The following is a 144,179-nucleotide window of genomic DNA, read 5'->3' on the forward strand; positions in this document are numbered from 1 at the left end:
AAATATTATTGATAGAAGAAGAGGAGACACGTCCGCGCAGTATGATTTAGTCCTGTTAAATCCTTTTTGAGACATAGTTTTGACCTGGTTTTAGACCTGGTTTTAGACCTGGTTTTAGACCTGGTTTAGACCTGGTTTAGACCTGATTTTAGACCTGGCTGAGTTCTGGTTTTAGAACTGGTTTAGTTTCCGGCAATGAGTGGAATTACCGGGGGGAAAAAAAAGGGATATAGCCCAAAATGTGAAAACAGGAAAATACCACCGTGTAATCCATTTATTTCAACCAAGTAACTGTAATCCAATTACCACTCACTGAAACAGTAACTGTACCCGAATATAGTTACTCATAATTTGTACTCTGATTACGTTACTCTTGTACATGTAATCTGTTACTCCCCAACACTGATTATAGCTTTCATAGTTTATTTAATGAGACAGGGACAGTACACAGTCTGCATTAAACTGGAGAGATGCTTTGTACCAGGTTGTAGCATCAAACGTGGTCTCTGGGCAGGTTAATTGCTTGTATTTTATTGACCTTAGATATCAACTGTTCTTCCTGGAGACCCGTGTAGCATGTTTTGGGCACATGATGTGATGCTACTACTCCAGGGTGACCAGACGTCCCTATTCCCCCGGGACAGTCCCAATTTTGAACCGTGTCCCAGATTTATGCAGAAAAAATGTTCCAGGTGTCCCTGTGTTGGACCAATCTGATCCCTGCCAACAAAGAGGGTACATACTAGGGGTGTGCAAATATCGGAATATCGATATATCGTATCGTTTAATGTGATGATACAGTATCGATATCATGGGCTGCTGTATCGATATATCACCAAGAGTGTTTTTTGGTAGATTTTACAAAATTATTTTGTTACAGAGCTACATTTTTGTTGCTTGTGGAGTGAAAGGAAACTCATTTATGCAACACATTTGACATTTTGACACTGTTTTGATGATTAAAATGTTTGTGTTTCATATGAACTTTGCACAAGAAGTGGTTTAACAAAGACTTTTAGTATCACAGCCACGATTTAGTCTTTATTTTTTATTGAACTGTATCAAATCGATTTGAAATATATCATATTGAATTGAAAGTGCACTGTATCAAGATATGTATCGTATCGTGGCCTGTGTGTCGAGGTATGTATCGTATGGGCATCTTCTTAATGATACCCAGCCCTAGTACATACTGTGGTTTCTTTAACAAAATATGATAAACTGTACCATAAGGCAAAAAAACGTACCACATGCAACAGAAGTCTCTCAGATTATGACCTACAAGTGAGTTGAAAAAGGACAATATTATCTGCTCTTTTCACAGTTTTATGTAGACAAAACTAAGGTGACCAGATGTCCCTATTTACCCGGGATAATTCCAGTTTTGAGCCCTGTGTCCCCTGTCCCAGCAGATTTATACAAAATTACTGATTTGTCTCAAGAAATGTCCCAGGTGTCCTTATTTTGGACCAGTTTGTTCCCTGCCAACAGTAAAAAGAGGCAAACATTGATATTTGTTTAGGTAAAATACAGAACAGCTGCTTAAAAATGACCAAAATTCAAAGAAAATGTGTCTATACTGACACATGTTAGATATGAATGGGCAGTTTTTCTTAATTACGCACTCGATTCACAATTTTATTATTACCAACTGCTCCAAACCAGGGGTGTCCAAGTTTTGAAGTCTGAAAATCCGGTCACCCTGTACTTCTCATACTGATGCATAAGAGCCCGTCTCACTGGTAACAGAATAGAATTTATTTGAAGACATGGGATTCATCCAAAGAAAAGTTGGTGCGTTTCCTTACTCTAGAATATACTACTATACTTGTTTCTATCATGCAGCCACACAACAAACTATGTCACTTTTTCTAGTATAGGGTCTGCCACCTGCTTCTCTCCATGAACTACATCCATTCATTCATGTTCTTTTTGAATAAATGCAAGAGGGGTGTTTAATACTAGTGTGTGTAAAGTTTCAGGCAAAGCAATGATGTTTCCAAGGAGATAAATCATGTGGCAGACCCTCTGGCACAAAAGAAGTGCAGCTTTAACTATCCTTTGTACAGTTACATTTTACAAATCTTTATGTCTGTGCATCATTCTAAACCCTAAAATATAAACTCAAAGATGTTTTAAGCCTAATGAGATCCCCCATGTTTCAGTTTTTTTCATTAGCTTTTGTCATGGATGTACAGAATCACAAAACTTTGAACCCCAGTGTGTGATGTCATATTATGAAACATCTTGTGATCATGTGTCTGATCCACAGCGGACATCTATGAGAAGGTGTCAGAGGAACTGGAGAAGGACAGTGTTCTGGACTGTGAGTGCATCGGAGGAGGACGCATCAGACATGAGCCAGAGGCCAAGAAGATCCACGTCTACGGATACTCCATGGTACAGAACTGAACCAAATATGACCACACAAGATATTATACAGTATATGAGCTTTATTTTTCTTTTTTTGTCTAGTAAAGAATGAATGCTTTAATTTATTATAGTTTCAATATTAGTTTTAGCACCGTATCTGACAGGTGCTCGTAATGAGGTGCCCCAGTGACATTTGCCGTGTTTACATGAGAGCTTTAATTTCAAATAAAAATTATTTAATTAAAAATAAAAATTAATTCCGCTTTTAAAAGACCATGTAAACACTTCTAATGAAAATGATGCGGAATTAAACTTAATTCTGAAGTAAGTGGGTGGTTTATTCTGATTTTAAAGCCAAATTAATTTCTTCCTCGATCATGTAAACGTTCAATCTTCTTAAAAATAAAGTTGTCAGTTCATGCTCGTTGTGTCGTCCTTCTGACGTGATCTGGACGATCCGGCTCCACCAGTCCAGTCTTTGGACTTTCATCCACGTCTCTTTGGATTTGTGAGCGGGATGTGGGAGTGGGTTGAGGTAGAGCAGCCTCACACTCAGTTTGTCTTCTTCCTCCTTCTCCGACACTCTTCCCTTCTCCTCTTCAGCTGACAGACGTAAAGTGTGATGAGACAATTCTCCAGCTGCTGCTCAATTATCATTGGAACCACTGCGGAAAAATGTTTTGATCGTTTGTGTCTGTGGCGTAACAACAGACTGAGATGACAGAAAAGCTGGTAGCAGCTCAAGCGTGTGTTTTCTTCCAGTCGATGTAAATACATTTGTGTCTCTGTCCAATCAGAACCTTCCCCACCCCCTGACATTGCTTAGAATTAAATAAAGGCGATTTAACTTGTTTTCCATGTAAACCTCACTTCGGAATTATTATTTCCATGTAAACTCGAAGGACAATATTTGAATTCTGAACTACTTAATTCAGAACAATTAATTTGGAATTAATAAACATCATGTAAACATGGCCAGTGATTGAAGGATGGGTAATATGCAGAACACATTTCTCTACAGGAATAATAAAGTGAAACCTTAACGGATACAGAGTGTGTTTGTGTTGCCAGTTTCAGTGCTGAAATTGAGATGGGTTCAGCATAAAATGTCTCTCTCTGATCTGAATGGTCACTACCTAAATCCCAGAACCTGTACCAATCCTAAATCAGTGCTAGTGCAGCCTCTGCAGCTCAAGGAGGGAATTCTGGAGGTTCTGAGCTTCACATGAGGCCTGAACCTAAACTGAGTGAGAATGAGACAAACTTGGATGTGTCTCTGTCTGCAGGTTAAGACTCTGGTGACATAGGTTCATTTGTGATTGTTGTACCTTCTTTAAAAGTGTAAGAGCACAGATGATATATACTTCCTCAACTTTATTTCTCATACAGCTGTACAGTTCAAACATGCCACAAGTAGCTCATACTGTTTTGTGTAAATTCATGTTTTGTTTTGTTTTTTTGACCTCAGGGATACGGCCGGGCGAACCACGCAGTCACCACAGAGAAATTAAAGGAGCGTTATCCTGACTACGAGGTCACCTGGTCCAACGAGGGATACTGAAGCCTGGAGGGGACAAAGTTCACAATGACTTCATACTTATCAACAGCACTCACATTTACAGCTGCTACAATAACAAAACTGAGCACTTGAAATGGAACTTTTAGTCAGAACACAAACTCTCTGTAAACGCAATAGCCTACATTTAGTTTGGATAAATATGAACATTATAGTTATTTACCTGGTGAAAGGTTAAGTAACTGAAGAACTGGAATAAAAATAAAAGTGCCACATCATTTTTCAAACCCATAAAAATTTCATAAAAAATAAGGTAGTTATTGACTAATAATTCATAACATTTATAATTGTTAAACAAAAACGTTTTAAAGGTTGGATGGAGGATTTTTGTTTTGTTTCATATTGTCAATAAAAGTTTAAAATACCCTTACAGAAATGCAGCAGCCTTGTAATTATGTTGATTAAAGAAAAAAGAATGAAAATCTGTCATCTGTGGACATAGTGAGGCCAGATAAACATCAGTCAATAGAAAACGAGGCTCCCTCTTTTTCTATTGGCTGTTAGGTTGTCAGTCAAACTCCCTACATTTTTAGTGTAACTGACTCGTCGGCGCTCGGGGATTATGTGGTTTATGCAGCGGTTCTTTGAGGCTTTTTCAAACTGTCGCTTCCTCGCAGTTCGCACAAAGTTTGTTGCGATGGCGGACGAGAATCCACGACCAGTTCGCCGCAAAGAAAATCTGAAGGGTCTAAAAACTGACGCGCCGGTCGCTAAAATATTTCTAGGCAGGTCACTTTAACAGTAATTCTGAACATGCACTGGATGTAAACAAATGTGATTTCTAGAGTAAAGAGGCAGGAGGAGGAGATGTTTCTACTGAGGAAGGTGGTGTCGCACATGCACAACATTTGAAAAAGGACGGTCGCTGTATTTCGCTTCCCTTAAAATATCCTCTATACAACCTTTAAGTCAATTTGTTATATATCATTGATTATGAGATAGAATTTACTTTAAAATGATTTGGAATATTTTTGTAATATTTCAGCAGTTACAACAGCTAAACTCATGTCAGTGCATCCTTGTATTTCTCAGCCTTGGACCTGATGGTGACTGAGCCTTTGACAAGAACCATTTTGTTGAGAAATTAAAATGTGTGTTCCTATAAACTAAAATCTTTCTGTCCTGTGAGTTTATTAGAGCGTCTTTTTGTAATTCTTCGAGTGTGTCTGGAGCTGAATGAGAATGTTTACGTGTGTTGCCTTTCCCGTCCACTTCTCAGGACTCCTTATTGACCACTTTAAAGCACATGGTAATAAAATGGTTGTATAAAATAGTACAGATGATGAGAGGACAAAGCCTCTACCACTTGACTCAGACTTTAGATGTGGAAAAGAGGAAATGTGTTCTTTCATTATGTCCATTTGAAGTATGTAGTGCAGTAATTGAGGCTACAAAAGGGGCATTCTAATCTTCTATTTCTCTAGGTCCCAGCTTGTTTTTCTTGAAGCCTCCCCTGTGAACTATTACTGTTTTATTAATATATGACTGTTTTATATGAAATTATCAGAATGATTATGAACAAGGCTTTATCTCAAACAGAGAAACAGCAGTTATGGTGTTTATTTTCCATACCCATTTCCAATCATTTGTTTGTGATTTTACTATTTAATTTGCTGTAATGATTTCTTTGATCACCCGACTCTCTCACCAGACAAAGCTCTGGGGACCCCATGCAATCTGGTATCCCTGCCCCCCATGTTTGGAACTGCTGTTCTATTTAGGACTGAGACTAAGGCCGGTACCTTTCACTGTAGTTCTTATAATTCACTTGTGGTGGCACTGCCTAATAACCTTAAACAGAGTGCTGGGCAATATGTCAATAAATAAATATCAGGATTTTCTTGGAGCCAAATCATGATTTTGATTTGATCACGGAGGTAACTAACTGTTTGAAAGTTACTGCTCCCTCAGAGCATTGCAGGCGGCAGTAGCTCGATTGGCGGTTTGAATCCCATTCTTGACATAAACATCATGGGTTGAGCGGTCAGATCCACTGACCCACAGGTTGGCTGGTGTGATTCCAGCTCCCACACATGATTGCTTTCGTTACGTCCTTGGACATGTTTTGTTTCGTTCGGATATATTTGAGTAACCCTGTATTATTAGTTATTAGTTACTGCTAGTTTTACCTTTAGTTCAGAAGAGATTGGCAATTCTAGGGTTGAAATTATCCATATGATTCTAGTGGTGTATGAAGTTGAAAAACACTGTGGTGGTTGCCAATGGTGGTTGCTATGGCAACTCATGACCATAGCAACCACGATGGCAACCACCATGACAATCACCATGACAACCACCATAAAAACACCATAGCAACCACCATGAGAATCACCATATCAGCAATAATAACAACCACCATAGCAACCACCATAGTAACCATGACAGCAACCGCCATAGCAAACACCATGACAAGCACCATAACAACCACTATAGCAACTACCAGGACAACCGGCATAACAACCACCATAGCAACCACCATAGCAAGCAACATAACAACCACCATGACACCCACCATAACCACCATAACAACCACCTTAACAACCACCAGGCAACCACCATAACAACCACCATAGCAACCACCATAGCAACGACCATGGCAACCACCATCACAAGCACCATAACTACCATAGCAACCACCATAACAAGCACCATGACACCCACCATAACAACCACCATAGCAACCACCACGACAACCACCATAACCACCATAGCAACTACCATGGCAACCACCATGACAACTATAACAGCCACCTCAGCAACCACCATTACAACCATCATGACACGCACCATAGCCACCATAACAACCACCATAAAAACCACCATAACGACCATAACAACCACCATAGCAACCACCATGAAAACCACCATAACGACCATAACAACCACCATAGCAACCACCATGAAAACCACCATAACGACCATAACAACCACCATAGCAACCACCATGACAACCACCATAACCACCATAGCAACCACCACAGCAACCGCCATGACAACCACCATAACAACCACCATAGCAACCACCATAAAAACCACCATAACGACCATAACAACCACCATAGCAACCACCATGACAACCACCATAACGACCATAACAACCACCATAGCAACCACCATAAAAACCACCATAACGACCATAACAACCACCATAGCAACCACCATGACAACCACCATAACCACCATAGCAACCACCACAGCAACCGCCATGACAACACCATAACAACCACCATAGCAACCACCATAGCAAGCAACATAACAACCACCATGACACCCACCATAACCACCATAACAACCACCAGACAACCACCATAACCACCATAACAACCACCATAGCAACCACCATAACCACCATAGCAACGACCATGGCAACCACCATCACAAGCACCATAACTACCATAGCAACCACCATAACAAGCACCATGACACCCACCATAACAACCACCATAGCAACCACCACGACAACCACCATAGCAACTACCATGGCAACCACCATGACAACTATAACAGCCACCTCAGCAACCACCATTACAACCATCATGACACGCACCATAGCCACCATAGCAACCACCATAAAAACCACCATAACGACCATAACAACCACCATAGCAACCACCATGAAAACCACCATAACGACCATAACAACCACCATAGCAACCACCATGAAAACCACCATAACGACCATAACAACCACCATAGCAACCACCATGACAACCACCATAACCACCATAGCAACCACCACAGCAACCGCCATGACAACCACCATAACCACCATAGCAACCACCATGACAACTATAACAAATACTATAGCAACCACCATGACAACCATCACAACCACACAACCACCACAGCAACCACCACTGAATGGATATTTGGCATGTCTTAAGTTGGGGGTAAGTCAATTTCTAGGTAAATTTGTGTGAAAATAAAAAAAGAAAACCCCTCCAGATTTTTTTATATGTTGTAGTAGACGCATAGGGCTACATTTTTTCTATTGGTGTCATTGAAGTCGAGCGTGTCCCTTATTGTCAATTTCAAGTTCAAAATATAGGTCAAAAGGTAATTCATCTCAAAAGAAATCGAATGCAGAAATAAATGGATTTGGATTTCTTCTGATTTTCCCTTTCCAGAGATTCCTTGGTTTTTGATAACGGACCAGTCGTTTCTGAGTAAATGCAATTTGAAATTCGGTGACCACTCAAAAAAGTGAAAACATGAAATTGCGATATATCGGAAACCATTGGTCCAATCAGGCTAAAATTTGAGATTTGGGCTTTCTTGGCTATGACTTATCCATACATCAATTTTAGTTGCAACTGGCCAATGTGAGGGTTCAAATTGCATTTTTTGTGTGGTGAATTGAGGTGGAATAGCCCAGAATTGTAAATATACAGGGTTTGTTGGCATGTTTTTGATGAGGAAACATTATAACATAGATCAGAAAGTACCATACTGCATTTATTTGATTGTCTTCTCGGGAATATGTGTCAACTGCATTTGACCCATGCTTCATTTCAGATGGGTCGACCTGTCAGGAGCAGTGCAGTACCCAAAGTCAACACCACCTGCTCTTCACAGAAACAGTCAGTATCTCTGCATTTCCACCATGCCCAGACACTTTTATAACATTTTGTATCTTCCTTCACCTCAGGTTTTATCACAGCACGTCTGCCCATACAGCTGTGAGGAAATGTCTTTATGGCTTATTACAGGTGCATTGTGGGTAAACCTAAAGTCCAGACCTTATCTCCAGAGACGCAGATCCTTCATGGAGGAGTGGAGCAAAGATGAGGGTTCACTTCAGTCTGCTGTTTACTCTGTGGGGTAAGACTCAATAGTACTACAGCTTTATGGAAATATGGAATGTATAAGGCAAATGCTGTGACATAATCTTGTAGCATGTCGTATTTTATTTTATATTTGAAAATGAACACATCTTTTACGTGTTCCTGCCCTCTGACCTGATTATTTGCGTGTAGTGTTGCGTCTCTATTGCAGTTATATTCAGGGGTAGAAAGTAGGTAATTCTAAAAATGTATTTACTTTAACTGTGCCCAATACCTACATCAATATTTAGTCCCAGAAAGATGATCAGATTCACTTAGACGTTGCTTTTTCTGTTCCGCGAATCTATAAAGAAGTTGGATGTAAATCATTTCAGTACAAGGTTTGAAAGAGAATTCCATCTAAATGTGCAGGGTTTGTGTGTTAAACATGTGGGAATGAAACAAAACACAACTCCAGGTCTGTTTGTGTTGAGGAAACTACATTCCTCTATAACATAAATCAGAAAATAGAGTAATATGTGCTCTTTAAAGGTCTGATATTACTGCAAATTGTGTCTCGTGAGCTTTTAGTCATGTTAAAATGCCGTTGCCTCCCCAAAAATATACACAAACATGGAGTTGAGTTGTGTTGTTTCATTCTCACATGTTTGAGCAACACTTTATTATTAGTCTGTCTACATCTCCAAAGCTCAAAATGCTCTGTTCCAGTTTGTGATATCATTTAGTGGTTGTTTTAGCTATTTTAGTGGGGCCCAAAGTGGTCCATACAACAAGCAAGAAAGAAAATGGAGTCTTAAATAACTTATTTATAAGATATTTATTTATGTTTCTTTATATTACAAGAATGTGTTGTTTTAACATATACATCTGAAGACAACACATTACATATGCACATTACATGCAGACTTTGGGAATGGCTGCTATAGAAAAACCTTCAGAATCCGTGGATCATTCATTCAACCATTTTTACCTCCGCCAAGGAGGTTATGTTTTTGCCGGTGTTTGTCTGTTTGTTTGTTTGTGTGTTTGTTTGTTTGTTTGTCTGTTAGCAACATAACTCAAAAAGTTATGGACCGATTTTGATGAAATTTTCAGGATTTGTTGGAAATGAAAAGGAAGAACTGATTTCATTTTGGGGGTGATCCGGACGAAATCCTGGATTCTGGATCACCAAAAATTTTGTTTCTCAATATCTTGGTTAATTATTGACCAAACCCCATGAAATTTGACTCAGGGATGGACCATGGGATCCTCTTTCATATTCCAAAGGCTGATCCGGATCTGATCCAGAAGACTGATTTTATCGCAATTTATATAAAAAATGGGGGTAGTCCTTGGCGGAGGTCTGCGCTCTCTGACTGCTTTTCTAGTTTCAAATTAAAACCAAAAGTAAGAAAACGAAAAAACAACAATTTTCTGCATTATTTGCCTTCAAAGCCAAAATGAAAAAAAGGGATAACAATTTGTTTTTTCAATTACTGATTTTGTGTTTAAACAAGTAATGGAAAAAAAAGGTTACCCGTTTTATCCAATTTTGACCATGGGTCTACAGTATAATGAAAACTGCAGATGCCAGACTTTTGCGCCGCATACGGACTGAACCAGGATTAAAGCAGGACTAAACCAGGACTGGACCAGGACTAATATTGGACTTGAGAAAGAGAGACAGGTCCCCGAGACCATGAAACAGAGTGTCCACAAAGCACGAGTCCTAATTCTGTCCTGGTTCAATTCTGATTTAGTCCTGTTTTAGTCCTGGCTCAGTCCTGTTTTAGTCCTAGCTCAGTCCTGGTTTAGTCCTCTTGGTTCATTCCTGGGATCATTCCTGTTTTAATCCTGGTTCAGTCCGTATTTTCATTATACACTAGATCCATGGTCAAAATGGTGCAGAGAGAACAACCTCTGTCTGAACCTTTCAAAAACAAAGGGGTTAATATTGGATTTTAGGAGGAACAGCTGTTCACTGTCGCCTCTCTACATCATGGGCACAGAAGTTGAAAGGGGACTAGGCCTCCCTGCTCTCATGTCTTTTTATCGATGTGGAGTGGAAAGTGTGTTGACCCAGTCCATCACAGTGTGGTACGGCCACTGCTCAGCCCAGGACAGGACAGATCTACAGCGTGAGGTCAGAGCAGCAGAGAAGATCACTGGATGTGACTTTACACCCATCAGTGACGTTTATGAGGAGCGTTGTAGAAGCCTCCAGGATCATGGGGGACCCTCGCACCCTCCCACCACCTGTTTGTTCCTCTGCGTCTGGGAGGAGACTGAGGAGCATTAAAGCTAGAACTTCTCAGCTGAAGTTCAGCTTCTTTCCTGAGGCTGTCAGACTTGTGAACAGTGCACACTCACTTCCTGCTTGGGTTGCCTCTCTCTCTATCGTGCCACGTTTTACTACTTGTTCACTGGACTGCTAAATGTTGTTGTTTTAAATGTATATTTTTTTAACATTGCTTATTTATTATTGTTTTTATCTCTTTCTGGATCACTGGGCCTCGGGGAGCACATTTCATTGTCATGTGTTTCTCTCGCATGTTTGAATGACAAATAAAGAACCTTGAACCTTGAACCTTGAAAATTCGATGAAACAGGAAACGGCTGTTATCCGTTTTTTTTGTTTTGTTTGTTTGTTTGTTTGTTTGTTTGTTTTTCCATTGCTCGTTTAAACACAAAATCAAAAATTTAAAAACGAATCGTTATCTGTTTTTTCATTTTGCTTTTGGAGACAAATAATAAAAATAGTTGTTTTTTGTTTTCTTATTTTTGCTTTTATTTTGAAAAAATGAATTAACGAATGATCCACGGATTCTTCAGTTGCTTTTATTTTTGAATATTTGAGTTTTACCTTTGGTTCAGCTGAAGATGCCATTGAAAGTCTCTAATATCTGCTGGTGCACTGAGGAGTGGAGCAGTTTGAATGGGGCTAAAACAATAGCTGTGGCTTCAAAGTTTAGAAAAAAACAACAACAAAAAACAGTGTGCATGAGGTTAGAGTAAATAAATCTTTGATGAGCAACTTTGAGTGTGCAAAAATGCCAACTCAGTGCTACTTTGAATTACTGGTTCTACACCTTCACAAATCCTGCAAAATGGACTTCTGATTTAGTTTAAAGGGTCCATATTACATATTGAAAACAACTGACAGCACATGTTTAGAAGAAAGTGTCAAATGGGAGAAGAAGTTGCATACATGTTTTATGAATTCTTTCCAAAAACACACACAGTCTGGGCAGGTCCAAAATAAGTGAGAGCTGGTTTCATGTTTCAGTTTGTGTCCATTGTTCTTCTAAGATGATTGTTTAGTGGAGAACAGTGATGTAGAAGTTTGTAGCAGATTTCTCTTTACTTGTTGGTGATGAGATATTTGTGAGGTCATGTCCGTACATTTTTCCATGGGATATTGTCAGTAGAGTCGGGGTGTCACAGTGCACGAGTAGGGCTCTGTTTGAGAGGTGCACTTGTGATGATAGTCACTCTTTTTCCGCTGTGACTCATTATAAGACAAGTTTAAGTGAAGATGAAGCTGAGTAAGTAACTTGTGAAAAGTTTTTTAAACTTTGGTGCAGCGTCTTCACTCACGCTGCTCAAGTCGTGTGGCCCTGTCCTGCCGCTTCCCCAGTTTAGGTTCCTGGCTCCACTAATGACATCACTCTGTTACAGCCAATGAAACAGCAGCAGGTGTAACCCTGTCGTCATATCACTGAATACATCTCAGAATGATTAATAAACAAAATGTGAACTAAAACATGTTCAATTAATACTACTGAGTTTGGAAAAAATATAAGAATAAACTTATATTTTTGTTTATTAAAATAAAATGGCAAATAATTGGTAGGAACTATTTTGTCTTCTCCAAATATTGGTTGTGACATGTCCCCACTGTCCCTATGCAAACCTACACTTTTGTTTCCTCATCACAAACAGACCTGCAGTTGTGTTTTGTTTCATTCACACATGTTTAACACACAAACTCTGCACATTTAGCCTGAGTTTTTTTCTCAAACTGAAAACACTCAGGCTACGTCCACTCGACAACGCTCCTGGATTTTTTTCTTTCCGGGTTGAAAAAAATTTGCGTCCACACGAGTCGGATCAGTAAATATTCATGTCCACACGACAACGGAGCAATGAGTGAAAATGAGGTAATACATCTGCCACACCTGTATGTGGCGCTGTTAACAATGATAATAATATTTAATAATGCAGATCTCATCACCATTTTTTAAACTTTAAGGCATCAATAGTGAGCTGTTTTTTTGAGCACTTTGTTTATGCAAATGAGCCATGTGGTTTTAAGTTTAATTTCCATAAAACGTAAACAGACATGATCAAAGCTGTGTGGATAGGGAAGGATTGAGGACACAGAAACGATGTGTCTGGACGCAGATTGTTTCTGATGATCCGTGTGTGGAATCTGTGGTGTGTGTTCTTAACATTAGCATTAGTCTTGGTTGTAGGGTGACAGGAGCGGCTCCGTAGGCTCCACCTGTCCCATTTTGACAACGTTCGTGTGGTCTGTGGAGGCTGGTTTGAGGGCTGTGGGCTTCGCTGCATTGGAGGATCCTGGCGATGACGAGCTCGTGATGTCATTGTTTTCCAAAAGCTGCAGTTTGCTTGACCACATGACAACACGACGCCGGCGTTCTCAAATTTCTCCACTCTGGAACCCGTTCTCCAAATAATCTGTTTTCGCCCACCCGAAATGCTGGCTCCATGTGGACAAAAGGCCAAAACAAATACAAACTCTTCCGTTTTGACCAAAAAACTTTGTCGTGTGGACGCCCCCTCAACATTCCACCTTGTGATGTCATGTGGTGATACTCCAACACCTTCACCAGAATCATTTGGACAATTTCAGTCCTGGAAATTGCCAATTTTCTCTACTGAACAGAGGGTAAATGTAGCTGTTCATTTTGAAAACTACTGCTTCATGACATCACAAGGTGGAACAGAACAGTTTGAGTTTTGGAGATGTAGACAGACTAATAATAAAGAGTTACTCAAACATGTGTGAATGAAACAAAACACAACTCCAGGTCTGTTTTTGATGAGATTGCAGCATTATAACATGGTTTAAAGATCACAAGACTCAATTTTGCTTAATATTGGACCTTTAATGTTATTGCTTTTTGTGGTCTCCATGGAGATTGATATATTCACTATCATACCAAGCAACATTCCAGAAAAGCAGTTACATCTCCAAGCAGCTGCTGTATCTGACATAGTTACATACATAAAATAGAAACTTATACTTTAGTACCTGCATGTGACCTTTGTGATAAGTTCTGATAAAAGATTTGAAATTACATCATATCCTGAGTTTTAAAAGACCTAACAATTAAGACTACAGCAATCACAACAGCTCAGGGAATTGGAATATGAGGTTGTCGGGTTGAAGCCTAACCTACAGGAAGTGGGAGCAGAGCAATAATCCGTGAGCAGTGTGCAGTGGTTTCCAGGTAAGCCGGTGACGCTGGCTGCCCTTTTGGACACATCCACATTCATATCTTTATTACTCTTAATGCAGTTCATACGCTGTTGTTCATCGAGGCTAATGCTTTGTTTTTGTTGTAATATTCTGAGCTGCTGTCTAGAAGTAATAATGTTGTCACGATACTAAAATTTAAGTTAATTTTGACAGTGTTGTTTGACAGATTACATGTACTGGAGTTACGTAATCAGAGTACAAATTATGAGTAAATGTATTCAGTTACAGTTACTGTTTCAGTGAGTGGTTATTGGATTACAGTTACTTTGTTGAAATAAATGGATTACACAAAGGTATTTTCCTGTTTTCACATTTGGGGCTATATCCCTTTTTTTTTTTTTTTTCTCGGTAATTCCACTCATTGCAAGACACTAAACCAGGAATAAACCAGGTCTAAACCAGGTCTAAACCAGGTCTAAACCAGGACTAAACCAGGTCTAAACCAGGTCTAAACCAGGACTAAACCAGGACTAAACCAGGTCTAAACCAGGACTAAACCAGGACTAAACTACAGGTCTAAACCAGGTCTAAACCAGGACTAAACCAGGACTAAACCAGGACTAAACCAGGTCTAAACCAGTCTAAACCAGGACTAAACCAGGTCTAAACCAGGACTAAACCAGGTCTAAACCAGGACTAAACCAGGTCTAAACCAGGTCTAAACCAGGTCTAAACCAGGACTAAACCAGGTCTAAACCAGGACTAAACCAGGTCTAAAACCAGGACTAAACCAGGTCTAAACCAGGTCTAAACCAGGTCTAAACCAGGACTAAACCAGGATTTAACAGGACTAAACCAGGTCTAAACTAGGTCTAAACCAGGATTTAACAGGACTAAACCAGGATTTAACAGGACTAAACCATGCTGCGTGGACCGTGTCTCCTCTTCTTCTATCAATAATATTTTTAATTTGGTTAAGTAAAGACTCGGCCTTTTCATTGTCTTTTAGCAGACAAAACATCTTATTTATCTAGATTTCCTGGTCTTTGGTTCTCTACCGCAAACCAAGTAATCCAAAGTATTCAGATTACATTACTCACTTTAAGTAATTTAATGGATTAAGTTACAAACTACATTTTGGTGTATGTAATCTGTAATCTGTAGGGGAATACATTTTAAAAGTCACCTTCCCAACACTGCATTTTGATACTAAGAAACAGACTCACTGCTCAGTACTGATTCAGATACCATAGGGCAGGGGTCTCTATCCTTTTTAATCCAGTAATTAAACAAAAATGCCAGTGGCTGGAAGAAGTTGAGACAATTATAAGAAAGAGGGCAAGTCTTCAGATACAGTTAGATGCCCATAAAACATAAACTACTGTCCAAAGTTAGGCTTCAAAATTATACATTTAATTTAGTAACAGGCATGTAACTAATCAAATATTTGTTATTCAGCACAATGGTATAATTCTGAAATCCTTTGGCGAGCTACTTGGAAGGGGCTGGAGAGCTACTGGTTGCTCCCAAGTTACAGGTTGGAGACTCCTGCCACAGGGTGATCAGATTTTCAAATTTCAAAACTGGGACGCACCTCGGTTTAGCTTGATTCATCAGCCGGTTTCACTTCATGGAAACTGTCTGACCTCGCAGCGTTAGGATTCGTTCGCTCGACGGTAGGCGGGTACTTTTTGAAAATTTAACCCAGGGGTATCAAACGCAAATTCACAGAGAGACAAAATTAAAAACTGGGACTAAGTTGTGGGCCAAACTAAATATTGACTGAAAATTTTCAACAATATCTGCTGTTTTCTCTTCTTTTGAGATATGTAAACCTTTATGTCTTTAAATAAATCTTTAATAATCATTTTGCTTAAACATTGAATCCAGAACAAGTATAACGCAAAATATAATAATAATAATAATAATAATAATAATAATAATAAATAATGTAAAGCAACTACACTTGCCAACTTCCTTCAATGAAAATCCAAACTTTCAACTATGAACAGTCAAAAATCATAAAGAAAACATTCCTCCGAGCTCAGTTTGCTGGACTGTGATTTACTCTGATGCACATGGGTCCAAAGCAAATACAAATACTTGGCATCTCTTCTTAGATACAAGTTCATCAAAGTAGTAGTATTAGCAGTAGTAGTAGTCTTAGTAGTAGTATATTAGCAGTGCCGGTGGGCCAGCTCTAATACATATTTGATATGATCTCACGGGTCTAATATAATTATATCACAGGCCAAATGTCTGAGTCTGAATGTCTGGTTTAGACAGTAGAATGTGATTTTCAACATTAAATCATAGTACTTTCTTTTCTATTCTTCTGTGTCCTTATTTTTGTGTAATCCTCAGTGTTCCAGTAGGTTCTATAGTGGTCCATGTGTGTGTACTAGTCTATGTGCTCTTCTACTTGTTGTGATGCAACTCAACATCATTCTAACAGTTCAGAAAAGCTTCATTTCCGTCCTGTCAATGGGATATTTTTAGAGTTGATACTTGCTCAGATGAGGATCTGGTTTTGATACTAGTTTTTGTATCGTTTAGTATCTGATTTTGAAATGTCGACTGTATGTTTTGTGTTGCAGTGGTTGTAGCAGGGGCCCAGTGCTGCCAGGCTCCAGAGAGGAAGTGTGACTTTGTGTGTGACTGCCCCGACTGTGAGGATGAGCTGGACTGTGGTGAGTACAACGCCAAGGCTAAACTGACAGAAGCACAAAGGTATAACACATAGTAATGCTAACTGAGTACTACCTGATAACAAATATAACTCTTATTCATGCATTAATAAATTGGGTTTTAAAAAAGTGGTATTTTGCTGTGGCAGCAGTGTAGTGGGTTCAGCATTTATGGAAGTAGTTCATGTAGTTAGTTAATTGAGTATGTGTGTACTTTTTACTTTTACTTAAGTACAAAGCAACATGATCCTTTTCCTGTTTTTCCTGCAGGTTACACAGGGGGGGAGCAGTTTGTGTGTGACTTCGAGCAGGGGCAGTGTGGCTGGACGGACGAGGCCCAGAACACACTGTACAAATGGGAGAGACGACAGAGAGGAGACGCCCTCACACACACCGGACCATCCTCAGACTTCACCACAGGAACAGCCACAGGTCACACATGTCACATACAGAGCACATGGCACACGTGTTCATCACACATCTTCATACACACATCTTCATACACACATGTTCATACACACATCTTCATACACACATGTTCATACACACATGTTTCATACACACATGTTCATACACATGTTCATACACACATCTTCATACACACATGTTCATACACACGTTCATACACACATCTTCATACACACATGTTCATACACACATGTTTATACACATGTTCATACACACATGTTCATCATACACATGTTTATACACACATGTTTCTCTGACATGGTAAACATGCACTGTGTCATTTTTCTACTGGAGATGGAGATGTTCTTGCTTCTTGCCTGGAATGTTCCACAATACTGGTTCATCAAAGCCTGATCTCGTCAGACCTCAGACCTCAGACCTGAGTGCCTGAGAGCCTGAGAGCCTAAGTGCTGGTGGTGGTCGGAGGGGCTGATGGTGCAGATTGGCAGCCTCATCAGTCTGCCCCAGGGCAGCTGTGGCTAATATAGTAACTACAACACTGAGTCTAGAGTGAATGAAGAATGCTCGGTAAAGCTGTGAGTGTCTTGAAAGCGAACGCCTCTAATTGAATAAATGCAACATGTATTATTATGCCACACTGTGGAACATTCCCTGCAAACCAATGACATCTCTATGGAGCAAGCTGGAAACATGCTCTGTACCAGAAAGAAGCAGCTTTAAAGGAGCACTGTCACTTTTCTAGATGGTGTTCTGTCGTCTGTTTTGGCTTTGGCAGTAAAAAAAAAAAAAAAAAACTGTACGTGAATAAATGCCTGATTTTTATGGAGACAAGCCGGAGGAAGATCTCCCACCATAGAAGTTACACAGTGCACCTTTAAAGTTAAAGTTTATCATGTTTTAATCTTACCATTTCCTGTTATGTAAGAATTTTAACGGCCTTAGGTACGAAGCACATCCTTAAGCAGTATGCTACTAAAGGCTACGTTTGCTTTGATTTTATGATTTTAAAATGACTTCAGTACCCTCTGTTACCAGAAGAGGGCGTCTGACACTTTAAGTGTTCACATGTTAAAGACAAACCGCAGCTACACAAAATTTTACTTTACTTTTTTTAACTTATGCACATTTTTATAGTTATATTCACATAACTATGAATGATTTAGGCTAAAGGTCGTGTGAAAAGAAGCTTCAGATGATTTTTCCTCCTGTCACTCTGAGTGTCTCATATCGTGTAAAAGCATGAACTGTTGTCAGAGTAAGTGTGTGGTGCTGTGTTCCAGGCTGGTTCATGGCTGTGACTGCAGTGAAGTCAGAGCAGATCAGTAAAGCTGTGCTTGTCTCCCCTGAGCTCAGACAGTCTGCTCCTACGTGTCAAATCAGCCTCCGCTACTTCCTCTGGGACTCAGGTACACACACGTGTGTGTGGCTCTCACAAGTTGTGTTCTTAAAGGTCCTATATTACTCAAAACTCACCCCTGTGAGCTTTAAGCCATGTTAGAATAGAATTACCTCATCAAAGACATACCATATACAGTATGTTTGAGTAATCCTGCATTATTAGTCGGTCTACATCTCCAAAGATCAGAATGCTCTGTTCCACCTTGTGATGTCATGAAGCAGTAGTTTTCAAGTTAACAGCTCCTTTTATCTTTTTTTCAGTAGAGATCGGCACATCCAGGGCTGCAATTACTTAAATGATTCCAGAGAAGGTGTTTGGAGTTTAAAAACACAGTTGTGCACTTCCTATATTAGCACATGACATCACAAGGTGGAATGCTGTGTTTTCTGTTTGAGAGAAGAACACAGTCACACACAGGGTTTGTTTGTTAAACCTGTTAGAATGAAACAAAACACAACTGTGTTTGTGATGAGGAAACTACATTATAACGTAGATCAGAAAAGCATAGGGCTTGTGTTTTTCTATAAATGAGATCATTTGGAGTGTATATATGCCCTCATATACTCTTTAATTATTCTACACACACACTGTTTAATGTCCGATTGCTTGTCAGTGTAATTACATTCCCCCACATTAACCTGTCTCCTTGTACTCTTGTGTGCTCAGGTTTGACAGATCTAGGCCACGCCCCTCTCTGGGTTTCAGTGCGTTACCCTGGCGATGAGGAGGAGGCGGTGCTGTGGCGTCCAGAGCCCAGCAGTGTCCGCGGGTGGAGAGAGGCCACTGTGTTTGTGGGCAGGATCTCCTCCACCTTCAGACTGGTGTTTTACTCTATGAGACGAGAGGGGCGGAGTGCTGACGTAGCTCTGGACCAGCTGCACTTCCAGCACTGTGCTCTGCCTGGTACATACATACACACTATTACCATGGATGAATATGAAATACACTTAAGACTGTCATCATGGTCATGCTTAACTGAATTTACAGCACCAGTCAAAAGCATCAACGCACTTTTTCATTTATGTTTCTTCTGTAGTTTCAGAATTATTTACCTTATAGATTCTCACTGAAGGCCTCAAAACTATGAATGACACATACAGAATGAAGTAAACAACAAATACATTTAAAAAAAAATCTCATCACTCCAAACTCACACCTGTGAAGTGAAAACCATTTCCAGGACTTCATCATGAAACTCACTGACTCTACAAAGCAAAGGATAGATACTTTGAGGATTTCAGTAGAAAAAATAAATAAATAAATAAATAAATAAATATAATAATATATAATATATATATATATATATATATATATATATATATATATATATATATATATATATATATATTATATATATATATATATATATATATATACTCATACTTCCATTGAATTCCTTGGCATTAACATCGAGGACTGCTCTGATATCTGATATTGCTATCAGCTCAAAAAATCCATATCTGGCCTGCTGTTATTTTTACTATATTAGGCTTTAAAATCCATTCAGCAAAATCTGCCAATACTGATACTGGAACTGATATGTAACCTGTCTTTATTAACTGTCCACTCAAAAGCTTCAGAGCTTCAGACTGTCACATTTTAGAATAATTCTCCTGTGTGTGCAGCTCCCCCTGCAGGCGGCTGTGGTTCTAACATGTTCCAGTGCAGTAATGAAGCCTGTGTGGAGCAGAGGTTCAAGTGTGACGGGACAGACGACTGTGGGGACGGGAGCGACGAGCAGAACTGTGGTGAGACACCTAATAAAGTAGAAAATACATAAATCTAAGTCAAAGAGAAACATCTGCACAGAAACAAGCAGGGGGCCATCAAAGTCCACCACAGAAATCTCAAGTGAACACCATCTCCAGATGTGGCCATACTGGCTTGTCAAAGCCTGATCCTGTCAGATCTCAGAAGCTCAGCAGGGCTGAACCTGGGCAGGACTTGGATGGGAGACACTGGGAATTCCAGGTGCCACAGGGGGGCGCCAGTGGCAAAAACTGTTGTTGTGTCCTTAGGCAAGACACTTCACCCACATTGCCTAGTATGAAAGTGGTGTGTGTGTGAGTGATGGTGGTGGTCAGAAGGGCCAAAGGCACAGATTGACAGCCTTGCTTCCGTCAGTCTGCCCCAGGGCAGCTGTGACTGCAGTAGTATTTTACCAACACTGAGTGTTGAGTGAATGAACAATGAACTGTAAGGCATTATATAAATGCAGTGATTAATTAATTAATTAATTAACCTCCATTTTAAACCAGATAGATAAACACTGTTAATGATTTGCAGTTATACAAATGATACAGTTTAAGATGAAAAAGAAATTCACACTGGAATTCACATCCCAGAATTCTAAAGAGCCTAAAAAGTTAACTGTGGTTTCAAAACATGTGGATAAAGTGTGATGTGTTTTGGTGTGTGTGCAGAGGATTACCACCGCTGTCACTTTGATGAGGGCCTGTGTGACATGTGGGACCTCAGGTCTCTGTCTCCTCTCAGATGGATCAGAACCAACCAGAAGAATATCTCCACCACAGACCCAATGAGCGGACCAGGCCGGGACCACTCCAACAACACTGCTACAGGTCCTTCAACACACCGTCAACACACAAGTCACATGCAACCAAACCAAATCTATTTGGACTAAATTGCTCTAAATAACTAACCTTATGCAGCAAGATGGATTCTTGTAATATTTGTGAGCTCACACACTCATGAGAGTCCATCTTGAGATACTCCTGCTGTAAAGTTTAAATTCATTTCAAGTTCAAGTTCATTTGTGGACAGAGAAGAGGTCAGTGTTTTTCTCTCTACTGGATGTAACAAATATTTGACTTTTTGGATTGTTCAGAATGACATAATATACAAATATACACAATTGCATTGCTTATATTTCCAGTTTGGTGCATTTAAATAGTATCTTTAAATAGTGACATTTATTCTATTTATTTCTGTTGCAGGTCACTTCCTGTATGTGACGGTCCCAGAGTCTGGACTGAAGACAGACTGGGCAGCTTTTCAAAGTAAACGTCTGGAACCAACGAACAGCTCCTTCCCCTGCAAGGTACCACTGTCAGTCATCACACAGACGTACGTGTGAAGGGGAGAGGCTGAGGAGGCTGATGGTTCTGCTGCTGCGGTGGAGGAGGGGACAGTTAGAAAGTGGAAATGTGGTTGGAAAGAAAAGAGCATGTTAGAGACTCTGTGTCTGTCCTTGAAGGAATGACTAAATATGATGAATGTAACATGCACAGATCAAAAGTGTTCTACAAAAGACACAAAGCCTTTATATGAGAAATCTGAATGTATTTAAACAAGTGATGTGTTTTCAGAAAGGAGCGAGTAACCTTGCTCCTGATTGGCTCTTTGGTTGCACACTATGCCTTCCAAATATGAAACTTAGTTTCAGAATGAGCTGCTATAAGCGCTCGCTCCCACTGGCTGCACTTGGCTGGGTGACATCATCCTTCAGTTCACTCGGTCTGTGTTTGAGAGGGAAAGGTAGTGTGTAGATGAGACCATAGACTGTATATATAAATGGACATAGCCAACCTGCAAGCCGACACTTCCAAATAGGAAGTGAACATGGAGGCTCTTCTGGCTCCATCGACACCAGTTGAGTTTACATTGAAAAATTGTGTCCCTCTCTCTGTATCTGCTGCTGTGATCCTCATCATTTTGGTCCTAAAATGTTTGTATTAACTCACACTGCATGTTCCTGTTTTTATTTCGTTCTTTTGTCCATAAATAAATTCCTTTTCCTAATATCGAACTTGGCTTCAACGTTGCTCCTATAACTGCTGGCCTAATGAGCTTCATTTGACTTTTGAGCCAAACTGTGTTGGTGACACCACACTCTTATTCCACTTGTTTATACAGTGTATGGATGACACACACCAAATCTAGCAACATTACAACAGTAATAGCACAACATTATACGACAGACTGCAGCTACCATACTGGCCCCAGTGCATGGAGCTTTTACTGAGAAGAATTCATACAAATAAACACATACAAATCTTATAGTACAGTATAGCCAAAATATAATCCAAAAATTCCATGATAAATATTAACCCCCCAGATATATTGTGACAGGCGAGCCCCCCTCACACTGTGCTGTGTGTTTGTCCCTGTGTCTGCAGATGGTGATGTACACACACCAGTTCGGCCCTCGCTCTGGTGGGCTCACGGTGCTGGTGGCAGACAAGAACATTTACCCCGTGTGGGAGAGGGGCGGGGCTCTGGGGGACCTGTGGGTGCGGGCCGAGGTGGAAATCAACACCAACTCCACTTTCCAGGTCAGTTTTGTCCACTACCTCAAAGTTTTAAAGTCTGTTTCTCACTATAAAAAAGAAGTGATTTTGATCCTCGTTCAGTTCTGTTTCATGTTGAGACTCTAGGGCTGCAAGACAAATCACAGTCAAATTTAAGTCAGAATTGCATTGAACTTAGCAAATCATAAAGTCAAATACCATCATTTCCTCCACACAAGTCCCAGTGTTTGTCATAAAAAATCTCTATTACATATTTTCCCGAATCACTCAGCTCAAACAGACTCAGAAATGACACATATAGATAGATCGATATATATAATAGAGTCAAGAGGAATGACTGAAACACGAGCTGTTTAAAGGTTTAAAACCTTAAAGCCACAGTTGATTTTAAATATGTATGTAAAAACATGTGCATCTCATTAGTGCTCATTCAGCTAGTTGCTTCTATTTGTGGCTGTGATGTTCGCGTGGCTTGTTTTGAACTTTTTTATTTTTCTCAAAGGCTTGGTCGCTGCTGCCACTGCATCTCCTGTTAATAAGCAGCTTCATCTACAGTAGCAGCCACTGAATACAAGTACAGGCTCAGTGAAAAGAATTCATTCAGATTAATAATCTCTCATCTCCACAAACCTAACTCTTATTTGGCCTGGAGGAGAGTCTCATCTTGCATGTTTCCATGGAAATGTTCTTTTGGCATTAATATTCCACAGTGTGGCATAAAATGATCTATGTCCATGGACAATGTTCTGAAATATGGTTTTAACCTTCTATTTCTGTGGAATCATGCAGGTGATGTGCCAAATCCAGAAAGTTACATACTGTATCTTTATGAAATCAGAACTACTGCCATCAAAATGAAGTCATTTGAACTCATTTAGATATTTATTGTTTGCAGTATTGTTTGTTAATAGCCTCATTTAAACTGCTTCACTTCTCCATGTTGTCTCCAGTGGGACCAGGAGATGTTCCCGCCCCTTTCATTCTTTTTTAATCAGGTCTGAATTTTGTGGCAGCAGTGTCTCAGTGAGTAGTGTATTCCCCCAAAACCTAAAGGTCTGTGGTTCAATCCCAGCTCAAATCAGTGCTTATTGTTGTTGTGCTCTTGGGCTAAAACCCTTCAGCCACTTTGCCTTTGTATGTGTCTGATGTGTAAATGAGTGACTGGGGGTCAGAGATGTTTGTAGACCTGGGTAGATAATGTGTTGTTGTATTGTTTGATTTCAGATCTTAATCATGGCTGCCCTCAGAGACTTTGAATACGGAGGCATCGGTGTGGACAGCATCGTGCTGTCTCCTGAGTGCCAACTGTCCTCAGGTAAAATACTGTGACTGGCTCTGCTGTAACATGTGCATTTGTATTCATATTGTAATGCTGTGTGTTGTTTTGGGCAGCAAACGGGAGCTGGGCTAACATCCCCAAACCTCCTGCTCACCCCTGCACCTCCTCAGAGAAGATATGTGACTTCAATGTGGACTGTGACGCAGCAAAGGACGAGGACACGTGTGGTCAGCTGATAGTCAATATTTATCCTACTCCAGCCTGTGCTTTTGCACTTTAAAACTCACAACTGAACCTGGCCATGGCTCATGTGAAGCTCAGAACCTCCAGAATTCCCTCCATGAGCTGCACAGTCAGTGTTAGTCACTGACTCTTGACTGGTGCAGGTGGGGTGGGGTTTAGGTAGTGACCATTTGGGATCAGAGAGAGGCATTTTAGGTTTAAACCAGCTGGACTCTCTGTGATCTGAATGGATCTGTAATATCAAAAATGAAAAACAATAATCAAAGTTGACAATAAAATTAGCATGTTTATATATCATTTCTATTAAATAATGTTTTGTGTGTGTTGTCTGTTGCAGGTGACTTTGTGTACCCAGAGGGCTACAAGGGCTGGACAGACTCCAGTGTGGGGAGTCAGGGCTGGGACTATAACTCAGCAGGTGCATGTCTTTTATTTCAGGGGTGATGCCTTTTAGTTGTCATTCATTTAAATAAGCCTGAGTTAGCCCAAAGTCTGTTTTCCCTTCACTGTCCGAGGGCATATGTTAGAGCTGCTCCAGGTAAGTTTTCTGGTGGAGGGTCTGTTACCTGCTTGTCTCATGATGATGTTATGGCTTTGCCTGGAATGTTTCACAGTATAAATGTATTGTCAATATCTTTGATTTATTCAAACAGAGAATTTTTTATTGCCAAAAATACTTGGTTTGATGGATTGGTTTGTCCCACTGGAGATTGCCAAGTTTTTCTTTATTCTGTGGAAGAAGCAAAACCATAAGAATGTCTCTAGTTAGAAAAGAAGTTTTCAGGCCCCCCCACCAGAAAACATTTAAGTTTGAGATGTCAAACACTTGAGAATCCCTCTTGTACAGTTCCTGGCTGATCTGAGTCACTCTTGGTGCAGCTGTAGATTGATACTCCAGAGTCGGGCTTTTGTCTAGTTACTAGAAAACCATTCAGCGTCAGCCCTGAGTGACTCATCTGTCCTGGATGTTCTGTGCAGAGGTGGTCCTGTACGTGACAGAGGCAGCAGGACACCAGAAGACCCCAGCCCAGATGAAGACCCCTCTGTTGGGCCCTTCAGGACCAGCCTGCACCCTCAGCTTTGACTACGCACTCACGGGCCCCCCAGAACATATCGGTAAAAGGGTGTAAAAGCAGTCATTAAAAAAAACAGACTGTGATATGGCCTATGTATTAATAAAAGGCACTTTGTAAACTTTAAGACACAACCACCTATGACAACCCTCTGAAGTGTACTGGGATATTTAATCTTAATACTTAATACTTAATCGTGTTGTTGTATGCAGTTCAGACTTTGTTTCGTCATGTGTCTTGTTACGTCTCGTGTGCAGGGGAGCTGTCTGTGCGTGTGATGGACAGTGTGCTCGGACCTCAGCCCAAAATGTGGGAGTTTGCTGGAAAAACAGGAACAGTGGGAGATTCCTGGAACCACACACAAGTTTACATCGGGCAGAGGAAATCACGCTTCCAGGTCCAGGCTCTTATCAACATAAAACTTTTGTTTGGGCATTTGACACATTTGTTGTCATGTATCTAAAGACGGGGTAATATAGCCATTTCAAAACAATAAAGGGTAAAGTGTGGTGATCTAAATATGTTTTTTGTTAGCAGTTAATACCACATAGAAGTAAAATACCCTTTACTCTTTAAATGTATCTTTTCTCTTGTACTAGCTGGCGTTTGAAGGACAAGTGGCTGAGATAGACACTATGGCTGAAATCAAAGTGACCAATATTTCCTTCCACGACTGCAATCAAAACTACTACCCCCAAGCCCCAACTGGTAAGACATATTGCACTACAATGTTTTGCCATAAATTTCAGCCAAAATTGTCTCACCCAGTCTGCTAAAGTCCCTATTTACCTGGGACAGTTCCAGTTTTGAGCCCTGTGTCCCCTGTCCCAGCAGATTTCTCCAAAACCGGTGATTTGTCCCAGTTTTATACAAGAAATGTCCCTGGTGTCCCTATTTTTGACCAATCTGATCCCTGCCAACAGTAAAGAGAGACATAAATTGCCATTTGTTTCAGTAAAATACAGAAAAGCTGCTTAAAAATGACCAAAACACAAAGAAAATGCGACTGTACTGACTCACATTAGTGCAGAGTGGAGAACCATTTTCCTTCAGTACGCACTCGTTTCACAATTATTATTACCAACCAGCAAAAACCAGGAATGTCCCTGGTTTTTATTTTGAAAATCTGGTCACCCTACCAAAAACGTGACTATAGTCTCTTAGCGTTGTGAAAAGTGCTCAGAAACTCATTGTGAATAAAATGAACTAGTTCTGTTTTTCTTTTTTTTTTTGAGAATTAAAAAATCAATCACAGCACCTTTAGGCATAGTGTGTGCAAAAGTGTGCTCAAGTGTGTGTTCTATATTAAAACATGACACTTTTAAAGCATGTTGTCCTTGCATTTGGGCGTCATATCTTGGGCTTTGTTTCCAGGAGTGTCGTGTAATTTTGAGGAGAGTCTCTGTGAATGGCTCCAGGACAACAACGATAACTTTGACTGGACTCTGGTGGACGGCATGGACCACACCATTAGTGTTGGTAAAACACTGCATGATTCATTGTTTAAAACAAATTAGTGTCTTGCCCAAGGGCATAACAATAATTTCAGAACCTCTACATAACCTGTACCTTAATGTGGAGCTTATATTGTTGAGTAAACTGCACAGTTGTGTGTGCTCAGGCAGGAGTCTGGTGGTGGACTTGTGGGAGCCTTCTCTCCGTGGTGCGTATGGACGTCTCCTGACATACCCACAGCCCGCCTCCACCACAGGGGGGTGCTTCTCCTTCTTCTACAAGCTCTATGGACCAAACACAGGTACAGATCAGGATGGTCAATAAACAAATACATCATAACAATCTTCTAACCAGTTATACGCCTCAGGTACTCTGAACGTGAAGCTGCAGGATGATCTGGGCTACGAGCTCACCCTGTGGTCTCGCACTGGAGCTCATGGGAACGTGTGGCACGAAGCTCAGTGCCCCGTGCCACAACAGCTCACCCCCTACAGGGTAAGAACTGCCCCCCCCAGCACAACCAGCACACTTTAAACCCTTAATCCTGATTTTGTATTTTCTCTGTGATCCAGCTGATGTTTGAGTTGGTCCGCTCGGGCTTTGATGGTCGTGTTGCCGTTGACGACGTGGCATACAGGAACTCAGAGTGTGTATCTGTGTGGACGATGTGCTCATTCGAGGGCTCTCAGTGTGACTACAGCAGCTCTGGGGCCGTGAAGTGGCGCCACACTAACGGATACAACTCCTCCTTAGGCCCCAACACCGACCACACGCTGGAGACTGAAACGGGTCAGACAGCACTCACATGTAAACTGCTGCTGTTCACACTTTACACTGGAGACTGATTACATTGTACTTTACCACCAAATATGCCAAAAAGTAAATTCACAAATGTTGAAACTGATCATTTCTATTAGTGACTACACGCATTAACCTCTTGTAATACATAAACAATTGCATTTTAACAATACAGTATTAATTTTAGCTGCCCACAACTGTATTAAATATGATTGACCTTTAGAATGTTGTGATATCATCTGAAACCCACACATTGACCTCCATAATACTCTATTCGGACTATATATAGTTCTTTTTATTGTATTTTATTGTATTTTATTTATTATTTTATATACACTGCTCAGCCAAAAATAAAAGTTGCCACCTGGATTTAACAAAGCAAATAGGTATGAGCCTCCTATTAGATAAATACTGCATGGGTGATTATTTTCCAGCTGGCAACAAGTTATTTAACCCCAACTGGTGCAAAGAGCTTCTCATTTCTTAAACAACCATATCAAAAGACACATCCCATGGTTGTGGAAAAGATGTCAGTCTGATTAAGAAGGGTCAAATCACTGGCATACATCAAGCACAGAAGACATTTAAGGAGAAACTACTAAAGTTGGATTAAGAAGTGTCCAAAGTGTTATTAAAAACTGGAAGGATACCCTGGATTTACCCTGTTCCAGAGTGATGGGCGCATCAGGGTAAGAAGAGAGGCAGATGATGTGATGCACCCCTCATGCCTTGTGCCTCCTGTACAGCCTGTGGGGGCAGTGCTGTGATCTGTGGTTGCTGCAGTTGGTCAGGTGAAGGTTCAGCAACAGTTTGTGCTCAAAGAATGAGGTCAGCTGACTATCTGAACATACTGAATGACCAGGTTATTGCATCGATGGGTTTCTTCTTCCCTGATGGCATGGGCATATTCCAGGATGACAATACCAGGATTCATCGGGCTCAGATTGTGAAAGGGTGGTTCAGGGAACATGAGACATCATTTTCACACTTGGATTGGCCACCACAGAGTCCAGACCTTAACTCCATTGAGAGTCTTTGGGATGTGCTGGAGAAGGCTTTGCGCAGTGAAAAATTAATGCAACACTGGATGGAAATAAATCTTGTGACACTGCAGAAGCTTATCGAAACAATGCCACATCGAATGCCTTAATCAAACCTAAAGGCGCTGCAACGAAATATTAGAGTGTGTGACCTTTTTTTTGGCTGGGCATTATTATATATATATTAATATATTATTATATTCATATATATTCTGGGGTCCCCCCGGAGGAGCTGGAGGACGTGTCTGGGGTGAAGGAAGTCTGGGAGTCCCTGCTTAGACTGCTGCCCCTGCGACCCGGCCCCGGATAAGTGGAAGAACATGGATGGATGGAATATTATTATATTATTATATTATTATATTTTGCACAATGCAACTTTTCTAGTGGAGCGTCTGTCACTTGCTTGTCTCCATGGAGATGCCATTGCCTTGCCTGGAATATTCCACAGTATTAATAGTATTTCTAAAAGGGAGGTCTTTTTAAAATTGGTACCTACAGATCCTGTACCTCACAGCCTTAACTAGGTTGCATGCTCCAGTTGAACCACTCCTTGGGCTTGTGTACAGCTGTGTCTCACTTTCGTACATGCACTACTGACTGCATACAGCAGGGGGCAAGTTTTTTTTTTTCATAAAATGTCTATTAAACTAACTGAGCTCTATAGAGACAAGTAGATGACTCTACCAGGCCACAATAAAAGCACTTGCAATTGAATAAATGCAAATAAGTTTAACTGTTGTACATTTTATATATAGTTTAAAATATCTGATCTGTAGGTAAACAGCAGGACTATTTTAATCCTTATTTATGTTGAGTATTTTTGATTAGTACGGCCGCTGTTCTTACAACTTTGCTTGTGTAACACTGCAGTTTTACCAGTGAGGGACAACAAGCTTCTCTTATCTCAGCAGAATGAATATAATCAACTTGTATTGGAGTTGGCCTGAAGGAAACCATTAGCTATTAGTTAATAACTTATATGTGATGACAAAACAAAATTGTATGTACAATTTTCAAAGAATGACAACAAAATTCCTATCTGAATGTAAAGTGCAGAACCATACCTCTATTCTAAATGTATGTACTCTCCAGGGTACTACATGCTGCTGAACTCTGGCGCTGACATGCTCCCGGCCGGGTCTGTCTCCACCCTCGCCTCCCCGCTCACCCAGGGCACGTCCAAAACCCACTGTCTCCAGTTCTGGTACCACATGGGCGGAGACAGTCCTGGTGAGGAAATGCCACTTCACTCTGCTCTTTTTGTACCACTTGAAATGATTCTTATTTCTGTAAATGTTAATGTTTGAATTAGTATTGGTGTACAATAATGTAAATGGACAACAGTTCTTCTATGCCCCTTGGTGGTAGTGCTTGTGTCAAAGTATAACTGATTCAGACGTACAGCTTTGAAAATCATGATGGTCATATAAAGTAGTTACTGTTAAAACATTATTAATAAGTGTTGCAGACCAAGTGATCCCCTTATTAACAGCTCACAGAGTCTGTTCTGGCATAAAAAAGGACAAAGGCAATGTGGTATAAAAATTATGAACAAATTAGTAATCACAAACCAACCATCAATGAAAAACAAACCACGAGTTAAACCCTACATTTACAATAAGTTAAAGTTTTAATGCTATGTAAACAAGAATGCTGCTGTGAATTGGTATTTAAAAGTGCTAAGATATTTGAGGTAGGCTTCATTAAGTTATAGTACATAGAGTTCCAGATGGTGTAAGTGCTTGTGCTAAGGCGACTTATCTGGGCTGAAGTGACTTGCAATAACCCCGAGACCTAACCTTGCATCGCACTGAGAACCTGGCCAGATTTTGCACTTCCCTTAAACACCTGAGCTACTGTTCCACAACATTCAAATAAAAAAGAAACACTAAGAATAAAGATAAAGAATAAAGAGCAAGAACAAGGGAACAATAATTTAGCTTCAGGTAGGCCATTAGTGACCACCACCCCAGGTAAACAACAAAAAGGCATTTACCGAAAGTTTAGAAGGGGGAGAGGGGCACGCCACATGGGGCTTGGAGCACGTTAGGAGCGGCCGCCGTCACCACCGCCTGCTCCAGACAACACCTTTAAACATAGTCAGAAACATCGCATTAAGGCATGTTCTAAAAACCATTAAGAGAGAAACTACTCCCGGTCCTTTCACTAGCCACCGAAAGCCCCGCCTGCCTCCCCACGGCGTGCACACACTTATATAATCACTAATCAGTGATGCTGGGAGCCACGCACAGCGACAAAAAACTAGTCCCTGCTAACACCCGGTTACATAAGCATCACGGGAATACAATGGAAACAGAAAATAAAGAGATTAGAAGAGTTGAGGTGGCAGAAGTTCAGCAGTTCCAGTTCTGCTCTTCTTAATACTGCAGTTGTCTGTGGCCTAAATATGGAACCCTTCTTGTATAAACGTGTGTGGCGATGGACAGAAGACTGCAGATATAGTGACAGAGTGAATGAAACAAAAAAGCAACTCTCATTTTCAAGTGCTGTCTGTCTTAAAGAGTGGGTATACAGATCTTACTATACAACAAATCACAACTTGAACCTGTGTCTCCAGAGCCTTAACCTGCCGGTAGAGGACACATCCACGTTATTCTCATGCTCAGTATTTGTACTGCAAAAAGTAATATGTAGGGAAGTTAAAAATGACTGAAATTAAGAACATTTTTACTTCATTTGAGTAGATTCAATTTGACAAGTAAAGTTAAGTGTTTTTTCTTCATTCAAGCAGTATAAGGTTTTGTTTCTTATTTAACTATAAAAATGCGTTGTTTTACGTGTTTTCTGTATAACAAGATGTGTTTTATTATTTCAAGTACAAAAAGTTATGTTCTATTGGTAGATATTTTTAGCCTTTTTGGAAACCGTCTGACCTCGCAGTATTAGGATTTGTTCGCTCGACGGTAGGTGGATACTTTTTTTATTTAACCAATCGCTACTATTTGATCGTGACGTTTGTAATGTGCCAAATCCCATAGGAAGAAGGGCAATAACGTCTTTCCCCTTGATAAAATTCACCAAACATTCTCTTTGTTCCGGCTTTAAATCCTCAATCTCGGGAATTGTCGCCAACACAGAATGTCTGTCTTCGTCTACATCCATGTCGACGCTTTGTTTACTGTTGTGTTGTTCCACAAAAGGGACCCAGACAGACACGACAAGTTTGACTTCATGGCTTCACAGCTCACAGCTGATTGGCTGATGTGCGATCTACAACTTCCAGTGTTCTTGCAAACCATCTAGTGTATTCTGATTTCTAACCTAGTCGCTGAAGAGACATGAAATTGAGCAGAGGCCAGCTTGGCTAAGAATTTTGCGTACCCACTGAAATTTACTCAAATCAAGATCAGACATTCTTACTCAATTTTAACTTGGTTAGATTAAATTTTTTGCACCCATTTTAGATTTAAAACAACTGGATTTCACCACTGAATCCCAAAAGAAAGACTCATTTGAGGCTCAGTCTGCTTTCTGATTGGACAATTGTCTTAAGAAGCAAAATACCAACATAAACACTTGGCCATCATGTTCAAGGTTTTTGTAATTATGAATAAATCAGTATTGCAATTCTCATCTTTATGAAATTTTAAATCAAAATGTTACATACTGTTCCTTTTCAAAGGTTCAGTCAGGCCTTGTACACATTGTTAAGCCTGAAGGTCCCCTCCATGTCGGACAGCTGAACATGCTCTTGTGTGTTTTGAAGGCTCCCTCACCGTGTACTTGAAGCCAGTGAAGGGCGGGCGAGTGAAGATCTTCTCGAACAGTCTGAATCAGGGAGGGGGCTGGCGTCATGGCAGCGGTAACATCTCCTCTGACCTGGTGGACTGGCAGGTACACACTGGTTCACAGGGTTAGGATGGAGAGGAGGTCCCCTATTGTTTGACAGTTGTTTTCTGTTGTGCAGTTGGAGTTTGAGGTGATTGGAGCGGGCGGTAAGGACACTCACGTTGCCATTGACGACGTCCATATTTTGAATCATGCCTGTGAATCTCAAGGTTAGTACATGATGGGGTATGAGAGTACTGCGATATCACGTTTTGTTTAAAGTGAAACTGTGTATATGGTGTTTGCATAACATTTTCTACTCTTCTAGTCATTTTTGCAGTTCTCCCCTTTAGTCCTCCAGACCCCACTCCTCCTCCCCCTCACTCTCCCCTTTAGTCCTCAAAGCCATGCCCCTCCTCCTCCCTCACTCTCCCCTTTAGTCCTCCAGACCCCGCCCCCTTCCCCTTTACTCTCCCCTTTAGTCCTCTAGACTCCACCCCGCCTCCCACGTCACTCTCCCCTTTAGTCCTCCAGACCCTGCCCCTCCTCCCTCTCCACTCTCCTTTTTAGTCCTGTAGACCCCGCCCTCCTCCCCACTCACTCTCCCCTTTAGTCCTGCAGACCCCACCCCTCTTCCCCTTTACTCTCCTCTTTAGTCCTCAAGACTCCCTCCTCCTCCCTCACTCTCCCTTTTAGTCCTCCAGACCCTGCCCCTCCTCCTCCCTCCCTCTCCCCTTTAGTCCTCTAGACGCCGCCCCTCCAAATCCAGTCTCTCTTCCCTTTAGTCCTTCAGGCCACACTCCTCCTCCCTCTCACCCTCCCCTTTAGTACTCCAGACCCCCCCCCTCCCTCCCCCTCACTCTCCCCTTCTCCTTTTTAGTCCTCCAGGCCACACCCCTCCTCCCCCCTCACTCTTCTCTTTAGTGCTCTCACCCCACCCTTTCTCCTCCTCACTCACTCTCCCCTTTAGTCCTCCAGGCCACGCCCCTCCTCCTTCCTCATTCTCCCCTTTAGTCCTCCAGACCCCGCCCCTCCTACCCCCTCACTCTCCCCTTTAGCCCTCCAGACCTTCCCCACTCTCCCCTTTAGTCCTCCAGACCCCACCCCTCCTCCCCCCTCACTCTCCCCTTTAGTCCTCCAGACCCACCCCCTCCTCCCCCCTCACTCTCTCCCTTTAGTCCCCCAGACCCCTCCTTCTCCCCCCCTCACTCTCTCCCCTTTAGTCCTCCAGACCCCACCCCTCCAAACCCCTCACTCTCCTCTTTAGTCTTTAAGACCCCCCCATCTCCCCTTTAGTCCTCCAGGTACTGCCCAGTTCTATTTGAAATATGGTTATGGGCGAAATTTTGTTTTGGAGTTTAGTTCCACTTGAAAAAGCTAAAAATCGGTATCGGCAAATATCGTGATCGACATTGGCTCAAAAAAATCCACGTCGTCCCGTGGCTAATTTCAGTTATGAGTCAAGTAATCATGATTTTCTTTCTTGTTTTTTTCTTGTTTTTTTTACTATGATCGAGCAGCTCAGATTTCCGTTGTACCGTTTTCAAACATGCTGGTGAACATTGGTGCGTGTGTGCGTTCAGATTCCAGGTGTTCTCTGGAGGAGGGTCTGTGCAGCTGGACCAACACCCAGGACGTCCTCAAAGACCGACTGGACTGGGAGCGGAGCAGCAGGGAGGCAGAGAGACACTACCCCACACCCGACGCCGACCACACCCTAGAGCACGAGAAGGGTGAGGGACCACGAGCACCACGTCATCACAACACAACCACATCCAGGAACAGATTACATGGACCACAGTTATGTAATCAGAGTACAAATTATGAGTAACTGTATTCAGTTACAGTTACTGTTTCAATGAGTGGTAATTGGATTACAGTTACTTTGTTGAAATAAATGGATTACACAGAGGGATTTTCCTGTTTTCACATTTTGGGCTAAATCCTTTTTTTTTTTTTTTTTTTTTGGTTATTCCACTCATTGCCAAACACTAAACCAGGACTAAATCAGGATTGAACCAGGTCTAAACCAGGTCTAAACTGGGACTAAACCAGGTCTAAACTAGATCTAAACCAGGTCTAAACCAGGTCTAAACCAGGACTAAACCAGGACTAAACCAGGACTAAAACCAGGTCTAAACCAGGTCTAAACCAGGGCTAAACCAGGGCTAAACTAGGTCTAAACTAGATCCAAACCAGGTCTAAACCATGTCTAAACTGGGGCTAAAATCAGGTCTAAACTAGATCCAAACCAGGTCTAAACCAGGACTAAAACCAGGTCTAATCTAGATCCAAACCAGGTCTAAACCAGGGCTAAACCAGCACTAAAACCAGGTCTAAACCAGGACTAAAACCAGGTCTAAGCCAGGTCTAAACCAGGACTAAAACCAGGTCTAAACTAGATCCAAACCAGGTCTAAACCAGGACTAAACCAGGTCTAACCAGGTAAAACTAAACAGGAACTAAACCAGTCTAAACCAGGTCTAAAACTAAAACAGGTCTAAACTAAACCAGGTCTAAACCAGGACTAAACCAGGTCTAAACCAGGGCTAAACCAGGTCTAAAACCAGGGCTAAAAGGTCTAAACCAGGGCTAAACAGGTCTAAACCAGGACTAAACCAGGTCTAAACTGGTCTAAACCAGGTCTAAACCAGGGCTAAAAAGGTGTTTCTGAACTTTTTAAGCAGACAAAACATCTTATGTGAAGATTTCCGAGTATTTGCTTCTCTACAGCAAATCAAGTAATCCAAAGTATTCAGATTACATTACTTACTTGAAGTAATTTAATGGATTCCGTTACAAACTACATTTTTGGGGTATGTAATCTGTAATCTGTAGGGGAATACATTTTAAAAGTCACCTTCACAACACTGAACACATATTTCTGCAATATATAATAATAATCATCATCATCATAATAATCATAATACATTTGTAAAGCACTTTTAAAAACTAGTTTAACAAAGTGCTGTGCAAGCAGGAAAGAACAATAAACAAAGAATAAAAATAGCATCCAGAAAGCACAAAATCAGATATTCAATTAATTATAATAAATAAGTTAATAAAAGAGAATAAAAATCAATAAGGAATAAAATCAAGCTAAAACCAGTTAAAGGAAGACCAACCGATAAAAATGAGTGTAAAGAAATTATTTAAAAGATGATAATGATGGTGTGAGCCTTATGGTGCGACTGAAAAGACTATCAGCCCTTTGGAACTGCCACAGGGACCTGCCTGAGGATCTAAGGCTGCAGGAGGCTCGTACGAGGTTAAAAGTTCTGAAATGTAACTTGGTGCAAGGCCTAAACAAGCTTTAAAAGTGATCAGAAAATCTTAAAATCGATTCTAAAACACACAGGCGACACTGAAGGGAACTCAAACGGGTCATGTGTTGAGCTGCCGAGCTGCTGTGTTCTGAACCTGTTGGAGGTGGAGATGGATTTGGAGTCGAGGCTGGAGGGAGTTGCAATAGTCTAGACAGGAGAAGATGAGCATGTGGATTATTTTTTTAAGCTCAGGGTGGGAGAGGATATAGACACAGACATTTCCGTGATGTTCTGCACTACCAGTCAATAGTTTGGACACACTTTCTCATTCAATGTTCTTAAAGAGAAGATATTATTAAAGAGGTATTAGATGCCATCCATGCATGTTTGAGTAATCTAGCGATCTCTCCTGGGCCCTGTTCAGACCCTCCTTATGGTTAGCAGTACGTTACTATCCAAAACTCAACACACAAGCCTTCATCACAATTCTCCAAAAATATACAAAAGCAGGATACAAAACGATAAACAGCTTCACAAAGCGGATGCGATGTGCAGTAGTTTCATTAGGGGGACGCACGCTGATTGTGTTGTGAGAGCGCTCTGAAGGGGGAGTGACTTAGTGCTGGAAGCCAAAGTGAAACTTATCATACATGATAATAAGTTGTTTTCTAGCAAATATAACATTTTCAGAGCAATAAAAGGAAACATGGTGATATACAGGTTAATGTATGTGTTAGCAATTAATAGCCCATATAAGTGTAATTCCCCCTTTTTATGTTTATTACTTTTACATTGTGAATACATCCTGAAGGCATCAAATAGTTACATTTTATATTCAAATCCTCAAAGTCTCCACCCTTTGCTTTGTGGACAGCACTACCAGCCCTTGGCCGTCTCTCAGGGATCCTCATGATGATGTGTCCTGAAATGGTTTTCACTTCACTGCTGTGTTAGTCTGATTCATCAGATGGTTTGACTTTGTGGAAACCGTCTGACCTTGCAGCTTTAGGATTCATTCATTTGACAGTAGGCTGGGACTTTTTTTATTTAACCAATCGCTGCTGTTTGGTCGTGACGTGTGTAATGCACCAAATCCCATAGGATGAAGGACAATAACGTCTTTCCCCTTGATAAAATTCACCAAACATTCTCTTTGTTCTGACTTTAAATCCTTGATCTTGGGAATCGTCGCCAACACAGAATGTCTGTCTTCGTCTACATCCATCTCGACGCTTTGTTTACTGTTGTGTTGATCCACAAAAGGGACACAGACAGACACAATGAGTTTGACATCATGGTTTCACAGCTCAAAGCCGACGGGTCTGTGTGTGGTCTACATCTTCTGGGGTTCTTACAAATCGTCTAGTGCACAGGTGTCAAACATACGGCCCGGGGGCCAGATCCGGCCCTCCAAGACCTTTAATCTGGCCCTCGGCTGATTTTCTACTAAAATATTTTAATTATATTTTCTATTAAAATATTGGTAATTTTCTGTGGTGTTTATCACAGCAGCGTCTCCAGCGTCTCTGTACGTGGCCCCTCCCACCAGAGCAGCACAAATGAAGACTTGTCTCTTTCCAAACGCTCTTAAAGGACGATCGTTTTGACTGTTGACCGTGACACCCTCATCAGAAAAATGTCCAACATGAGAAAAGTGGAGCCGAGTGCAGGATTTTCCAAGAAAAATTGACTTATTCCTATTTGCAAACAAGTTCATGTTAAAACTTTGTGTTGAAATTGTATTTTTCTTAAAGTTTCAGGTTGTTCATAATATTATAATATTTTGTAAAAGAAAGAGTTCATAAATTAAAAAAGATTTCTGTAATAGATTTGTGTTTCTCTGCACAAATATTTGAACTTATTGTTATTTTTGGGGTTTATATGACATGAGTTTTCTGATCCGGCCCCTTTGGATCAAAGTAGGTTGGATACGGCCCCCGGACCAAAATGAGTTTGACACCCCTGTTCTAGTGTAGTATTCTGATTCCTGACCTAGTCACTGGATGAGAAATTAAACTGATTGGAGGCACACGGTGGTGCTAGTCTGGCTAGTGCCGTGTCAGGGTTTATTAGTGAAATGTAAAAAGTGGAAAGCAGTGATCAAACTAAAAGGGGACTACTATGAAGAATCTAAAGTATGATTGGATTATTTCATCCTTTTTTGTTGTTTTTTTTTGTTTTTTACTCCATTGCATTCATTCCAGTCCTTTCCTTCAGTGAAAATCTACAATGCAAATAGTCATGACAATTTAGAAAAGGCATTGATTGAAAAGTGTGTCTGAACATTTGCCTGGTAGTGTGCAAGATTATTTATGTTCCTATTGTGCACTTTGTGATTAGTAAAGTCTTCTATTTTCAGTTGCAGCTCTGTATAGGCTCTATTCATGCTTATGTCACAAACCAGGAAGATGTTTGGAAACATTTGGTGACAACTTCTGGTGGGATTTTGTTCGCGGTAGTAAGTCTGACAAAATCTAGGAAAACATCCCAGTTTTTTTCATCTCCATGTCATTGTAGTGTTCCGTTATGTTCGGCTCATCAACCATTACAACCGCACCTCAGTTTTCATCATTTCCCCACTGACACACAACTCCGAGTGCACTGGGTACATGAGATTAGAAGAGATGAGGCGCCAAATTCCAGATGATTCCAAACAGCACATACGTCTGCAGTCTTCATTTTACCACTGATCACATTTACTTCAGTGGGTTTGATCACAGTCGGTCACTGAGCCCAGAGTCGGGAACTACACCATCGCCATTAGGCATAAGTAGGCATTTGCCTCGGGCCCCCAACTAATTCAGTGACACTAATGGCCAAGGCCTCAGAGAAATAAAATTTTCTCTCAATATGACATTAAATGAGAGCAGTTTAATTTTAAATAATAATCATTAAAAAAAAAAAAAAAAAGTCATGTAACGGATGTAAACAAAAATGTAATTGTACTAGCAAAAAAAATTACAACTACTTCCAGTTCTGGTTTTCTAGTAGACTACTGAACTAAAAAGACAAGTTTCCATAATTCACATAAATAAAGATGTGGATGTCTCAAGAACAATGGGAAAAACAGACAATAAGTATATATTCAAAACAAAACAAAAACAAAAAATAGTGCTTTATAGTGAGGGCCCCAAACTCAAGTTCGCCAAAGGCCCCTAAATTGCTAACTCCGCAACTGGTCATCACGTTTTTCAATGTCGTCCTGGTTTGTGACGTAAGTGTAAATACAGCCTATTGCCATTTTCTACCAATAAAAATCGAAAAAAAAAAAAACAACTTTTTTTTGTCTTTCCCAGGTCACTTCCTGTTTCTACCCAGCAGCGACAGGACAGCAGCCAATCAGAACGCTTGGTTGTTGAGTCCTCACCTGCCCCCCACCAAAGGCACCTGCTTGAAATTTTGGGCCAATATGCCTTTTTCAGGTAAGATCACGCCCTTCATTTATTCATTTCTCAATTATTCAAAGCATCGTCTTGTTTCAGATGTATTTTAAAGACGCTGTACCTGATTTTTTACTGTCTTAAAAATGTGTAAAACAGAACTTCAATTTCAAGATCCTCCTGATCATCTCCAAAGCTCTCCATAACCAGACACCTCCAAACCTCACAGACCCCGTCCAGCTCCACCATCCCTCCGGCTCTAACCTTCTCACTCCCACACTCAAATCTAAGCACCGAACCTTAGGGGACCGAGCCTTTGCCACGGCTGCTCCTGTCCTCTGGAACTTTCTCCCACTTCACATCAGAAACTCACTAAACATCTTCAAAAATCTGCTCAAAACACTCCTGATTGCTCCTCATTACTGTTTGTCCTTGTTTTAGTTTTACTTCATTACAGGAGTGTCAAACTCAAATTCACAGAGGCCAAAATTAAAAACTGGGACTAAGTCGTGGGTCAAACTACAGTAAATATTTATTGAATAATGTCAACAACATCTGCATGTTTTCTCTTCTTTCGAGATATGTAATGTTAAACCTTTTCTTATTAAAATAAATGTTTCATAATAGTTTTGCTTAAACATTGAATCCAGAACAAGCAGAATATAAAATAATAACAACATTTTAAATAAATAATGTCTCTATAGTCGATCTGTAGCTGGTGAGCAGCTCTTATACACATTTGATATGATCTCACGGGCCAAATTTGGCCCCCAGGCCTGAGTTTGACATGTCTGCTTTATTATGAAGTGTCTTTGTGTTACCATGAAAAGCGCTATATAAAACCAATGTATTATTATTTATTTATTTTTATTTTATTTTTTTTTTTACAGTGGTCCAAAGTTATTCCTGTCTGACCTTATGCATTCTGAGCACCCTAATTATTCAGCACAATGTGTTGAAAATGATTATGTCATTATAATATTATCAAGCTTATATATAATACATATATTCATAATATATATTTATGATTTTGGCCTAATTACTCTCAGGAATGTACTGAAAAAAAAAAATAAAATGAAAAAAAAAAACAACTACTGAACTAGATTATTTTTGGAACTATGAACAAACTAGTTTTGAAATGTGTGAACTGAACTTTGAACTAGTTCATATAGAAAATGAACTTTCCCTTCACAATCTAGCACCAGCAAAGTCAAATTCCGCTGCTGCTGAGAAAATAGTCCCTCAACATGCGCCGGTTCATGTGATGCAGGGTTAGTTTTATTTCAAACATTATTCTATCGACACAGACATTCACATGGACAGTCTGGTGTAATAATAGATTTGTTTCAGGTGTTTTGTGGAGTGGGTAAGACTGTTTTTAGTGGCAGGAGAACTATGACCATTGACATGCACTAGTCTAAGCACCAGTGACCTCTGCAAATACAAGGACTGGATGGAATATTTTAAAAACGCGTCTCCACACGTCTCCAACACTCTGGACTCACTAGGAAATGAGGCCCTATGTCCAAAATTCCGGACTGTCCCTTTAACCTTCCCAGTGTGCTTAAATTACACCCACAGTTACACCCTAAACTTGGAAACAGTTTGGTTGGGAGTCCATCCGTGAAGATAGAAAGGTTTAATGCCATACTGTGAAACATTTCAGACAAAGCAATAACAGCTTCATAAAAACATTTGATGGACCCTCCACCAGAAAAGTTACACAATGCACTTTTACCTTTTGTATCTTTGTAATACAATTGTAAATAAATACAATCCTTCACTTTCCTTTTCAAAGTTTTTCTGTATATTTTTATTTTTTGCAGTTTTGGTCGCTCTTTGGTCACCCCTCTTGCATGACATTGGCTTACTGCAATGCATTTTCCTATTACTTCTTTCATGTACAAATTACTTTAAGTCTTGAGTTTGTGTGTGTTGTAGTAACGTACTCAGCCTTGCTCTTTGCTGCCCTCTAGGGGTGGGCGAGCTCAAAGTGTGGCTGCGCTCTGAAGGGAAGAACACAGAGTTACTGAGCACCAGTCAAACCGGGGGGTCCTGGAAACGCTTCGACATCGACATCATCTCCACTAAAGAATATCAGGTCTGTGTCCAAAAACTACTCTTCATACTATATTACACTATATATTACACTACTTTCTGATTGTGTTTCCTCGTCAGAAACATATCAGGAGTTGTGGTTTGTTTTGTGTTTTACCAGACCCAAACAAATCCTTCATATTTAGACTGAGTTCTTCTCTCAAACTGAAAACACTCTGTTCCAGCTTGTGATGTTATGTGGTACTTCAGCTCCAGCTCCACTGTGTTTTTAAACTCAGTGCACTGTCACTAGAATCATTTGGGTAATTTCAGCTCTGGAACTCCCAGTCTGTACTGAACAAAAGGTACACGGTTGCTGTTAACTTGAAAACTGCCTCGTCAATTAAGGCTGTGCAATTAAACAAATTTTGATTTAGATTTAGATTTTGATTTGTGTGTCAAACGATCTCCAAACTCATATAATCAAGTTGAAACGATAAAGCATAACAAAGTTAATTTTGAGTTTATTGTGGTATATATTTTTTACATACATAAGTATATTTATTATTATATTTTAGATATAGAGATTGTAGAACAGCTGGACATATATTTTATTTTGGATACATTTATGGTTTATTTTGGATATATTTTGTGGATACATTTATATGCCTATGCCTTAGAAATACATTTATTTACTAAGGCATAGGCATTTTTCATATGATATCATTTTATGTTTTATACATCGTACAACTGCTCTAAGGTACATGTTTGGAGCCTATATTTATTTTCAGTTTGAAAGTTTTGCATAAATTATCAATTACAAAGTGTTTTTTGTTTTTTTTTTGAGAGAGAGAGAAATGCTGAATAAATGCATTGTGTAACTAAAAATATAATCGTTTGAATAATCGTGATTTCTGTATTGACCATAATAATCGTGATGATGATTTTTTTCCGTAATTGAGCAGCTCTAACTTCATGACATCACAAGGGTGAACGGAGTGTGTTGAGCTTTGAAGATGTAGACAGACTAATAATAAAGGGTGACTCCAACATGTGTGAATGAATCAAAACACAACTGCAGGTTTGGTTTTGAGGAGGGAGGCTTGAAGAATCTTTTTTTTAAAATATAGGATTTGTGTAAAATCCGCATTCCCCTTCACCACACTCAGATCTTATCATTTCAATTCTAAAATGATCATCAGTATAAAGATCTGCTTCTGCAAATATGGTCAATGTAGTGTTTCTTTTTGGTCACTTCCTGTTGCTGCCAGCAGAGGGCACTCACTCTCAAGTAATTAAAATCAATTCAAATGTTTAACAAAGTGGGGCTGGGCAATTAGTCAAATTGAATTCACCCCGATTAATTGAATTAATTAATCTGGGTTAAATAATCAAGATTTTGGAAAAAAAAAAAAAAAAGTGCAATCAAGGAAGTTTTCTCTTGTCTTTCTTTCTTGCAAAGCAGGATTATGGTGCAATTTCAATTAGATCTCTACACAAATATAACAGTTTACAAGTTCTTAAATAAGAGCATATGATCAGAATGAAAAGGTGAAGAGCTTTTACCATTTAAAGTCAAGCCACCACCGCTCTGACTTACTTTAAAATTGATTGATTGTTATTAAAATCTAAAAAAAAAAAAATAAAAAAAAAAGCCCAGTCCCACAACAAAGGGACATTATTTCATCAATTTAAGCTTACAATAATTTAAAACATACTGTATGTTGAGAAGTGTCCAAAAGTATAACAAAATAATTCTTCTGTATATATATTAGATTTTCATAATAAATAATAGTATGAAGTCAATGTACTTTCTATGTGATTCTTGGCTGATTAGTGATGAGTGATTCTCTGGTTTCAGATTGTACTGGAGGGCATTAAAGGCAGCACTGGGTTTGTGGCTGTAGACGACATCGAGTACACCGTGGGAGTGGACTGCACCGGGAAAGAGACGGACACACACAGTAAGATCCACGTTTATTTCACTCTCACGGTGTTTGTTCTGTGGACATGTAGACAGGTGCAGATGCCACTAGGGGGCACTAGGTGTTCAATGTAATCGCTTTACGAAATGTATTTACCTGACCAGCCAGAAACACATGCTTTGACTAAACTTCTGGAGTCATATCTGGTCTGGCCCTGATTGACAGGTGGATTAACCAATCAGAGAGACACATGCTCTGTTTGCATCAAATATAAATATAGGTGCTTATATGTAAAAAGGGGAAAAAAACAACATAAAGGACTGAGAAACAGCAAGGATCTTCTCAGAATCAACAACAGAAGCACTGAATTATTCTTCATCACAGCTAGTTCTATACTGTAAGTTCTATACTGCATTTTGTTCTGAATGTTATGGTAGTTTTCAAGAGGAGATGTTTTCTGCATTTGAGAGACGTGATACAAATTAGCGGCTGTGGTTGGATCGTTTCAAGTTTGGACAGAGGATTTTCACGCTCTATGGTCCAGCTCCAGACCCTTCTGGATTCAAACAGAATGTAGAAGGGTCAATCGGAGATGTGGCGTGGGATTGCCCCCGCTCCATCGGAGATGTGGCGTGGGATTGCCCCCGCTCCACCATCTCAGATTTGACAGAAAAACTTCTAGGAGGTTCACACACTTTCCAATAAGAAAAGTCCCAAATTTTAGCTCCCAACTCTGTATAGTATTAATCTCTGTGTCATGAAATCAGAGTGTTTTCTTAGCTTCTGAAGTGCTCTACATGTATGCGGACACCACATTTTCAAAAATTAATTTAGCTAAAATAAGACAGAACACTATCATAAATGTTGGATATGTTAAAAACAGATATCTAGTCTTTCTAAAATGGTCCATTAGCGTTGGTGGGTGCTGTCATTTTTTTGGTATAACATGGTAAAGATGGCACCAAATGTATTTTTTCCATTTTTAGCACTTAATATCTTCTAGAGTGTTCATCACAGAGGGTCTGTGTGGGAAGGTTATGTTCAATATCAAACCTCTGTCTTTGAAACTGCACTTTCCACAGTCCTTCAAAGATGCCCCCAGAATTTTTCAAGCCCCAGAAATCTGTGATAAATCAAAAGTACATGTGTAAAAGTCCAGATTCTACAAGTGCATTTGACAAATTTTAACCCTTGAACATTTGCCGACTGACCAACTCTAAATAGTTTTTAGATACAACAATCTGAAAGTGGCTCCTCGGAAAACTCTGCTCAAAACAGTTCGGGGATATTTGACAAAATATTTTTCATGACAAAATTATAAGGAGTTGGGAGCTAAAATCTGAGACTTTTTCTGTTGGAAAGTGTGTGAACCTCCTAGAATTTTTTCAGTCAAATCTGAGATGGTTGAGCAGGGTCATTGGGAGATTTGGTGTGGAATGACCCAGAAGGGACTCTCTACTCAGGCAACAAACGTAAAACACGAAATGTAACTTCATTAGGTAACACAGTAGTAACAGTAGTAATGACCATTAATATCATGATTTCTGAGGAGATATGACATGTCACCAACACCCAAAATTCCATCCAAAACACAGGGAGAATTTATGCTCAAGGAAGCTGTTGCCATCTGTTTTATGACTTTAATCATTCTGTAATTTAGCTGTGTTCTTTGTTAACATTATGGTTACTAGGTAACAGCTACAAAATTACCTCTACGTCACATCATATCTGCTGGCCCTGCCCAATCAGGAAGTATAAAACATCAACTAACTGGAAGATTGTGGAAAATAGTTGAAAAGAAATCACAAAAATACAGAAGTAGCGCTGAATCCCTTTGAACAATTTACGCTCAAAGGAATTTCTCTGGTAGATTAAACTTTCATTTAATAAAAACAGGTTTAAATTGATGATTTGTTTTTATCTATTTTCAATAAAATAGATAAATAAACACATAAAATGACCAAGGCCACAGGTAAGTTTGTAAATAAAAAGGACAGAGATGTGACTTAAATGTATAATTAAAATTTATTAAAAGACTAAAAAGGGGCAAGAACAAATTTTTTATTATTTATTCTACAAAAAGAGCCAGACAGAGGGTAAAACGATAAAATGGCCAAATTCTTAAAATCTTCTAAAATAAGGATAAAACCTTGCAGCCTCTGGGTGGACGAACCAAGTCCTGCGAACAGGACATTAATGTTACAAAAAAACAAACAAGGACGACTTGAGAGGGCAGTAGCCCCACCCAGAACAAAACAGAAAGTGCTACCATGCAATCACACCTACAGTGAGGAAAATAAGTATTTGAACACCCTGCTATTTTGCAAGTTCTCCCACTTAGAAATCATCGAGTGGTCTGAAATTTTCATCATAGGTGCATGTCCACTGTGAGAGACAGAATCTTTAAAAAAAAAAAATCACAATGTATGATTTTTTAACAATTTATTTGTATGATACAGCTGCAAATAAGTATCTGAACACCTGAGTAAATCAGTGTTAATATTTGGTACAGTAGCCTTTGTTTGCAATTACAGAGGTCAAACTGTTTCCTGTAGTTTTTCAGCAGGTTTGCACACACTGCAGGAGGGATTTTGGTCCACTCCAGATCAGTCAGGTTTCTAGGCTGTCGCTGAGAAACACGGAGTTTGAGCTCCCTCCAAAGATTTTCTATTAGGTTTAGGTCTGGAGACTGGCAGGCCACAGCAGAACCTTGATGTGCTTCTTACAGAGCCACTCCTTGGTTCTCCTGGCTGTGTGCTTCGGGTCATTGTCATGTTGGAAGACCCAGCCTCGACCCGTCTTCACTGCTCTAACTGAGGGAAGGAGGTTGTTCCCTAAAATCTTGCAATACATGGCTCCGGTCATCCTCTCCTTAATCCAGTGCAGTGGCTCTGTCCCATGTGCAGAAAAACACCCCAAAGCCTGATGCTCCCACCCCCCTGCTTCACAGGAGGGATGGTGTTCTTGGGATGGTCCTCATCATTCTTCTTCCTCCAAACACGGTTAGTGGAATTATGACCAAAAAGTTCTATTTTGGTCTCATCTGACCACATGACTCCTCTGGATCATCCAAATGGTCACTGACAAACTTAAGACGGGCCTTGACGTGTGCTGGTTTAAGCAGGGGAACCTTCTGTGCCGTGCATGATTTCAAACATGACGTCTTAGTGTATTACCAACAGTAACCTTGGAAACGGTGGTCCCAGCTCTTTTCAGGTCATTGACCAGCTCCATCTGTGTAGTTCTGGGCTGATTCCTCACCTTCCTTAGGATCACTGAGACCCCACGAGGTGAGATCTTGCATGGAGCCCCAGTCCGAGGGAGATTAACAGTCATGTTTAGCTTCTTCCATTTTCTAATGATTGCTCCAACAGTGGACCTTTTTTCACCAAGCTGCTTGGCAATTTCCCCGTAGCCCTTTCCAGCCTTGTGGAGGTGGACAGTTTTGTCTCTGGTGTCTTTGGACGGCTCTTTGGTCTTGGCCATGTTAGTAGTTGGAGTCTTACTGATTGTATGGGGTGGACAGGTGTCTTTATGCAGCTCACGACCTCAAGCAGGAACATTTGATTTAGGATCATAAATGGAGTGGGGGTGGACTTTTTAAAGGTGGACTAACAGGTCTTTGAGGGTCAGAATTCTAGCTGATAGACAGGTGTTTAAATACTTATTTGCAGCTGTATCAAACAAATAAATAGTTAAAAAATCATACATTGTGATTTCTGGATTTTTCTTTTTAGATTCTGTCTCTCACAGTGGACATGCACCTGTGATGAAAAGTTCAGACCCTCCATGATTTCTAAGTGGGAGAACTTGCAAAATAGCAGGGTGTTCAAATACTTATTTTCCTCACTGTAAATATAACTTAAAAAAACAAAGTGCAAACACAAAAGTACAGGCTAAACCCCTCCCAAGTACCACCCAGGAACTTAAACCAACTAGAACTAAAAGCTAAGAACCCAGAGACGGCAACAATAATAAAAATAAAAAATAAAAAAAAACACTTTTATTTGAAGGTGCTGTAGAGCTAAAATATGACATAACGTTTAACAAGCAATATAAAACAAAACAGTAGCAGACTAAATCCTTCAAAGTTTAATTACTCGGGGGGGGAAGGTCTGCCTCTGGTTTTCTTTAGCTCTGACAGCAGCCAGCAGAAGTCAGGCCTGAGCCTTTGCCACACGGCCTGTGTAAACCCGACCTCCGCTGGCACAGGAAGTTGGTGTCAGGTAAATCCAAACATTAAGGATTAGGGATTAGGGATGGAAGTATGGAAAATCAGATACTAATCGATACCAAAACTTGTATGGAACCTAGAGACCAGGTATCAATACAAAAAAACTCCCATTGATAGAAAAGAAGTGAATCTTTCCTGAATAGCTTGTTACCTCCTTTGTTTCATTCACACATGTTTGAGAATCATTTATTACTAGTCTCTCTAAAGCTCAAAAGCTCAAAATTCCATGTTCCAACTTGTGATGTCACATAGTTATAGTTGACAAGTTAACATAGGGTGACCAGAATTTCCAAAAAAAAAAACTGAGACATGCCGTTTTTTCTTTTTTTTTTTTTTTTTTTTTTTTTTTTTTTGGTGGTTTCTAATAATAAAATAGTGAAACAAACATGTGAGTCTGTATAGTCACATTTTCTTTGTGTTTTGGTCGTTTTTAAGCAGATTTTTTTTTGTATTTTACTTAAACAAATTACAATTTATGTCTCTCTTTACTGTTGGTAGGGATCAAATTGATCAAAAATTGAGACACCTGAGACATTTCTTATATAAAACTGAGACAAATCAATGTTTTTTCCATAAATCCATTGGGACAGGGGTCACGGGGCTCAAAATTGGGACTGTCCCGGGTAAATAGGGACGTCTTGTCACCCTAAGTTAAGAGCTACCTTTTAACTTTAGATCAAGGTCAAATTCCAGGACTGAAACAATCCAAATGATTCCAGTAAAGGTGTATGAAGTTTAAAAACACAGTGGAGCACTTTCTGTATGTGTAAGAACCTACCTGGACCATCGCATTAGTGTAATATTATGAAAGTACTATGATTTAATGTTAAAATCACATTCTATCATATAATAATATTTTATTATTATCGTGGTATCAGAATCAGTATTGAGTATCGAGTCTTTTCTTTAGTTCTGAAATCGAGTTTGAAGCATTAGTATCGTGAGCACACTCCTGTCACATCCCCTGTATCTAACTGTGTGTGTGCAGAGAAGAGACAGCCGGACGCGGGGGGCATCGCGGCGTCCGTCATCGTGGTCATCCTGCTGGTGTCCACGCTCATAGCTCTGCTGGTGTACTACCTGAGGTCCAAACGGGAGCAGATGCCTGTACCCACAGGACCAACCGGATTCTCCAACCAGTCCTACGAGCCCGACCTCTCCGTGAGTGTACCAACAAAACTCCCATGATCTCAATATCCAAACTTATAACAATCATACCATCCTTGGGATCAAATCAGTTTTTGTCAGTGAAAAAAAATGTAGAATTAAATGAGAACCCAGGATGAAGAATTTATAAATGAATGTTGCTACGTTTTACAGAAAAAAAAGTCTAATAAAAAGTACAATGGTGGTTTAAAGGTCACAGTATTAGACTAAATGAACTTTTATGAGCTTTAAGTGTTAGAATGTTGTTACCAGTGTTGGGAAGGTTACTTTTAAAATGTATTCCCCTACAGATTACAGATTACATACCCCAAAATGTAGTTTGTAACGGAATCCATTAAATTACTTAAAGTGAGTAATGTAATCTGAATACTTTGGATTACTTGGTTTGCTGTAGAGAAGCAAAGACGAGGAAATCTTCACATAAGAAGTTTTGTCTGATAAAAGACAAAGAAAAGACGAGTCTTTACTTAACCAAATTTTAAATATTATTGATAGAAGACGAGGAGACACGGTCCGCGCAGTCCTGTTAGTCCTGTTAAATCCTGGTTTAGACCTGGTTTTAGTCCTGGTTTTAGTCCTGGTTTAGACCTGGTTTTACACCTGGTTTAGACCTGGTTTTAGACTTGGTTTTAGACCTGGTTTAGTCCTGGTTTAGACCTGGTTTTAGTCCTGGTTTAGACCTGGTTTAGACCTGGTTTTAGACCTGGTTTTAGACCTGGTTTTAGACCTGGTTTTAGACCTGGTTTTAGTCCTGGTTTAGACCTGGTTTAGACCTGGTTTAGACCTGGTTTTAGACCTGGTTTTAGTCCTGGTTTTAGTCCTGGTTTTAGTCCTGGTTTTAGTCCTGGTTTTAGTCCTGGTTTTAGACCTGGTTTTAGTCCTGGTTTTAGTCCTGGTTTTAGACCTGGTTTAGTGTCCGGCAATGAGTGGAATTATGAAATATTTAAAGATAAATATAAAGATTTAGCCCAAAATGTAAAAACAGGAAAATAGTGTAATCCATTTATTTCAACAAAGTAACTGTAATCCAATTACCACTCACTGAAACAGTAACTGTAACTGAATACACTTACTCATAATTTGTACTCTGATTACATAACTCCAGTACATGTAATCTGTTACTCCCCAACACTGGTTGTTACCTCCTTTGTTTATTCACACATTTGAGTTCTATTGAACGCACCTGAATATACACCACATCAGCTAAATTGAACTACATTTTTAAATTGTACATATATCGACCACACCTGAATATAAGCCGCAGGTGTTCACGTCTACAAGAATGTTTTCAAGTTGGGGCCGTCTGCTTTTATCGCCTCTGAAAGCGTTTGTTGTCTTTTTGCATTGAGTTTCCGGACTGTTCCTTTAATGTGTTGTGGTCGTTACCATCGCGTTGTAGTGGGTGCACTTCCCGGACTCGAATGCCAAATGTCTCTCCCCATTTCTTGCTCTGGAGCATAACGCATAACGGTCCCACACACTTCCTGTCCCATTCATTTCCCCATAGACTTTTCGATAACTCTAAATATTAAGAGTTTAAAGACACGATGGAGCTACGTCAGACCTGGGCATCGTCCAACTCCCAGGCCACACTTTTGGTTGACTTTGACCGGCCTGTTTAAGCTCATTTGGAATTACAGAATAAACATATTTTATCCTTTTACCTCATGCATGGACTAAAGCTGAAAGTCTTTTACTTTAGAAGCATTTTTGTTCGGCAGCCTCACTTTTTCATTGTTTAGTCATAATATAACCTCTTACCAGTCTGAGCAGCTCGTCAAAACAATGATTTTTACTGTTTTTTATAAAGAAGTACAATTAATATTATGCAGAATTGAGCATTTTGGCCTCCACAATATTTTCTGTTTCTCATGTGGCCCCATGGAAAAAAGAATTGCCCACCCCTGAGCTATGTGCTGATTAATATCCAAAATGCTGTTGTTTTAAGTCCAGAAAGCACATGTAAAATGAAAGATTTAGAAATATTTTTTTATAACTTTTTTTTTTTTTTTAAGTTTCAGAAATCAATTTTAAATGTTGTATTCATCAATGTCTATGTGAAAAAAATATTGGGAAATTTACTTTTGGAACTGAGGATTGCGGGATTGTTGACAGGTGAAACACTCCACCAGGAAAAAGTTACATAATGGACCTTGAACACTATTTTCATTTGTCCCTTCTTCCTAAAATTTGTATTCTATATTCAAATTGTCTGTGTCATCCAAACAAAAATGTTATGAGTATTTTGAGGACACCACCTCGCCCAAGATGGGAAGATGATATGAAGTAGGTGGAGCGTCTTTGGTGGTTTTGATTGCGGGAAAAACGTAACGATATAGTCACGTACAGACGAGTAGAACTGGTTTGTTAAATCAGTTCACCACAGTGTTTATGTTTATGTTATGTTTCTTCAAGCTAGTTTAATTGAGTACACACAGGACACATGGACCTGAAAAATAATACAAAGCTGACACATTTTTGAATTGGGATCTAGAACACGCACTTCTCCAATATTTTACAAAGATTTGAGTCTGATCACTGAACCTCCCTAAGCTGTTTGGTGGCTGCTCATGAGGGGAAAAAAGAAAAGCAAAAATATCATAAGACACTGAAAAACATCACAGATTTCTACAGAATCAATGAGCGAAGCACTAAATTTGAAATCTGACAAATCGAGACAAGCGAGTTTCAGTCTGACTTGAGGCGTAACGGATGGAGTGGAGACCAGACTGATATCCCTGTTCAACTGAAAGCCAAAAAATTCAGTGAACTGCAAAGACATATTTGAATGCACCATTATTCAAATCAATGTGTGTATATTTGCAGGATGATCACTTGAGTGTCCCACCTGTTCAAAACCACCCGATGGCAGCTGGCTTCAACCATTTCTCAGTGAGTTTGTGCCCAGCCCTCTGAATATACCAGTAAAAGATGTTTGTGTATTCAACATCTTGGTCCCCACTTGCTTGTCTCCATGGAGATGTTATTCTTTTGCCTTGACTTCTACAGAGTATGACATTTAACTTATTTATCTCCACGAAGGCCAGAAGGCTAAGTTACTAGTTAGATCTGTGGAAAAAACAAGCCTGCTCAAAATAAAAACAAGTGCAATACCTTTAGAACCTTTGTGGTGGAGTTTCCTTCTACAGTTCTACAGTTTGGCATAAAAATGGGCTTGCCTCTCCACAGATCCGGTCCCAGTTTTATTGTGGTGTGACTCAGGCGTATAGTCTAAGCTCCTCGTTACTTTTAATTATACAAAATGCTTCACTTGCGGCCCCTGGATCAGTCTAGGCCTGATGGTATCTCCTGCTCGTCTTCATGGGAATAGATAAGTCACATCACCATGGAAACAAGTGTGTAGTGGTCGTTCTTCAAAAGAATTACATATTGCACCTTTAAATAAATGCTAGACAGATTTACTGACTGAAAATGTGAAAAACAAAACTAACTCATCAAATTAGTTTGATACAGTTTATTGCCATACTGTGGAACATTCCAAAAAGCATCTCTATGGAGACCAGCAGGTCGCAGAAAAGTGACTTAGTGTACCATTAATAAAACAGTTGCCTTCACTTACAAACACACAGTTGTAAATGTGCATATGTGTGTAATCTGTAGTACAATTAAATTTCAACAAGAAATTCATTTATATCTATAACCCCGTTTGGACAAAGCACAGTAAAAAAGAACATCCATCAATCTACTGCTGGACAATGTCAAAATATCTGTGTATGTAAATGTTTGTATAATGTCATGTACGTGTAGGTGCGTTTTGGGGTGGTCAAAAACAAACGAACGAAAGATATGGGAAGGAAATAGGAAATATGTAAATATAAATTTGATTTGACAGCCCTAAAATGTAAATACACACATGCAAACACTGCACTGAGAAACTCTGTACTACACACACTCCCCCAACCCCTCCTACCCTCCCTTTTTCTTTTTATTATTATTATTTTTGTATTATTATTATTTATTTATTTATTTTCTCTCTTCTTTTTTTTCTTTTTTTTTCCTTTCTTTGTATGCGTGTTAGTTTTATATTTGTTATGTCTGTCTTGCTGTTGATGTGCCGGGTATCCACTCCCTCAAAATTGACAAATGATAAAAAAAATTAATTAAATTTAAATAACATCTGCAGCTGGACAAAAGTACACATATTATGCCATTAAACACAATGGAATCCAGGCACTCCAAAGAAGTAAAAATCGCACGAGGAAACATTTTTGTGCAATTTTTCCTTCTTTGGAGTGTCTGGATTCTGTTGTGATTACATTTTGATCCTTTTTCCAAGAGCACCCACCACCCGCTCCCACTGACTGAACACCTGCAGCAAACAGACACAGTTCTTGTTTTCTCTGCACGTTATGCCATATTTATTTTTTTAGCTTTTTGATATGTTACAATGTTATTCCTTTATTTAAAACATATTTAGAGTAGAATTGTATTCACGCTGGTTTCAGTGATCCTCTGTAAAAAGCCTCTGAGCAGTCGCCAAAGAGGTTTGAATTTCCCCAGGATTGTTGCGTCACAGACAGAGACACTGCACTGTTTTTAAGTTTATAAATCATCGGCAGACTTTTTGTGAGCATTTCTCTCATCAAATCACACTCATTACCTCTGCATACTTACAGACGTGTTCCTCGTTACGTAGTTTAATTGTTTTTGCTGTGGTAATTCTCTCTGCTGCCAGTAGATGTCAGCTACATCAGATCAGAGTGTGGGGAGCACTGAAGCTTTTATTTCATTAGTGATCATTTGAAGTTCTTAATTGTGAAATGCCAAAGTAAGCATGTTATTTGTTCTTTAAATGTTCTTTTGTGATTCTTGTGCTTGCGGTGTGTTTGCAGGATTATGGGGACGTCGGTTCTGTGAATCGGGACTGAGCCGGTCTGAGCCGGTCTGAGCTGGTCTGTGTGTGGGTCTGGACGTGGCACCACAGTAGCAGAACTACTTGTGCCATGTGGACTGGTAGAACGCCTATGGAAACCCTGGTGGCAAGACTTGGAACTGCAGCCTTCAGTGGGTCAGATCTGAAAGAAATGGAATGGATTCTTCGGGGTGTACTGCATGGTTGTCTATGATGGAATGTTTAGCTGCTAAAATAGAAAAAAAAGAGAAATTACAAAATGGATTTAAACAGCACATATTCAGGGGCCTGTGGTCCTGTTTAGGAGTTTGATTTTCAACATAAATGGTGAGAGTGACGACGGTGATGTTATTGAGAGGGACGTTTTTAACAGCACAAATCATCACCTGTTGTAGCTCCAGCTGAGTCACTTCTTTATGGTCAGACTGTGTAAAACAAAGCTCAGATTAAAGTAAAGTTGTGTAACAGAGCTTCAAACAAAGCAGTGCCTCTAGTTATGTTGACGACATCAGCGGCAAAGTGTCAGTAGTAATGATAATAGTAATAGTAATAGTAGTGATTAGGGCTGGTATCATTAAGAAGTTGCCGATACGATAAATACCTCGATACACAGGCCACGATACGATACATATCTCGATACAGTGCACTTTCAATTCGATACGATATATTTCAAATCGATTCGATACAGTTCAATAAAAAATAAAGGCTAAATCATGGCTGTGATACTAAAAGTCTTTGTTAAACCACTTCTTGTGCAAAGTTCATATGAAACACAAACATTTTAATCCTCAAAACAGTGTCAAAATGTCAAATGTGTCGCATAAATGAGTTTCCTTTCACTCCACAAGCAACAAAACTGCACCACTGTAACAAAATAATTTAGTAAAACACATGTAAAAATACTCTTGGTGATATATCGATACAGTAGCCCACGATATCAATACTGTATCATCACATTAAACGATACGATATATCGATATTCCGATATTGATTAGGGCTGGTATCATTAAGAAGTTGCCAATACGATACATATCTCAATACATAGGCCACGATACGATACACATCTCAATACAGTGCACTTTCGATTCAAAACGATATATTTCAAATCAATTTGGTAGGATTCAATAAAATTAACGGCTAAATCGTGGCTCTGATACTAAAAGTCTTTGTTAAATCCCAAAAAAAGTGCAAAAGTTAATTTGAAACACAAACATTTTAATCATCAAAACAATGGAAAAGTCAAATGTGTCAAAACTGTAGCTCTGTAACAAAATAATTTAGTAAAATATACCAAAAAATACTCTTGGTGATATATCGATACAGTAGCCCACGATATCGATACTGTATCGTCACATTAAATGATACGATATATCGATATTTAGATATTTTTGCACACCCCTAGTAGTGATCTAAAGTGGAATATAATGGTGCAAGGTTCTTTATTATTTGGAGGATCTATACACTTCTGAAAAATGTTTATAAAAAGTCTATTCTAAAACAAATTGACATAAATTGACAAATTTTGACACTTAAATGTCGAGGAGGCGGTGGTGCAGAGATCAGTTCACTCGCCTCACAGCCAGAAGATCCCAGGTTTGATTCCCAGAAAATGATGAAAAATTATGTCCATTTTGTTTTATTTTGAATGTTCTCCCTGTGTCTTTTCCATACATTTTTGTGGTAATTAATTTGTGGTTAATTTCCAAAGCATGTGCAATAAAAATACAAAAAAAAATAAAAAATTTAAATAAACATGTACCGGTATATATTTAATTTTTTTATTTTTATTTTATTTTTTGTAAAGGTAGGTCTTATATTTAAATGATCTTTGGGACCAACAATGATTCAGCTGAGAACTTGCAATTTGCTGGTTCAAATCCCGCTGATGCTGGTGTCCTTGAGCAAGACACTTCCCTCACAATGTCCACTTGTGACAGGAAGGGCATCTGTTTTAAAAATCTAAAGGAAAAGGGAGCAGCTCAATGAAAGAAAAAATGATTTCACCTTCCTTTTACGCATCATACTGAGGACTTTCCCCCATTCAACAGATACAATATTTTGCTATTGTTAATCGCTATGGTAACAGTCTTTCTCATCATTCTCAAACCCATGGATGTTTTTTAGTTCACCCTACATAAGAAAGCTGACGAAGAGAGATTTTTTTTTAACAATGAGCTTTGATTTGAGCCGCGTGATTGGCCGCCTTCACTGCCGAGGAGATGCTGAGGAGTCGCCCTTAGCAACCGAGGCGTCTCTACGGCAACGTGCTCTCCCCTTCCTCTCTCCCCTTTCTCTTGTCGCTCTCTCATCTTTCCGCCGCCGCAGAGACCGGAGCCGGGAGCACAGGGAGGGCGAAGCGGAGGAGACCGTGACCGGGCTGGGGCAGATTGGCGCATGGACCCCGGGGTGCTGATCTTCCTCCTGTACGTGATGATCGCGCACGAGCTGGTGTGTGGCTGGGTGCAGTACAGGAAGCAGAGCGGGAGGGGACGCGCACGGACCGGACCCCCGCCCAGGAGCAGGTAACCGGGTCTTAGTCTTAAAGTGTCCATATTATGTTGTTTTCTGAGCTGTGTTCTAATGTAGTTTCCTCATCACAGACAGACTGGAGTTGTGTTTTGTTTCATTCACACAGAAAAGCTGCATATTTAGACTGAGTTCTTCTCTCAAACTGAAAACACTCTGTTCCACTTTGTGATGTCATGTGGTAATACAGGAAGTGCTCCACAGTGTTTTTTAAACTCCATACACCTTCACTAGAATCGTTTGGTTAATTTCAGCCCTGGAAATGTCAATCTCTACTAAATGTAAACGTTAAAGGTAGACACTAAGTTGAAAAATACCACTTCATGACATCACAAGGTGGAACAGAGCATTTTAAACTTTGGAGATGTAGACAGACTCATTATAATAGAGTTACTCAAACATGTGTGAATGAAACAAAACACAACTCCAGGTCTGTTTTTGATGAGAATCCGAGTATCATTTGTTCGTTTGTTTTTCAAAATAAAACCAAAAATAAGAAAACAAAAAAACAAGTTTTCTTCATTATTTGTCTCCAAAACCAAAATTAAAAAAACAGATAACATTTTTGATTTTGTCTTTAAATGAATAATGGAAAAAATGGATAATGGACGTTTCCTGTTTCCATGACTTAAACTGTGATGCCGAACTTTTGCGCCACGTACGGACTAAACCAGGTCCGACCAGACTGAAACCAGATCAAGACTGAGACCTAGACTGAGACCTGGACCCCACTGCTACTGAGACCAGGACCAGGCCATGACTGCGCCCGGGACTGAGACAGACCCGGACCAGAGACTGGGACCAGACCAGGACTGAAAATGGTTTAGTCCTGGTTTAGTCCTGTTTAAGTTCTGGTCCAGTCTGTATTCAGCGCAAAAGTCCGGCATCACAGTTTAACTCCCAAAAACAGGAAACGGTCGTTATCCTTTTTTTTTTTCTCCATTATTCATTTAAACACAAAATCAAAAACTCAAAAAGCGAATCATTATCTGTTTTCTCATTTTGGTTTTGGAGACAAATAATGAAGAAAATTGTTGTTTTTTCGTTTTAAATTGAAAAACGAGTGAATGAATGATACACAGATGGATGAGGTAACACTATAACATAACTAAAAGCTCACGAGGATCCATTTTATGTAATATAGGACCTTTAATAAAGCATGATCTAAGAAGACTTCATTCATAATGTATAGTTTAGCAGCATTTTTTTTTCTTTTCTTTAATTGGAATGCCCCTTGAGATGTGCTGACTCGTTTTCAAGGGGGTCCAAAAAACACCAAATGTTAGAAATACACAGCACAATGGACAAAATACACACATATATCCAATCAACTTTATTTCTATAGTACATTTCATAAACAATTTTCAAAGCACTGCACAGATACATAGTAATAACAACAATAATAATGTAATGAAAAAATAAAAGCTCAGATTTAATCATACTAGTCTTAAAACAATAAAACCAGTAAAATAAAATAAGAGCAAAACTACAGAATAGCAATAAATATATAAAATAAATCAAAAATCAATGAAAGTGGAGCACACAATTATCACAGTGTTAAAAGCCAGAGACTAAAATTGGGTATTAAGATGAGACTTAAAACTCTTCACTGTAGGGCTGTTCTAGAGTTTGGGGTCGGTCACAGAGTAGGTCCTGTCCCCCTGGTTTTAAGTCTGGTCTTAGGCCCTACGAGCTGGAGCTGGACCTCAGACTTCAGAGCACACGAGGATGTAAATTTGGAGGATGGCAGAGACATACTGTGGGGCCAGTCCATTCAGAGCTTTAAAAACAAACTATAAAATCTTAAAATCAATTCTAAAATGAAAAGGAAGCCAGTGCAAAGACGTAAAAGTTGGAATAATGTGCTCTCTTCTTTTGGTTCCTGTTAAAAGTCGTGCCGCAGAGTTTTGGACTCACTGTCATCGGTAAAGTGCGTTTTGTGAGATGCCAGAATAAAGTTCATTACAGAAGTCCAGGCGTGATGAAATAAAAGTGTGCACAACTTGTTCAAATCTATCTCTTTGTCAAATTTAAAAACACTGTCCAAGGTTGGTGACTGTGGGGCGCACATCATTTTTGAGGGGTCCCCATGAGGTTACTACCAGATGCAAAGCAGAGGTGGGACCAAGTCGTTGTTTTGCAAGTCTAAAGTCTTTGACCTCAGTTCCAATTCCCAAGTCAAATACAGACAAGTCCAAGTTGAGTCTCGAGTCACTGGCCCATGAGTCCAAGTCCAGTCCAAGTCATCTGCTTTGAGCTTCAAGTCATTTCAATTGTTATGTCCCCTATGTCCGACAAGCGACAACAAGTATAAAACAATCCTTAAGGCAAAGTAGGTCTGGCAGTTTTTATTTTTGGGCCAGACATTCACCAATACGTGCACAGAAAACAAACAAACCAAAGGTTGGTGGGACGAGGCGTGTGCCAGTTGTGCCAAATAAACAAACCAAAAAATATAACAAAACTAACAAAGTAAATCTATGCAAAGTGTATAGAGAGAGCGAGAGAGAGAGCAAGAAAGCGAGAGCGCTCCTTTTTAAATGGTCCTCTCCAACCTGATTGGCTGCTCGCTGGCCAATCAGGTCCCACCCACAACACCTGAACACACAGGGCAGAGGAGACAGCAGTACACAAACCAAACACAAAGTCTTGGTCAAGTCATGGTGTATTTATATATGGGTATTTATATAAGAGTTGTAGAAATGCAATTTGTTTTCCTTTTTAAAAGTCTTGACAAGAACTTAGTGTGACTCATTACGGTCAGAACAGAAAGAATTCAGATTTAACAATGCACTTATTTTGTCGTGTAGTCTGCATTGAAATAGGAGGATCATGTTCTTTGTAGTTCCCTCTGTTGTACTGTATTGTACTGAATATTTCTGTAGTACATTTGAGGATACCACATCATGGTACTACATCCAAAGTAACAAACAGAGAAGTGTAAAATTAAGCACTGCATGTATCAACTGTAAAGAGAAAAGTATTTTCTAAAACATATATATTTTTAGGAGAAGCATCAAGTCTTTTCAAGTCACAGGTCTCAAGTCCGAGTCAAGTCCCAAGTCTTTAACTTCTTAGGTTCTTTTTAAAGACAATGCAGTAAAGTGTATTTACCTTGTTGACATGTTTCGGCTGCTTCAACAAGGTAAATAAACTTTACTGCATTGTCTTTAAAAAGAACCTAAGAAGTTAAAGTATATAAGAAGACAAAATGAACATCATTGGCTCAAGTCCCAAGTCACTGAGCTTCAAGAGCAAGTCGAGTCCCAAGTCTTAGTCTGTTTTATCAGTCTCAAGTCCTAAAAATAGTGATTCAAGCCTGACTCAAGTCCAGGTCCACACCTCTGCCAAACAGTATCATCTCAGTCTTTGCTTCATTCAGTTTACAGACAGACACACTTGCTCCCTAATACATTATATAAAAATGACATAAAGAAATTGAAAAATAATCATAGATAATAGCAAATAGTTTATTAAAATGATTCAGGTTTAGTAACTATTTAAATAAGGGGTTCGGGTATGAATTAAAGCCACATTGTGTAACGTATTAGCTCAAAAAACAGGCTAAAATAAAAGCAAGTTGTGTTTTTTTTTTTTTTTTTTTTTTTTTCATTTTGGTTGTGTTTCTTGCACTGAAAAGCATGCGTGTCTGTGGTGATCATTATTCCTGTGACTGGCCTGCTTCATTTGAGTTTAAAAATGGAAACGGTGATGACATGATTGTGTGATCAGATCAGATTGTGCTCTCTGCAGCCAAACAATGACCAGCTGTTATTGTCATTATCAGGACTGTGTGAGCAGATTACAGGCGCAGTTACACTAGTGCTCCAAGTGTGGCGCTGTAACAAAACAAAACTGTGCATGTAAAGAACTGGGGTTTGAACCTCATCTGAACCACGTCTGTAAATGTGCTGCTTAAAGGTGCGTCGTGTAACTTTTCTGATGGAGGGTCCGATAAATGTTTGTCTCGATGGAGATGTTATTGCTTTGTCTGGAATGTTTCACAGTGTGGTATCTTTCTACTTTTCTATCTTCAGGGGGACCAAGGGCCAATCCCATTTCTAATTTCTACCCCTACCCCTTGAAACTGAGCAACAAGCGGTAGAGGTTCAAAGTAAACCCCTACGAACCCCTTCAACAATCACATACTTCATCGGTAGTCTCCTCAGCTTTTACGTAAGAGACACGACGAGCTTTTGCCAGAAATCCAACATTCCGTCTACAACTGTGGTGGTCTCTCTTCCGTGGGCTCGCAGTTCGTTCACATCTTCAGTTCCATGCATCAACCGATCACAAATAACGTTACACTACTCAAAATAGTACTAGCGATTTTTTTTTCGTGTGTATTTTATGAAGAAAATGACTATTATGCACTGGAACAACCTTAAACTTAAGACAATACAGCGGTTATCACACATTTTAAACCATAAATAATGGAGAAAATACATTTACTACACTACATTTGTGAACTTCTTTTGTCTCTGTGGTCGTGGTAGCAGCCATCTAGTCGGTGATTCGCAAGACATTCAGGTAAATTGCTCATACCCCTTCAGTGCCTCCAGTTTGGAGTGTGCCTCTGAAAAATCTTCGTTTGGAGGGGAATATATCCCTGACGCTTTCCCCTAACCCTCTGCCATAACTGTAACTGTGACACCCCTAGACGTGAGTGTGCAAAACGGTGGGGTACGGGAAAGTGGTATGGTCAAGGGGTGTAATGGGATTCAGCCCAAACCAGACCATGTTAGAGGTCAGATCTGTGGAGAGGCGACGCCACTCACAGTCAGATTTTGCCTGTTTTTCTATTTATTTTTAAGCTATAAAACCACCTGTAATTACATAAATGTAAATGGTCACATTTTTATAAAGTGCTTTTCCGCTTCCAAGAAGGAGCCACTCACTCATTCACACACACACTCATACACCAGTGTAGCTGAAATCACACCGCCAACCTGTGGGTCTTTGGATCTGATGATGTTTATGTCAAGAGCAGGATTCCAACCACCAACCTTCAAATACTGCTACTGCCACCCACTGAGCTACTAACGTTGCTGTTTAAGGGAAAGTTCAGACTTTTGTGCATAGGACCTCATTTCGTAGTGAGCCAGAGTGTTGGAGACGTGTGGAGACACTTTTTGAAATATTCCATCCAGTCCTTGTATTTGCAGAGGTCACTGGTGCTAGACTAGTGCATGTCAATGGTCATAGTTCTCCTGCCACTAAAAACAGTCTTACCCAGTCCACAAAACACCCCAAACAAATCTATTATTACACCAGACTGTCCATGGGAATGTCTGGAGTTCATGGAGTTTAAAAGTAACTCTTTAATAAAACTCTGTGTGTGTGTGTGTGTCCATGTGTTGTACCAGGGCGCGGGTGTGTCCGGGAGTGTGGCGAACCAGCAGCCAATCCCAGCGCTCGGACCGGGCCAGAGAGCTGAGGAAGAGCGGTCGCATTGTGAGGAAGGCCTGAAGGACTGACCCTGAAGAGGAACGGACATGTTCAAAGCTCTTATCTGGACTGGACATCTATATCTGCTCCATGAGTCTACAATGGCAGGTTCAGGAGCACCTTACTGACCGGTTTGTGGAAAAAAAAGTAGCAGAAGACTTTTGGACAATGTTTTGGACAAGTCTGCTTCGCCTACATTTTCTGATTTACCATGGAGATGCTCATTGTTTTCTAGTATGTGAATGTTTACTGTTGGAGTCTAAAGACCGCCATACGCAACTGGAGAATTTGCTCGATTTTGGCTGTGATTTGCTTCTCTCGTGACCCGACTTTTTATCTTCATGTGCGATTTTGAAGTTGCTCCTTATGTGTGTGGTGTCAGTGTGACTCTGAGTTGCTCTGTAAAATCATAACCACCAAACATCAGCAACATTACGACAACAGACAATAAAACAGAGCGTCGGGGGCAGAGGAGTGACAGACACAGAGACGCAACATACAAACTATATCGAAAATAATGAGAAAACTTTATTCCTCTTGTAAAGTGGTAAATTTAAAGTGCAGCATCTCATCCACATTATCCATAAAATAATAACATCCAGTCCACAAAACCAGGCTATTAATCCAGTTTGAAGAGTTAGTTAAAAGTAAAAAGGTGGGAGTAGTTCCTCACGTGTGTCTGTTTACATCCACACAGCGCACGGATCGAGGTGAAGCTGCAGATTAGTGACAGTGACTCTACTTCCCCAGGACTTTATCTCCAACCTTTTATGCTTTAAAAATCCTGTATCTGAAGTTTTTCTTCACATTTCACAAATAATAATGACACAGTTTTGACTTGTATCTAAACTAGAATTGCAGAGCTCTGATCTTTCAAACACTTAAGAGTCTCAAAGCAACTGGTTTTACTGTAGACAGGAAACAGCTGACGTGATCGCGCTCACAACTTTATATCCTGTGGTCTGCAGACAGATCCCACTGCAGTCTTTGTGATCAGATTTTAAGCCTCATAAGATTCTCCTTGTGTTTGTGGTGTATACCGTATTTTCTGCACTATAGGGCGCGCTCTTAAGCCTCCAACCCCATCAAAAAACAACCGCGTGCCCCACAATCCAGAGCGCCCTATACACCAATCCACTCAGGTGTCCCAGCACGACTTCAGTAAACTACAAAGCCGCATCACCCGCAACGCACGCAAACACACACGGAGCAGACAGCGACCGCACAGTGAAAAACAACCGCAGACACACTCATCACTCCACGCCGACGACGAACAGAACGGAGGAACGAACCGAAAAAGCGAGTGCAATGTGCCACTTCTAGACACAACTGAACAACTGAGTCACTGTGAACACGCCAACAATCCGTTGGTCCCAGACAGCACCCTCCCTACACGCCACAACTGAACAAAGCCTAGAGTCACCGTGAACGAACAAACAAACAAAACCACTCACCCATCACACTGTTGGGTTTTGTTTAAAGTCCAGTGTGGTTTATTTGTGAAAAAAGTTTGAAAATAGACCATTTAATGACAGTGTGTCTTATAATCCAGAATGCCCAATAGCCCAGAAAATATGATACTTTTTTTGTATGTATAAAAATCATTTAAGACCAAAAAAATCCTGTAGTGTGTAGCGGCCTTAAACCAGGACTGATCCATATGACGCTATTTATTGATTTGTGGTACAATGTTTCCTCATCACAAACATACAGAACCTGGAGTTGTGTTTTGTTTCATTCTCAAATGCTTAACAAACAAACCCTGCATATTTAGGGTTAGTTCTTCTTTCAAATGTCTTTTTAAACTCCATACACCTTCACTGGAATCATTTCAGTCCTGGAACTGCACATCTCTATTAAACAAAAGATGTATCACCAATTAAGAAAATACAATTATAGAACAAAGTAGCACACTGCAAATTTCTCTGATCTGGCCAAGATTTGAAAATTTATATCAGATTATTTGTCTTGTTTTCAGATTTATTATCTACTTACTAGTTCGGAGATGTTTCATTCTAGTCTAGAGGTCGTTTATTTTAAGAGAACTGGTCAAGTAAAATGATCTTGCTGCATGGACAGATCATTTCACTACTTTTAAGTCATTTTCTGATAGATATAAATCTTTATATCTTACATTCTGGCCAAGCTTTTTTGCAGTGCAGTGGGCGGAGGTTGTCTTGAACAACATGCACGAATCACTCCAAATACAACTACAGGTGAGTGAATGGTGAGAGGAAACATCTATAACATGGTTAAACGTTCTGAAAAGTAAATTTTGCAGAATAGACCTCCTTTAAAGCTGCATTGTGTAACTTTTCTAATGGAGGGTTTGTCAAATTCTTGTCTCTGTTGAAATGTTATTACCACATTATTATAAGAGTCCTTTCTGAAACAAATTGCAAATATGTACAAGAAATATCAGTTCAAGTTTGAGATATAAATGTTGGGGTTCAGTGCACTTGCCTCACAGCGAGAAAGTCCCAGGTTTGATTCCCAGAAAATGATATAAAAGATCATTTTGTGTTATTTTGAATGTTCCCAGAAACAAAATGTTCTGGGGTTGTTTTGGGGGATAATTTAATTATTGGTTTATCTTTAAAGCATGTGTAAAAAAAAAAAAAAAAGAGAGAGAAATTTAAAAATGACATGATACTCAATAAAAACTAGTTTGAATTAAAATAAAAAATGTGTGTGTGCATTTTTTGGGGGCAGCAATAATTCAAGTGTCCAACTGAAAATTTGAGAATTTCTGGTTCAAATCCTGCCAGAGTTTGAAGTGCCCTTGAGCAAGACGCTTCACCTGCAATGTCCACTTGTGGTTGGGAGGGCCCCTGGAATAAAAATCTAGGCAAAAATCATACAACTCAAAAAGGGAACAAGTTAACGAAAGAAAGTTATCCACATTATCCACACTATTAAGTTGTTATTTTAATCTAATCAATAATACTGATACTTAAAGGTGCACCGTGTAACTTTTCTGAGGGTCTGCAACCTTTTTGTCTCCATGGAGATGTTAATGCTTTAGTTGAAATTGTCCACAGTATGGCATTAAACTGATCTGTCTTGCATTTATTCAACTATAGGTGTTATTTATTGCTCAAGAATATCTTAAAAACATCTATTCTTACTGTGAGTGAGCTCGCCTCTCCACAAATCTAACCTGTAATTTGGCTTGCAAGTGTGGAAGTGTGAACAACCGTGGTTAAAATATAAAGTAGAGATGGGCCAGGGACAGAAAAATACCTGGGTTACACAAGTCTCCTTGGAGATTTTTTAGTTTATGGCAATGTGGAACTGTGGAACATTCTAGGAACATCTCCATGGAAACAAGCATATGATGGACTCTCCACCGGACAAGTTCCACAGTGCATTTTTAAATTACTAGGTCAGGAATCAGAATACATTAGACAGTTTGCAAAAACCCTGGAAGTGCGAGTCCTGGCACCAGCCAATCAGCGAAGAGCCGTACATTCTGCGTTGACGACTATTCCTGAGATTGAGGATTTAAAGCCGGAACAAAAAGAATCTTTGGTGAATTTTATCAAGAGGAAAGACGTTATTGTCTTTTTTTTTTATTAATAATTTTATTTGAAAACTACATGCATTACAACAAATAGGAAACAAACAACATACAAGATACAAGACAAACATTACGATACGATTATTACGAGTATGAAGATTACAGACAAATAGGGACGAAGGTGACAGGAGCTGGTGAGTGTGGACCATATGTGTGCGTGTGCATGTGTTTGTGCATGGGGTAGACAGGCTATTCAGATGATTTACTGCTGACCTGTATTATTACTAGTTAATTTGGATATTGAAAATAAGTTAAGTATGTATTGGAGCTTTGCCTCAGAAAGACATTATTGTCCTTCTTCCTACAGGACTTGGAAAAAGCTTAATATACCAGTTAGCCCCATTAGCGGCGCATTACATACGTCACGACCAAATAGCAGTGATTGGTTAAATTTAAAAAGTACCCACTTACCATCGAGTGAATGGATTCTAATGCTGAGAGGTCAGACAGTTTCCACAAAATGAACCCGGCTGATGAATCAGGCTACTTTTAAACTACACTCCCAGTCAAATGTTTGGACACACCTTTTATTGTCTTTATGTTTACTGCTTTCTACTTTTCAGACACACACAGAACACGTCAAATACTTGATGCAAAAATACTTGATACTATATGGAATTATGCAGTACGTTTTTAAAAATGCATATTCAAATCCTCAAAGAAGCTATACCCTTTGCTTTGTTGACAGCTGCAAACTCTTCTCTCAGTGAAAGCACTGACGAAATTAAAAGATGTCTGTCTTTAAAAAAACAAACATCTAAAACCAGTTCAGAGTTATTTTGAGTTTAGTCTTTGTTTACTTCATTCTACGTGTTACTCACAGTTTTGACGCTTCAGTGAAAATCTATAAGTCAGATAATCATGAAAATAAAGGTGTGTCCAAACGTTTGACTTTTGGTAGTAGCTTTCAAACAAATCATATTCATACCAATATGCTGACAAAGCATTCTGCAATGGTTATAGGTGCAAGAGAACAGTCCAATGAACCGTACACTACATGTGACCTTATCTTTGAAATGTCCAAATGTATAAAGGCGTTCACAACAATCTCATGTGTCAAAACCTACATAAAATTCATTCTGAATGCAATATTGTAATATCGTTTTTGACACAATAATTTGAATTTGCAGACTCGTAGAGGGACAATCTGGAATTTTGGACATAGGGCCTCATTTCCTAGTGAGTCAGAGTGTTGGAGACGTGTGGAGACACTTTTTGAAATATTCCATCCAGTCCTTGTATTTGCAGAGGTCACTGGTGCTAGACTAGTGCATGTCAATGGTCATAGTTCTCCTGCCACTAAAAACTGTCTTACCCACTCCACAAAACCCCAGAAACAAATCTCTTATTACACCAGACTGTCCATGGGAATGTCTGTGTTGATAGAATAATGTTTGAAATAAACATTTGAAGGATTTCTGTCTGAGCAGCAGCAGTGAGTTGTACTTCCTGATAAGAAGCTCGGCAGCGGAGGACTGATATCACCTAGCACCTATAAAGTAGGTAAAATCCCGCTGCTGCTGAGAAAATAGTCCCTCAACATGTGATGCAATTTTCCTTTCCAGAAGTAATTTAGCAGCTGACGTGTCAGTCTTTAGACCCTTCATCTTCTTCAGGGCACACAGTTGTTGGAAGGAATCTCCAAGAATCACCTTAGTTTGGCTTTGCTCCTTTACCCCTTCTCTTCTTCTTTCAGCGACCTCTTTTGCGGCGAACTGGTTGTGGATTCTTTTCCGCCATTGAAACAGAATTTGGGCAAACTGCGAGGAAACTACAGTTCGAAAAAGTCGCTAATAACTCTGGGGTGATTGAGTAAACAGTGTCTTGCATATGTGGAATGTGTGAAAGGCGAACGTAAACCAAGTAATCCCAGCATGCTGGCAAGAAAACTAGAAACCACAGAATTATAATCAAATCTGGAAGGTGATCCCAGTATGGCATCGTATTGTTTTCAGTGGCCTGTGCTTATTGGCTCATGGGCACAAAATTATTTTCTCTTCTGCATTTACTTCCTCAATCCAGGCGAGCTCCTCCCACCCGTGTGACGTCTGTAACGTGCACGGCGTGGACCAATCAGAGCCAGATCTGCTAGAGCGGAGCTAGTGCAGGCTCAGACCTGGACGAGGCTAAAGCCCAATTTATGGTCATGCGTCAAATTGTCTACGTCACGACACAGAGAGTCTGTGTCGCCTTGAAACCCTCCGCTGAGAGTCTGCATCAACCAACATACACTTTTCTAACTACGTGTTGAACCGACCAAAATCCTAGCCTCCGAGTGTTGTGGCGGTGAATGACTCTGCAGCGCATAGACCTCGACACAGATCCATAAATCAAAAACAACGACGACAAGGCGACGGCGGCAGAGTGTGTGTTGAATCGACGTGGGAACTATAATTCAGCCTTTAGCCTTACAAAACTAACTTTTAGGCACTTTGAGGATTTAAAAATGTTTAAAATGTTTATGTTGTTGTAGAAAAGAATCCTACAAAATCCATTCTTTGTGAAAGTTGTCGATGCCCTGTTAGCTGCACACGGACAGTCTGAATTCTCAAAAAATACATTGCGCTCAGTGTGAGAATTCATTCTGGGCCCAAGCTCTCAGAAACTGTAGTACTTTTTCATTGCTTAGTTATAACATAAACTCTTCCCAGTCTGAGCAGCTTGTCAGAAAAACGCAATATATGGATTTTAATAAAGAAATACAATTCATATGATGCAGAATTGAGTTGAGTATTCTGACCATCCACAATATTTTCTGTTTCTCATGTGGCCCCGTGGAAAACATAATTACCCACCTCTGCCTTCCAGTTCTTATTATAGATCCGTGCTAGAAACGCAGGGAGTTTGATTGACAACCTAATAGCTTTGTTATCTATTGGCTAATGTGTATTTGACCCCACCACATCCACAGATGATGGATTTTCATTCTTTTTTTTTTTTTTTGTGCTCATCATAATTACAAGGCTTCTGCATCTTGATAATGTTATTTGAACTTTCACTGGAAAAAAAAAATCTCCTTACAACCTTTAATGGTTTTACAAGTCAGACTTTGCCAAAAAAAAAAAAAAAAAGATATCTTAAGACGAGTCCCAAAACACTCCACTGTTGGGCTGTTTTTACATGGCGGGGCACAAGTCAAGACTAAATTAGGATTTAGTAAAGAAAATAATAGATCAAATTAGCCAACCCACATTTTCATTTAAGAAAACAGCTCATTTCTCTCTGTAAAATCTTGTATTATTCATATATTTATTGAATTGTTATGTGGATTATTGCATCAGCCTGTATTACAGTAACAGTAGTTTTGAAATATATTCCACTAAGCGAATTTTTATGAAGCCGTTGTGAATCATCCATGGGTTTCTTGGAATGACAAATAATAATCATAATAAGCTTGCTATAACAATTAACCATTAAAAATGAAATCTTACATCAGGTCCTGTTAAACCCAGACTATTATCTAAAATAGCTTAACACAATAAAAGTTTTGGTGTGTGTTTGTTTGGTGGAATGCTGCCTCTCCGTGACAGGTGCGCTGACAGGGGAATGTGGCCGGTCCGGTTAGTTCACGGTGAAGTGACGAGAGCCGCGGTGTTTACGCTCAGAGCTGACGACGTCTTTGGTTTTGTTTTGTTTTATATGAAACCAGGAAACACCCACAGCAGTGTCATTATTCAAACTCATGACGGCAAATGAATCACTGTTTCAATTCCTCAGATGTATTTTAGATGAGAATGTAATGTTCAATCCAACACAATCACTGTAATGATCTAATATGTCAGAGTGGAAGAAGTGGGCCTATTAGTTAAATTTAGTATTACGCATATAATTATAAAAAGAGGTGCACAGTGATTAAATAAATATTACACAAAATGAATTCTTGTGAGATTTAAGGCAAGGCAAGTTTATTTGTATAGCACAATTTGTACATGAAGTCATTCATAGTGCTTTACAGAACAAGAAAAACATTCAAATCACAATACAAACAAATCAAAACATAAATAATCACCGTAAAATTTAAAAAAGGAGAAAATTAATTTTGATTATATTAAACTGTTTTGAACCTGGATTTAAACAGCGTCACAGAAGAGTCTGTCTCACATGTTCAGGAAGACTGTTCCAGGTTTGAGCTGCATGAATCTGAAACTCTGACTCCCCGTGTTTAGTCGTGACTCTGGGCACCAGCAGGAGGTCGGTCCCTGAGCTCCTCAGAGTGCAGATGGTTCAAATGGGACTAACGTGTAAGAAATGTATAACTTTAGGGGGCAGGAGTGCTACTTGGATGTACAGAGGTTGTGCAGAATTGTCCTTTTGGTGCTCTTCAGTGTAGGGACCAGTCTCAATACAAAGTTGAATAAACTGAGGCACTCAAAAGTTCAAAATAATTAAAAGCCTAATACCACATGGCAGATAAAGGTCAAATCACGCCAACACGTTTCAGCCCTTTAGCCTTCATAAAGGCAAAAATGTCACAGATGGACTTTGGTGCTCATCCATGGAGAGACTTGTACAAGCAGAGCCACTTTAAAGTCTCTGAGCCACAGGGGCAGTGCAGAGACCTGAGCAAAGGAGGCATGTGCTCATGCTTTCTAGTTCGAGTCAGGACCCGAGTTGCAGCGTTCTGGACGTTCTGCAGCGTCTCACAGCTCATTTGGAAAGGCCAGTGAGCAGGACGTATTTATTTTAAATTTTTTATTTTTCCATCCATTCATTTTCTCCTGCTTATCCAAGGCTGGGTCACGGGGGCAACAGTTTAAGCAGGGACTCCCAGACTTCCCTCACCCCAGACACTTCCTCCAGCTCCTCAGGGTGGACCCCGAGGCGTTCCCAGGCCAGCCCAGAGACATAGTCCCTCCAGCGTGTCCTGGGTCTTCCTCAGGGCCTACTCCCGGTGGAACATGCCCAGAACACCTCTCCAGGAAAGCGTCCAGGAGGCATCCGGAACAGATGCCTGAGCCAGCAGCGGCTCTACTCTGAGCTCCTCCCGTGTGACTGAGCTCCTCACCCTATATCTAAGGGAGCACCCAGCCACCCTGTGGAGGAAACTCATTTCGCGCACTTGTATTCACGATCTCATCTTTTCGGTCATTACCCAAAACTCATGACCATAGATGAGTAGGGTTTATTATTCATAATAATATTATAATAATTAATAATATTATTATTATTATTATTATTATTATTATTATTATTATTATTTATTTATTTATTTTTTATGTATTTATATTGGGTAAGTAAATATTTACATTCTTATAAAATGGAACATATAGCATAAGTGAAATCATAACAGAAATAAAAAATTACCACAACAAAAAAAATGTGCCCAAAAAGGAGTGGGAAGAAGAAACGTATTTAATTCCACCTCCACTCTTTTAATCTAACACAATGAGCTTATAATAAAAATATATAAACTACTTACAAGTGCGGACAGTGAATATCTGCAGTGAATATACCTGCATTATTAGTCTGTTTACTTTTCCAAATCTCAAAATGTTCCGTTCCACCTTGTGATGTCATGAAATGGTATTTTTAGAGATTTAGAGATTAGCAATTCCAGAGGAGAAATTATCTAAGTGATTCTAGTGAAGGAATTCAGAAACACAATGGTGCACTTCCTGTGTTACCACATGAAATCATAATATCATAACTCACAAGGGCCAATTTTTGGAATTTCAAGTTAAAGATTTTAATCTAACTAAACATGAAAGAGGGGGAGTGATCTAGATATTTCCTGTAAGTGTGACTAACTCAAATACTGGGTCAACTCTCTAACTGATTTCCTGCTCACTGTGCCAGAGATATCACAGTGGCATCAGTGTTAAGGTCACATCTGTCACATCTGCCCTTTGTTATGTTCCCTGTGCAGAGTTCACTGTGTGTTTGATGGAGATGTGCACACCAAATGATGAGCTCCATTTTGAGTTGGACGAGTAATACTTTATCCACTTTGACCAGTTTTAATCACACTTTTTAACAGTGGAGGTTTCTTAGGTAATGTCTGGGTTAAATGTTCCACAGAAATGCATTCAGCTGAAGTTGAACTTGTAGAGCTGAAGGCCCTGCTGAGGTGTGATACAGTATCGATATCGGGGACTGCTGTACTGATATATCACCAAAGAATATTTTTTGGTATGTTTTACAAAAAAAAATTCTTACAGCGCAGTAGTTTTGTTGTTTGGTTAGAGGAAAGAAACTCGTTTAAGTGACACATTTGACTTTTTCATTGTTTTGATGATTAAAATGTTTGTGTTTCATCTGAACTTTGCACAAGAAGTGGTTTAACAAAGACTTTTAGTGTCACAGCCATGATTTAGACATTATTTTTTACTGAGCCGTATCGAATTGATTTGAAATACATAGTATCGAATTGTAAGCTCACTGTATTGAGATATGTATCATATCGTGGTCTATTTATCGAGGTATGTATCGTATCAACAACTTCTTAATGATATCCAGCCCTACTGCTGACAGAGGCTGCATCAGACAGACCGTCACCATACACCTGAGTCAGCACCGTCTGTCCAGCTTCCCCTCCTGCCATTTTCACTAACACACTAGTTAACTAGAAGGCCTAGTAGTTAGATCTTATTAATTAGATCTTAGATAGATTAACTGAGTATGCTTGATGCACTTGGGTGCAGACCTAAGTGCATCGAGCATACTCAGTCTTTCTGACTTGTCTATAGCTCTGCTCCTTTCTTCACCCGAGTGAAGACACGCAGCTGAAGGTCACATGAGACAATTACAAAAGCCATGTCCAATTCGTCTGCATGTCACCTTCATGCATCATGGGCGTCTGGCCTCTCTGTCCTGGAGCCCTGACGTTGCTCTTGTGGGTGTTGAAGCCCCCCAGTCGAACATCAGAGTGCTCGGTGGGTGTCTAGTACCCCTTTAGACTCAAAGAAGGCCGGTACACTGTTTGCAACAATGGGGCAACACAACAGTGAGAGATCTTTCCCCCTGACCTGAAGGGTTCTTCCTTCACTTCCTCAGGCTGTACCCCCACACACTCACTGTTGAGCACCCAACTCTGGCCTGGCTCCAGGTTGGGGCTCAGTAACACCAGTTCAGGCGACACAACTGGCCTTGTTTTTAAACTCGTCATGAAGGGTTCTGACCCGTCACCTGGGACCCACCCTGATTCTCAAGGGCATGAAGCCCCCGACAGCATGGCTCCTAGAGTCATGTGGTGCTCAAACCCCTTCACCGTGTTAATGTGATGGTTCAAGGGACACTCATGGCTTTTCCTTTTGCTTATCTCTGTGATATTTTTCCACCCAAGTACAGGTCCCTTGGGTGTCATGTCCCTTGGGTGCAGGTCCCAGGATGTCTGACCCTGTGGAATCTCTCTGTAATTGTGTTCAGTGGGTTGTGATCTTCCACACTGCAGTCAGCAGATGATCTTCCTCCCTCCAGGCAAACTGCAGCTCTGTCAGTTAAACCCGAGTGAAAGAGTTCTAACGTTTAATGACCTGAAGTCTTTAGTCTGGAGGGAAATAGCTGATGTGGTCTTGAGTGAGAATGCTGCTTTGAGAGTTCCATAGGCTTGAGTTTCTCTGGCTTCTAATAATGCTTTTGTAAACAGGTGTCATGTGTGGTAAACAGGTTTTTGAATGTGTTTGTTTGGAGGATAAGCCCGATGGAGTCCTCACAGTCACAACAACAGGAGACAGATACAGTAGGACAGACAGGAGATTACATACATTCAAATAAACATAGAAAAAACAAAACAAAGTCAACACACACACACATTCATACATGACGGTTAGACACTGAAAGTCAAATCTGAACAAAAAAACAGAGACAGAGTTCAAATATAATCACAAAATACAACAAGATGATCAAAAACAATCAAAATCAACGAAGGGACAGAAGTTAACTTGCGAATCGCTGAGGGAAGATTGTTCTCCTAATTGTTTTTTGACTCTTGGGACAACAAAAAATATCTGATCTGTGTGATGTAAAGTGTAAGAGAATATGAATGGAATTAAATACTGTTTGAGATATTCAGGATGACTGAGACTATTGCATTTAAAGATAAATAATAATCAGTGAAGTCGACGTGAGGAGGACAGAGTGAGCTGGACAGTTGGTGCATCACACAGTGGAGAATAAACCTGCACACACTGTTCTGGATAATATTGAGTTGATTGGAGGATAGAAGTTGTGGTATTTTATATATTATCTGTAAAAGATATCACATTAATCTAAAATGGGAAGATTTAGTTGTGTGATCATCTTTGTGCTGACAGAAAATCTAAAACAACTGATGGACTGGTAAAGTCATTTTAAGCATTATGAAGTTTGTAGTTTGTAATTGTTTTTGTTTTTTTTATGTGGGAGTGCATCTGTGTTTTGAAGCGTTCCGAGAACAGTTACAGGAATGACACAGGGAAAATGATTCTACTTCCTTCTCTCAAATGACACACTGTCTATTTCATGTACTAGCAGCAGTGGCAGAGTTACCAGTTTGGGGATCCTGGGCAAACTTGAGTTTGGGGCCCTCACTATAACGCACAGTTTTTTGTTTTAGTTTTTTCTTTAATATATTTATTGTCTATTTTTTCCCATTGCTCTTGAGACATGAACATCTCTATTTATTTGAATTATGGTGGATTAGAAACTTGTTTTATCAGTTCAGTCGCCTACTAGATAACGAGAACTGAAAGCAGTTTTATTTTTTTGCTAGTACAATTACATTTTTGTTTACATCCTTAACATATGATTATATTATTGTTTAAAAGTAAAATATTCTCATTTAATGTCATATTGAGAGTAAATCAAATTGCTCTGAGGCCTCGACCATTGTTTGGGTGATTGTTTGGGGGCCCCTCCAGGTTTGGGGGCTCTAGGCAGCCATCTACATTTGTCTAATGGTAGCACCACCTCTGTCTAGCAGTAAGATTTTTGCTTGTTTATATAATGATTCCTTATTTATTCTTATCAGTATTAAATTTGCATAAAGCTGTGTACTGTCTGCACTGAATTATAAACGTCTATATTGCTCCCAAGAATCGGGGAGTGCACAGTAGCATGCTAGTTGTTGTTATCTTTATACCATATTTCTGTTTTTCATATTTTCAAGATTGTAAAATCAGATAGAGCACCTTTTATTGACATTAAATACTAACAACTATTGCTAAATACTTTTTTCTAATTTTGTGTTGTGTACATTGACGTAGGACTGCCCAGCCCACATGCTTTACTGCTCTGACTGCACCGGTGTGCTTTATTTGGTTCCATGTGCTAAAAGGTGCAGAGTGGGCGGAGCCAGGCCAATCCCAGGGCTAATGAGAGGCCTGCCATCGTCACAGCAACAAGCGTCCTGTGACATCAGCATTCCTCTTTAAAGGACGAGCAGGTTGAAGCCGGTTCATCACAAACACACAAACACACAGAGTAAAACAGACGCTGCCCAAGCTCACCGGGACTCACCTGGACTCACCGGGACTCACCTGGACTCACTGAGACTCGCCTGGACTCACCTGGACACACTGAGACTCGCCTGGACTCATCTAGACTCATCTAGACTCACCTGGACTCACCGGGACTCACCTGGACTCACCGGGACTCACCTGGACTCACCTGGACACACTGAGACTCACCAGGACTCATCTAGACTCACCTGGACTCATCTAGACTCATCTAGACTCACCTGGACCCCCTGATCACAAGTAAGTAATGGGACAGACTGGGCTACACTGCATAAAGTGTTTGAATAGAAAAGTTTGAATAGAGTAGTGTTGACTTGTCTTGTAAAATGCAAATATGAATGCAAATAATGCCAATGGAAGTCTTAAAAAAATAAATAAATGTTACTATAAATCCAGATTAGCATTTGACAAGCCAAGACACTCAAATCAATATTTAAATGTTTTTATTTGAAGTAATTTTAGTTCTCCTAAATAGAACTTTTTGCACAGGATTGGCATAAGAAGTAGTTTTTGAACATAGTACATAGACGTAGTATTGAAACCCTAGTATGAAAGTGTGTGTGTGTGTGTGAGTGATGGTGGTGGTTGGAGGGGCTGATGGGTCAGATTGGCAGCCTCTCTTCTGTTAGTCTGCCCCAGGGCTGCTGTGACTTGCCACCAGTGTGGAGTGAATGAATAATGCTCTGTAAAACATCTTTGAGTGTCCAGAGAAGCACTATATAAAACTGATGTATTATTATTATTATTATTATTATTTATTTATTTATTTATTTGTATTGCATTTAACAAAGCACAATCTGTATATATTTATTCAAACTATTTCTCCAGCTGTTATATAGAACTAGGAACTGATTTAAAGTAAATGGCTTCATTGGTTGATAAGATAATTTCATGGCTAAATTAACAACGTTTCCATGGAATCAGGCCAAATAAAAGTCAGGTCTATGGAGATGCAAGCTCTTTCTTCACAATAAAAACGCATGAATTTCCAAGATTTTCAGTGCAATAAACACAACCACCATCTAAATGTTACATACTGTGACTTTATTTAGACCTACATGTGTCATAATACCTTGAAAACATGTCCCAGGGCCCACTGATTTATTATTATTGAGTCAAAGCTAAAATGTTACACAGTGAGGCTTTAAGTAGTCAGTAGCACTGCATTACTCTAACTGCTGCTGTTACTAAAACTAATACGACTACTATTACATATGCGCAGACTGGAGTGGGGATTCCAACCATCAACCTTTGGGTTAGTGGGTAAATCCTCGTCCACGGAGCTACTGTACCTCTACTCCAAATACTCTGAAATACTACTGAAGTATATTTTTGGATGTAAAGTATATAATATACCAAGAAACAGTTATCAGTCTGTTCAAATATGCGCTTTTGTATTGTTAAAGTAAAAACGATATTGGTAATGTTGAGAATTTAAGTTTAAAAAGAACTAAACCTGCTAAATTTGGTGCAGGGAAAAAATAATAATAAAAAAACGGGAAGAAATTAAAAAATAAAAACAATTTCCACTGATGAAAACTGATTTGAAGTCTGTCGAGGTGAGAGAATCTTGTAATCTCACCTCCCACTTCTCACAATAGCTGTTATCATTTCACACTTTCATTATTCTGTTTCATTCTTGTCCGGGATGGGAAAGTGGAAGCATATTTTTTCACAGACCTCAAATCTGAAAAAAAAAAACAAAAAACAAAAAGAAGAAGAAAGGAAATGAAATGAAAGTAAAAATGGTGAATGTGGAGATGAGACAGGAGTGATGTTACAAGGCTGACGAACGCACAGCTAAAACTTGAATGCTCCAAAGTAGCCGCGCCTGAGGAACCAGAATGTCCGGCTACAGATTGGGACGTGGCGGTTTACTTGTAAAAAAGAGGAAAAAACAATGAAGCTATAATTAAACTATGACTCATCTCAGGTAAAAGAGGTTCTATATTTTGTTCTGAATGTTTGGAGAATTTTGGAGAGGCGATGTCTTCTGCATTTGAGACACAAGTGATACAAATTTTCAATCTTTGTGGTTCGGTTCTGGTCTCTTTTAGAATGTAAAAGTGACTTTCATACTAGGCAATGTGGGTGAAGTGTCAGGCAGTTCTTCCACCTGGTATTCCCGGTATTCCGAGTACTAACCAGGACTCGGCTTCGGCTTAGCTTCTGAGATCAGACGAGTCTTTGAGAAGGAGGTTTGGGCACTTTCAACAAACAAAATGTACGTGGAAATGTCTGGCATATTTTCCAGCAGCTTCATAAATCACCAAATCTTCAACCAACAAGGTCCACAAAGGATAAACATTCTAACATGAACAATTTATCCACACTCTCAAGGGAAGAAAGACGAAAACTTAAAGGAGAAGAACGACCATGCATTAGTGACACACTGAACAAAACTATCGATATGGTCATGAGTAAAACAGAAGTAACTTGAGAGATTTGTGCAGTTTGATGCGACAGATGTTCACAGATTACATGTCGAACATTTAAACTGCACAAATCTCTCTGTCTATGAAAATATCTCCATCATAAAATCGATTTTAAATTTTTTGAGTGAACTAGTTACTTATTAACGAATTACTTATTACTTATGATGGCCACACCGGTTTGTCAAAGCCTGATCCCGATCAGATTTCAGAAGCTCAGCGGGGTTGGGCCCTATTAGTACTTGGATGGGATCAATGGGAATTTCAGGTGCCACAGTGGGGCACCAGTTGTAAAAACTGTCATTGTGTCCTTAGGCAAGACACTTCACCCACATTGCCTGATATGAAAGTGGTGTGTGTTTGTGTGTGTGTGTGATGGTGTGTGTGTGATGCGGACGGCAGAAGCTCAGTTGGTAGAGCGTTTGTCCACTGATCTGAAGGTTGGCGATTCAAATCCCACTCTTGACACCAACCATCATTGGTTTAGTGGTCAGCTCCACTGACCCACAGGTTGGCTGGTGTGATTCCAGCTCCCACAGATGAATGCTGTCGTTGTGTCCTTGGGCAAGACACTTAACCCACCTTGCCCACAGTGTTTGCGTACACTGGTGTGTGAATGGGTGAGTGATTCCTTGTTGTAAAGCGCTTTGAGAGCCTTGAAGGTGGAAAATTTGGCCATGACCATTTACCATGGTGGTGATCCGAAGGACCGATGGTGCAGATTGGTAGTGCTTCAATCTGCCCCAGGGCAGCTGTGGCTACAATAGTAGTTTACCACCACCAGATATGGAGTGACTGAATAATGCTCTGTAAAGTGTCTTGGAGAGAAATGTCTGTGTAAAGTGCTATATAGATTAAAAACTTACTTAGTTCTGTTTTATTCATGACTTTAATGTTAGTTTTGTTCAGTACTTCACTAATGCGGCGTCGTTGTTAGGCTTTAAGTTTTCGTCTTTCTTCCCTTGATAGTTGTGGATCAATTCTTCATGTTAGAATGTTTATCCTTTGTGGACCTTGTTAGTTGAAGATTTGGTGATGGGGCAGATTGATGATATGATATGAAGCTGGTGGAGAATACGCCAGACATTTCCACAGATATTTTACCACAGAAAACCATTAACTGGAAGTGACGTTTACCTACATCGCTGCACTTCCGGCTGTTGTGAAAAAGGTCAATTATTAATCTTTTTGATAGTTCTAAAATGCTTTTAAAGTGTATTTGACAGGCTAGACTACTTATTTCACTAAAACATAGTTAATATTAAGAGTTTATTAACAATCTGGCTTTTTTCCTAGTTTTTAAAATGTTGGTGTATATTATAGTTTGACTTTCTGGTGGGACACGGGTGGGGGTTCAGTGGTGGTGGCGGAGCTCAGAGAGGGAGGTGGAGGCTGGGTGATGCAGGGACTTGTACACAGTGGTGAGGAGCTTGACATTTATTTTGTTAATTGAAGGTTTAAAGTGACAGAAAATACTTCTTTTTCATGTAAATCGTCACTGCATTTTGGATGGTGTTTTCTGCGTTGATGACATAGGTCGAGGTATTTTGTTGTAGAACTCACTCGCTACTTGTGTTTTTGTACTTTTCTTTCCCACTTTTTTTCTACAAACTGTAAATATTGACCACAGGTGCTACCCACCCAAGTGAGAATTATAAAAATACATAATTACTTTAAAGCTTTGGCGTATGCTCTTTCACTGAAACGCTTCTGAGGTGAATACTTTTGTTTGCTTGATGTAAAAGTACACAGTTACACAGTACACACCTGTTGTATTTTCTAAAATGATTTACTCATAAAGGTCGAGTAAATACACTGTGTTTTTAACCATGGAGGATATTGGCTTTTTTAACCCAGAGACAAATTTGCACTGCATTTAAAGCCATAATATGTACTTTTTTCACCAAACAATTCAACACACAAACTGGTTTTTTCACAAACCTGACTCATATTTGGCCTGTCAGTGAGCCTCCACCTGCTTGGCCTGTTTGTCTCTCTGCAAATGTCGCTTTAATCTTCCACAGTATGACAAAAATGTATTTATCTTCATGGAGAATGTTCTGAAGTATGGGTTCCTGCAAGTGACGTAAAATGCCACCTCCACTCTATCAAAAAATATTCAGAAACTTTTAATTGAAAGAGGAAGAAGAGGAGTGACGAACACAGAGACACAACATACAAACTCAAGGATATAGCGAAAATAATGAGAAGATTTTATCACTCACCTCTTGTAAAGCTGTACATTTAAAGTGCAGCATCTCATCCACATTATCCATACAATTTGCCCTCCGCAAATAATGACATCTAGTCCACAAAACCGCGCTGTTAATCCAGTTTGAGTTGTTGTTTAAAAGTAAAAAGGTGGGAGTAGTTCCTCACGTGTGTCTGTTTACATCCATACAGCGCACGGATCGAGGTGAAGCTTCAGATTAGTGATAGTGACTCTACTTCCTGTGGACTTTATCTCTAATATTTTATGCTTTAAAAATCTTGTATCTGAAGTTTTGCACCACATTTCACAAATAATAATAACACAGTTTTGACTTGTATCTAAAGTAGAAGTGCAGCGCTCGGATCTTTTGAACACTTAAGAGTCTCAGAGTGAGTGGTCTGCAGACATATCACACTGCAGTCTTTGCCATCAGAGATTCGAAGTCTCATAAGATTCGTCTTGTGTCTGTGGCGTGCTCTTTTTGTCGCATGTTTAAAAATTGTTGTAATCCTGTAGTGTGTAGCGGCCTTTAGTGACAGTAGTGTACAGTGCTGTAAGGATTTGTGTTGTGGTTCAGGTAATATTTTAAGTAGACTTTTTAAGAGCTTACCACTTGTGTTACACTTATTTACAGTCCTCTTAGCAGTGTACAATGCAGTGAAGGTTTTTTGTTGTGTTGTGTTGCAGGTGAACATGGAGACGATGTCAGTGAGCTCGCAGCTGAACAAAAGCGTGAGGCAGCAGTACATGAACCTGCCTCAGGGGGACAAGTGTCAGGTGACGTACGTGTGGATCGACGGCAGCGGGGAGGGCCTCCGCAACAAGACCAGGACTCTGGCCCACGAGCCCAAGACCATACAGGGTACCACCACCACAATACTCTTTTATTTTTATTTTGGATGTTTGGTTTTACTCTACTTTGCTTTACTTTACTTTACTTTACACGACTCTGCTTTACTTTACTTTACTCTTCTTCACTCTGCTCTGCTTTACTTTACATTTAACTTTACTCTGTTACATTACTCTTACTTTACTCTACGTTACTTTACTTCACTCTACTCTGCTTTACTTTACTCTGCTCTGCTTTACTTCACTCTACTTCACTCTGCTCTGCTTTCCTTTACATTTAACTTTACTTCACTCCATTTTACTCTGTTATGTTACTCTTACGTTACTTAACCCCACTCTACTTCACTCTACTCTGCTTTACTTTACATTATTTTACTTTATTCTACTTCATTTTACTCTCCATTACAATAATCATACTTTACTCTACGTTACTTTACTTCACTCTCCTCTGCTTTACTATACTCTGCTTTACTTTAATCTTTACTCTACTCTACTCTACTCTGCTATATTTTACTGTATTCTACTCTACTGTACTGTACTCTACTTTACTCTTTACTTTAATCTACCCTGCTTTACTTTACTCTACTCTGGTATACTTTACTGTACTCTATTCTACTGTGCTTTAACTCTACTCTACTTTACTTTACTCTTTACTTTTACTTTACTCTATTCTACTCTACTCTGATTTACTTTACTTTACTTTTACTTTACTCTATTCTACTCTACTCTGCTTTACTTTACTTTTACTTTACTCTATTCTACTCTACTCTGCTTTACTTCACTCTACTTTACTCTTCTTCACTCAGTTCTGCTTTACTTTATTTAACTTTACACTACTCTACTTTACTCTACTCTGCTTTACTTTATTTTACTTTCAATTTACTCTACTATACTCAACTTTACTTTGCTCTGCTTTACTTTACTGTACTTAAATTTACATTCCTATACTCTACTTTACTTGACTTCACTCTACTCTGCTTTACTTCACTGTACTTCACTCTGCTTTACTTCAATCTACTTTGCCTTATTCTACTTTACTCTTGCTTCTACTTTACTACACTCTAATTTACTCTACTTTAATCTACTTTACATGGTTATTGGATCCTAATTAATAAAAGGAGCACTTGTTGCATTCATTTAAGTGAGTGAGGTCAGGGTATAAATAAATTAGAAATGTCAGTGGCTTTTTGTGAAATTTACAGTGACTTTCACAACCCTGTCAGTGGTAGAAAGTTTTAAAGGAAAGACAAGTGAATGCGAGGTCATAAAACTGCAGGGCCCCCTGACCAGACCTGACCAGACCTGACCAGGACGTGTTCTGACTGGGACCCAAGAACCAGGTGTTTGACAGTTTAGATCATTTTGGCCTGGACAAAAGACCACGCACAACCAGACCATAGTTACACCCCTTTAGTTCACTGTCACGTGTTTGACTTTTTCACATTTGGACTTGTCAGCCAGGGCATAGTGACAGTCACTTTACAATTACTACAATTACAATTAGTGCAATTACTCCAAAAATCGACTCAATTACTCACTCAAGAGTATTATATTATGTTAGGGTGAGCGGTTGTACACTTGTAGGGAGTAATATATTACATTAGGGTGGGTTATTGTACAGCTGTAGGGAGTATTATCTATTACATAAGGGCGAGTTGTTGTACAGTTGTAGGGAGTATTATCTGGTCCATAAGGGTGAGTTGTTGTACAGTTGTAGGGAGTATTATCTGGTCCAAAAGTGTGACTTATTGTACAGTTGTAGGGAGTATTATATGACATAAGGATTAGTTGTTGTACAGTTGTAGGGAGTATTATCTGTTACATAAGAGTGCGTTGTTGTACAGTTGTAGGGAGTATTATGTGTTACTTAAGGGTGCATTGTTGTACAGTTGTAAGGAGTATTATCTGTTACATAAGGGTGAGTTGTTGCACAGCTGTAGGGAGTATTATATTGCACAAAGGTGAGTTGTTGTATAGCTGTAGGGAGTATTATAGTATGTTAGGGTCAGTTGTTTAAGGGATTATCATCTGGTCCATAAAGGTGAGTTGTTGTGCAGTTGTAGGGAGTATTATCTGTTACGTAAGGGTGAGTTTGTGTACAGTTGTAGGGAGTATTATATTACATTACGGTGAGTTGTTGTACAGTTGTAGGGAGTATGATCTGTTACATAAGAGTGAGTTTTTGTGCAGGTGTAGGGAGTATTATCTGTTACATAAGGGTGAGTTTGTGTACAGTTGTAGGGAGTATTATCTGTTACATAAGAGTGAGTTGTTGTACAGTTGTAGGGAGTATTATCTGTTACATAAGAGTGAGTTGTTGTACAGTTGTAGGGAGTATTATCTGTTACATAAGAGTGAGTTGTTGTACAGTTGTAGGGAGTATTATCTGTTACATAAGGGTGAGTTGTTGTACAGTTGTAGGGAGTATTATCTGTTACATAAGAGTGAGTTGTTGTACAGTTGTAGGGAGTATTATCTGTTACATAAGGGTGAGTTGTTGTACAGTTGTAGGGAATATACTTTAACTCTCCTGAATATACAAAAATAAAAACATGAACATAAATTCAATCAAATATTGTCTCTCTGTGTGTGTGTCAGAAATCCCAGAGTGGAACTTTGACGGTTCCAGCACGTACCAGGCCGAGGGCTCCAACAGTGACATGTACCTGATCCCAGTGGCCATGTTCAGAGACCCCTTCACCCTGGACCCCAACAAACTGGTGCTGTGTGAGGTGCTCAAGTACAACCGACTGCCTGCAGGTAAACACACACACACACACCGCAATTTTATTATATTATTTGATTATTCTATTCATTTCATTCCATTAGAAAACTTGTGTACCATATTTTTGGACTTTAAGTCGCACTTTTTTTCATGGTTTGGGTGTTTCCTGCGACTTATACTCTGGTGCAACTTAAATATTAAAATGTTCACACTGAAGTGGCGAGAGGCTCTAGTCTTGTGTGTCAGTATCTGCTGTCACTGCTGCAGAAAGAGCCACTGTCCTGTCTGGTTAATCGATCACACCACTGAAAATTAAAAAGACAGCTGAGAAGACTGAACACAAATGCTCCCCAAAAGAAAATCACATTTTGCAGATTAGAATCTGCAAGTCGTGAAATCTGCAGCTGAAAACGATAATCAAGCAGCAGAAAGACAGTTTGGAATGAACGAGAAACTTGTGACACCGGGAGGATGCACCATGAAACTTTCCTGAAGTCACTGGATGGATGGACAAAGCCTGGACTTCAGTGACACCGAAACCATCCTGTCAGGATTCAGAAAGACTAATAATTCTAACTGGAACTGATGCTGAGTCTGATGACAGCTACATAGAAGAGAAATCTCTTGAATCATGTTGTGTCTTGAATACATTAGTCGTGGCTGAGACAGTGTGTGATGTTTGTGTTTTCAGAGACAAACCATCGCGCTCGCTGTAGGAAGATCATGGAGCAGGTGAAGGACGAGATGATCTGGTTTGGGATGGAGCAGGAGTACACTCTGTACGGGACGGACGGACACCCCTTTGGATGGCCCAAGAACGGATACCCCAAACCCCAGGGTGAGTCCAGCCCCCTCATGCTGTAATTTCATAGACTCGATGCTTAGATGATCAGAATACAGCAGAAAAGATCAACTTTATATGAGATGTATTGGAGTATTGTGAGTATTGTGAGTATTGTGAGATGTGAGATCATGTAGTTATGCAAAATCAACTCTGAATTTGGAGTTTTCTATCCTGTTATAACGTTCTCTTGTCAAAAACATGTTTGAAGAGGTTTCAGATGTCATTCATGCATGTTTCAATCATCTCCAAGGAACTATTTGAAGCCTCTTTACGGTTAGCTCCACCCATCAGCCTTCCACATGACCTGTTTTTCTAAATATACAAACAGAACTATACAAACTGTGCAGCAGGATACAATACAGTACTCTAGAACTTCACAAACCTCATGGCATGTGCTGTAGTTTTAGTAGAGGTACACGCTGATTGTGTTGTGATAGTGCTCTGAATGGGGAGTGACTTAGTGCGGGGAGTGAGGGCAGCCTGAAAAACTCAGTAAAACTTATTAAACATTTTAGTGTCAAACTCAGATTCACAGAGGCCAAAATTAAAAACTGGGACTAAGTCATGGGCCAAACTAAATATTGATTGAAGAATTTCAACATCATCTGCATGTTTTCTCTTCTTTTGAGATATGTAATGTTAAACCTTTTCTTATTCAAATAAATGTTTAATAATAGTTTTGCTTAAACATTGAATCCAGAACAAGTATAATATAAAATAATAACAACTTTTTAAATGTAGCCTGCGGGCAGCTCTAATACAGATTTCATATGATCTCATGGGCCAAATATAATTATATCATGGGCCAAATTTGGCCTCGGGGTCTGAGTTTGACATGTCTGTTTTAGTACGTTGTAAGGTAACATGGTGATCTTAGTATGCTATATGTTAACAGTTTATACCTTAAAGAAGTAAAATCTTCTTTCAAAAACTAAACAAAAAAATATGAATATGAATGAACATCCTTTAAGTGCTTGGCTTAGATGAGTCTGAAATAAGATGTTTTGGTGCCCCCTAGTGGATACAGCGTAGTCTACTTAGGGCTCCAGATTGTTCTCTCTAGATACACACACACACACGCACGCACACACACACGCACGCACACACACACACACACACACTTATCAATCAATCATACTTAATTTTATAGCACTTTTCATACATTTGAAATGTAGCACAAACTGCTTCACATGCAACAGAAAAATTACAATAATTAAAACCAACATCACTGTTTCATCCATATATACAGCAATTTAAACAGAAACAGAAAACAGAAAGCTCCTAAAGGTTATAGTAAAAATAAAAATGGAGAGCTAAAATCAGCATGACGCCTCTCCATGAGTTTTAGTTTGGACTCTTGGGACAGTTAAAAGATGAGACCTGGAGACCTGAGAGTCTGAAAGGCTCATATGATAAAAGCAGATACAGACCGTCAAGAGCTTTATAAACCAATAAAAGAACTTTAAAATCTGTCGATCTTACATTAACACTTTTACTATTCTGAAGATTTACAAGTCTGTCCTCCCACATCCTGAACTTGAATCCAACCAGCCTACAGCAATATAAAATAATATAATAATCAAATAATATAATCGTCTCGTGTGTGCTGTTGTGCAGGTCCATACTACTGCGGTGTGGGGGCGGGCTGTGCGTACGGCAGAGACATCGTGGAGTGTCATTATAAAGCCTGTCTGTACGCCGGGGTCAACATCTACGGCACCAACGCAGAAGTCATGCCATCACAGGTACTGAAGCGTAATAATGTCATATATCAAGTCAAACAATGGGCACTTTAAATATTCCTTCCTATGTTACGCAAAATGGACTCTTGTGAGCTTTAAGCCATGTTATAATGTTGTTATCTTCTCAAAAACCTCATTGTTCCCTTCACTACTTCTCGTACTCTGAGGTCTGAGGGCAGCGTCCAACTTATCGCCCCAAAAACAAGACTCAAAAGTGACCCTGGATTGAGTCTGGGGTGACTCTGGAGTGACCGGGCTTTTTCTGTGGTTGGCCCCAAACTTTGGAACATTCTCCCCCTCACATTAAGAGCTTCCCTTCAGTCGATTCCTTTAAGTCTCATTTAAAACCTCACGTTTACTCACCGACTTTTAACACGGCGTGACAATTGTCTTGTCTTTTATGGATTTTATTTGCCATTTGTTAATTTTAGTATTAGTATTTTTCATAGACTTGCTTATTTATTTATTTTATGCTTTATTTTATTTAATGTGTTCACTTATATTCTGCCTACCCTGTGCAGGACTTTGGAAACTTTGTGTTGGTAAAATGGATTGGATTGTAATGTCATGAAGTGGTAGTTTTCATGTTAACAGCTCCTTTTACCTAGCCAGGCTGGTGCCACCTAGTGCCTAGACTCAATTTCATTTCTCTCCAGCGACTAGGTCAGGAATCAGAATACACTAGACGGTTCGCAAAAACCCCGGAAGTGCAAATTCAGGCACTAGCCAATCAGTGAAGAGCCATATATTCAGTGTTGTCAACCATTCCTGAGATTGAGGATTTAAAGCTGGAATAAAGAAAATGTTTGGTGAATTTTATCAAGGGGAAAGACGTTATTGTCCTTCTTCCTACGGGATTTGGGAGAAGCTTAATATACCAGTTAGTCCCGTTAGATACGCCACGACCAAATAGCAGCGATTGGTCAAATAAAAAAACTACCCGCCTACCATTGAGTGAACAAATCCTAATGCTGTCAGGTCACACGGTTTCCACAAATTGAAAACAGCTGATGAACCAGGCTAGGTAAAATGTGCTACACAAATAAAGTTGGACTGGATTGGACTGTGATGTCGTGAAGCGGTAGTTTTCATGTTAACAGCTCCTTTTACCTGTAGATGTGCAATTCCAGGTCTCAAAATGATCCAAATGATTTTAGTGAAGATGTATGGAGTTTAAAAACACCGTGGAGCACTTATTTTATTACCACATGACATCACAAGGTGGTACAGAGGGAAGAACTAAAGGCTAAATCTGCAGGGTTTGTGTGTTAAAAACGTGTGGAAAACAAACAAAAACAAAAAAAAATGCAACTCCAGATCTGTTTGTGATGAGGAAACAACATTATAACACATTATAACAGATCCAAATGTGTTAATGGCTCTCGTGACTAAACAGAATCTTGTGTGTTGTGTGTTGTGTGTGTGTGTTGTGTTGACAGTGGGAGTTCCAGATCGGGCCGTGCGAGGGCCTGGACATGGGGGACCACCTATGGATGGCGCGCTTCCTCCTGCACCGCGTGTGTGAGGACTTTGGGGTGGTCTCGACCCTCGACCCCAAACCCATGATGGGCAACTGGAACGGAGCGGGCTGCCACACCAACGTCAGCACCAAGGCCATGAGGGAAGAGGGAGGACTCAAGTACGTATGACCACCTTTTACTGATCAAAAGTATATCAGAACTTTATAAATACTGATTAAGTGCGAGTCAAATGTGATCGAATTAATCAAACACGCCATAAGAAATGTGGAAGTCCTGCTCATCTCTCAGTGTGATGGTAATCAAAGGTAAACAAAGATGCACGGTTTTACTTTTATGATGGAGGTTAATCTGCACGCTCGTCCAATCCACTTTATTCAATCCGATCTTTATTCACAGAGAACATTTTATACACATGACAGTTTCAAGTGCTGCACAGTGCTGCACAGACAAATTAATACAATAAAAGACAGAAAATCATAAATAAAAACAAAAAAAATCTAAAGTGTTAAAATGCATAAAGCTAAAAATTATGTATCTAAAAATGTATAATATAAAAATGAATAAATAAAAATATATAAACAAAATGAAATTAAATACACAGAGGAGCACACATCTCACACAGTGTTAAAACCCAGAGAATAAAGACGAGCCTTAAAACCCTCCACCGTGGGGTTGATGTTTGGATATGGAGGGTGCAGAGTGTTCCAGAGCTTAGTCCTCATACAGATTTTATTGCTTTGCCTTTTGCCTTTACTGTGTTTATTTCATTTTGGACGTTTTAATTGCTTAAAAATACCATGAAAAACAGCAAGGTGACCTCTCCACAGATCTGATCTGTGAGCTGGTCTGGTGGTGGTCACCTGCTTTATCCATGGAGATAGGTACAGGGTCGCTCGACGGTAGGCGGGTATTTTTTATTTTTTTTATTTAACCAGTCGCTGCTATTTGGTCATGATGTATGTAATGCGTCAAATCCTTCAGGAAGAAGGACAATAACGTCTTTCCCCTTGATAAAATTCACCAAACATTCTCTTTGTTCTTTTAATCCTCGATCTTATTATTTGTGAATAGATGCGCCTTTTGTTTAAAAGAGACCACAATAAATGCACTGACAGGATTTTGAATGTTAAAAAACTATAAAACCAAACCATAAGGGAGCGGAAAGAGTTCACATTTCATATTTAGCCGTAAAAGTCTGATCAATTCTACACATGTAGGTGCTGTAAAGTCATGGAAAATTCACTTTTAGGTCATGAAAAAGTCATGGAAAAGTTTAAAAATTTTGTCAGTGAAAAAGAGTGAGTTACATTTCAAGGCAAAACAACAACATCTCCACAGAGACAAGCAGAGATGGCTTTAAATTGAACAAAAATATTTATAACTTATACAAAATAACAGACAGTGCACTTATGGTATTGATAAAGGAGTCAATAATTGTTGCATATTTATTCATAAATAGTGGTAAATATTAGCAAGACTCACATAGCAGAGTTGAGCACGGCTTTTTGAATCCCTGGGGCCCCCTAGAGGTTTGCAGAGAGCTGTGCAATATCTGCTGTGCCCACTTGTTTTTAATGATTATTCGTACACTCGATTTCTCTACTAAGAAAAAGACTTGATACTCGGGATGTAACAATAACCAAAATATCATGCTACTGTATCGTCAAAGTTGTCACAATAATATCATGGACCATCACAATATATCGAATTACAAGTCTCTTTGCTTAAATGAAGAGTTATGGTGCAGCAATAACTAAAAAAACACAGAGGGAACTACATAGACCATGATCCTTTGCTCCATTTCAGTGCAGACTACAAGAAGAAATAACAGTTCTAACACTTTTAGTCTTGTCAAGGCATTTTAAGAGGTTTTGTTAGCCTCAACAAAATATCGCAATAAATATCGTACCGTGAGATGTATATCATGAAAATATTGAGTAAATATTGTGCATATCGTGAAAGATTTGGATATTGTGACACCCCTAATCGTGAGCCTCCTCATCTTAATAAATATAGTTTATTATTATCGTTTATTTATTATCGTAATATTATCTTCATAAATATCGTCCCTTGAGGTTCATACCATGACGATATCGTACAGTAAGACTTGGATATCGTTATACCCCTACTCGATACTCAACTAATCCCTCAGTGGTCCATGGGCTTGTACTAGTCCATAGGAAAAGTTTATTTCTGTCCTGTGAATGTGACCTTTTAGTATCACTAACAGCTCAAATGAGTATCTAGTTTCAATATTATAGTTTTGGTATTGATCAGTATCAGATTTTCGATACTTTTGACCACTCTAGTCTATATCAAAGCGCTCTTGAGTTCCACATCTTAACACATCTTCTCCTCCTCAGGTTCATCGAGGAGGCCACGGAGAAGCTCGCCAAACGCCACGAGAAGCACATCCAGCTGTACGACCCCAACGGAGGCCGGGACAACCAGAGGCGCCTGACGGGCCACCACGAGACCTCCAGCATCCACGACTTCTCCACCGGCGTAGCCAACCGCGCCGCCAGCATCCGCATCCCTCGCCACGTGGGCCAGGAGAAGAGGGGATACTTCGAGGACCGCAGACCCGCCGCCAACTGTGACCCCTACTCCGTCACCATGATCCTGGCCGAGACCATGCTCATAGACCCGGACGAGCAGGACAAAGAGTACGACTTCGAGAAGGAGTACATGTTCGACAAAGAGTAGAGCGGGGTAGTCGTAGGATGTTACTGTAGCTTTATTTCAAAGTACTGTGAGTGTGTCATTGTTTACTGCCATATCTTGTACATGTTGTGTATTTAAATATTATTAAATTAAATCTAAATTGTTGTGTGTGTGTGTTTTTTATCATTTCATTTTGTAGTAATCAGAGATGGGCAGAGTAAAACTGGCCAGTGTTAAAAAAGCATGGTAAAAAATAAAGTTTCAGATAACCTCAATTAGAACCCTGCATTAGGTTTTAACACCCAAAAGATGATTTAGGAAGAAATTTGGAAGAAAAATTTAATGTTCTAGAGGTTGCTCAAGCTGCATGAAGTTTTAAAGCTCCTGCAGATGATTTGGTTTTCCTTAAGAAGCTTCACAATATGAAAATACAAAAGTAATAATAAGAAAAGAATAAAAATAAGAAAGTACCTTAACGGCTTTGGGTCGACATCTTTGGTACTTGAGTGGAGAAATGTTTGGCCTGGTATTCTTCCACTCCAATGTGAAAGAAGAACAGAAAAAGCTGATGGTTCACCATATGATGGAAAAGGAAAGTTCAGAGGTTCCACAAAAGTGATGTGATGCTCTTAATCAAACAAATTATGAAGGGAACAGATCAGTGAGTTTGTCTCCACCAGCACCATGTTCAAAGCTCTTGATCTGCCAAAAACATTCTGAACAGTTCCCCTGCAGCAGACTGGGCTGATGATGCAGACTTTCAGAAGGAACTAAAACTGTGCATTCCAGGAAAGTGTCAGTGATGTTACTGAAAGGAGGTGAAGCTTATTCAAGATTTTAACTGTAGCTGAACAAAGAATGAAGATCAGAAACGGTTTCTACTGCAGGAGTCAAAGACACGGGCACATCTTTAATGACGCCAACACACACACAGTGGAGCTGGACTTTCTAAGCAACTTTTTAAAGTTATTTATTTTATTTTTTTAAATGCAGTTTATGTTTGCAGAATTGCAGAATGAAATGACAAATTATTCGAGTTTGCCTTATTTATTTGGTTCTGTGTGATAGTACAGACCCTATAGGGCAATTTTCAAGTTTCAGTTTTCAACCTCAAAATGTGAATTAATTTGTACAAAATTTGGATCCAAATATTTGGCCAGATATGGAACCAAATGCAGGGTCCTAATCTACAGAATCTGACAACCCTACTGAGAACTGAGTCACTGTTTTGATGTAAAAAAAAAAGTTGTTGTGGGGGGGGGCATGATTGGCAGCCATGCTTCCATCAGGCAGCCCCAGGTTAACTGTGAACACAGTAGTAGCTTACCACCACTGGGTATGGAGTGACTGAATAATGCTCTGTAAAGCGTCTTTGTGACATATGTCTGTGAAAAGCACAATATATATAAACACTTACTTACTGACTTACTTACTATTTAATGGGGCACTATGTCACTTTTCTGATAGAGGGTCCGCCCCTTGTTTGTCTCCATGGAGATGCTGTTACCAGTAAAAACTCTATTTGATTTGAACATGTTTACTTCATATTAGGGGAGACAGTCAGGTCATGTGTGTGAAATTCAAACTCCAAACCTCTTTTAATGATGAAGTATGATTGATGCAGTAAAAAGAAGATACAGTATTTGACCACTAGAGGAGGCCAGAGATACTTTTTTTCCCCCATGGAGAGGTCCGGTAACAGCAGCTCTTCATTCTGAGAAGGTGACCGTATTGTCAGCGCGTTGTTCGATGAGNCGACGCACGCCGTCTCCACGAACTCAGCTCTGCAATCAACAGGTCTGTAGCATATATATACACACACTTGTTCTTCATCTGTTCTGTCCTCGGCCAACGAATATGAGTATTACAGCCAAATAAACAAACCAATGGCAATTAAAAGACTAATGATATGCTTCTTAGTGTCGAACTTCAAAATAAGTCCTCCCTGGTCATAATTAAACCAGCTGATTTTAGACTTTCGAAAAGACTGTAAATGCCAGATTAACTTAAAATGTGGACAAGGAAGAACATGTTACATTTGCAAAAGTTTTATTTACAGTCTTACTCTAGTTGCAGTTGGGTAGCCATAATGCAGAATGTGGCCAATAATAGATTGATAGTAAATCTGTCATGATAATTACTTTATCGACTTCAATATATGTAAGCTGGAACAATATATATTGAGTATCAGTATTTATTGTGTGCACAAATTCTTTGCAATGGTTTGGACAGTTTATATAATAAGGAAAGATTTGAGCTTTAGAGGGTAGAATAAACAATGATTAAGGCTTCATTCTGCTATTTATTTGTTGCAGCTCATGCCGTATAATGATACCCTGTCTAAAAATACATTTACTGGAGTTATGCTGCTTTGTGTCAGAAGCATAAAGCGGTTTTATCGTGATATTTCTCTGTAGTGATATATTGTGCTTCAAAATCTGTTATCGTGACACTCCTAGCTGATAGTCATGAAGTTCTGCCTCACTGGTTTCGGTCAAAGTAGCTGAATTGCAGGATAAATCTATAGTATTGTTACTGTGGCTTCAACTGTTGCTTCCCCTTCACAGCACATATCAGCGCTTCATCTCTATAACAGACTTGACTCCTATCTTCCTTCAGTTTGCTCTCGTACATGGGCGCTTGTGAAAATTGCTGCCTATTATGGTAAAATGGCTGCTGCAAACAGGCGACTCCAGTGTGACCTTGCTGCTGAGGCTTTTTATTAAACAGCTCGCTCCTTTGCCCACATCACACAGAGTCACCAATTTCTCTTGTCTAGCTAATGGTTTCTTTCTTCCATTTCATGCCATTTTTAAATTTGACTCGGCCCCAGTGTCGTGATACACTCAGAGAACCCCAGACTTCCCTTCTTGTGTCCTTGTTGTGAGATGATGTACTGTAAAGGTGCAAGCAGAAACCAATGACACACTTTTTATGTTTCTTTTATTAAAGGTGCATTGCACAACTTTTCTGGTGGAGGGTCCATCACCTGCTTGTCTTCATGTAGATGTTATTGCTTTATCTATAATGTTCCACGATAGAGATCAAACCTGTCTATCTCAAGGGAGACACCTATAGGCTACATTGTGGAGAGGCAACCCTATTCACAGAGAAAATTATTGTATTTTTGAGCACACTTGTACTGAATAAACGCTAGATAGATGTGTTTAATGTCATATCCTGGAACCAAAGCAATAACATCTCCACTGAGACAAGCAGATGATTAGCCTGATTCATCAGCCGGTTTCACTTCGTGGAAACTGTCTGACCTTGCAGCAGTAGGATTTGTTCTCTCGACTGTAGGCGGGTCCTTTTTTTATTTAACCAATCGCTGCTATTTGGTCATGACATATGTAATGCACTGGAATTATCAGTGGTGTTCAAATAATTGCTGGCACAACAGCAAACAAAGCAGAGAGTGAACATGTCTGTTAGAGATCATTGTCGTTTCTGCGAGATGAAGTTATGAATTAAAGGTGCAATAAAAAATGCGAAATTAGTATTTGACAAAGGAAGTCCAAAGGAGGATAGCATATGCAGTCTGCTATCGCAACTCGGGTTGGTTCAGCTCTTCATTGATTGGCTGGTGCGCGGTCTACAGTTTCTGGGGTTCTTGCAAACCGTAGTGTATTCTGATTCGCTGGAGAAAAAAGAAATCTGCAGGGTTTGTGTGTTAAACATGTGGGAATGAAACAAAACACTCCAGATATGTTTTTTATGAGGAAACATTATATCAGAGAACAAAAAATAGTGTGATGTGGGCCCTTTAAAATGTCCATATAAAATAATCATATTATATTCTTTAAAAAGTGAATTCTAATTTGCATGTAAAGACAGTAAAAAATACTGTTGCATAAACTAGATAATGCTTTTAACTTTAGCCCACTCACTGCATGCTATTGTGTTCTTTTGTATACAATGCCAAAAGTGCACTGTAATCAAATCTTGCATCATACCAACTTGCCTATTGGTTTCTTTATTCACTGCCATTTTAAAATTTGCCACACTGACGTGATACACTGAGACGGAAATCTTCGGACTTCCCTGGATCTTGCTAAATGGAGAAGCGCTCAGAGGTTGGGGCCATTGGAGCAGAAAGATGGGACGATTAATGCAGCCTGGCGTCCGTGTTAACTGCAATCAATGTCTAGTAATGGCCTCTTTAATGTGAAGGGAGCACTGCTAGTCTCACTACAGGACCTGAGTCTGATACTCCATTAGGGCTGTAACCATGTCTATTGTCACCAGCTCAGACAGTGACCACAACATGAGCGGATATGTCCTGTCTGTAAATCTTTAGAAGGAATCTGTGTGTACTGGGATGTGCATGTTTTTCCAATAGGCTGCTGATGAACTCAATAATTTAATGGTAAAATAGTAATGGTCACACTTTTATATCGTACTTTTACACCTGAAATGCGCTCAAAGTGGTTTATATCAAAGAACCACTCACCCATGTACACACACATTCATACACCAATGTAGGCAGACACTGGGGGCAAGGGAGGTTAAGTGTCTTGCCTAAGGACACAACAACAACGTCTGTCTTATTAAAGAACATATGGTACTTCAGACTGCTAAATAGTTATAATCTACAGCATCACATCCATGGATCATTATGTTCTAACTTGCACATTTTAAGTCGCAATGTTCATCTAAAATGATTTCATAAAAGAAACATCTGTGTTAAAAAACTGTGGTGCCTTGTAAATGTCATCACAACAAAGACTCGTAAACTCTGACTGACAGCCACAGATCACACTAGCTGCACAACGCTGCCAAAATCCTACATCTAATCCTTGATCAAGAAAAATAAAATTGAAGGAGGAGGTAAATACAGAGCAGTGGGCGTATGCCAGTGGTGGTGAAAACAGGTTGATTGGCAATATATCTTGAAAATAAGTGATTAAAGTTTACTCAAACATGCACAAATCAAATACAACTTTGAGACGCTAAATGAAAAGTGGAAACAACTATAACATGGTTAAAAGCTCTGAAAATTGGATTTTAATACATTAATCTTAGCACTTCTCGTAGCACTTCTCCAGATGCTTTTGTGCATCATTCCTTCACTCTTTCAGTTCAGCCGTGGTAAGATATTACTGTACTCATGGGTTTCAGACAAATGATTCCTTCCGATTTTGAGAGGACCTTTTCCCCATTCAAAGATATATTTAATTTGAATTGTGTAAATGTATGAAAACAATGCAAAACTAACTATACTGAGTGTTTCTGTTTGAGAGAAGAACTGAGCCCAAATATGCACTTGTTTGTGTGTTAAACATGTTTGAATGAAACGACTCCAGATATGTTTGTAATGAGGAAACAACATTATAACATAGATCAGAAAATAGTTTAACATGGGCTCTTTAAATATTATGCCAACAGAGAGTACTATTGCCATAGCTTAAAACTCATGAATAGCCAATTTGTGCCTGGTGGTGGTGAAGAGTTTAGCTCAAGGACACAATAACACATATGCATTGGTTAGAGCTGGGAGTGAACTGCCAACCTTCCCTGTAATGGTTTATCATAACTCCACAGTAACAGGAAATATTTTGACATACACGTTTCAGCTCTCCACAAAGAAATTATCGTTATAGAAGATAATGACTGAATCTGAAATAGTGCTAATGCTAATTGCTGCAGATAATAGCAAAAATAAAGTCTTGGAGCCAACTTGGAATCACTTCACCATTGTAAGAATTTGAGCAGCAAGAAATCGTTTTTGAATTACATGATCCAGCTCCACATAACTGCAAACTGCGGTCATAATAGAGGGTGGTTGAGACCATTCTTCTAGATAATAATCGGTTAGAGCCTCTTTGAAAAAACTCCATTCCCCAAAAATCAACAAGCTAAATGTGTGGCAATTTGAGACTGGTATTGTAACAGGAGCAGTCTGAAAGGAACCATGGAGTCAGGCAGCTATTGTTAGTACAGAAACCAGTGTGGAGAAAAGAGCTGAATGAAAGTGATATTGACAGATAAAAAATGGTGGGTAGTAACATTTCTTCACAAAAAACATCATTCAATTCTCTGTAAAGATGAGGCATAAAGGTGGATTGTGTAACTTTTCTAATGGAGGGTTTGTCAAATGCTTTTCTCCATGGAGATGTTATTGCTCTGTGTGGAATGTTTCACAGTATGGCATTAAACACTTTCTATCTTCATAGAGGCCAAACCAGGCCAAGTTACAAGTCAGATCTATGGAGAGGCAACCCCATTCTTGTTTTTTTTAGGTATTTTTAAGATCTAAAACCACCTGTAATAAATGAATAATAAATGTAAAGTAGAGCTGTGTATGTGTGTAACTGCATGTATGTTGTACTTTTGTGGTGCATTTGAGGTAACTCTTATTAAAGACAGACTGGGCATTGGACCAGACTACAGGCGTCCGACTGAGCACAGCCCTGAGGATTAATGTCCCGCGTTCATTTGCATAAACACATATTGCCACAGCAGGCACAGTTAGGACAAGCAGTATTTGTATCCATAATGAGGCCAGAAGTCACAAAATGGCAACTCCTTTTCAAGGTTACTCTAATAACAAACTTTAAAATTATCAAAAATTTTAAATGTGTTAAAATGTATATTCACAACTAAGGTGTATGGTAAGGTTACTGTATTTTTTATTTATTTATATATATATATATATATATTATATATATATATATATATATATATATATATATATATATATATATTTATTTTTTTTTTTTTTTTTTTTTTAATAAAACTACATTTCTCCCTTGACAAAATTAGTTCTTGGTCTACATCATATTACAAATGAGTTTGTAAATGTTCTCCGTCCATGGCAGCACTTCAGTGGCTTGTTCACATCTCACACAATGATCCATGTTTTGGTTTGTTAAGTGGGCATGTACTTATGGTGATAAAAAACAGACTTATGATCTCATTCCTGTGATGCCATTTTGAAGAGATCGTTAGAAATCAATTCAGTGGTTCTGAATCTTTTTAATGGAGCTCCAGACTCAAACCCTTCCTGCCCACTCCTCTTCTTGGTCATTCTTTGTCATGCTCTGAGAGAATGACTGGTGGATTCAGTCAATCAGAGTGACGCGTGAAGTGTCAGTTGCTTCTGGTGCAAACATTTCATGTGTTGCATTTGCACACACAGCTTATATGAAGCATTGACAAGTCGACCACATCCTGAACTTGAATCCAACCAGCCTACAGCAATATAAAATAATATAATAATCAAATAATATAATCGTCTCGTGTGTGCTGTTGTGCAGGTCCATACTACTGCGGTGTGGGGGCGGGCTGTGCGTACGGCAGAGACATCGTGGAGTGTCATTATAAAGCCTGTCTGTACGCCGGGGTCAACATCTACGGCACCAACGCAGAAGTCATGCCATCACAGGTACTGAAGCGTAATAATGTCATATATCAAGTCAAACAATGGGCACTTTAAATATTCCTTCCTATGTTACGCAAAATGGACTCTTGTGAGCTTTAAGCCATGTTATAATGTTGTTATCTTCTCAAAAACCTCATTGTTCCCTTCACTACTTCTCGTACTCTGAAGTCTGAGGGCAGCGTCCAACTTATCGCCCCAAAAACAAGACTCAAAAGTGACCCTGGATTGAGTCTGGGGTGACTCTGGAGTGACCGGGCTTTTTCTGTGGTTGGCCCCAAACTTTGGAACATTCTCCCCCTCACATTAAGAGCTTCCCTTCAGTCGATTCCTTTAAGTCTCATTTAAAACCTCACGTTTACTCACCGACTTTTAACACGGCGTGACAATTGTCTTGTCTTTTATGGATTTTATTTGCCATTTGTTAATTTTAGTATTAGTATTTTTCATAGACTTGCTTATTTATTTATTTTATGCTTTATTTTATTTAATGTGTTCACTTATATTCTGCCTACCCTGTGCAGGACTTTGGAAACTTTGTGTTGGTAAAATGGATTGGATTGTAATGTCATGAAGTGGTAGTTTTCATGTTAACAGCTCCTTTTACCTAGCCAGGCTGGTGCCACCTAGTGCCTAGACTCAATTTCATTTCTCTCCAGCGACTAGGTCAGGAATCAGAATACACTAGACGGTTCGCAAAAACCCCGGAAGTGCAAATTCAGGCACCGACCAATCAGTGAAGAGCCATATATTCAGTGTTGTCAACCATTCCTGAGATTGAGGATTTAAAGCTGGAATAAAGAAAATGTTTGGTGAATTTTATCAAGGGGAAAGACGTTATTGTCCTTCTTCCTACGGGATTTGGGAGAAGCTTAATATACCAGTTAGTCCCGTTAGATACGTCACGACCAAATAGCAGCGATTGGTCAAATAAAAAAACTACCCGCCTACCATTGAGTGAACAAATCCTAATGCTGTCAGGTCACACGGTTTCCACAAATTGAAAACAGCTGATGAACCAGGCTAGGTAAAATGTGCTACACAAATAAAGTTGGACTGGATTGGACTGTGATGTCGTGAAGCGGTAGTTTTCATGTTAACAGCTCCTTTTACCTGTAGATGTGCAATTCCAGGTCTCAAAATGATCCAAATGATTTTAGTGAAGATGTATGGAGTTTAAAAACCCCGTGGAGCACTTATTTTATTACCACATGACATCACAAGGTGGTACAGAGGGAAGAACTAAAGGCTAAATCTGCAGGGTTTGTGTGTTAAACATGTGGAAAACAAACAAAAACAAAAAAAAATGCAACTCCAGATCTGTTTGTGATGAGGAAACAACATTATAACACATTATAACAGATCCAAATGTGTTAATGGCTCTCGTGACTAAACAGAATCTTGTGTGTTGTGTGTTGTGTGTGTGTGTTGTGTTGACAGTGGGAGTTCCAGATCGGGCCGTGCGAGGGCCTGGACATGGGGGACCACCTATGGATGGCGCGCTTCCTCCTGCACCGCGTGTGTGAGGACTTTGGGGTGGTCTCGACCCTCGACCCCAAACCCATGATGGGCAACTGGAACGGAGCGGGCTGCCACACCAACGTCAGCACCAAGGCCATGAGGGAAGAGGGAGGACTCAAGTACGTATGACCACCTTTTACTGATCAAAAGTATATCAGAACTTTATAAATACTGATTAAGTGCGAGTCAAATGTGATCGAATTAATCAAACACGCCATAAGAAATGTGGAAGTCCTGCTCATCTCTAGGTATGATTATAATCAAAAGTAAACAAAGATGCACGGTTTTACTTTTATGATGGAGGTTAATCTGCACACTCGTCCAATCCACTTTATTCAATCTGATCTTTATTCACAGAGAACATTTTATACACATGACAGTTTCAAGTGCTGCACAGACAAATTAATACAATAAAAGACAGAAAATCATAAATAAAAACAAAAAAAATCTAAAGTGTTAAAATGCATAAAGCTAAAAATTATGTATCTAAAAATGTATAATATAAAAATGAATAAATAAAATATATAAACAAAATGAAATGAAATACACAGAGGAGCACACATCTCACACAGTGTTAAAACCCAGAGAATAAAGACGAGCCTTAAAACCCTCCACCGTGGGGTTGATGTTTGGATATGGAGGGTGCAGAGTGTTCCAGAGCTTAGTCCTCATACAGATTTTATTGCTTTGCCTTTTGCCTTTACTGTTTATTTCATTTTGGACGTTTTAATTGCTTAAAAATACCATGAAAAACAGCAAGGTGACCTCTCCACAGATCTGATCTGTGAGCTGGTCTGGTGGTGGTCACCTGCTTTATCCATGGAGATAGGTACAGGGTCGCTCGACGGTAGGCGGGTATTTTTATTTTTTTTATTTAACCAGTCGCTGCTATTTGGTCATGATGTATGTAATGCGTCAAATCCTTTCAGGAAGAAGGACAATAACGTCTTTCCCCTTGATAAAATTCACCAAACATTCTCTTTGTTCTTTTAATCCTCGATCTTATTATTTGTGAATAGATGCGCCTTTTGTTTAAAAGAGACCACAATAAATGCACTGACAGGATTTTGAATGTTAAAAAACTATAAAACCAAACCATAAGGGGAGCGGAAAGAGTTCACATTTGATATTTAGCCGTAAAAGTCTGATCAATTCTACACATGTAGGTGCTGTAAAGTCATGGAAAATTCACTTTAGGTCATGAAAAAGTCATGGAAAAGTTTAAAAATTTTGTCAGTGAAAAAGAGTGAGTTACATTTCAAGGCAAAACAACAACATCTCCACAGAGACAAGCAGAGATGGCTTTAAATTGAACAAAAATATTTATAACTTATACAAAATAACAGACAGTGCACTTATGGTATTGATAAAGGAGTCAATAATTGTTGCATATTTATTCATAAATAGTGGTAAATATTAGCAAGACTCACATAGCAGCGTTGAGCACGGCTTTTTGAATCCCTGGGGCCCCCTAGAGGTTTGCAGAGAGCTGTGCAATATCTGCTGTGCCCACTTGTTTTTAATGATTATTCGTACACTCGATTTCTCTACTAAGAAAAAGACTTGATACTCGGGATGTAACAATAACTAAAATATCGTGCTACTGTATCGTCAAAGTTCTCACAATAATATCATGGACCATCACAATATATCGAATTATAAGTCTCTTTGCTTAAATGAAGAGTTATGGTGCAGCAATAACTAAAAAAAACACAGAGGGAACTACATATAGACCATGATCCTTTGCTCCATTTCAGTGCAGACTACAAGAAGAAATAACAGTTCTAACACTTTTAAGTCTTAGTTGTTTAGATTAAGTCTTGTCAAGGCATTTTAAGAGGTTTTGTTAGCCTCAACAAAATATCGCAATAAATATCGTACCGTGAGATGTATATCATGAAAATATTGAGTAAATATTGCGCATATCGTGAAAGATTTGGATATTGTGACACCCCTAATCGTGAGCCTCCTCATCTTAATAAATATAGTTTATTATTATCGTTTATTTATTATCGTAATATTATCTTCATAAATATCGTCCCTTGAGGTTCATACCATGACGATATCGTACAGTAAGACTTGGATATCGTTATACCCCTACTCGATACTCAACTAAGTGGTCCATGGGCGTGTACTAGTCCATAGGAAAAGTTTATTTCTGTCCTGTGAATGTGACATCTTAGTATCACTAGCAGCTCAAATGAGTATCTAGTTTCAATATTATAGTTTTGGTATTGATCAGTATCAGATTTTCGATACTTTTGACCACCTTAGTCTATATCAAAGCGCTCTTGAGTTCCACATCTTAACACATCTTCTCCTCCTCAGGTTCATCGAGGAGGCCACGGAGAAGCTCGCCAAACGCCACGAGAAGCACATCCAGCTGTACGACCCCAACGGAGGCCGGGACAACCAGAGGCGCCTGACGGGCCACCACGAGACCTCCAGCATCCACGACTTCTCCACCGGCGTAGCCAACCGCGCCGCCAGCATCCGCATCCCTCGCCACGTGGGCCAGGAGAAGAGGGGATACTTCGAGGACCGCAGACCCGCCGCCAACTGTGACCCCTACTCCGTCACCATGATCCTGGCCGAGACCATGCTCATAGACCCGGACGAGCAGGACAAAGAGTACGACTTCGAGAAGGAGTACATGTTCGACAAAGAGTAGAGCGGGGTAGTCGTAGGATGTTACTGTAGCTTTATTTCAAAGTACTGTGAGTGTGTCATTGTTTACTGCCATATCTTGTACATGTTGTGTATTTAAATATTATTAAATTAAATCTAAATTGTTGTGTGGTGTGTTTTTATCATTTCATTTTGTAGTAATCAGAGATGGGCAGAGTAAAACTGGCCAGTGTTAAAAAAAACATGGTAAAAAATAAAGTTTCAGATAACCTCGATTAGAACCCTGCATTAGGTTTTAACACCCAAAAGATGATTTAGGAAGAAATTTGGAAGAAAAATGAAATGTTCTAGAGGTTGCTCAAGCTGCATGAAGTTTTAAAGCTCCTGCAGATGATTTGGTTTTCCTTAAGAAGCTTCACAATATGAAAATACAAAAGTAATAATAAGAAAAGAATAAAAATAAGAAAGTACCTTAACGGCTTTGGGTGGACGTCTTTGGTACTTGAGTGGAGAAATGTTTGGCCTGGTATTCTTCCACTCCAATGTGAAAGAAGAACAGAAAAAGCTGATGGTTCACCATATGATGGAAAAGGAAAGTTCAGAGGTTCCACAAAAGTGATGTGATGCTCTTAATCAAACAAATTATGAAGGGAACAGATCAGTGAGTTTGTCTCCACCAGCACCATGTTCAAAGCTCTTGATCTGCCAAAAACATTCTGAACAGTTCCCCTGCAGCAGACTGGGCTGATGATGCAGACTTTCAGAAGGAACTAAAACTGTGCATTCCAGGAAAGTGTCAGTGATGTTACTGAAAGGAGGTGAAGCTTATTCAAGATTTTAACTGTAGCTGAACAAAGAATGAAGATCAGAAACGGTTTCTACTGCAGGAGTCAAAGACACGGGCACATCTTTAATGACGCCAACACACACACAGTGGAGCTGGACTTTCTAAGTCACTTTTTAAAGTTTATTTTTTTAAATGCAGTTTATGTTTGCAGAATTGCAGAATGAAATGACAAATTATTCGAGTTCGCCTTATTTATTTGGTTCTGTGTGATAGTACAGACCCTATAGGGCAATTTTCAAGTTTCAGTTTTCAACCTCAAAATGTGAATTAATTTGTACAAAATTTGGATCCAAATATTTGGCCAGATATGGAACCAAATGCAGGGTCCTAATCTACAGAATCTGACAACCCTACTGAGAACTGAGTCACTGTTTTGATGTAAAAAAAAAGTTGTGGGGGGGGGCATGATTGGCAGCCATGCTTCCATCAGGCAGCCCCAGGTTAACTGTGAACACAGTAGTAGCTTACCACCACTGGGTATGGAGTGACTGAATAATGCTCTGTAAAGCGTCTTTGTGACATATGTCTGTGAAAAGCACAATATAAATAAACACTTACTTACTGACTTACTATTTAATGGGGCACTATGTCACTTTTCTGATAGAGGGTCCGCCCCTTGTTTGTCTCCATGGAGATGCTGTTACCAGTAAAAACTCTATTTGATTTGAACATGTTTACTTCATATTAGGGGAGACAGTCAGGTCATGTGTGTGAAATTCAAACTCCAAACCTCTTTTAATGATGAAGTATGATTGATGCAGTAAAAAGAAGATACAGTATTTGACCACTAGAGGAGGCCAGAGATACTTTTTTTCCCCCATGGAGAGGTCCGGTAACAGCAGCTCTTCATTCTGAGAAGGTGACCGTATTGTCAGCGCGTTGTTCGATGAGTTTGACAAGGACACGTGGGATTAGGCCTTTAATGAATAATGTATGAATAGGCCAATGAGAGGTCAGAGCGGCAGAGGAGAGCCGAGCCAAAACGAGAAGGAAAATCAACAAAGGGCTTTCCTCTGGCATTGTAATTATTTAAACAAGCACCACAGTTACACCACTAATCTATTCATTACATTACATGGACATAGAGGGGAATAAAGTAGACAAAAAATGTACTTAATTACATTACTGCAAAATGATATTCCTCAAGTTCATAGTTGTGGTGATGAGGAAACATGATTAGAACATCAGAAAATACAGTAATATGGGCTTTTTAAAGAAAAACTGTCAGGAGGAAACATTTGATTTATAATTTGAAGTGATTGCAACGTGAAGGACAAAACATTACATATACACAAAATGAGTTATTTTCAAAGGACAAAAACACAAAATCAAAAAAACAAAAACTAAATCAGATTTGAAGGAGTGGCAAGAAACACAAATGTCCAAATCATTTCATATTGTCACATAAAGCTTTTGTCACTTGTAGATTTATTCACAGTGTGAAGAGGAAGCACAACTTTTACTCAAGTAACAGTACTGTTACTTCAATAATACATATTACTCAAGTAGGAGTAAAATGATGCTGCTAGAGAAATACCCTGAGCAGTAAAATGTCTTTAAAGAGTTACTAAAGTCAAAGTACCTGAATAAATATAACTAAGTACTACCCTCTCTACATAAACTCTCTATTACTATTAACATTTTAAAATCATATCATATAGTGTATAGGTGAGTTTCATTGTTGACAAAAGCACGTGCGTTGCATGCTGGGAATTATTTTGGTCGGCGGCAAGAAACACTAATTCAACATGACGGACAGAGCGAGAAAGCACGTAAAGGGTATTGATCCTGGTTATTTATCCACTCTAACAGCAGAGGACCCAAGACCATTTGACCAGAAACTGGTCATAAGCATCGACGGACGACAAATCACCCTTTTCAACCCTGACAAAAGGTGGACCAAACCAAATTTCTGGTCAGAATCTCCATCTACCTGGACAAATATTCACTTTGGTGATATCCACAATGACTTGGTGGAAACTCCTGGGCCATTCACAGCAGAAAAGATGAAAACCTCCAAGAGTCTCGATGTGTTGTTGAACTTGTTGGAGTCCACAGTTTGTTAGGATCTTCTACGTTTGCTCTGTGAATGTTTGAAAGCCGTTTAATTCAACGTTAGTGGTTCTTTTCACTCAGAATACGAAAAAGACATTTTCCTTCTTCCGTGCTTCTATTTGTGCATCCGATAATGCAGCAGGAATGTACCATTATCGGGGATAAATACGTGAGGTTACGCACTGTGTTTGACCGCTACCGTGTTTCTTGCCTCCAACCAAAATATTTCCCAGCATGCAACGGGGACTTTTAATAACAATGACGTCAGCTGAAACTTGCCTGTTGTCTGACTGTTTCACACTGCACACCACACAAGGTTTAGGATAATAAAAATAAAGTTCTTCCCTGATATGTTTGGGTGGTTGGTCTTCCTCTTTGGTCACAGGTGTCTCTGCTGTGACGTGTTTTATCTGCTGCTGTTCAGAGGAGCTCAGTTTGACGGTGGCAGATCTATCAGACTGAACATGCCTACAGTCACGTGCTGCTCTCTGAAATCAGGAAGCAGGAGCACAGACCGTCAGCAGAGATGAGGGGGCGTTTACCTTGGCTCATACATGAGACTCTCTTCTGACCAGCACCAGTGACACATGGTCAGTCTGATAGATGGGCCAGATCTGCCAAACTGAGCTCACCTGAACAGCAGCAGATAAGAGACATGTCACAGCAATGACACCTCTGACCAGAGCAGAAGTGCTTCCACCCAAACATGTCAGGACATTAAACTATTTAGTTTTTTACAAAGTTGTTTTACTAGAAGAAAACACAAAGTTCCTCACATGTCACATTCATTCTGGGCAAAGTGGGTGAAGTGTCTTGCCGAAGGACACAATGGTATTCTCAGCCATCTGTCTCCCATCCAAGCACTAACCACACTCAGCCCTGCTTAGCTTCAGAGGTCAGATGAGACTGAGTTTTCTGAAGGTGGAGTATATAATCTACAGTTTTGGGAAGGTGACTTTTAAAATGTATTCCCCTACAGATTACAGATTACATACCCCAAACTGTAGTTTGTAACGTAATCCATTAAATTACTTAAAGTGAGTAACGTAATCTGAATACTTTGGATTACTTGATTTGCTGTAGAGAAACAAAGACGAGGAAATCTTCACATGAGACGATTTGTCTACTAAAAGAAAATAAAAAGCCCAGACTTTACTTAACCGTATTAAAAATGTTATTAATAGAAGATGAGGAGACATGTCCACGCAGCATGATTTAGTCCTGTTAAAGGTTGTATGGAGGATTTATTTATTTATTTTTTTGTTTCAAGTTGTCAATGATAACATTATAGAGGTGCAGTAGCCTTGTAATTATGATGACCAAAAAAAAAGAGTAAAAATTCATCAACTCTGGACGTGGTGGGGCTAAACATTTGCCAATAGATAACGACACTGCCTCGTTATCTGTGAGCTGACAGGCTGTCAATCAATCTCCCTACATTTCTAGCGTAACTGACTTGCCTGCGCGCCGCCGGTACGTGGTTTACGTACGACTGTCACGCAGTCCACAGACGCAAGACGCACAGACGCTGTTTACTCCACCAACGCAACAGTTCTTAGCGGCTTTTTTTGACCTATATCTTCCTCGCAGTTCGCACAAAGTTTGTTGCAATGGCGACAAGAATCCAGGAGCAGTTCGCCGCAAAAGAAAGTCCGTTTTTGAGGTCGCTGAAAGAAGAAGACAAGGGGAAAAGCAGCGAAGCCAAACTAAGGTGATTCTTGAAGATTCATTCCAGCGATGGTGCGACTGAAGCAGACGCAGGGTCTAAAGACTGAACCACTGGTCACCGAATTACTCCTGGACAGGAAACTTCTGCTTATTATGAAAACGTACTTTATTTCCAAGAGCTAGTCAAACGTTTTTCAGGACACGAAAGCGATATCCTATGTCTGAAAACGTAATTTTCAAGGCAAAGAAAGAGTCCGCTTGCTGCTGCGTGTTGTAGCTAGTTCATTCGCACTGAATCTCCGCGCAACCTTCTCTGCTCCCCTTTCCTGCTCCTGTCCCCGCTGCCCGTTCCGCTCTTCCCCCTGCTCCTCACTTCTTCTCCGGGCACGGAATCTCCGCGCACCGCTCCTCTCCCTCTCCTCTCTCCTCTCTCCTCTCTCCCTGCTCCGCTCTTCTCCCTGCTCCTCACTTCTTGTTCGCGCACGAAATGTCCGCACACCCGCTCCCCCCGCTCCTCACTTCTCCGTCTTGCCTAACCAACACTGTAGTTAGTTGTTTACAAGTCATGTGCAGCACCGGCTGTAAACAAACCTGTTTCTGGCGTAAGGAGGAGGAGGGAGGAGCGTTTCTACGTAGGAGCTGTAGGGGAGGGGGGGTGGTTTCACGCATGCGCAACATTTGAAAAAGGACAAACAGTCGCTGGATTTCTCGTTCCTTGGAAAATCCTCTATACAACCTCTAAGGACAGGTACTTGAAACAGTCAGTACTGTAGTACAGTACTAGTGCAGTTAAGGACACAGTACTGTTACGTACTAGTGCAGTTAGTACTGTAGTACAGTACTACTAGTACAGAGTACTGTAGTGCAGTTAAGGACAACAGTACTGTAGTACAGAGTACTGTAGTAGTAAGGACACAGTATGTAGTAGAGTACTGTAGTGCAGTTAAGACACAGTACTGTAGTACAGAGTACTGTAGTACAGTAAGGACTAGTAGTACAGAGTACTGTAGTGCAGTAAGGACACAGTACTGTAGTACAGAGTACTGTAGTGCAGTTAAGGACACAGTACTGTAGTATAGAGTACTGTAGTGCAGTTAAGGACACAGTACTGTAGTTCTGTATGAAAAGAAACCAAAAAGCACATGTTATGTCATAGTGAACGTGCCCTGACATGATCATATTAGAACATGCGGTTGTCCTAAACCTGATTTAACGGCACAGTTGCTTTGAACCAGTCTGGACGTGATTTATGAACTTTAAACTGTGCAGGACTTCTACCTGTGGCGCCGCAATCCTGGGGAAAATCAAACTCCATATTTTCTGAAGCTCAGAGGCAAAAGACATTTTACGGATGATTACTGAAATCAGCATGAATGAAGTGAAATACAAATCCATTTCTTTTTTCTTTTCAGTGCAGTTAGCTCCTCCATCAGACAGAGAGAAGGCAGTGACTTCCAGAACCCTGTCAGACGTGAAGAAGTCTCTTGAACAAGTGTCTTCACTCTTCTCAGACTTTTGTCCAGTTGACAGAATTAAATTAGTCTTTTGTGATGGAGCCCAAACCTTCCTCCTCACACATTTCAGTCGGATCCTCTCCTTGTAAAAACAACACATCATTCATAAACATATAAACTGTCCATCTTTTTTTTCCGCTTATTCAGGGCCGGGTCGTGGGGACAGCAGTCTAAACAGGGACCCCGGACACTTCCTCACGGTGTGCACGAGTATACTAACTGTGTATATTATTAAAGTAGGACTATATGGAGTAAGAAAGCTTTCAGAAATGGTTGTGTGCATAGAATAGAAATCCGTGCATATCTGAGAAATCTGTGTGTATTTGAGTGTAGTTGCACATAAAATAAATATTCATAAACTCTCGAATGAGTCCAGTTGTACATAAAATATATTGTGTGTATTTTATCCATCAGAATACAAATTGAAAAGTTACGACATCAAGGACAGTTTGATAGTGTTTGGTGTAAACCGGGACATTTCAGCATCCTGAGGAACTTTTAGTCAGCCTACTTGAAATGCAGCTGAGATGAAGGTTAAGACTGATGCTCGCTGTGGCTGTAGCCGTGAATGTTTCAGTCTAAACATGCAGAGAACGCTGATATCTGCTAATACACGCATCAAGAATCTCAGACTTCCGGTCATTGTGCAATTCATACTGGGAAGGATTTTCTGAAAAAGTGACCATCAAACCTCCATGTTTGTTTTCCCAGTGGGATGTGTCTCTTGTCAAAGTCGATCTTTTCTAGTCTTTTGAACCATATCACTTTTGTTTCTGGTTCTGCTATTGTCATATTTTAGTTTTTAGATTCGGACATCGTAATTGTGTGGTTGTTGGATCCTAACAGCGGAAAACGACTCGAGAAATGTGTTTGCGAACTTCATAATGCAAAAGGGAATCAGATGTGTGTGACTGCAAACCTCTGTTCAAACTGTTTCCCTTCTCAATGGAATTGAAAAATAGTGAAAGGTGAAGGCGATGGGCAGGATTGATCCACAGGAAAGACTAAAAAGGAAACCTTTCACTGCCTAAATCATCCCGAGTTTGCAGCAAACATGGAGGCCCAGACGTGGAGGCCCCCCGTGTCTGGGCCTCTGCCTCCGCTCCGCCACAGGTCCTCCGGCTCCGGAGCTGCTGCGGAAACAGAGTGCCTCTTAACTCTAGTCTGGTCTGATCTAATGTCTGGCCTCCCGCATGCCCATAAGGTCCCCCAGATACATTCCTCTACTTTAGGGTGACCATATTTCCATTTGTGAAAACCCGGACACCTTACTGGGGGTGGGAGGTGGGACCTCGACATTGAGCTACAGTCGTTTTTGTTTCGTAAAGTTTTTGCATGTTTTTTTTGTTTTGTTTTTTTAACACACAGGTGGGTCAGGACTAAACCAGGTCTAAACCAGGACTAATCTTGGACTTAAGAGAGAGAACGCCGAGCAGTTTGTCTGCAAAGTGTGATGAGGCATTTGTCGCGTTTACCTCCGTGAGGTGAGGAGCTCTCCATCGGTCCTTTCTCCTGCAGTCACCTCCAAGCCCACGCCGACAGTGAGTCCTGTTTCAGTCCTGGTTTAGTCCTGGTTTAGTCCTGGTTTAGTCCTGGTTCAGTCCATGGCAGCGCAAATGCTTGAGCTGTGGTGTTGTACTGCAGGTCTCCAAAAATGGACCTGTGCAGGACTCTGCGCTGTAGGGCTCTTTTACGGAATAAATGAATCTTGGGTTCGTTACATAAAGAAGGAGGAAAATAACAAAAGGACGACAGCAGCAATAAGTTTTAAGAAGGATGTAAAAATGTTGTAATTGTCCTGTGTGAGAAAAGTGTATAAAGTTTGTGCTGAGGGGTTTTACAGACTTAAAACAGATAGAATAATTGTAAAATATGAAGTTGATACTTCGCAGATTTCACCTATCGCGGGTTATTTTTAGAACATAACCCCCACGATAAACAAAGGAACACTGTACTCTCACCTCGCAACCTGTGCACATTGGCCTCCCACTTGTCCCGTCCAGGATGGAAAACTGAGAATTTCTTGTACAAGTCATTGTTAAATGCGCATTTACACTTCGGTATGTTGCAGACTGACCGACTGTTTGTGTCTCGCTCCTTCTGAGTCACAGACGCTACGAGAGACGCTCAGTTTAATGCCCCCAATGAACTGTACTGAAAACCCGGACATTTGTATCACTTAAAAAAAAAAAACCCGGACGCCCTGGACAAGACGCAAAATACGGACATGTCCAGGGGAAAACGGACGTTTGGTCACCCTACTCTACTTGTATCTGTCCTTGTCGGCGCGTCCTCTGCCTGGTCCAGCCGGTCCAGCCTCGCCCGTTCCCACTCCTGCACCTGTCTTGCCCCGTCTCTTCCGTTTCCAGTGTCGCACGTGCACACTCCAGGTCCACTCCCCACTCATGCCCTCTGTCTTTTCAAGCCCCTGCTGCTACGGCAACAGCCAATAATATCGGGTGGGAGGGAATGTTCAATTAGTTCAGTCCACCCAGTCCTTCAACTCCAGTATAAAAAAACACATCAAAACTAAAATCACCACAAATAAAATACATACAGAGTTAAAAAAAACAAGGGCTCTCCTCACATTTGACATACACACAATATATTTTATGTACAACTGGACTCATTTGAGAGTTTTCAAATATTTATTTTATGCACAACTACCAACAAATATGCACAGATTTCAATATGTCTGAAAGCTTTCTTACTCCGTAGGAATATTTTTACTTCTATGACGAGCTAACACATAACATTTAGATCTCAAAATATGGGCCCACCAGAGGGTCGCGATCCAGTCTTTGGGAAACAATGATTTAGTTGATTGTACGTCTGTGACTGGGGTGAAGTAGGGAGTATTATTTCAGGGACATGTGGCTGCCCCGTTGCTTCCCGTGGGACATATGCTGGACCGGACTTGAAACATGACACAGCAAAAGCACAAGATAATCTCAGGACCAGATCAAATGCCTCCTCGCGCACACAGAGATGCACGGACACAAGTGTTACCAGGCAACCACCGCGTTCATCTGTCACCATGGAAACCGGCCTCCGTGCAGCTGATGAGACTGATGAGACAAGGACGTGCGCTCGGTCAAAAGGAACGGTTTGCAATTTTGTTTTTCTTTTCAAATGAGGAGGTGTTATGTAACTTGTCCGGAAGGTTCCACAGTATGGCTTTAAATGATGTGGTTTGCGTTTGATTGATTACAGGTTTTTATTACACATAAATACAACAGTCCAGTTCAGTCCTGGTTTAGTCCTGGTTCAGTCCTGGTTTAGTCCTCGTGTAGTCCTGGTTTAGTCCTGTTCTTGTCCTGATCTAGCCCTGGTCTAGTCCTGGTTTAATTTTCGTCTGGTCCCGATCTAGTCCTGGTCTAGTCCTGGTTTAGTCCTGGTCTGGTCCTGGTGTAGCTCTAGTCTAATCCTGGTTTAGTCCTGGTTTAGTCCTGGTCTGGTCCTGGTGTAGCTCTAGTCTAATCCTGGTTTAGTATTGTTCTGGTCCTGATCTAGTCTTGGTTTACTCATATTCTGGTCCTGATCTAGTCCTGGTTTAGTCCTGGTTTAGTCCTGGTTTAGTCCTGTTCTGGTCCTGATTCTGATGCTGCTCATTTGTCATTTAAAACTCCTTCACTCCCCACTGTTACCAGCAGAGGGCGCAAGCGCACATTTTCCATCCAGCACAGAGCCCTGCAGCCAGAACTATGTTAAAATGTGAACCAGACTACTACATCAGAACATACATCATACATGCAAAATACTATTATACACATATTATTGTATTGTTTTCTTTGTTTTCTTCACAACTTTTAATTCACTTTTAAAATAGACTAAAATAAAAGCATGTTTTTCTTGGACTAAAAAAACATCCTTAGTGAGAGGGGGCTTCCATCTCCACAGACCTGACTTTAATCTCCTTTGGCTGTAATCTTCCAAAAAAACAACAACAAAAAACAAAGAAAGCGCTTAAAACTCGGGATGTAACAATAACTCAAATATCGTGATAATGTATTGTCAGAGTTGTCACAATAAAATCGTGGAGCATCACAATATATCCAATTACAAGTCTCTTTGCTTAAATTAAGAGTTATGGTGCAGCAATAACTAAAAAAAGACAAAGAACTACATAGACCATGATCCTTTGCTCCATTTCAGTGCAGACTACAAGAAGAAATAACAGTTCTAACACTTAAAGAAGGAAAAAGTAGAATATTCACAGTTTGTCGCAATTAATATCGTACTGTGAGATGTATATCGTGAAAATATTGTACTGACAGATTTGGATATTGTTATATCCCTCATCATGAGCCTCCCCACCATATCATGAATGAGCATTCCCACGATATTGCAATAAATATTGTACTGTGAGGTTCATACTGTGACAATATCGTATCGTGAGACTTGGATATCGTTACAACCCTAATTATAACACATCTTCATCCAGTGTATGTTTTTAACTTTGTATTTTCATGGAATCAGTCATGATGAGCTCCTCCAGAAAGTGACAGATGGGTCTGGTCAAGCAGAAGTAAACATCAAGGCCAAAAATTCTAGTTAATGCATCTGATATAAAAATGTATTGAACAGATACATATGTACTCTAGTTTATGAAACTGTTGACCTTTTTTCTGTACATTTTTGGTTCTAAAGTTCCATATGTTTTAAACAGACCATGTATGAAACATGGAACAAAAATTATTTCCCAAATTTCAAAGACCTGCAAATCATGTCAATAAATGGATGTATTTCATCATATCTTGTGTTATTCCATCTTTGAACTGCTGATGAAGGTACATGATTTTAAAAAAAAAAGTATTTAAAATGAAAAAAATTTGCTTGGAAGGACTGACATATTTTATAGAAATAGTTTCCTTTCATTTTGAAGTAATATTAAAGTTTTCTGAAGAAAAAAGCGACAAATGATGTAAAATCCTGCACCTTCTACTTGTTTGCACAATTTTCCCTCTGTTACTTTTCCCTCCGTTACCATGACCTTTCTTAATAAAAAATCTCATGACTCAAAAAGTAAGAGGTTTTTCAACCTAATCTTGTACCATATGGTAGAAAACTATATGAAGCAAATATTCAAACCAGTTTGTTAAGGATATGGAAGTGAGAACCAAGAGTTATCACTGTTTGGATTTATTGTCCAAAAGTGCTGCATATTTCATTCCCTCCGTTACCGACATGAGTTTTTAAATTTTTTGTCAACAACTTGAAAGAATATCACAGGTTTCACTTGACCCTGTTGGAGTGTAACTCTTTCCTACATTCTGATACTTTACTTATTTCAAGAGTTCCTCTAGTTTCTGAATAAGAGACATTTGAATATAAAAATCTGCCCCTGTTTCCCTCCGTTACCACTTGACCAGATCCAGACTCATATGACACTATTTTCTGATCTGTGCTATAATGTTGTTTCCTCGTCACAAACAGACCTGGAGTTGTGTTTTGTTTCATTCACACATGTTTAACATACAAACCTTCACATTTAGGCTGAGTTCTTTTCTCAAACTGAAAACACACTGTTCCACCTTGTGATGTCATGTGGTGATACAGAAAGTGCTCCAGTGTTTTTAAACTCCACACACCTTCACTAGAATCATTTGGATAATTTCAATCTAGGAATTTCCATTCTCTACTAGACAAAAGGTAAAAGGAGTTTTGAAAACTACCTCTTCTGACATCACAAGGTGGAACAGAGCATTTTGAGCTTTACAGATGTAGACAGACTAATAATAAATGGTCACTTAAGCATGTGTGACTGAAACAAAACACAACTCCAGGTCTGTTTTCAGTGAGGTAACAACATTAGAACATTACTTTAAGCTCACAAGAACTATTTTTACATAATATGGGAGCTTTAACGGTTTGTAATATTAATTTATTTATACCAGTTGAATTTGAATAAACAGAGGTGGGGACTTACAAGTCGTGACTTGGACTCGAGTCAGACTTGAGTCACTATTTTTAGGACTTGAGACTTTACTTGATAAAATGGACTAAGACTTGGGACTTGACTCAGACTTGAGGCCTGTGACTTGAGAAGACTCAATGCTTTTCCTAAAAATATATATATATCTTTTTATAAAATACTTTTCTGTTTACAGTTGATAAATGTGGAGCTGAATTTTACAGGAACAAACTGGAACATGTTCCTCCTACTTCTGTTTGATACTTTGGATGAAACTGAAGTACTAAGATACTCAAATGTACTACAGTAATATACAGAACAATACAGTAAAACAGAAGGAACTGCATAGAACATTATCCTTCCATTTCAGTGCAGAATACATGACAAAATAACTGTTACTAAACACTTTCAAATCTGAATTCTTTCTATTCTTATGTCATGATTCACACTAAAATCTTGTGAAAACATTTAAAAAAGAAAGATTTGCATTTGTACAACTCTTATATAAATATATATAATTATAATATATTATTATTATATTATAATTTATATATAAATACTCATATATAAATATACTATGACTTTTTAAGTACAATTTATCTTAAAATTCATATAAATTGCAAATATCTAAGCTATATTTGGTACTTTTTTGGTTTAAAGACTTGAAATGACTTGAAGCTCAAAGCAGACGACTTGGACTTGACTTGGACTTATGGGACAGTGACTTGAGACTCGACTTGGACTTGCCTGTATTTGACTTGGGACCTGACTCGGACTTGAGGGCGAAGACTTGAGGCTTACTTGAAACTTGCAAAACGATGACTTGGTTCCACCTCTGCTTAGAAACATAATGAAACATAAGAATGATTCATACTAAAATTTTAGGATATTTAAGATATTTAAAAAATAAAGATTTGCATTTGTACAACTCTTATATAAATACTCATATATAAATATACCATTTCAGTGCAGAATCCATGACAAAATATCTGTTATTAAGCTCTTTTAAATCTGAATTCTTTCTATTCTGACCATGATGATGATTCACACTAAGATCTTGTCAAAACATTAAAAAAAAAAAAAAAAAAAAAAGATTTGGATCTGTACAACTGTTATATAAATACTCATATATAAATATACCATGACTTTTTAAGTACAGTTTATCTTCAAATTTATGTAAACTGCAAAAATCAAACCTATATTTGGTACCTTTGTGGTTTAAAGACTTGAAATGACTTGACTTGAGACTAGACTTGGACTTGCCTGTATTTGACTTGGGACTTGACTCGGACTTTAGGTCAAAAACTTGAGACTTGCAAAACGACTTGGTCCAACCTCTGCTTAGAAACATAATGAAACATAAGAAACTTTTTTGGTTTAAAGACTTAAAAGGACTAGAAGCTCAAAGCAGACGACTTGGACTTGACTTGGACTTATGGGCCAGTGACTCGAAATTCAACTTGGACTTGCCTGTATTTGACTTGGTACTTGACTCGGACTTGAGGGCGAAGACTTCAGACGTGCAAAACGACTTGATCCCACCTCTGCTTAGAAACCCAACATAACAAAACATATAAGAAACTTTTTTGGTTTAAAGACTTGAAATGACTTGAAGCTCGAAGAAGACGACTTGGACTTGACTTGGACTTATGGGCCAGTGACTCGAGACTCAACTTGGACTTGCCTGTTTTTGACTTGGGACTTGACTCGGACTTGAAGTCAGAGACTTGAGACTTGCAAAATGACGACTTGTTCCGACCTCTGCGTAGAAACACAACATAATGAAACATGAGAATGATTCACATTAAGATCTTGTGAAGACATTTAAAAAAGAATGATTGATTTGCATTTGTACAACTCTTATTGACTTGACTTGATGTGGGCTTATGGGCCGGTGACTCAAGACTTGCCTTGGACTTACCTGTCTTTGACTTGGGGCTTGACTTGAACATGAGGTCAAAGACTTGAGACTTGCAAAACAATGACTTGGTCCCACCTCTGCTTAGAAACACAACATAATGAAACATAAGAATGATTCACACTAAGATCTTGTCAAAACATTAAAAAAGAAAGATTTGCATTTGACTTGGACTTATGGGCCAGTGACTCGAGACTCGACTTGGACTTGCCTGTATTTGACTTGGGACTTGACTCGGACTTGAGGAGAGAGACTTGAGACTTGCAAAACAACTTGGTCCAACCTCTGCTTAGAAACACAACATAATGAAACATAAGAAACTTTTTTGGTTTAAAGACTTGAAATGACTTGAAGCTCGAAGCAGACGACTTGGACTTGCCTGTATTTGACTTGGGACTTGACTCGGACTTGATGTCAAGAGACTTACTTGAGACTTGCAAAACGACGACTTGGTCAACATAATGAAACAGAAGAAAAGTTTTGGGAATATGAATAATTAAAGGATTTAAAAAAAGCAAGAATATTCCCTTTGCCAGACATTTTACGCGTGTGAATGATTCCACACCAATATTTACTCTCACTTCTCCACTGTCCGATTCCCCTCTAAAAAAAAATATCACTTTACATACATTTCCATAACCCCCGCGTTCCCAGGGCCGTGATTGGGCGCTGGTCACATGACGTCACTGGTCTCTGGGGGAGGGGGGCTGGAGCAGGTGAGCAGCGCCAGCATCGCTCGCTCTCTCTCCGTCTCTCTCATTTTACGCGCAGACTGTCCGCCGTAGCGCGCCGAGCAGACATGGGCAAACTGCAAGAATTTGACATCACTTTCACCAACAACAAGGTGGTCTACAGCCCGGGGGAGTCTATCACCGGAACGCTCAAAATACGCACCGCCAACTCGCTGCAATACAAAGGTAATCCAAGACACCGTTTTTACGCATTTTGGGGTTTCTCGGTTACGTCGCTGGATATGAAGAAGTTACTTTTCCCTCCCCTCGTGGTTGCTTTAGCTCGTGTTTTTGGCTCTGTCGCGGTTGCTGGTTGCTTCTGGGAGTAGACTGAGCGCTGGTTCGTGTTTTGTTTGCGTTGAAAGTCAGCTAGAGCCGGAGACTGTTGATCTTTCTCGGTCTACGGTGCCCTTGGGTGCCCAGAAAGACGCCCTCGAATAAAAAAAAAAAAGAAAAGCGTACTGGGAAGTGAAAATCTCTGACCACATCCTCTTGCATGTCTCCGCGTTAGCATCACGTTATTACGACGCAAAAAATTGTTGTATTGTGCCAGAACAACAGGTGCGTAATTACAGTGTTATTAATGAGCAGTACCGTGACCACTCACTTTGTTTGGGTGCATTCAGTGTAACTTCCTCTTCTAGTCTTCTTCGCTCTCACTGGCTTTTTTTCTCAACAAATTAAAGGTTCCATCTTACACAAAATTAACTCCTGTGAGCTGTTTTAGTCTGAGACATTTTATAATGTTTGTTTAGTTTCCTTCACACATGTTTCATTAACCTTTTAAGAGACTGTTTACATTTCCAAAGCTCAAAATGGTACACTTTGTGATGTCATGAAGTGGTTTTTCAACTGAACAACTCCTTTTTACCTTTGGTTCAGTACAGATTGGAAATTCAAAGACTGAAATTAACCATTCTTGATTCTAGTGAAGTGAGTAATGAGTTCTAGTCTTGGTTTAGTCCTGGTTTAGTCTTGGTCTAGTCTTGGTCAAGTCTTGATTTGGTTTGAGGTTTAGTCCCGGTTTAGTTTTAGGATTGATGAAGTGATTGTGCAAGTGTGAATGAATGCTTATTTTGGTTCTAGTCTTGGCTTAATCATTGTCTAGTCTTGGTCTAGTCTTTGCTTAGTCCTGGTTTAGTCCTGATTTGGTTTCAGGTTTAGTCCCAGTTTAGTCTTAGCTTTGATGAAGTGGTTGTGCAAGTGTGAATGAACATTTATTTTGGTTCTAGTCTTGACTTAGTCCTGGTCTAGTCTTGATCTAGCCATTGCTTAGTCCTGTTTAGTCCTGGTCTAGTCTTGGTCTAGTGCTGATTTGGTTTAGTCCCAGTTTAGTCTTAATTTTGAAGAAGTGATTGTGCAAGTGTGAATGAACACTTACTTTGATTGTAGTCTTGGCCCTGTCCTGGTCTAGTCTTGGTCTAGTCCTGACTTGGTTTCAGGTTTAGTCCCAGTTTAGTCTCAGGTTTGTTGAAGTGATTGTGCAAATGTGAATGCACCTTTATTTTGATTCTAATCTTGGTTTAGTCCTGGTCTAGTCTTGGTCTAGTCCTGGTCTAGTCCTGGTCTAGTCTTGGTTTAGTCCTGATTCAGTTTCAGGTTTGGTCCCAGTTTAGTCTTAGTTTTGATGACGTGATTGTGCAAGTGTGAATGAACCCTAATTTTGATTCTAGTCTTGGCTTAGTCCTGGTCTAGTCTTTCTTTAGTCCTGGTTTAGTTTTGGTCAAGTCTTTGCTTAATCCCAGTTTAGTCTTAGTCTAGTCTTTGTTTAGTCCTGTTTCAGTCCTGGTCTAGTCTTGATCTAGTCCTGATTTGGTTTCAGCTTTAGTCCCAGTTTACTCTCAGTTTCGATGGAGGGATTGTGCAAGCGTTAATGAACCCTTAGTTTGATTCAAGTCTTGGCTTAGTCCTGGTCTCGTCTTGGTCTACTCATTGCTTAGTCCTGGTTTAGTCCTGGTCTAGTCTTGGTCTAGTCCTGATCGCATTTCAGGTTTAGTCTCAGTTTAGTTTTAGGTTTGATGAAGTGGTTGTGCAAGTGTGAATGAACACTTATTTTGTTTCTTATCTTGGCTTAGTTCTGGTTTAGCCTTGGTCTAGTCTTGGTCTAGCCCTGGTCTAGTCTTTGTTTAGTCCTGGTTTAGTCCTGGTCTAGTCTTGGTCTAGTCTTGGTCTAGTTCTGATTCGGTTTCAGATTTAGTCCTGGTCTAGTCTTAGATTTGTTGAAGTAATTGTGCAAATGTAAATTAAACCTTATTTTTATTCTAGTCTTGGCTTAGTCCTGGTTTAGTCTTGGTCTAGTCCTGGTCTAGTCTTTGTTTAGTCCTGGTTTCATCTTGGTCTAGTCTTGGTCTTAGTCCTGATTTGGTTTCAGGTTCAGTTTCAGTTTAGAGTCAGCTTTGTGCAGGTGTGAACGCAATCAACGCAACCTTAAAGAATCTGTCATCTTTACATTAATCTGAGATTTACAGTGGGAACGCCCTTCCTATGACCCCGTTTCTCTGATAAACTGTAAACCGTTATCATTTTTCCTGTTTGGTGGAGTTGAGGTTGGAGTTACGGTGTATTTCCTGTAGTGTAACATATCAATAACACATATTATAGTGTCAAAGTAAGCTTCAGAAGCTCACATGTTCAGCAGTTGCCGAAGTTCAAGAGTTACCACAGTAGCTTTAGACATTATGACAGAACTTAGATACAATGCTTTATAACATGCAGTTCTGTTTTTTCTGCTGTGTCCTTGGGCAAGACACTTCACTCACCTTGTCTTAAGTGTGTGTGTGTTAGTGGTGGGAGGGGCCAGTGGCTCAGATAGGCAGATGTGGCAACAATAGGAGTTTAAAACCACCGAGTGCGGAGTGAAGGAAGAACGCAAACGTGACTTTGAGCATCTGGAAAAACATTTTACAAGACAGACATTATTCAGCTGAAATCTAAAATCGTTTTGTAAAGATTCAGACTTTCTAATCAAGGAAAAAAACTGTATATTACTCTCTTAGCAGTAACTTAATATACTATTTACTCTCACTTTAAAGTTTTCATATCAAATACTATGATGACGACTTTGAATTAGAGATGGACAATAGAAATTTCTGGTATCAACACGATATCAAACCAAGTACTTTCTGAGGTATTTTTTCAATATTACTCAAGCTGCGTTTACATGATGACGGTCTGAACAGAAGGCGCAAAAGTGGCGATGCGTCTTCGCTTTATATTCCGCGTTTAGACGAGTGTTTTCAGGAGGAAATCTACGCACATACGATGACGCAAAAGTGTGTGGAATTGGATTGTGTGTGTTTGTACTTAAAGCAACAAGAGCGTCTTTGGACATACAGAAGTTTTCACGCCACGCATTTTCATCAGCTCCTCCTTCCACAAAATTGTTCCACCATCGACAGGTTCTCCAGGTCTCGTCCATATCCGTCTGACTCGCCTGCATCCAGAATTGGACAGAGGTGATTGCAGATCCTTCTCTGTTCACTAATAGTATCTCTGCAGATTCTCCACATTTGTTGGGAGCCTCCTGTAAATTTATTAGAGCTGAAAGTCCGACGCATGGAAATTATCCGACATGTTTGTTTCTGTGTTCTGTTTGTATGTGATGTAAACTTGTATGCCAGGAGTGTCAAACTCAAATTCACAAAGGGCCAAAAGTAAAAACTGGGCCAAAGTCATGGGCCAAACTAAATATTTATTGAAAAATGTATCTTCTTTTGAGATATGTAATGTTAAAGCTTTTCTTTTAAAATAAATGTTTAATAATAGTTTTGATTAAACATTGAATCCAGAACAAGCAAAATATAAAATAATAACAACATTTTAAATAAGTAATGTCTCTATAGCCTGTATCTGTAGCCTGCGGGCAGCTCTAATACAGATTTGATATGATCTCGCGGGCCAAATATAATTATATTGCGGGCCAAATTTGGACCCCAGGCCTGAATTTGACATGTCTGGTGTACGCGACGTGAGCAGATCTGACCAGAGTTTTGCCTCTTGGGCAGTGTAGACGGTAGGGCTGTGTATCATGATGAAGTTGCCGATACGATACATACCTCGATACATAGGCCACGATACGATACATATCTCGATACAGTGAGCTTTTGATTCAATATGATATATTTCAAATTGATTCAATACAGTTCAATAAAAATAAAGACTAAATCATGTCTGTGATACTAACAGTCTTTGTTAAACCAATTTTTGTGCAAAGTTCATATGAAACACAAACATTTTATTCATCAAAACTGTGAAAATGTCAAATGTGTCGCATAAAAAAGTTTCCTTCCGCTAAACAAGCAACAAAACTGTAGCAGTGTAACAAAATAATTTAGTAAAATATACCAAAAAATACTGTTGGTGATATAGCGATACAGATATCGATACTGTATCATCACATTAAGTGATGCAATATATCGATATTTCAATATTTTTGCACACCTCTAGTAGACGGAAACACTATGGTGGAGCGTGTTCAACTTTTCCACTCTGGAGGTTGGTTTTTGCATTTTTAAACCCCAAAAATGCCGTCACCGTCTAAACAAAAGGCACTTCCAATAAAATATTTTGGTCGTTTTTACCCGCAAACGTTCTTTAGTAAACACGCCCTCAGATCTAACCTCTTGGGCGAAGGCATTTCATAAAAACATACGGATGTGTTTTGACATGTTTATTTCTATGGTCTATTAACTCCTAACACAATATGATCACCATGTTACCTTTAATTGTTTTGAAAAAGCCATAATTCACCCAAATCAACGTATTAACATATTTTATGAGTTTCACTTTCATTTCTGACACTCCCGCATTCTCCCCTCGCGTTGTTATCCAAGTCACTCCTTCAAATCAAACTACTGCACATCACATCCGGTTTGTGAAACTGCCGTGTTTCGTATCCCGCTTTTGTGTATTTATGGAGAATTGTCGAGTGGGAGCATGTGTGACGTTGGCGTGTGGGCGGAGCCTTGGACAGAAACTTACAGGAGGGTTTGAACGTTGAGATCGCTAAAATATTGAAACCTGCAAGGACGACTAAAAAAACCTCTTCATGCTTTTGAAGAGGGAACAAAAACCTCTTTAAATTTTGCATATGTTAATGACTTTTGATATTTGCATGAAAGTATCAGTATCGAGTCAGTATTTCTATATTTGATACTTTGAATCTTTGTTCCTCTTCCTCACCTGATCTTCCTAAATACCTCACAGAATCTTCTTTTTTGTTCCGAATCGCAGCACCTGACACCTGACACATGTTTGGACTTTTTCTGCACTTGCATTTCGCTTGTTTCATTTCAGACATCATTTTTAACCGTTTTTTTGGACGACTGACTTGATCTCAGGCGCTGTCCAGACCTTTTAAGTCCACTAATGTGTCTCAACTGGGCCCAAAACTCCCACTGGCAGGTGAGGCAGGTGAGCGAGGTGCAGAGGGGCTGTGGGGTTTCCAGCGGAGACACAGAGGGGCCATTGTGAGCGCTCATGTTTGCGGGGGATTGTTCTGTGATAATAGAGAGACACTATCTGCTCTGAGGACCTTTTTTTGGCTCCGAGGAATGTTAATGGAGAGACGGTGTTTACATGAGGACGGCCCACACAGATGAGGGGGGTTCAAATGAGAATACGAGACAGGAAACAAGATGGGTTAAAAGGAGGGTGTAGTGGTTTAAAAATAAACCACGATCACAAATGAACCTGTGTCTCCAGAGCCTTCACCTGCAGATCGAGGACACATCCACGTTTGTCTCGTTGTCAGTTTATGGACAGGCTCTGATTCATGATTTTCTGAAGGCGCTGGGGTTGAATTAGTGACCGTTCACATCAGAGAAAATCATTTAGGTTTAAACCAACTGGATTTTCTGGCTCTCCAAAGTGAGGAGCTCATTCTGCTTGTTTATTATCAGTAGGGGTGTAACAATATCCAAGTCTTACGATACGATATCATCACGGTATGAACCTCACGGTATTGCGATATCGTGGGAAAGCTCACTTTATGGTGGTAAGGCTTTATCTTGATTCATCAGCCGGTTTCACTTCGTAGAAACCGTTTGACCTCGCAGTGTTAGGATTCATTCGCTCGATGGTAGGAGGGTACTTTTTGTCATTTGGTCGTGACGTTTGTAATGCGCTGCTAACAGGGATAACTGTTTTTTTTCCCAAATCCTGTAGGAAGAAGGACAATAACATCTTTTAAAAGAAAGTGAATATGTAGCAATATATAATAAAAGTAAATGACATGAGAAATAATGATTATATAAGTAACTACTAAAGAAAAAAGTAAAGGGAGTCAAAATCCTAAGGGGGCGGTCACTTTATTATAGCGCTATGTTCACCCCGGGGTCAAAATACTATCTCACACCGGCTTTAAATCCTCGATCTCAGGAATCATTGACAACACTGAATGTATGGCTCTTTGCTGATTGGTTGGTGCCTGAACTCACACTTCCGGGGTTTTTTGCGAATTATCTAGTGTATTTTGATTCCTGACCAAGTCGCTGGACAGAAATGAAACTGAGCAGAGGCATTAGGTGGCGCCAGACTGGCTACAGAGGCTCACGATTAGGGATGAAACAATGAAACTATATCCAAATCTCTTATGATATTTACACAATATTTTCATGATATACATCTCATTAGGGATGGGCATGATTAGTCGATTAATCGATAATTGATCATTAAGAATTTCATCGATTACATTAATTTTAATTGACAAACCGAATGTAGGTTGCTGTGTGTAGTGTGACCAAACAGGTGTGTACATGTGTCTCTGCATCGGAAGGAGCGAGACACAAACAGTCGGTCAGTTTCCAACGTACCGAAGCACAAATGTGTATTTAACGATGATTTGTACAAGAAATTCCACGCTTTCCGTTGTGTTCGGGGCAAGTGTGAGTCCATGTGCACAGTGTACAAAGCAGCACATATGTTTCGGTGTCCAGTGGGAAAGTTTTGCCAGGTGAGAGTCGCTCAATGTCGATGACGAGGCCCCGCCCCCCTCCCCCCGTACGGTGTCCTGGTTTTGACAAACACAAATCTGGTCACACTAACCTGTATTCACCTGAGTCATGTCTTTTAATCTGACAGAAGTTGAACCACATCAGCGACACAAGATGCTGTGAGTTTATTATAATTAATGATTCTAAAATACATTAATGATTAATCGATTATGCAAAATTAAATGAATGATACGATGCGATTTTGTGGAGACTAACTGTGTTTTGACTTTCTAAGACTGTTAGTAGTCTGCACAAAGGAATCAGTCTATGTAAGCTTGAATTCAAAGCACTTGTAATTCGATATATTGTGATGGTCCATGATATTATTCTGAGAACTTTGACGATACGATATCAGCTCACCAAAACATCAACAACTTCAGCATCATGTCCGCTGTTGTTGCTCACCACCACCGGCGTGAAAGTGCGTTAAAATCTTCACATTTTCGTCACATTGTTTTTCAAGAACTCCTAATTTTGGAGTAAGTTAATGAAATGTTTTACCATCAGGATACAGGATGTTCAACAAGTGTAAACATCGATTTCCCCGTGTTATGAGTCACTGACGGTAACTCACCTGTGTCGAATGAGGTGAAGGTTCATTCGCTCTCATTCTCTCGATGACGTCCAGCATGTCTTGAGTAACTTCAGAACCGCTGAGTCGTGCTGACGCAGTTACGTCACAGTGTGGGTGATAAGGCTGATGATGGATGGAGACCGGAGGGACAAAGTTTAATGTTATAAATGGTCCCATTGTTTTGTCATTGATTAACCTGCGTGAGAGTCACCGAGCAGACTGGTCATTAGAGACTGATATGTTTCTATTTGTATTGTGTGTGTTTTCTTTTTTCTTTCCGCTGACCAACTTTGAATTCTAAATGTGCAGGGTTTGTGTCATGACTGAAACAAAACACAACTCCGGGTCTGTTACTGATGAGGAAACATTATAACATTGCTCAGAAAATGGGGTACAGCCCTTATTCCGACAGACCCCCACCCCGACATGCCATGATTCCGACATGGCCCCATTCCAACACTTTTTGATGCCACCATTCCAACACCTTTTATGTCACCGTTCTGACAACCTACTCACAGTTTGGAGTGTCGCCTTTTTTGCCTTGTATACACAGTATGGACCGAGCCTCTAAACCAGGACTAAAACCAGGACTAAACCAGGTCTAAAATCAGGACTAAACTAGAACTAAAACCAGGACTAAACCAGGTGTAAACCAAGACTAAACCAGGACAAAAATCTGGTTTAAGCCCAGGTCTAAACCAGGATTTAACCAGAATTTAACAAGGACTAGACCACGCCGTGCGGACAGCGTCTCCTCTCATACGTGCCTCCTTCACTGCCAGTCCTTGCAAATATTGTCCTGTAAAGAGTGCCGCCGCAACTTAAAAATTCCCTTGTGTGTTGGAATGTCGGATTGTTGAAAAAAAAGCTAAAGTTCCGCCACTCCGAAAGGCGGTATGTCAGAATAACAGCATCTAACCCAGAAAATAGCCTAATATAGAGCCTTTCAGTCGTTACCTAACCTGAATCCTTCTTAATTACGTACTTAATTTGTTCATTATAAATTATTAATCATTCTTAATTAAGCTGTCGTTGCTTTAAAATGTTATATATGCTTTAAAAGTGTCATAACCATCATGTTCAGTAACCTCTCTGTCACTTGTAATCGTCGTGCTCTGACCTGCGCGCCGGACACTCTGAGGTGATTACCCAGAATGCCGCGGTGCCCTGAGACAGATGGTGTTACAGAGACGAGGTCAGGGCGGGCGCTGGGGCGTGAGGGCGTGAGGGCGTGAGGGCGTGAGGTCGTGGCGTCCTCTTCACTCCAAATCTAAAAGCAGGAGATGGAGAAGAAACACGACTGAAACACAAAACCAAACTCCTGATGAAAGGTTCTGCGGTTTGGAGGCTGAGAATCGCTGTCAGGTCCAGAAATGTCATTAACCAAAAGATAATTGCAACTGGAAAACACGAGATGGTTCTGTTGATACTTTGCAGCTCATGTCGTCAACTTTCCCCGGGGAGTTGGTGCTAACTGTACGCACTGCTCTGTCTGAGGCTTTATTAGAGTTTAATCTGAAATGTATTTTAGCTCAATCTGACCAGAAATAACTGATTGAGTAGTAGCAGTAGTGGTGGTAGTAGTAGTAGTAGTAGAAGAAGTAGTAATAGTATTAGAAGTAGTAGTTTTTGTTGTTGTTGTAGCAGAAGTATTAGTAGTAGTGGTTGTAATAGTAGAAGTAGTAGTAATATTATTAATAGTAGTAGGCCTAGTAGTTGCAGTAGTAGAAGTAATAGCAGTAGTGGTGGTAGTAATAGTAATAGTAGTAGTAGTAGTAGTAGTAGTAGTAGTTGTTGTTGTTGTAAAAGTATTAGTAGTGGTAGTAGTAGTAGTAGTAGTAGACGTAGTAGTAATATTAGTAGTAGGCCTAGTAGTTGTAGTAGTAGTAGAAGTAGTAGCAGTAGTGGTGGTAATAATAAGTAGTAGTAGTCGTAGTCGTAGTAGTAGTAGTAGTAGTAGTAGTAGTAGTAGTAGTAGTAGTAGTAGTAGTAGTAGTAGTAGTAGTAGTAGTAGTAGTAGTAATAGTAGTAGTTGTTGTTGTAGTAGAAGTATTATTAGCAGTAGAAGTAGATGTTGTAGTAGTAGTAGTAGTAGTAGTTGTTGTTTTGTAGTAATAGAAATATTAGTACTAGTGATGGTAGGAGTAGTAGAAGTAGTAATAATATTAGTAGTGGGCCTAGTAGTAGTAGAAGTAGTAACAGCAGTTGTGGTGGTAGTAATAGCAGTAGATCTAATAGTAGTAGAAGTAGTAGTAGTAATTGTTGTTGTTGTAGTAGTAGTAGTATTAGTAATAGTAGTAGTAGTAGTAGTATAAGTAGTGGTGGTTGTAGTAGAAGTGTTAGTACTAGTGGAAGCAATAGCAGTAGTAGTGATAGTAATAAGTAGTAGTAGTAGTAGTAGTAGTAGTAGTAGTAGTAGTAGCAGTAGCAGTAGTTGTTGTAGAAGTATTAGTATTGGTGGTGGGGGGGTAGTAGTAATAGAAGTAGTAGTAATATTAGTAGTAGGCCTAGTAGCTGTAGTAGTAGAAGTAGTAGCTGTAGTGGTGGCAGTAATAGTAGTAGCAGAAGTAGTAGTAGTAGTAGTAGTAGTAGTCGTTATTGTAGAAGTATTATTATTAGTAGTAGAAGTAGTAGTAGTAGCAGTAGTTAGTGGTAGTAATAGTAGTAGTAGAAGTAAAAGTAGTAGTAGTAGTAGTAGTAGTAGTAGTAGTAGTAGTAGTAGTAGTAGTAGTAGTGGTAGTGGTAGTAATATTAGTAGTAGGCCTAGTAGTTGTAGTAGTAGAAGCAGTAGCAGTAGTGGTGGTAGTAATAGTATTAGTATTAGTAGTAGTAGAAGTAGTAGTAGTAGTAGTTGTTGTAGAAGTATTAGTATGAGTAAAAGTATTTGTTGTTGAAGTAGAAGTTGTTGTGGTGCTAGTAGTAGTAGTGGTAGTAGTAGTAGTAGTAGTAGTAGTAGTAAATGCAGTAGGCCTAGTAAAAGTAGTAGGCCTAATAGAACTAGTAGTAGTAGTAGTAGTATTGTTAGTAGTAATAGTTACAGATAAATGATCCATGTTTTTGTGCTCAGATCCTGATGCAGATATTTTGTGTTTAAGTATCAAGTGTCAGAGGCTCATATCAGAGGAAATAAAGTCAAAGTGTCATTTACTTCCTTTAAACGTTTTCTAACTGTTATTTAACATGTAAAGATGCACTGTGTCACTTTTCTGGTGCAGGTTTCTATGGATATGCCATAGATCTGCCTGGGATGTTCCACAGTGTGACATTCAACAGCTCTACTTTACATTTATTCAGTTATAGGTGTTTTTATAACTCAAAAATACCTCGAAAAACAGACATTCTGACTGTGATCACCATTTTTGTTGAAAATAAAACACTCGTATTGATCACTGGCTCCTGAAGATGCGCTGTTTAAATCCATTTTCTTCAGTTTTCAGACTTTTTGAAACTTTTTTGACAAAATAATGTGCGCATTGTCTCTCCAGGGTAACTTTTAAACATTCCACCATTAGAGATACACATAGAGCACCCCCGGCGTAATGTCACAGCAGAGTATGAACAGGTTGCAGTGCAGTAATGTCACAATATTCTAAAATCCATACCAAAAAAGGTCAAACATTGTCAGGTGGAGTTTGCTGCGGAACTGTCAGATTACAGATTTGTTGAGTGGTTTATGGTTCATATCTCTGTAATTCCTGGGCCTATCCACATGAAACAAAAACTGGCTCAAAGTTCACGTCTTGTGTCAGTATAAATTAAATAAAATGAGTCATTTCTTCACAATAGCTTTAGAAATTGGTGCCATAACCCAACCCCAAAGACGTAATTGTCGTCTGGGTTTGTGTAGCTGATCCCAAACAAATAATGAGAAGGTTCAACATTTGTGGATCAGAAGTTTGGAGATATCTTCAAAAAAAAAAAAAGTGAATCTACTATTAAAGGCCTCAGACTCCATCTAAAATTATGATTATCATTATTTTCATCAAAGTCTAGAATGGGAATGCAGTCTAATCTCAATAATAAAAAATAAAATAAATAAAAAAAGTCCCTTTATTTATGTTTCCCAAAATAGTTTAAAATCCTTATATGTTTGGCACAAGGATCAACAAAAAATAAAAAATTTAAATCTAAAAGCTAAAAAATAAAAATATTAATAAATAAATACATACATAATAAAATAAATAAATATAAAAAATATATACATAAATAATGAAATAATAAATTTAATAAATAAATACATAAAAAAAAATTAATAAAGAAAGAAATAAAGTGTGATAAGTAGTATCTTTTCCACACCCTGAGAAGACACGGCTGATACAGTGAGGTCAGACTCTTCACAAAAAACACAGTGCTCACCAAAACGGAAAAGAAACAAAAAAATCACAGTTCACACCTACTGCAGAATGTGGAGGAGTTGTTCACACCTGTGGAACTATTCTGTTCCATTTCTATTGTACACGTACCAGTGGTTTTCTAAGATGATAGATCGTAAAACCACCACTGAAAGAAGAAGTGTCGTTAACAGTTTCCAATTTCCTGAACAGCTTTTAAACAAGACCAGAAGTCAAGTATCAAAGAAACATTATTTTGTGGTAAATATTACATTAAAATGCATTTGTTACTATCATTAAACCTTTTCCTTTGTATGAAAATAGAGTTTTTTTGTTCCTGTTTTTGTTTTTTGCATGACTTCTACTTTCTGCTGACTGTACAGTAGAGCCCTGCCTTCTCAGCTCAGGCTTTTACGCTGTTAATGTACCACAAATGCACCACCATCGCCAGCAGCAGCACCGGCAGCACCGGCAGCACCGGCAGCAGCACCGGCAGCAGCACGGCAGCAGCAGCAGTGCGATGCGTTCATGACACCGGCTCTCTCCTCGCACGGCTCACGTCTTCTTCACATGTCTGACTCACATGCCTGACTCATGGTGCACTTCTGTAAAGCTCTTTGTTCAGGCAAACCACTTCCTGTGTTTGTGTGAAGCTTCATTCATGATTTGGGCTTAGAGAGGGCTGTTGACTGCAGAGGTTCCTTGTTCAGACTCAGACTCAGGCTCAGTAGGAGTAGGACACACACATAGGTCATGTAGGCAGCCTGTAGAATGGCTGCACAGTGTACTATTACAGGGTCATACATGTATGATCTTTTGGTGTTTACATTTGGGTTAGACGTGTTTTAGACCTGCAGTTATAATGTTATAAGTTAGTATCTATCTATACCAGGAGTGTCAAACTCAAATTCACAGAGGCCAAAATTAAAACTGGGACTAAGTTGTGGGCCAAACTAAATATTTATTGAAAAATTTCAACAACATGTGTATGTTTTTTCTCTTCTTTCGAGATATGTAATGTTAAACCTTTTCTTATTAAAATAAGTGTGTAATAGTTTTGTTTAAACACTGAATTCAGCACAAGCGTAATATAAAATTATAACAAAATTTTAAATAAATAATGTCTCTATTAGGGATGGGCATGATTAATCGATTAATCAATAATTGATCATTAAGAATTTCATCGATTACGTTAATTTTAATCGACAAACCGAATGTAGGTTGCTGTGTGTAGTGTGACCAAACAGGTGTGTACATGTGTCTCTCTGCACTCAGAAGGAGCGAGACACAAACAGTCAGTCCACCTGCAACGTACCGAAGCACAAATGTGTATTTAACGATGATTTGTACAAGAAATTCCACGCTTTCCGTTGCGTTTGGGACAAGTGGGAGGCCATGTGCACAGTGTATAAAGCAGGAACATATGTTTCGGCGTCCAGTGGGAAAAAGTTTTACCAGGTGAGAGTCGCGCAATGTCGATGACGAGGCCCCGCCCCCCTCCCCCCGTACAGTGTCCTGGTTTTGACAAAAACAAATCTGGTCACACTAACCTGTATTCCACTGAGTCATGTCTTTTAATCCAACAGAAGTTGAACCACATCACATTTGTTTCTGTGAGATTTGAACAAAACTGAATTAAACACATTAAAATCTCAAACGGGATTGATGTGGCTCTAAAGTGGTTACAGTTTATATGTCGTAAAGTTGAATTTATTTATGCATATATTAGTAGTGCAGATAGTAATAATAATGATGATCATTTTAATATAAAAATGTTAATGATTAATCGATAATCGATCGTTAATTCTTCCGATGATCGATTAAGAAAATTTCATCGAATGCCCATCCCTAGTCTCTATAGACTATCTCTGTATTGGGCGGACCAGCTCAAAAACATATCTGATATGATCTCGCGGGACAATTATAATTATATTGTGGGCAAAATTTGGCTCCCGGGCCTCAGTTTGACATGTCTGATCTGTAGTATCTAGTTCTACCAGTGTCTGGATGGGTGCCTGAAAATGACAAATCCTACAGGAACTCTTGACCATGAACCTATTTGCCTGATTAAGCAAGACCACATACTGTACAAATTGTGTACTGCTTTATTTATTTATTTATTTATTTTTATTGTGTTTTTCATAAAACAAGCATGTATGGACAGTACAATGTAATATAGACCACTGTTTTCCAAAGACAGGGTTGTGACCCTCAGGTGGGTCGCAAGAGATTTTTTTTTTTGGTCGCCTTATCACGATCTGCATGTCAATCGATCCACATACGATATACAGTTCTGCCTTTACGCCTAATCTGCTGTTGTGCTATCCTCCTGCACCGAGACTAGAACCCGCTACAAAAACACAGACAGACCCACCTAGAAATGTTAAAATGTTAAGACATGTTTTGTATACTTCCTCATCTTTTTGTAATTATTTTATTGACTGTTTTGTTCCAATATTGCTGGTACAGTGTAATGATGAAAAAAAAGAAATGGGCTACATTTAAGGTCCAAATAGGCGACTTCTGGATCCTTTTATTTCTACTTCAATCACTGTTTTTCATTGTTTAAAACTTGATTAACACTAATTGTTCAGAGAGACACGATCACTCAGTCAACAATAAAATATATATTGCTCAAAATCCACCTTTATTTTGTAATTTATGAATAATCTCTATGGACTTGGGTCGCAAAGGTTTGTGACTTTTAAAATATGGATCCCCAGAAAAAAAGAAACACTGATATAGAGAACCCCAAAAGAAATAAACAGTGACAGGGAACAACAAGACGATTCAGTGAATAACACTGTTTCACCTCAATTATTAAATCTATAAATGGTTGCCATATACAACAAAATGTTCCCAAATTACCCTTACCCTTGTTCCCAAGTGCCTTACTTTTTCCAGTTCTAAATGTTTCACAAAGTCTTTTATCATGACTGAAGGAGAAGCGGGTGTTTTTTGGTTCCCAGTTTAGCTAAATGAATCTCGGTTTGATAATCTGACAGCTGCTGACTTCACTCCAAAGAGAGCAACTATTTGATCAGCTTAAGTGGTTTATTAAGAATTTTGGACCAAGTATCAAATATGCTTTTCCAATTCAATGTAACACTAGAACAGTTCCAAGAGATGTACACTAGTGAGGCCAGCTGCTGTCTGCACCTGTCACACAGAAGGAAACATTCAAGATAAATGGAGTCTGTGCAACACTTAAAATTAGATCAGATTGTGCCAAATACAAAGAAACGAGTGGTGCACGTTCTCTTGATCTTTTGTCCATTGAATACGAGGAATGAGCACGTCCAGGTCCTTCTTCCTCGCATCTCTGAAGTGATCTGGTAAAAAACAACAACAACAACTGAGGACTGACAAACAACACATTTCTGCAGAATCAACAATCAAAGCAGTAAACTCTGAGACCAAAACTGTAAATCTGAGACAAAACAATTTAGGCTGGACTGCAGGGCTTAACGCTCAATTTGGATTTTTTTGTGAAATCCGATGTTTTTGAGAGGTCGTTCACATTTCCAATTAAATGTGACTTGTATGTGATCCCCTTTGTGAACGTTAAACGGCCCAAAAGTGTCCCACATGTGCACTGGAGACACGACATCAACCTCAGCGAGCGTCTCTGTGTTTACGGATGTTGTCCAAACATGGATGCACCTTGAGCTCAGCATTTTAAAGTTCCTCTTGTACCGGAGCCAGAACATGAACAACTTACTTGTTTTAAGGGGGAGATAGAAGAGAAGGACAAGGTTTTTGGTCGTGACGTCCGTTGAAAGGAATGTGTGGATGTGGAGACGGAGCCAAGAGTGGTGAGTGGTGATGTGCTTCACTTCAGTCACACAGAGTTCATTAACAATTTTCTCCTACTTCAGCGCAGAATAGTGACGTTTGTGGCTTGTTGATAACGTGTAGGTGGATGAATGCACTTTGGCCGTTCAGACTGAAGTCACATGTCAAAAGATCAGATATGTATCAGTTTCAGGAGCACATATCCAAGTGGCCTGGGTCACATTTGAAAAAATCTGATCTGTGTGGTTCAGACTGTCATTAAAAGATCAGATACAGGAACATAGAGGCCAAAAAAATCAGATTTGGGTCACTTCAGGCTGCAGTCTGAACATAGCCTTAGATTTTCTGAGTTCAGAGGAGATGTTGTCCAAATTTGAGAGACACGTCTTAATTTGGATGGTTGTTTTCAGGCGCTGTGTGGTCTAAGGCTGCACCTGTCACCCACTGCTCCTGACAGGGTTCCCCACTGACACTGGCTCAAGCTCAAACTCAGCTTTCCCAGTGTAGAGCACAGTAGTCAAGCAGAGACAGACTTTTTAACGCATCAGCTATCAGCCTTAAATCTTAAATCTCCAGTATTCCTCTAGTGTTTTGTTTGCCCCAACCAGCTTTCAAAATATGTGTAAAGAATATATGCTTAAAGGTTTGAAAACTTGAGTCTGAAAAGGCTACTGCAGAAATATGACTACACTGCTCTCTTATCCAGTGTGTAGAAAAACAAATTCAGGTTAGATTGTTTGGAGAAAATAACCAAAGAAAGAAAAAAGTGTCCTATCTACAATTACATTAGACCAGTCAATTATTATTTGACCATCATTTGGTAGAACATTTATTGTCATTTTCTTATCAATAACATTTTGAACAGCTTGAAAAGCCTTTGAAGTTGAAGTGCAAGATTCAAGTTAACTAAACAATTGTAATAAAAGTCTGGGTCGCTCTTCAGTGGTGAGTGAGCTGCTCTCTGATGCTTAAGGCTCTGGAGTGCATCAGTCTTTGTCTGGCTGTAAACAGCAGGAACACTGTTTGACTGCTGTATTTTTCAGAATATAAGGTGAACATAAAATTCTTTAATTTTCTCAAAAATCAACAGTGCATCTTATGTATTAATTCTAGTTATGTTTACTGACCTCGAACCGATTTTATGTGGTACACAGCTGAGCAATACGGCTCCCGCAGTCAGGAGCCTCAGAGTAAATCCAACAGAAGCTGAACCACATCAGAGCACAAGGAGCGAGCTGTTTTTTCAGCGCTTTTGCAAAATTAGCCATGTGGCTTTAAATTTTGTTTCTGTAAAATATAAACAAATGTAAACAAATGTGCACAAAGCTGCATTAAACATATTATTACTCAATGTATATTTGAGTCCTCCTCGTAGGAAATAAAAAACAAAATTAAATGTGATGGCATTTTATATTTCAGCTCCAATTTAGCCACCAGTCTTTTATATCCAACACCGTCCACTGTGGAAAATGGATGCAAATCACTGGCTTTATATTCTGACATGTATTCTGTTATTTCTTGAGCTGTTCTGAGGCAGTGCTGTTGTAAACGCTTCATGTATAATCTTTTGTCCTGACTTGATTTTCTGAACACATTCTTGAAAACTTTCGGCGTGTGGGTTTATCAAAAGTGACTTCTCATGTTGTAGTATTTCTCGGGGTGAACTGCACGGTGCATTAGCAGTGTTTGCATACTGTCTGTTGTTTGTCTGGCATCTTTTCTCCTTTCTTATTTCGTGAACTTTTGCTACGATGATATTGTGATATCGCCAATATCATTACACTCCTATTTATTATTGTTCTATTTTCATCGGTACTCTAAGGGGGCACCAGTGGTTATAATATTTTGCCTCACCTGTGCTGGTCATACAGACTGAATAACTGTATCTTGTTTAATCCGTCTCCAGCAGGGACGGCCAGCGGGACCGTCTTTATTGAGTGAAAGTTTGTGCTCTCCCAAACAGACTCTCAGCTTACAGCGCCCGGCTCCAAACCGGCCCTTTTTAGCCTGTTATTTCTGTCTTATGTGAGCGGGGCGTGCTGTTACCAAAATGCGGTCTATGAAATACATCTGTCCAGATACGAATAAGCTCCAGAGGTTTTGTGCGAGGCCGGAGCAGAGACTAAAGGCAGCGGCGTTGTATTATTGATGATAGAATGCATTAGACGGCTGTGGTATCGATCGCACTCGGGCGGTCGTTACAGCGCAGCCATGAGAGGGAGCTACTCATGACACAGTATTTACACATTAGGAGCACACATCGGCCAATCAGAGGCTGCGGTGTTGGACTGTGGGCCGCTCCATGTGCTGGTCCTTTAAATAGACTTGAACGATTAGATTTGAGATTCATGTTTTAAAGCTTCTATATTACGCAAAATTGACTCTTGTGAGTTTTAAAGGTCTGTCAGAAGTTTTTCTCCATGGAGATGTTATTGCTTTGGCTGGAATGTTTCACAGTATGACTTTAAACCTTTTTATCGTCATGGAGACTGAACCAGACCAAGTTACAGGTCAGATCTGTGAAGAACTCATTGTTTTTCTAGGTGCTTTTTAAGCTATAGAACCACCTGTAATTGAATAAATGTAAAATAAATGTCCATAAATACAAACAGGTGACGGACCCCCAACCAAAAAGTTACATAGTGCACCTTTAAGTCATGTTAGAACATTATTGTGATTATTGTGCACCTTGTGATGTCATGTAGTGGTAGTTTTCAAGTGAACAGCTCCTTTTACCTTTAATTCAGTAGAGATTGGCAATTCCAGTCCAAAAATCATCCAAATTATTCTTGTAAAGGTGTATGGAGTTTAAAAACACAGTGGAGCACTTCTTGTATCATGACATCATCACAAGGTGGAACAGAGTGTTTTCTGCATTGCTTTTTGCTGTAACACAGTAATGAAAAAATAGTAATATTTTACTCAGTACAAATGTCAGTAACGCGCGTTACAATGAAAGGACCGGTGCAGAACTCCGTGCTCCACGGCGCGAACCGCAGCTGACGCCCGATCACGCTTTGCAGACATCCTGTTCCACAGACTTGGGGTTCTCTCAGGGGCTGTCCTAGATTCCAGGTTTTAGTCCAAGATTAGTCCTGGTTTGGTCCTGGTTTAGTCCTTGTTTAGACCTGGTTTAGACCTGGGTCAGTTCTGGTTTAGTCCTGGTTCAGCTCTGGTTTAGTCCTAGTTTAGTCCTGGTTTAGACCTGATTTAGACCTGGTTTAGTCCTGGTTTAGACCTAGTTTAGATCTAGTTTAGTCCTGATTTAGACCTGGTTTAGTCCTGGTTCAGTTTTGGTTTAGTTCTGGTTTAGTCCTGGTTTAGTCCTGGTTCAGTCCATATGCGGCGCAAAAGTTCAGCATCTTCACAGTTCACAGTGCTGCAATAGTCCTGTAATGTCTTACATTACATACATACAGTAATATTGTAATGTAACAAATTACTTTGAAATGACAGTACCAGGTCATAAATAACATATTACAGTTTTAAAGTAACTTGTCCAACAGTGCTGTTTGAGAGAAGAACTCTGAGTATGCAGGTTTGTGCGTTAAACATGTGAATGAAAAAAACACAACTCCATGTCTGTTTGTGATGAGGAAACTACATCATAACATACTAGGTCAGAAAACAGTGTCATATGGACCTTTTAAGAATAGTTTCTGTTCAGTTTTGTTTTGAAAGGAACTGTTTGTGGCCTGCACTATGCATCACAACTGAACCTGTGTGTCCAGAGCCTTTACCTGCAGATAGAACACACGTTTGTCTCATTCTCTATTTATGGACAGACCATGGCTCATGTGAAAGCTCAGAACGAGTATCGGCTTGAGCGTCCCCCTGGCTTGAATGTATCGAGTTAGAAAATCTGAACTCTATTTCATAATAAAATCAAATATGAATGTACCAGACCAAATGTCGGACCAAATGTTTATGTCATTTTACTGGTCTTCCCAAAGTGACAAATTTTTTCAGCAAGTATTATCAATGTAATTTGTTCGCAGGAGTTACTATGAAGTCGTATTTTAAATATTTTTTTCCTGTTCCCCATGTCCTAGAGCATCTGTAACTGTTGATTTGGAAAGAAGTATGAATTATTTCCTTACCTGCTGCCATGAACATAATTTGTAATCAGCGCAACACAAGAAACGTAGAAAGCTACAGAATTTGTTCAAAAATCATTTAGAATCACTTTTGAGATATTGTAACTTGTATATTGTAATTTGCGTTTGTGATTAATACTATATATATATATATATATATATATTATATATATATATATATATATTTTTTTTTTTTTTAATGTATATTAGGGATGTAACAATAACCGAAATATCGTGATATCTTATCGTCAAATTTCTCACAATAATATCGTGGACCATCACAATATATTGAATTATAAGTCTCTTTGGTTAAATGAAGAGTTATGGGGCAGCAATAGCTAAAAAAAAGACAGAGGGAACTACATAGACCATGATCCTTTGCTCCATTTCAGCACAGACTACAAGAAGAAATAACTGTTCTAACACTTTTAAGTCTTAGTTCTTTGGATTTTGTCTTGTCAAGGCATTTTAAGAGGAAAAAGTTGCATATTCACGGTTTTGTTAACCTCCACAAAATATCGCAATAAATATCGTACCGTGAGATGTATATCGTGACAACATCATACTGAGAGATTTGGATATTGTTACATCCCTAATCATGAGGCTTCCCACCATATCATGAGCTTTCCCACGATATCGCTATAAATATCGTACCGTGAGGTTCATACCGTGATGATATCGTATCGTGAGACTTGGATATCGTTACACCTCTAATTTATATGTATATAGATTAACTAACTTAGTTTCATAAAGGGGACAATTCAGGGGAACTTTACAGCTGATTTCCCTCAGAACCTCCAGAATTCTCTCCCTGAGCTGCAGAGGCTGCACTAGCACTGACTCAGGATTGGTGCAGGTGTTGGGGTTTAGGTAGAGATCATTCAGATCAGAGAGAGACATTTTAGGTTTAAACACACTGGATTTGAGCATTGAACCTGGCAACACAAATGTGAGAATCATGTGAGGCTCATTCAGTTTTTCTAATAAATAACAGTTGATAACACAATAGGATCTTGTGTAATAAGTTGTTTTAAGCAACTAATCTATGGTATCGGTTAATATTGTGTATTGGCAGATACTTAAAGTCAAAGTATCAATATCCATATCGCTGTACTGTTGTCTGAAGAACATAAAGGAAAACAATATTGTGTTTAATTTTTGCAGAAGAAGCCTGTAACTATGGAGAAAGAAAGCTGTCAAAAATATTCGTGTGCGTAAAATAGAAATCCGTGCATATTTGGCTGTAGTTGCGCATAAAATAAATATTTGTAAACTCTCAAATGACTCCAGTCGTACATAAAATATATTGTGTGTATTTTATCCATCAGAATACAAATTGAAAAATTACGACGTCATGAATTACAATCACGAAATGAAAATTTACGATTACGCTTTCATCAGTACGAATACGAATTCACAGACGGAACTTTACTGTCAAAAATACGTCATCACTTCACAGACATTATCCATCGAGCAGAAGAAACATCGATCAAGATCAAGACTGTGCAGCTCAAGTTTGTATCTGAGTAAAAACAGAGTAACAGCACAAGAAGCTACAACAGCGACCAACAAGTGGGTTAATTCAAATCTATTGTAAAAATGTCTTGAATTCGGGAACCGAACGCTGCTGTATAATATTGTGTAGAAACACCTCCTTTGAACGGGAAATTGCACCTATATGTTAGAAAACATAGTGGAGCCAGTTGGCAACATCAGACGTAACGTTATCCCAGGGCTAATTAGCAAATATCGGCGTTCTCTGTATGTTTAGATTAAAACATTCACGGCTACAGCCACTCTGTGTTTACCCTCTGCTACAAACTTGAGCTGCACAGTCTAGATCTTGATCGATGTTTCTTCTGCTCGATGGATAATGTCTGTGAAGTGATGACGTATTTTTGACAGTAAAGTTCCGTCTGTGAATTCGTATTCGTACTGATGAAAGCGTAATCGTAAATTTTCATTTCGTGATTGTAATTCATGACGTCGTAATTTTTCAATTCGTATTCTGATGGATAAAATACACACAATATATTTTATGTACAACTGGAGTCATTTGAGAGTTTACAAATATTTATTTTACGCGCAACTACAGCCAAATATGCACGGATTTCTATTTTACGCGCACAAATATTTTTGACAGCTTTCTTACTCCATATGTAACCCTGGCACAGTGAATGTTGTGTGCTCACATTAACCTCCGACTCTCTGTTTCACACACACACACACACACACACACACCCACATAAACACACACACACAGCCACCTGATACTGCCCTGCCCACCTCTTCCCACACTCACACAGAGCCTTTGTTTAGGCTTTGTCATATTTTCTTTCACCTATTCATGAATTATGGATTCTTGTGTACACGTCTTCAAGTCAGTCCACTCTGACTCCGAATTCGAAGAATGTTTAACTAATATGATAACATTTCTGTGTATTTTCTTTGATAGATCTTTTATATCTCATTTCCTTATACTTTGTAGACAGTATTACAGTATATTTAACTGTCTCGTGTACTGCGTCACTCCAAGGATGTGTACACCTTGTTTTTTTATTCTTAAAGAGCCTATACCCCATTTCTTTCCATGAATTTGAGCTAAATGTGTCTGGCCCCAGTACAGATATATTAGTTATAGTTATAGAATAAGCAGCTCTTGAGGTCAAAATAAGTCTGTTCTATCTGCATCTAATTGGAAAGTGTTTTCTTGTCCAAAATCAGGAAGTGCTCTCATCTCTGAAAGTTGTGAAAAGTGCTTCTAAACTCATCGTGGTGAATAATTAGGATGCTCTGAATGCAGAAGGTGTAAGTGAGGAAGAACTTTGGAATGAACTAGTTCTGTTTTTCACGTTGTTAAGACAGTAAAAACCAGGTACAGGTACAGCTTTGTCCTCATTAGATTGTATATTGGGGTGAGGTGTGAGGTCCGTGCTTGTGGGCTTGAGTGAGGATGGTTGCGCCCTCTGTGTTAAAGCCCTGAGTGACAGCTTCCCTCAGTGCGTCCTTCAGCTGTGCTTATGCAGGATCTGTGTACATGTGTAGCAGGTGTGGACTTTGTTGTAGTGATACTTATTAGAGACAGTGATTGGCAAAACAATGTAAAGCTAACCAATCAGAAGCAGCCTCTCTCTACATTTGGGTTTTAAAATGGTTGAATTAATCCGCTCTACATCATCCTGGTGTTTTTAAAGTAAATGCCGATACGATACCTTGATACATAATCCACTATACAATACATATCTCGATACAGTGAGCTTTCAATTCGATACGATTATTTACGATACATTACGATATATTTCAAATCGATTCTATAGAGTTCAGTAAAAAATAAATCAGGGGTGTCAAACATACTTCAGCTGATTTTCTGCTAAAATATTTTAATTATATTTTCTATTAAAATATTGTAAATTTTCTGTGGTGTTTATCACAGCAGCGTCTCCAGCGTCTCTGTACGTGGCCCCTCCCACCAGAGCAGCACAAATGAAGACTTGTCTCTTTCCAAACGCTCTTAAAGGACGATCGTTTTGACTGTTGACCGTGACACCCTCATCAGAAAAATGTCCAACATGAGAAAAGTGGAGCAGAGTGCAGGATTTTACAACAAAAATGGACTTATTCCTATTTGCAAACAAGTTCATGTTAAAACATTGTGTTGAAATTGCATTTTTCTTAAAGTTTCAGGTTGTTCATAATATTATAATATTTTGTAAAAGAAAGAGTTCATCAATTAAAAAAGATTTCTGTAATAGATTTATGTTTCTCTGCACAAATATTTGAACTTTTTGGGGAATATATGCCATGAGTTTTCCCTTCTCCTTTGGGATAAAAGTAGGTTGAATATGGCCCCTGGACCAAAATGAGTTTGACACCCCTGGTCTAACTCATGGATGTCTTTGCACTTCTTGTGCAAAGTGAATATGAATTGAACATTTTGATCATCAAAACAGTGAGTTTGTCAAATGTGTTGCATAAACGAGTTTCCTTCCTCTAAACTATAGAGCTGGGTATTATTAAGAAGTTGCCGATATGATACCTCTATACACAGGCCACAATACGATACATATCTCAATACAGTGCACTTGTGATTCAAAACGATGTATTTCAAATCAATTCAATACAGTTCAATAAAATATAAAGTCTAAATCATGGCTGTGATATTAAAAGTCTTTGTTAAACCACTTCTTGTGCAAAATTTATATGAAACACAAACATTTAATCATCAAAACAGTGAAAATGTTAATTATGTTGAATAAACAAGTTTCCTTCCTTTAAACAAGCAACAGAACTGTAGCTGTAACAAAATAATTGAGTAAAATATACACAAAAACACATCTATAGATATACTCATATATAATCATATAGAGTATATAGATATTTTGATATTTTTGCACACCCCGAGTGTTTTTCATTCACTCTTTTATTTATAAATAAATTCCTATTCCTAATATGGGACTGGCTCCAAATTCCCTCCTATAACTGCTGGCCTCATGAGCTTCATTTGACTGGAGCTGAGCATTTTACTTTACCGTTTGTTTGGACTTGAACGGGCCGTGCTTTTCTCTGATTGATCTTTTTGTAAGTTAAGCTCTTGTGACATCGTGAAGACAGGTTTTGTATAATCTAGGACCTATAGTACACAAAACTGTTCCAAGAGTCCACAAAACTGACTCTTGTGAGATTTAAAACATTTTATAATGTTGTTACTTCTTCAAAAAACACACCTGGAGTTGTGTTTTGTTTCACACATATATTATTCGGTTTATATCTCCAAAGCTCAAAATGCTCTGCTCCACCTTGTGATGTCACGTTTTTAGGTTAACAGCAACATTTAACCTTTTGTTTAGTAAAAATAAGCAATTCTAGGACTGAAATTATCCAAATGATTCTAGTGAAGGTGTACGGAGATCAGAAAATAGAATAATATTGGACCAAATGTAATAAAATGTAATATAATTGAAATATTCAATGTTAAAAGCGTCACAGTTCAGCTTGTATCTGTCTCTGTGTGTGAGTTGTAGTGACAGGAATACATGGACTGAAGTACGTGAGTGTGTCCCCTCCTCTGAGCAGTACTCATGTTGTATCTGTGTACTTGTATACCCGTGTACTCGAGCCGTAGCTGTGAGTACATGAGCAGGTGTGAACAGGGCTCAGACAGCCTGTAGCAGTGATAGTGATGTGATAGTGATAGACAGTGTGAGCAGCTGTGTGGGAGGAAGAGGCTCCGGTGACAGACACAAACCTTCACCGAAACCGTCTCTGTGCTCAAACAGCATTAACTCAGACTAAACGTGAACACACAAATACTTGAAGTTTGAACGTGTCGAATTTCAATATGATTTTCTCATTATTACAATTTATTTTATTTGGCCAGGACAGTACACCGAGAAGCAGTACACTTTTAGACCCTCCACCAAGAAAGTATAAATAATAATATAAATCATTTTACTTATAAATAAGGCTGGGGCAGTCCGACATTTTGGATACAAGGCTTCATTTCCTAGTGATCCAGAGTGTTGGAGACGTGAGGAGACACTTTTTGAAATATTCCATCCAGTCCAATCTGTGTGTTGTTAGTTCATTTGTTTTTCAATATAAAACCAAAAATAAGAAAACAAAAAACTGTTTTTTTCGTTATTTGTCTCCAAAACCAAAATGAAAAAACGGATAACGAGTCGTTTTCTCAGTTTTCGATTTTGTGTTTAAATGAAGAATGGAAAAAAATGGATAACGGCCGTTTCCCGTTTACGTGACTTCCGTGACTGCGATGCCGAACTTTTGGATTTTACTTTGGACTGAACCAGGACCAGACCGGGACCAGACCGAGACTGAGACCAGGACTGAGACTGAGACCAGGCCAGGACCAGACTGAGACTGAGACCGGGACTGAGACCAAGACCAGGTCAGGACCAGACCGGGACCAGACTGGAGGCTCAGAGCCCACGGCAGAACCGGAGCTCAAAGCTGAGGCTCGAACCCTGCGGAGGCTCGGAGTCAAAGCTTGGAGTCTGCCCTGGTCCCGCTCTTGTCCCAAAGTTCGGCATCACAGTCACTGAAGTCACGTAAACGGGAAACGGCCGTTACCTGTTTTTTCCATTCTTCATTTAAACACAAAATCGAAAACTGAAAAAGCGAATCATTATCTGTTTTTTTTTTTTCATTTTGGTTTTGGAGACAAATAATGAAGAAAACTGTTGTTTTTTCATTTTCTTATTTTTGGTTTTATATTGAAAAACAAATGAACGAATGATACAAGGATCCAGTCCTTGTATTTGCAGAGGTCGCTGGTGTTAGACTAGTGCATGTCAATGGTCATAGTTTATCCTGCCACTAAAAACAGTCTTACCCACTCCACAAATAGTCCCTCAACATGTGACAATTCCTGTGATGCAAGGTTAGTTTTATTTCAAACATTATTCCGTCAACACAGACATTCACATGGACAGTCTGGTGTAATAATAGATTTGTTTCGGGTGTTTTGTGGAGTGGGTAAGACTAAGAACTAAGAACTATGACCATTGACATGCACTAGTCTAACACCAGTGACCTCTGCAAATACAAGGACTGGATGGAATATTTCAAAAAGTGTCTCCACACGTCTCCAACACTCTGGCTCACTACGAAATGAGGTCCTATGTCACCAGCTTGAATGGCTTTTCTGGTTCCGATATCGATATTAACACTGTGGCTTTAAAGGTGCACTGCATAACTTTTCTTGTCTCCATGGAGATGTTATTGTTTTGCCTGGAATGTTCCATGGTATGACTTTAAACATATCTATCCCGGATTTATTCATTACGGGCGTTTCTATTGCTCAAAAAACAATAATTCCTTCTGTGAATAGGGGCGCCTCTCCACAGATCTGAATTGTAATGCAGTGAAGTCTCCATTATGATACATTCAATAACGTTTCCATGGAGACAAGTACAGATCAACTGATAAGTTTTTTCATGTCTGATACTGATACCAATTGTTTAGAATACAGAGCAACTGATGGCCAATAAGCTCCGTCAATATTTTTGGGCCGATATGTAGGGCCGGTTTGGATTATTTTCCCCGAATTATGTAATTGAAATTTAAGCCTCTTTTTTATCACAGACCTATAAAAGAGTTGTACCATCACATTTGTGCAGCTATCTCTCATGTTTAGGTGTTAATATAAAGCTTTGTGTGTATTTTTAAGCAGCAGATCGACCAAAACAAAACAATGGCCTGTGCAGGAGATTCAGGGCCTGTTTACATGAGAATGTTTGCAGGTAAAAACGACAAAATATTTTATAGGAAGTGCATTTTGTTAGTGCAGATATCCGTTCCCAGTATCGGTATCGGCTAGGGCTGGGTATCATTAAGAAGTTGCCCATACGATACATACCTCGATATACAGGCCACGATACGATACATATCTCGATACAGTGCACTTTCGATTCGATATGATGTATTTCAAATCGATTCGATACAGTTCAATAAAAGTAAAGGCTAAATCATGGCTGTGATACTAAAAGTCTTTGTTAAACCACTTCTTGTGCAAAGTTCATATGAAACACAAACATTTTAATCATCAAAACAGTGTCAAAATGTCAAATGTGTCGCATAAATGAGTTTCCTTTCACTCCACAAGCAACAAAACTGTAGCTCTGTAACAAAATAATTTAGTAAAACACATGTAAAAATGCTCTTGGTGATATATCGATACAGTAGCCCACGATATATACTGTGTCATCACATTAAACGATATGATATATCGATATTCTGATATTTTTGCACATCCCTAGTATCGGCGTATCCACATTTCTAAATATGTTCACCTTTTACTTGAGAAGCCCATAAGTGCAGGAAGACGTCTATGATAAAAAAAGACTCAAGGACCCAGTCTCACCCTCTCCTCTTCCTCCCTCTTGTCTGGTTAGTGCTGCGTTGCCTTGACCTTAGCGGAGCTTTAATCCAGTTTGGTGAATAAGAATGGCTTAATCAGATTGCGCTGTGTCTCCTTTCCGCCTCCTCCGGCCGTGATGGAGCTTCTCTGTGAGGTGAGCTAAATGAGAGCGCGGCCCGTAATCCTCTGAAGGACCCGCTCTGAATCATCTGCGCCTCTCCAAAGAACAAGAGGATTACAGCGTGAATGGAGCGCACGCAGGTTCACTACTGCAGCCTCTGTCTCAGCTGGAGGAAGAATATTCTCAGGTTTTTTTAGGACATTTCACTATTCATAAGGTATTATATTTAGTTTTGAACACTTGGGGGATTCATGGTCACACATGTATTTGCTGAAAATGTATATTTAACTGTGCACTCTGTCACTTTTCTGGTAGAAGGTCTGTCAGATATTTTCCTCCATGGATATGTCATTGCTCTGCCTGAAATGTTCCACAGTATGACATTAAACAGCTCTACACCCGCACCCGCGCAGTACAACACTGCTCTCACCCATTAACCTGTGATTATATCAAAGTTAAACCCGCCCCCGATTCCAGCACTAAACCAGGACTAAACCAGGACAAAACCAGGGCTACACCAGGACTAAACCAGGGCGGAACTAGGACTAAACCAGGACTAAACCAGGGCGGAACTAGGACTAAACCAGGACTAAACCAGGACTAAACAAGTAATAAACCAGGATGGAACTAGGACTAAAACAAGCCTAAACCAGGACTAAACCAGGACTAAACAAGGACGAAACCAGGACTAAACAAGGACTAAACAAGGACTAAACCAGGACTAAACCAGAACTAAACCAGGACTAAACCGGGACTAAACCAGGGCGGAACTA

General features: G+C 39.5%; 5 protein-coding genes across 5 annotated transcripts in view; all 5 read left to right on the plus strand.

The window, feature by feature from the left end:
• Positions 1-5,061, plus strand: part of phpt1 (phosphohistidine phosphatase 1) — a 5,665-nt gene extending 604 nt beyond the window's left edge. Inside the window, exons 2-3 of the mRNA XM_020929021.2 lie at positions 2,273-2,400; positions 3,842-5,061. Of these exons, the coding sequence (XP_020784680.1) occupies positions 2,273-2,400; positions 3,842-3,934 (221 nt within the window). The 3' untranslated portion in view covers positions 3,935-5,061. The remainder of the gene's footprint in view (positions 1-2,272; positions 2,401-3,841) is intronic.
• A 3,586-nt stretch (positions 5,062-8,647) lies between these two features.
• On the plus strand, positions 8,648-53,522 carry mamdc4 (MAM domain containing 4). Its single transcript, XM_055153209.1, is given in 30 exon segments — positions 8,648-8,770; positions 16,759-16,851; positions 17,119-17,280; positions 18,558-18,683; positions 19,343-19,579; positions 20,302-20,424; positions 21,100-21,258; positions 21,634-21,737; positions 22,816-22,971; positions 24,172-24,262; positions 24,340-24,453; positions 24,807-24,887; positions 25,448-25,585; positions 25,800-25,939; positions 26,142-26,250; positions 26,917-27,021; positions 27,164-27,298; positions 27,365-27,492; positions 27,570-27,786; positions 29,928-30,065; positions 32,563-32,690; positions 32,764-32,854; positions 34,208-34,357; positions 39,187-39,312; positions 41,247-41,371; positions 43,169-43,271; positions 47,128-47,143; positions 48,462-48,627; positions 51,460-51,525; positions 53,487-53,522. Coding segments are annotated over 30 exon segments (3,600 nt in total). The 5' UTR covers positions 8,648-8,733.
• Positions 53,523-74,644: 21,122 nt separating this feature from the next.
• Positions 74,645-89,607, plus strand: LOC110163998 (glutamine synthetase). Its single transcript, XM_020929017.2, has 7 exons — positions 74,645-74,734; positions 79,826-80,000; positions 82,586-82,747; positions 83,404-83,550; positions 85,174-85,301; positions 86,738-86,937; positions 89,143-89,607. Exons 2-7 carry the CDS (start codon positions 79,832-79,834, stop codon positions 89,483-89,485), a joined length of 1,149 nt encoding a protein of 382 aa, XP_020784676.1. The 5' UTR covers positions 74,645-74,734; positions 79,826-79,831; the 3' UTR covers positions 89,486-89,607.
• A 5,750-nt stretch (positions 89,608-95,357) lies between these two features.
• LOC129408879 (glutamine synthetase-like) lies at positions 95,358-101,138 on the plus strand. Its single transcript, XM_055153210.1, has 4 exons — positions 95,358-95,376; positions 96,703-96,830; positions 98,265-98,464; positions 100,674-101,138. The coding sequence occupies exons 1-4, from the start codon at positions 95,358-95,360 to the stop codon at positions 101,014-101,016; spliced, it is 690 nt and encodes a 229-aa protein (XP_055009185.1). The 3' UTR covers positions 101,017-101,138.
• Positions 101,139-115,601: 14,463 nt separating this feature from the next.
• arrdc1b (arrestin domain containing 1b) overlaps positions 115,602-144,179 on the plus strand; it is a 93,102-nt gene continuing 64,524 nt past the window's right edge. Inside the window, exon 1 of the mRNA XM_055153571.1 lies at positions 115,602-115,806. Within this exon, the coding sequence (XP_055009546.1) occupies positions 115,689-115,806 (118 nt within the window). The 5' untranslated portion in view covers positions 115,602-115,688. The remainder of the gene's footprint in view (positions 115,807-144,179) is intronic.

Source organism: Boleophthalmus pectinirostris, unplaced genomic scaffold, assembly GCF_026225935.1.
Source record: "Boleophthalmus pectinirostris isolate CB_2022bp ecotype Guang Dong unplaced genomic scaffold, ASM2622593v1 HiC_scaffold_18, whole genome shotgun sequence".
Taxonomy (NCBI): Eukaryota; Metazoa; Chordata; class Actinopteri; order Gobiiformes; family Gobiidae; genus Boleophthalmus; species Boleophthalmus pectinirostris.

What these genes read in the sequence shown, in the direction of transcription:
- LOC110163998 (XM_020929017.2), top strand. Translation starts at nt 79,832, where the DNA reads ATGGAGACGATGTCAGTGAGCTCGCAGCTGAACAAAAGCGTGAGGCAG. An exon ending in CGGATACCCCAAACCCCAGG is followed by an intron (nt 83,551 to 85,173) that starts GTGAGTCCAGCC and finishes GCTGTTGTGCAG; the next exon opens with GTCCATACTACTGCGGTGTG. An exon ending in CAGAAGTCATGCCATCACAG is followed by an intron (nt 85,302 to 86,737) that starts GTACTGAAGCGT and finishes TTGTGTTGACAG; the next exon opens with TGGGAGTTCCAGATCGGGCC.
- LOC129408879 (XM_055153210.1), top strand. An exon ending in CAGAAGTCATGCCATCACAG is followed by an intron (nt 96,831 to 98,264) that starts GTACTGAAGCGT and finishes TTGTGTTGACAG; the next exon opens with TGGGAGTTCCAGATCGGGCC. An exon ending in AGGGAAGAGGGAGGACTCAA is followed by an intron (nt 98,465 to 100,673) that starts GTACGTATGACC and finishes TCTCCTCCTCAG; the next exon opens with GTTCATCGAGGAGGCCACGG.